Source organism: Sceloporus undulatus, chromosome 2, assembly GCF_019175285.1.
Source record: "Sceloporus undulatus isolate JIND9_A2432 ecotype Alabama chromosome 2, SceUnd_v1.1, whole genome shotgun sequence".
Lineage (NCBI taxonomy): Eukaryota > Metazoa > Chordata > Lepidosauria > Squamata > Phrynosomatidae > Sceloporus > Sceloporus undulatus.
This window is the reverse complement of record NC_056523.1, coordinates 172,932,337-173,044,488: the sequence shown is the minus strand read 5'-3', so window position 1 is coordinate 173,044,488 and position 112,152 is coordinate 172,932,337. Positions and strand designations below refer to the sequence as shown.

Here is a 112,152-nt window from a genome sequence, read left to right as displayed (position 1 = left end):
CCCTGCACTTTGAGACCCCTTTAACTGCCAAAGCTCAATGCTCTGGAGCTCTGGTGTCTGTGAGGCATTTGGCCTTCTCTGTCAGAGAGCTCTGGTGCCACAATAAACTACAGTTCCCAGGATTCCATAGCACTGAGCCCTGGCAGTCAAAGCAGTGTGTTTTGGACACAGAGATCCAGTCCCTAGCTTTTGTATCTCTCACACACACTGCAGGAATAATAACCCACTTTGAGACTGCTTTAACTCAATGGTAAGGAATCCTGGGAATGCTAGTGTTTGGGAGACATTGAGACTTCTCTGTCAGTGATGGCTTTGAGGCCACAACAGACTACAATTCCCAGGATTCCCCAGCACTGAGCAGTCTCAAACTGGAGCATTTCCTCAGTGTGGATGCACCTGGGGAGGAATTCTGGGCACTGCAGTTCAACTACGTTTGGAGGGTTATGGGACTCCCTGTCAGAGATAGCTCTGGGGCCACAGTGTACTACAATTCCCAGCATTCCCCAGCACTAACCCAGGACAGTTAAGTCACTCTCAAACTGGATTATTTCCTCAGTGTGGATGCAGCTTTGGTGAGGAACTCTGGGCATTTCAGTCCAGCTATGTTTTATTTCTGCAGTGCATTTTGGACCAGAGACAAGGTGACCAGGCATCCTCCTCCTTTTCCAGGACATGTCCTCCATTTGGATCATGGCTAAGAAGCATGGATTTATAATTACATGGGTGTTTGTAGCTTTTATTTTTGGTCATGTCCTACATTTTTTGCTTGAGGGCCCTACATTTTGAGGAGAGGGCATTGGTCACCTTGGTCAGAGAGCTTTACAGGGGGTTTAACTGCCATTTTGCTGTGGTGCTGGAACAAACCACCATTCCCAGAATGCCACAGCATTCAGACAAGGCAGTTAAAGTGATCTCAAACCAGATTATTTCTCCAGTGTAGATGCAGCCCAAGCCTTTTGCTTTTCTTATGCCTGAGATTTCAAAGCCCAGCCCTGGCAGCACAACAAACTACAAATCCCAGGATTCCATAGGATGGAGTGATGAGAGTGAAAGCAGTGTCAAACTGCTTTAATTCTGCAGTGTGGCAGCAGCCTAAATGTGCCTAATGCAGTTCTTAACATGGTGCACCTCTTGCCTACAGAGTCTCACAAGACTTTTTTGTTTAACAACTTGTACCCATTAACTCCATTTCATGTCTCCTTTATTTAGTGGGGTGGAATACAGACAAAACAAGTCAAAATGAAGAAAAACCAAAGTCCCTTGACCAAGTACACACTTCTGAGAAGTATAGTTGGTGCAAGACACCTGAAACCGAGAGCAAATCCACTTTTTGTTTAACCATGTTTGATATGCATAGCCATGTTAACCCATGTTCAGTGTTAAACCCAAAGGGTTTGGTTATGGAATAAGCCTCTGAAATATGCAAGAGGCAATGTTAAAATAAAGCCATGTTCAATGCCCAAATGTGCTGTTTGAAATGGGGAGAGGGGGCTGGCCAGAAAGGAAAGTCCATTTCTGCCATCTGTCTAGGAATAATGCCCAAATGTCCTCCATTTTGATCATGCCTAAGAAACATGAATTTATATTAACATTTCTAAAAAAGCATCAATTTTTGTGTGTCCTCCATTTTTTAAAAATGTGTCCTACATCTGAAACTGTTGTCCTACATTTGTCCCGGTTTGGAGGTCCTGACTTATGGCAACCCTACCCAAAGCTGACCAATGGGAAAGAAGCAATCAGCCCTCCACTTGGGTTGGTTTTCAATGGCTTGGAAGGAAGAGATTTTGCTTTGGGGTTTGGGGTAGCAAAAGGCTGCAGAAATAGTTTGACACCCCCCCTTAAACATCCATGACTCAGTGCTATAGGATTCTGGGAATTGTAGTTTCTTGTGGCACCAGAGTTCTCTTGACAAAAGGAGGCTGAATGGTCCACAGAGCTACAGTTCCCAGGATTCCATAGCCTTGAGGAGGAGGAGGAGGAAGGGTGCCTTGAAGGGCAGAATTGGGGCAGAGGAGGAGGAGGAGGAGGAGTTGGAGGAAAGCTGAGTCAGTGGCCATTAGGTCTGTCTTGGTTTTGGGGGTTTTTTTTAATTATTTTTAAAAATATAAAATACTTATTTTATTTTATTTTATTAATTTTTATTATTGCTTTTTATTTTTTATTTCATTAATTTTTATTATTGCTTGTTTTATTTTATTTCATTAATTTTTATTATTGCTTGTTTTATTTTATTTTATTAATTTTTATTATTGCTTGTCTTTATTTTATTCATTAATTTTTTATTATTGCTTGTTTTATTTTATTTCATTAATTTTTATTATTGCTTGTTTTATTTTATTTCATTAATTTTTATTATTGCTTGTTTTTTATTTTATTACATTAATTTTTATTATTAAATATATACACCCCTGCCTTTTTATTATTATTATTATTTATTATTAAATATATGCAAGTGCATTTTCTGTGTATTTATGGCTATTTGAATGCTAACAAGTCTGTCTTTCTTGGACAATTATAGTGATGATGATGATGATGATGATGATGATGATGATGATGGTGCTATTGATATCAACAAGCCTCTGAGCCACGGCCAATGTAACTTGCTGTGATTTTTACAAACTCATGCGCAGTGAAGAAAAACCACAGTCCCTTGCCCAAGTACACACTTCTGAGAAGTACAGTTGAACCCGAGGGCAAATCCATTTCTGCCATCTGTCTAGGAATAATGCCAAAATGTCCTCCATTTTGATCACGCCTAAAAAACATGCATTTATATTAAGATTTTTTAAAAAAACCTCAATTTTTTCGCATGTCCTCCATTTTTTAAAAAAACGTGTCCTACATTTGAAAATGTTGCCCTACATTTGTCCTACATTTGTCCCGGTTTGGAGGTCCTGACTTATGGCAACCCTACCTGGGAGCCCAGAGTCAGACTGTCTCAGGCTATAGCAACATCTTCTGAATAAATCTTGCCACCCCCCCCCCCCCCCCCCCCAAAATCCCACAGACAGGAATTAGGAAGATCCAACCAAGTAGGTCTCTCACATCATACCAGGGCCTTAGACATGGCTGTTTGCTTCTCCACTTTTGTGGCTCCTTTGCCCTTCCATACATAGATTTTCATCCCACCGTGGTCCAAAATGTAGCAGTCCTGAAGCACAAAGAAGGAAGCATTCAGAGCAATCCATGACTTCTGACTGGTTTCATAGCATGTGTATCCATGGAAAATGGGTGAAAATGAAAAATACTTTATTTCACCCTTAGGCAGATACTGAAAGCAAAACCTGAGCCTGATGAAATGGCATAAGATTAATTATCTAGAGGCCATAGCTGTATTTGGATATATCTATACAATGAAATATCTTGGCGATGAGACCCAAGTCTAAACACAAAATTTATTTATGTTTCATATACACCTTATGCACATAGCCTGAAAGTAGTTGGCCCTCCACATTTGCGGGGTTAGGGGAGCAAGACCCCCATGAATGTGGAAAATTCACAAATAAGGTAAGCCCCATTAACCTCCTCCTCCTATGCCTGGGACAGCTGTAGCCAGCTGTCCTAGGCATGGAAGGAGGGGCCAGGGGAGCCCATGCGTGAGCCCTGCCCACCTCCTCCAGTGCCTGGGATCACTCTGGCAAGCTGTTCCAGGCATCGGAGAAGGAGGTGAGAGAGGCTCACACATGAGTTTCCCCTGGCCCCTCTGACCGCAAGTAACCAAATTCATGAATGCCAAGTCCGTGAATGTGAAGGGCCGACTGTAATTCTGTACAATATTTTTAATAATCTAGTATATGAAACAGAAAGCAAAGGTGACACTATCTGAGCCATTCATGAGAGAGGTTTTGATTTTCAAAATATTTCAGATTTCAGAATTCTGGATAACAGAGACTCAACCTGTAATACTTGATTATTGGGGGGGGGGAATAAATTAATTACAACTAACTTGTTATAGAATTCAAAGATATAGCTGTATTAGTCTCTAAAATCAGTGTGTAGAGAATTCTTGTGCACATATTACAGTAATTCATTATAGAGAGCCAGCATGGTGTAGTAGTTTAAGTTACGGACTAGGACTCTGAAGACCAATCCCTGCTTGGCCAAGGAAACCCACTTTGGCATGTCACACTTCTTCAGCTTTAAGGGAAGGCAATGACAAACTTCCTCTGAAGAAATGTTGCCTAGAAAACCTAGTGATAAGATTGCTCTAGGGTCGCCAATTAAAAAGATTGTATGTACAGCGCTGTGTAAATTTACAGCGCTTTATAAATAAAGGATAATAATAATAATAATAATAATAATAATAATAATAATAATAGGAAACAACTTGAAGGCACAAACAACAACAACAACTCATTATAACTAGTTACTTCCAAATGCTAAACAATGTATTAAGTGCTTTTCTGACAGCTGTAGAAAAACAACGCCTCAGCTGCACCAAGAGCCTCTTGGCATATCTGTGAAGTTGCTGTCGTTGTGGTGGCTTCTTGCAAAGATTGCTGGCCACTGAAATTTGATGATGATGCTGAAAATTGCCAGAGTACTTGCTGAATTACAAAATTATATTTTTTAGGGTTCTCGCCCCCCTGCCCTGGGAGGAGGGGGTGTCATGCAGCCAGAGTACTCAGAACACCATTGCCAAAAGCTATATCATGGCAGATGGGAGCCAGTTCTGTGGATTTCAGCCAATATTTCCAAGAAAATAAGTCAGAATTAGACCTCAAGGCTACAATCCACGAGGCTATTGTTTTGTAGCAATCCCACAGAGGTTTATCTTGACGTAAATTCTCTGTAGATTACTGCAAAGGCAGGGCTGAAGAATTACATTCCTCCAGATGCTATAGGATCAAAACTCCCATCATCCCTCACTATTGGCTATGCTGGTTAGGGTGGATGGGAGTTGCAGTCCAGCAATATCTGGAGGTTCACATTTGTAGCCCTGAGTGAAGGGTTTGTTGGATACACCAGTATCCTGCGGCAGCTGTTTCCTCCTCATCTCAGGCTTACATCATGGCTCAACATGTCCTGCACAAGGGGCCTCTGTGCCTCTTCTGTGACTTCCATTTTCCCTCCAGAGTCTGAGACACTAGAAGAGAGGTAGAAAGAGAGGTTGTTTTATTCTAAATTGCTGAGCCCAGGACAGAATCCCCTTATACAAGTTTTCATAGAATTCCCCCAGAAGTTTTCCTCAGGCTCCCTCAAGTCTTCTGCCCCAAGTGAGAGCAAGTTCACTCATACATGTTCTTCACTCAGTGATGACAGCAGTGATCACTGTGGTGATTTGGAGACCCCCATTTTTTCAAGCACAGATTAGCAACCTTGCTTCTCTTGTTCGTACCAACATAACAATTTTGTGAATCAATACCACTTTCAGACTAGATCATAACCATGGCTTGGAAAAGGTTATTTATTCAACTATAACTCTTAGTATCCTCAAGCAAGTATGGTCAGGATACTGGAGTTACCATTTTCCGGCGTATAAGACGACTGGGCATATAAGACGACCCCCAACTTTTCCAGTTAAAATACAGAGTTTGGGATATACTCGCCGTATAAGACTACCACTCTTCCAACGCACTCCAAATAAAAATTTAAAAAACATCAGATGTGATTTCAATATGGTAATTTTAATTCAAATGCTTATGACATGCAGGTACTTAGCAGGAAAACATGTTCTATTCAAAGCCTGCTTGGATTGGTCAGCTGCCTGCCCAGCCCTCACTGTCTCCAAGACTATCAGAGTGGTAGTGCAAACACGGCTCTTTTTTCCATACCCCAGGCATTCCAGAAGCCTTCAGCTTGCTCCGCCCTTCACTTACACCTTCCTGGTGAGGCACCCCCTCACCTCGTCATCAGGACCACATTAAGTCACTTCTTTCCACGAATCCTTATGAGTGGATTTTCTTCTACCATATTTGTACAGCGCCACCCTTACTGCTTTCATACGGTTGCCGCATACAGTGGAGATGCGGCTGTGGCTGTTTTTGCGCTCCCCCCACCATATGCGGCGACCGCAGATTCTCCAGTCCAGCTCAGAAGTTTCAGCGCCTGCCCTATAAGATGACACCCGGCATATAAGACGACCCCTGACTTTTAAGAAGATTTTTCTGGTTTAAAAAGTAGTCTTATACGCCAGAAAATATAGTATCTTCCAAATTATTAGCTTTTCCAAAGTCTGATGATCAGGGTCGTACATGGCATATTTGCCACACCCCGAAAGATGAGCATTGGTGATGGGGGTGATGGGTCTAGTCCTCCATGTTCCTGCTGCCACTGCCACTGCTTATTTCTTCAGGGCATTGTGGCCCTCCAGAGGGGCTATCAGCAGCAGCATTGCCAGAGAGTAGTCTGGCAGTTCAACCAGGCAGTGTGGAGGCAGGCAGTGGAGAGACTCTTCCCTCTGTTCCCACAGTGGTCCAAAGAGCTGCAGGAGGAGCTGCTGGCCAGGCATGGGACTCCATTTCTTGCCCCTTCAGCAAAGCTGAAAGACCCAGAAACCCAAAACTTTGGCATCTACTGCTGGGGCCCCACAGCCTTTCCAAGTCTGATAGAGAGATTGGCTGGGCAGGAAAAAACCACCTTTCCCCCTGGACAGCAAAGTTGCCAGACTTGGAACTTCGGCACCACTTCCCACCAATGTACCAGACAGCACCCCTCTCTGAGGTGTCACCTAGTGTGGTCTGCAGTCCCCACACACCCTTGAGTGTGATGCTGATGATACCTCTGCCACTGGAAGCATCTCTGGCAACTATTTCCTCTTTTGTTTACGCAGGGAAGTTCTATCCACATACCGGTAGAGTAAGATGTGCATCTTCTGCTGCTGATCCACCACCTCATCAGGAACAGCAGGTTTGAGGTCATGGGGCCTCGCTCCAAGCTCATTTTCCAACACCTTCATCAAATCTGGGCTGGCTTCTTCCTCATCACCCTCCACTACTCTAATCTCAGCTCGACCTCCACGTTCTCTGCCACGGATATCTTTGGCAAGAAGCATACCCTAACGAAGAAGGCAATGATCTTTGGAACATTAAGATGCTTTGAGCCTTATGCCAAACTCAAATTGTTGATCAGTCTAGACCAGTACTGCTTGCACTGAGCACTTAGTGGTAAAACCTTTCAACAGCCCCAGGCTGGAATTTTTTCTAGCCTTACCTAGAGATGCTGAAGATTTAACCTGAGAGCTTCTCCATGCAAAACTTGTGCTATACTTTGAGTGATGGCCTAATTGCATGGCCCCATCTTCCTTGAAGCATGTATGACTGCACCTGCACTGTAGAATTCATGCAGTTTGACACTGCTTTAACTGCCATGGCTCAGTTCTATGGAATTCTGGGATTTGTAGTTTTGTGAGATATTTGGCTTTCTCTGTCAAAGAGCTCTGGTGCCACAGCAAACTACAAATCCCAGGAAACCATTGGATGGGGCTGTGGCAGTTAAAGTGATGTCAAACTACATTAATTCTGCAGCACAGCATCTATGGAGATTTTCAGACAGGGAGAAAAAGCCGGGAGTAAAAGGCATAGTCCCAGAAAACTCGTATGATTTTTTAGAACCGTCTAATTAAAAAGAATAATTGTAAGCCGCTCTGATACCTTTATGGCTGATGGGTGGGGTATAAGTACTGTAATAAAATAAATAAATAAATAAATGATCAAACATATCGAGCTTATCCAAGACTTAACCCATGAAGATCCAGGAATTCTCCAGCAAAAAAAACCATTTAAGGGGAAGTCCCAGGAAGGCTTTGTTGCTGGAACATTCCTGGATCTTCATGAGTTAAGTCCGTGGCCGGACGAACACATCTCAGATGCATGCAGCCCAGATGCCAGCCAGGCTTATTCTGCAGCTTTTCAATGGGATTTTCCCATTCTTGAAAAGGTGCAGAATAAGCCCGGCTAGCATCCAGGCTATAAATGGGATGCATTCCCCTGCCCACAGGTGAATGCAGTAAAACCCGTTTTCAAAATATCTCCTTTGGGGATAAGGCACATTAAAAGAGAGTGCGGTAATCTCCATTGTGAGTTGGATCCTGAGGGGCTCCAAGGTCAATTCAGCCTCCATCCTTTCAGAGGTCGGTAAAATGAGTACCCAACTTGTTGGGGGCAATTGGCTCCCAGAATTGGCTCCCACACTGTAAACCACTTAGAGACTGCTTAATTCAGTATGAAGTGATATAGGAATGTAAATGCTATTGCTATTGCTACACTCTTTTTCAGTAAAGAAACTTCCAATTTTTACAGACAGAATCCTTCACATTTTCTGTCTATAGCTAATAGTGAGTTGGGGGATGGGGGATAAATCAAGATTAGGGCATGCGGCAGTGAAAAGGGTTAGATCTTTTTTTAAAATAAAATAAAATAACATCCAGCTACAGAACTCCCATGTCATAGGGAGAAAGTACAGAAACTACAGAAAGTACAGAGACCAAAGGGAGTTGTGGGCATAAAAAAGAAACAGTGCTTTGGTCCCTGACCACACCTTCATGCGCTCCTGCGTGTTACTCTTTGGCCCATTCCACTGAATGATGACTTGGCCAAGATCCAGCAAGAACACATCACCGACGTTAAAGCTCTCCCAGCTCATCTCCACCTACAGATGTTCGGAATGCAAGAGCAAAAACAAATAGGAAAAGAGAAATAGTGAGAGGATTAGTTTTCAAAGCAGTACACGTTAGGACTTTATCACATGCTAGTTTAAGAATGGTATCATACTGGTTTGGCACCATTTCTTATCATACTTTTCCTTATGATATAGCTTTGGTGACTCATGGTCACATGATCTGCTTTCAACACTGACAAACACTGCTTTCCAGGAGGAAAGGGGGGGAATGAGTGATTGCGACTGCTGATTGCCTCCCAAATCCCACTGTTGTGTGTATCTCCAGCAGGCTTCAGGAAGGTACTGGATGCTGCGATTGCTACAAAGGGGAAGGGGAGAGTGGGGAGAAGACAAAATCACTCCGGATCACAGCACAGAAGCAGACCTGTAGAGGAGGGGATCTATCACTAGTAGACAGTCATAGAATACCGGTGTGATTGAGAGCCTGTTGACAGGTTTTGCCTGTCAGTTGAAAGGTACACTACAGTAACAAATGGAATGCAAGGCAGCAGCAGGAGAGACACAATGTTGTGTGTTAAGTTCCAGCCAAAGATGATTTTGTCCTGTTAAAATCCAGCTTTAATATCCTGTGTGATAAATCCCTTAGTCTCTTGAAGAATAGAAAGGACGGAGGGAGGGGGAGGGAGGTTAAAAAAAAAGAATGTAGCAGCACCTTTAAGACTAAATGGTTTTTACTTTTGCACAAGCTTTCATGGCTTCTTCTTGATGTCCGTGGCTTCTTCAGATGCAGCTCAGGAAGTGGGGTTTATAGCTACAAAATCTCATGCAAAAAGAATAACCATTTAGTCTTAAAGGCGCTGCTACATTCCTTTATCCCGCTCCACCTCCTTTCCCTCTTGTTACAGTGAAAGGATTAGGAGCAACCAGAAAAAAACCCAAGCAATTTTGCTGCTTGAGTAGCCAGGCACTCTGCTTCTCCATCTGTTCTGGTAGATGAATTTTACTTCAGCACCATTGACAGGACAGTGTCTTTCACCACATTTGAGGTTGCCGGATGAGAAGCGTGACAGTGGCACACATACCTCCAATAGAGGGGAACGGTCAGTTGGCTCAGGAAGAACAGTCATGGGGCAGCCACTGCTAAGTCCCAGCATCTGCTGCAGGAGCAAGGAAGGAGAAGAAACCGCCCTCGGCCCCAGGGCAGATGAGAAGAGAAAATGCTGGGTTCAGCCTCACCTCTATAGCTGTGACATTCCTCTTGCCTTTAACATGCAGCAGCCGCTTGACATTGTAAGTATTGGTCTCCACGTGGTTCAGTCCAGAGGCAACACCCCCTTTCTTGTAGCTGTTTAGATTGGGGGAGAAGGAGAAGAGCATGAGAGCTGGACAAAACAGGCAACTCTCTGCTAGTAAGGATTAATAAGAATGAATTATGGTGACTTTCTGCTATGAAAGTCTATGTATGGCCAGCCAGACTGATGCTCTGGTATGTTAAACTAGGACTGCAGAATTAATGTAGCTTGACACCACATTAACTGCCATAGCTCAATGCTTTGGAATTCTGGGATTTTTAGTTTTATGAGTTATTTAGCCTTCTCTGTCAGAAAGCTCTGGTGCCACAACGAACTACAAATCCCAGTTCGATAGCACTGAGCCATGGCAGTTAAAGTGGTGTCAAACTGCATTCTTCTGCAGTGTGGCAGCAGCATAAGGCTTTTAACATTCAACAGTTGTCACACTGTGCATCAACCCAAAAGACACACACAAATTCATCAAGTAATGCAACACATTTTAAAACTTAAATTTAAATTAATTTTAAAGCAAAAGTGCTCATAAAAACTGACATGACAGGTACCAACATGGTAGAAGCATTACCTCCTCTGGAAAACCACCTCTTCTGATATGGCACTGTTAAGAGGGCATCCAAAAACCAAATGAAAATAGGCTTTGTTTTTCTTTAAAGCAATTAGTTTGTCCATTTTTAGATTCATGCAGGTTATGACCCTGGGATTAATTGTCTTTGGTTGTAAATGGGACTTATGTCTAGTTAAGGATCTATACGATTATATTGCTAGATCACATAAGTCCAAAATACAAAATAGTCCAGTCTGAGATTGTTTTAACTGTCCTGGCTCAATGCTGGGGATCCTGGGAACTGTAGTTCATTGTGGCACCTGAGCTCTCTCTGACAGAGAAAGCTAAATATCTCGTAAAACAAGTTCCCAGAATTCCCTACCACTGAGTGGTGTCAAATTGAATTATTTCTGCAGTGTGTTTTGGACCCTGGTCCAAATAGATTAGACTATTTCAGATACCTTTAATTGCATAAAACATTCCTCACTCTGTTCATAAATCCCAATTAGAGTAGACACACTCGATCAAGTATTGAATGGTGAATCAACCTGTAGGTAAATCCCACTGATCCAATTCATCTAGTTTAGTGAGGACCAACAATATGATTCAGGTCTTGAAAGTTATTTTTGATATTGCTATACTACCTTTCTGGCCAAAGTGGTTTACAGACATTAAAAAGAAAACCAACGAGATACAGCATAACAATGTACTAAAAGCAGCATTATAATATGAGGACGAATTTTTAAGCCTAGTTTTTATCTTTTTATGTTTTAAAATCGAAAGTAAAAAAGCAATGGAAAAATGGGGACAATACAATGGCTATACAATAATTATGCGTTAGGCATAAGTATTAATATAAACTGTTAACGTATCCAAAATTTACCTGTCAGACGTTAATGCTTACAGGAAACACATTCACATGTAGATAAAACAATACAGGCATTTAAGCATCAATGATAAGGATACTTGAGTTCTCTTATGTACAACAGCTATAATATCCTTCATGGAAAAGGGAGTAGGGCAATTCCTAGGCCTGACATCTACGGTAATCCAGTTTTTCTCATCCTTTTTACCCTGGAGGAATTCTTGAAAAAAATGTCAGGTCTCAGAGAACTGCTCCATAAAAATTATTATTATTATGTTGTTGTTGTCTGTCTTCAAATCATTTCTGACTTAAGGCAAATCTATCATGGGATTTTTTTGGCAAGTTTCTTTGGAGGGGCTTCGCCACTGCCATCCTGTGAGGCTGAGAGAGTGTGACTTGCCCAAGGTCACCCAGTGGGTTTCCATGGCCAAACAGGGATTCAAAGCCTGGTCTCCCAGTGTCCTAGTCCAATGTGCAAACCATTAGATCAAAGCATTATATCTACTGTTTAATAAAAAAAGTTTTTTTCCAACCACGATCTATCACAAAACCCCCAGCAACCTCTTTTTTGTACTCCAGAGTTCCAGGAAACCCCAGGTGAGAAACCTTGACTTATGGAGTATAGGAAATAGAATACTGAAATCCAGTGTAGTGTAGTACTTTGAGTGCTGGACTATGACTCTGGAAACCAGGGTTTGAATCCCCACTGGGCCATAAAAGCCCACTGGATGACCTTGGGCAAGTCACACTCTTTCGGCCACAGAGGAAGGCAAAGGCAAACCCCATCTTGAAGAAATCTTGCCAAACAAAATCTTGCAGTGAGTAGGAAACGTCTTGAAGGACCACAGCAAGAACTCTAAATTCTCAGTTGGTGGGTAGAAGATCCAAAGAAGCTTAGTGCTCTGTCCTCATCTAGTGGTAGCACTGGAGGATGCAGAACCTGTTTTAATACTGTACTGTAACAATTTCATTCTGTTTTAATGCATCACTTTTGTATGTTCTTAATTGTCCTGTTCTTTTAAACTGTAAGCTGCTCTGAGTCCCAGTTTTAGGAAAAGGTGGGATACAAATAACTATGATAACAACAACAACCTAAGATACTTCTCTTTGCCCATATTTTCTTTATTAAAAGAGCACATCAATGGTGTCACTAGTTAGAGTGTCATCCAGTTCAAACGGCTGCTGGGGGCTTCCCTGCCCCTTCCACTAACTCGAAAGCCTGTCCCCTTGTCTCAGACTGCTCTGTTGTCCACCACTTGGCCAGTCCCTGGAAGGGCTGGTGGGTGCTGGTGGCCTCCCTTACCACCTCTCCATCTCCAGCCACTGCATCACTCTGGCCAGGCAAGTGAGACAGCAGGAGGGGACAAAGGGGGCATGTTTGCCCCTCCTGCTGTTCCATCACTGGGCTTCCTCTCCAGGAAGAAAGCCTGGTGACGGAACAGCCAGGGAAAGTGCATGTTCATCTCTCCTCCTCTGAAGTGGGAGGAGGGCCTAACTGGGTGTCACCCCCAATAATGAATTCAAGTTTTTTTAGTCCAAGTGTCAAGTCAAATCTCAGGTCTCTACCTTCAAGTCTCAAGTTGAGTCTCAAGTCCTTGCAAGATACTTTCAAGTCATGTCTCGTGTCAAGCCTCAGACTGGGAGCCAACCTTTAACCAAAAAAAAGGAGTCACAGTGCGTTTCTCAGAGGGGAACACATTAGGCAATGGGCTTGAGGTCTGCTCGGCAGCCTGTCCCTGCTGTATATCAGAGCAGCCTTCTAAAGCTCCACAAAAGCTTTAGAAGGATCCTGCCACTTCAAGTCCATTGCCTAATGAATTTGCTTCTGAGAAATGTAGCCAGAGTTCTGGGGAAGGGACTTGCCTGCTGCTCAAGGTAAATGGTACCAGCAACTCAGCTACTAAAAATATAGAAGTCTCATGTCAAGTTGAGTCAGTGTGTCATTTTTGACAAGTCAAGTCCAAGTCAAGTCACTGAAGAGACTTGAGTTTGACTTAAGTCTGAATCAAATGACTTGAGTCTACATCACTGGATACCCCTCCTCTGGGGTGTCACCCAGTATGATCCGCACTCCCCGCACCCCCTCTCATGACACCACTGCAGCACATACTTTCCAACATTTCACAAAGGAAAATCAAACCATCTCTGTTCTTAGGGTCATTTTGTAAGCCCACCCCTTTTGCTATTACCCACTATAAAAGCATCTAAAAACTATGATTAGGCAACCAGGTGGGGTAGGATTGTATGCAGCCATCAGTTTCAGTGGCTCTCTACAAGTGATTGGTTCAGCACAAGCTCTCACTGGGAAAGGAAGAAGAAGGAAAAAGGAGAGAGAGAAAAGAAGGTAGCAGAAAGAGAGAGGAAGAAGGGGGAGATTCACTAGAGTTGTCATGAAAGTGAAGGAAATTGTTAGTCATTTATTATTACTGGTGTTTTTTTTAAAAAAAATCAAAACAGATGGGAGGTTCTTATGGGAGGTTCCATACTCTCCAACATATTTCACAGATGAAATCTGGGACACATGAGGCCAAGCAACATCAGAGTGGAGTCACAAAGGCAAAGGCTCATGAGGAAGAACACACCAGCAATGAGAAGCTGCAGCAGTTTGCTTTTGGCTGAGACTACTGAGAAGGGCAATACTCTGCCTTTTCCTCTCCTCCTCAGTGAGTTGAGTCAAACTAGTTTGATATTTTGAAGTCAGTTTGCAACAACACTCTTCTCATCTTTTGCCTTGTTGAGTTAACTGAGTGCAAACTACTTTTGCACTTTGTACGTACTCAGTTTACAGCAACTGAAATGAGCTGAGAAGGAAGGGGAGAGAAACTGGGACATTTTAAAAGCACCTGAAAAGTGGGAATATAGAGGATTAATCTAGGACTGTCCTTGCCAAATTAGGACAGTTAGAGGGCATGGATATTCTGCCTTATGTGTCAAAATAACATAGCTGGCCTAGGGCATTATGCACCTTAGGTACCATTTGCTTTTCCACTTCAGTTAACAAAACATCTTAGGCTGGCCCTGTGTCTGGAAGAGAGCATGTGCAACAGAGATAGACCTCCATGATAGGACCTCCATGTAAGTCTGTATTATGATCTGATAGGAAGGTTGAAGTTCTTGTTTCCAACATGAAGCAAGAAGACTGTACTAGAGTCTGTGAAGCATCTTCCAAATCTATGATCCTATAAATTCTAGATTGAGGGAAATAATATTCTGCTTTGGTCAACCTCACCTGGAACACTATGTTCAGTTCTGGTCACTACAATTCAAGATGGATATGGACAAGCTGGAGTGTGTCCAGAGGAGGAGAACCAAAATGGTGAAAGGTCTGGAAACCATGCCCTATGAGTAGCTTAGGGAGCTGGGTATGTTTAACCTGCAGAAGAGAAGGTTAAGGAGTAGCATGATAGCCAGCTTCTTTTCTGCTGCTTCAGAGACTAGGATATGGAGCAATGGATTCATACTACAGGAAAGGAGATTCCACCTAAATATTAGGAAGAACTTCCTGTTGGTAAGAGCTGTTGGACAGTGAAACACACTCAGAGTGTAGCAGAATCTCATTCTTTTGAGGTTTTCAAACAGAGGCTGAATGTCCATCTGCCAGGTATGCCTTGATTATGTGTTTTTGTATGGCAGGGGGTTGGATTGGATGGCCCTTGTCAACTCTTCTAACTCTAGGATACCATGATTCATTGATCTTCCTGTCCCGAAACATCTCCAGCACTAGAATCTGAAATGAGGTCCCTGCTTGCTCCTTCAGGAAAAGGCTGACCTTTGAGATTTCTCTGGCCTCCTACTCACATGACACCTTGTTTGAAGTAGCCCTTGAAGAGGTCAGACTCATAGCCTTGCACCTCTCTGTGCTGTACCGGGATTCCACCAAGGTAGTCATCCAGCTGGGTAGTATAGATGGCAGCACAGCCCTGTTCATCCTGTGAGGAATATTTTCCAATCCAGTAGTGGACATCATAGGACACAACAGTGCCTGATTTGCGGGTCTGCAGTAGGAACAGAGTTCAGGGGGAGAAATAAGGATCTGGTTAGGTAAAGCCTCTGTGCATGGCTAAGGACAGTGCAACCCTGTGGGGCAGCAGTGAATCTGCTCCAGGTTTTAGTGCAAAAGTGCTGATCCTTGATTCCAAAATAGGTTGAATACCGGGACTGATCCTTAAAATTTCAGGCTGAAGCCAAGAGCAGATTCACTAGCCTACTAACAAGGCAGCCATCAGCTACTAATGGTTAAGGAGGTCAAAAACACCCCATTCCTTCCATGGCCTCTCCTAAAAACAAAAGAGCTATCTCATCCCAGCATCCTTATTGCTGCCACAGCCAGTTAGCTTTACTAGAGTTTTTTCATCCCAGGGTTAACAACCATTCTTTAGTTATTCTAGTGCACCATTACAGCGACTGGGAGGTGTCCCCCACCACCACCATTATCAATAGAAGCAAATACTCCAGACTAGAGATGGAGAGTTGTTTTTAAAAATAATTGGCTACTGTAACTCCCAGCTGCTGTAATGGTGCACTACACCACATTGTAATGGTGTATACACCATTACTGAACTCGTATATAGTTCAATAGGTACTGGAAATAAATTACCATGGCAGTTACAATTTTACCAAGTAACTCTTTACAATTTATTATGAAAACCCCTAACCCTAAAACATATACTTTCAATGATATATATATTCAATCTGACTGCTACAAATTGCTGGCAGATTTTACCAAAAACACTCCCTTTTGTCTGCCTCACCATTCGCTCAACATCCACAACAGACCACAAGTCAGCAGCATGAGTCATAGCAAAAGTGAACATATGAACCATGTGATTGCAACCAGGAGAATGCTGCAATTGTCATTTCCCAGCATCTTGATTTGCCGTGCCTTGGCAGCCCTTCAGTTGGTGTGGTGCTTGGTTTAAGCATAATTTTTGGGTCACATTTGGTCCTTAACTACCATAAATATGAATCCTAAAAGATTATAAGTCTGTCTTATGATCTCGTAAATTTTGGACATATGCCAGCCTTTGTTATAACCTAGTTGTGGGCAAAAGTACTTAATATAAAAGACTGATTAGTAATTAGTTACTTCCACAGTTGGCATAGACATGGGTAGGGTTATTTGTAATCACCTGCCACCTCTTTTACTATATCCCATGAATAATATTCCAGTTGGGAGACAGATGTTGGAACCTTTATACCCAGTCTGGTCAGGTTACAAGGATTCTCAAATAACTTCTTACTCTGTCCAGAGTGAAGCAGATGTCCTCAGAAGCTTACAAAAGTACTAGCATCATCCCACTTTTAGTCTGGTTTCCTGAAACACTAATGAGCCTAATTTTCCGCCCCCACACCATACTTGATGTATGGGCCACTGGATAGGTCATGAATGTTTCACTTCTTAGGGAAGGAACTCAACATGGGTGAGGATGAATCCAGCGATTGAGAAAGTTACTTTTGGGGGCTACAAGTCATACCAAGCTGATACATCATAAAAGACACCGAGATCTCCAGCAGAACCAGTTTCAGGGTACTTACTGAGAGGAGAACATAGCAATCTCCTTCATAGAAGCTGCCATGAGCTTTCGGAGGCACCAGTATTAGATCCATTTTCTGGGAAGAAGACACATACAGGTAAAAACAGTAACCAAAATAAACTTATCGGCTTCACTCACAGGCCTAAATCCAGCTGTCAGTCCCAACTAGTGTTATTTTTGCTAATGCCTTGAAACCATCTCTGATCCTGTCCTAGGATTTTCTTGGCAAGGTTTATTCAGAGGGGGTTTGCCTTTGTCTTCCTCTTAGCCTGAGAGGGAGTGACTTGTCCAAGGTCACCAGTAGATTTCCATGGCTGAGCAGGTATTCAAACCCTTGTTTCCCAGAGTCCTAATCCAATATTCAAACTCCTGGAGTCTCCCAGAGTCCTAATAAATGCTAGAGTAGACCCGTCATGTCCATGGGAACTTGAGTTAACAGATTCTCAGCTTCCCATCTCCATCGTTAAGACATCTATCAGTGGAGATCCTTGGGACAGGACCCTCAAGAACTACAAAGAGGATGAATCGTTGAGTTGCACTGGCATAACCACAAAACATTAAAGACATTGGGCTAGCTCCAGTTGTTGGTCTCAGCTAGAGAAGGCCCATTAAATTAATAAGGCTTAAAAGTCACAGATATTCAGTTGACCTGCCCTAGATGGGAGTAACAACTGGACTCAGCCCATTAAAAGTCAAACCATTCTGTTAGAATCAGGAAGTGCAGAAATTGTCGTGTAACTAGGGTGGCCACCTGAAAAAAAGCACAGGGCTCCTCTGTCTTTGAAAGCAGTGTAGAAAGTATACTACACCTGCTGAAATTACCTCTTCCACACAACTATGAAAGGTACAGGAGGTGTTCCACTTTTTCATGTGTCCATTCTATGTATTAATTCTTACAGTACAATCCTTATAGCACCATTCTGTACATGTTTAATAAGCTCCACTGACTTTGATGTGATACGGGATGATTTCAGAAGAGATGGTGAAAGGAAGGCACACAACAACAAACATTCACACACAGATCAGTCTGAGGATGCATTTAATGCAGAATTAATGCATTTTGACACCACTTCAACTGTAATGGCTGAATGCTACGGAATTCTGGGGTTTGTAGTTTTGTGAGATATTTAGCCTTCTCTGTCAGAGAGCTCTGATGCCACAACAAACTACAAATCCCAGGATACCCTAGCATTGAACCATGCATTAATTCTGAGGTTGGGCTGCGGGCAAAACACAATTAAAAGCAGCAGCAGAAGTCTTAATCAGCATGGATGTTTCCTGATAGGAATAATCTCCACCTATTGAGTTTTGGAATAGCAATCTGTTGCTAAAGGCTAGTGGTACTCAAGACTTTTTACTCTTGGTTCCCCACTTTTACATCTACATGATATCCCCTACCGCGTGATGTGGGTATTTTCATTCACACATTAATGTATATTCATATTTTAACATTTTAGGTGGAAATAACATTGTACAAATTAGAAGTTTTACTTAAGTACACTCAATATTTAACTTTAATTTTTACACATAAAAAAGTGTGGGAAGAGGAGGAGGGATCTCATGCCCCCCTTGAGCAATTCTCACACAGCCCCCAGGGGTGCCACCCTGCTCTTTGAGAACCACTGCCCTAGGCCAATTATTTAAAGCACAAAAGCGAAAGCACCTCTATATACTGAGTTACTTCTAGACATGCTCAAAATTAGCAGTTAGTGATACGTAAAGTGGTGGTGACACAAGGCTCTTGTATAGCTTGGAAGAGGAAAAGACCTTTCAGCATAGCACAGAGAAAAATGTATTTACTCTACCTCAATTCTCCAGATGATCAATCCAGGTGTGTTGGTAACCGCTTTGAAGGCACTGGTCAGAGCCATGACAGCTTCCAATTTTTTGAATATTCAGCAATACTGGTTAAAACAAGAAGAAACAAATAACAAGGGTAAAAATTCATAAAACAATTTAAGGGTAGCAAGGTTTGTACAATGCACAATTCAAAATATGTCACCTGAATACTAATCTCACAAATTCTAATCTCTTAAAGGCATTCACCAAATTGTCAGTAATATCTGCTACATGTATGTTTTCTAGAATGATTTGCTAATAGCTCTTGAGAATACTGTCTAAAAGTTGTTTGCCATGGGTCAAATGCCAGCATTCTCTGAAGATGCCTGGCAAAACGTCGGGAATAAACTCTTCTAGAACATGGCCACATAGCCCGAAAAACTCACAAAAAACTATGGATGCCGGCCATGAAAGCCTTCACAGTCAGTGGAAACCTTTTTCATGGAAGCTTGACCTAAAACAATACAATATCTGTCCCTTTCCCCCAGTCACCATCTTACCTGAAATTCAATACCCTAGTTTGAGTATTCGTCAGTTTTTTGTACTCTACAATGTTTCAGCATTATATTCTCCACACCTTAAAATCTCCTATCTCCTCTTCAGCTAATTATACAATTTGAAAATAAAGCTTATGGTGAATTATCATCTTGCTATGAGATTCTCCTAGCTGTGCTGATACAACCAATACAAACACCATGGCACACCCATTAGACTTCCTTGTCTTCTCCAAATTTAAGATAGACTGTGTGCTTTTTAAAAATTTCTAAATGTGAAGCATGGACATGTTTCAAAAAATGAATAAGGCAATAAATGAATAAATGAACACTGGGATGTGAAGAGTGAACATTTAAAAAGGCACACAGGAGAAAACATTGCTCTGGGAATTTAGGGAAGGAATGAAAGCCAATGTGGGACTAAAACTCTGGAGACCAGGGTTTGAAACCCCGCCTGGCCATGGAAACCCACTGGGTGACACTGGGCAACTCATATTCTCTCACCTTCAGAGAGAGGCAAAGGCAAACCCCCTCTGAACATATTTTGCCACGACAATCCAGTGAGAGGATCACCTTAGTATCATCATAAGTTGGAAATGACTTAAAGGTGCACAACAAAAAAAGAGAAGACATGGTTTGCAGCAAGAGTCAATAAGGTCTGTTCACAGCCAGCCTATGCTTCATTCTCACTGCAAAAATATTGACCTCAAAGAGGAATAGCCTCTTTGGTCTTATCACAGAGGGTGAGCTGTATGATCAGTTTTGTGTATATTTGTATCTTCAAATCTCCTGTCCACCTATGGTGAGTCCATTAATTTTTTCATAGAGTCTTCTTAGGCGAGAAATACTCAGAGGTGGTTTTGACAGTTCCTTCCTCTGAAATATAGCCTACAGCGTATAGTCTTCATTGGTGGCATCCCATTCAAGTACTAGCCAAGGCTGTCCCTGCTTAGCTTCCAAGATCAGACAGGAGCTGATGCTTCTAGGCTGTGTATACCCTCCTGAACATCTTCAGTGCTCTAGAAATGTTAAACATGTGCTTACCCTTCTTAAGTAGGAGTTTTGAATGATTACTATTTTGGATCACAATTCACAGAATCCCAACCCACAGTTGCCAATGTGCATGTTGGTTTGGGGTGGGGGGCTTCTGGGATTGTAGTCTGTGTTCATTTACAAAACTGGAAACTTTACAGTAGTTTTAGAAGGTGACAATTACAGAGATGATCAACCATTAGGAAAATCAGCTGGTGCCTCACTAAACTACAAATCCCAGGATTCTGTAGGATGGAACTATGGCAGTTAAAATGGTGTCACACTGCATTATTTTGGCAGTGTAGATGCACCATCATCCATGTAAGTAAATGTCTCCTCTTCTCTGACCGCTGAGCTTGCAGTCTTCATAACTTTATCATCTGTCTTTTACCAGTCTTGTCTCAAGCTCCAACTTTCTTTTCTTAGCATCTTGGTTATGAAAGAGATGTGGATCTCAAAGCTGGCTCAGTATTTTCTGCATGTTTTTGTGTACTGAGCTGTTGCTCTTCCAGCTATCCACTCAGGGATTAAACATTTTGCCTGTAAAGAAGCTACATCCCTTCAAAGGCATACATCCTATCTTCTATATGTGAAGAATAACCCACCCTCACAGACAAGGTTCCTGCAGTAGACAAAATGTAATGTATGCATGCATGCACACAGCACACAAGAGATACACTGAAACAGACACCCTTTCCTTTGTGTATTTGCAAGCAGTTCCACCAGTCATAATGAAAAGCAGTTTTGCTGTTGCATATGTGATTTCAGAGCTTGGGAAAGTTAATGTTTTGGACCATAAGCTCCAGAATCCCCCAGTCGGCATCTACCCTCTCTCAGAATTCCCCAGCCACCTATATTAAAAAGAATGGGTGGGACCATGAAAATAGAGAATGTCCTAGTTTATTTTATTTATTTATTTAGAGTATTTATACTCCGCTCTTCAGACACAAAGGCTGTCAAAACATCTTACAGATTTGTTAATTTGACAGTACACCATCCTCAAGCTTGCAATCTAACCAAGCTTTTTTATTCTACTGCTTGGGTGGGGAACCTTTGGCCCTCCATATATGATTGGATTACTACTCCCATTACTACAATGGGTGGCAAGTGATGGGAGCTGGGGTCTTTCATTCTCTGAAAGGCCAAATGCCATTCGTTTGTAGGGGAAAACATAGTGCGGCAGTCATAAACATTTGCTGCAATACAGCAAAACTACATCTCTACCCCTAACTATGGGTGGCCAAGCCTCTAGATATCTGTAAAGTCATTTTAGCTGTGAAGTGCTCAAGGAGGATGACATGGGGAAACTGAAGAGGCTGCACTTCAGTCCCTAGGTGAATGCCAGCAGAAACCTGCCAAAGATGCATTTCTCTCAGCTCTCTACAAAGAAGCTTTTCTGATCTGTGAAAAAGGAGCTGAGATGTGTAGACCTCCAGATGATTTTGACCTGCCAGTCACACCAACCCTAGCCAACAGCACCAATGATGGAGGATTATGGGAGTTGCAAACCAAAAACTGCCTTGGGAAAGGTGAAAAGCAGGATGTCTATTAATTAATTAATTAATTAATAGAATTTAATACATTTAATTAATTTTCACAGGAAGCCTGAGAGGTGGCCTTTCATGTCCTCTTCTAATTAATTAGGGCCTTAATCCAACGGCTAGCTCCAGCTAGAGTAAGCCAATTGAATCAACTGGATTTACATAAATATTGATCCAACTAGCTAGACTGGTAATTAGTTTTAAGGCTTGGAGATCCAGATCCAGACCGCTATCCTCACAGTTTGAGAACCACACCTTCTCAAGTAAAGCAAAGCAAATAGTCAGCACATTTGCTTTGTGGGCAGACTATGAAGGCATCACATTGCTGAAGATGTGCTGATACTCTTTGCTTAGTTATTTATTTATTAACTTGCTTATTTAGTTCCTGCTTAGTTGGCTAAAGCAAATGCACACTCATTATTGCTTCCTTTCCATTCTGGTTGGAGCCTCTGCTCATGCCTTCTCTCTTGGGCAACTGCCCAGGATGGAGGGAAAGAATGGGAGTAGGGTTGCCAGGTGAAAACTATCCCAGGTCCTGAGATTTCAGGCCCAAAACCTGAGACCTAGGGACAACTTCTTGTGATGTAACAGAAAACAAGCCCTGGTGAAAGCTGATGCTACATGAGGCAGCACCTGTAATGCCATTAAGCATGATATATGAAGCACCAACCACAGTTGCTCAAAATATATAATGCAAATAAAAACACTAGGGACTGGAGCAGACAGGCAGGAAAAAAATCAGCTTGATCCTGCTTTTTTTCAAAAGCGAGTCAAAACCCCATTGTCCCCACAGCCCACACCCAATGTGGGCCAAATACCCACAAATAGACTGCATGGCACAATGTGAAGCCATGCGGCTGAGTAATTTTTTTTTGGTTGCCTCCCCACCATACATGCACACTGTCTCACAAACACATCACCTGCGACCTCTAAGTATCTGCCACCCAGCTGCCATCCCATTTCATGGCCACCCCTTTGATCGGCCACACAGTCATGTGTGTAATGCTCTGCCTGTACAGGACCTCAGTGCAGCAGTGTGTGAGTGATACATTGGCAAAGCACAATCATGGAGGCTCTCCCACATGCCCACTTCACCCCTGTCCCCCTGTTGGACTATCTGGTTTGTGCATGTTGTAATTACATCCATTTGAGTTGTCACACTTTCTGTTTTTCTTTTTTGCTTTGCCATAAGTCCCACAGTGGCACTGGGGTGTTTATATGCAGCCATGAAGATGTGCATTATCCAGGTTAAGTCAGAATATTGGGGCTTCTTTTTGCTCTATTTTTTAGCCCTGGAGCATGGCTTTGTTTTGGTTTTCACCTGCTTTGGAGGCATTGGTCATATATATGCCCTACCTTCAAAGCGGCTGGAAATCACTTTATTTTGCCCATCTCTTTCAGCCCTAGGTCTAATAAATGACTTTTAAAAAATAGCACACCTTTCAGAACAGGGCTCTCACTCTGAGATTTTCCTCCCTTGCCCTGAGCACTGGAGAAGAGGGGCCAGGGCCTGAAATCAAGCAAGCCTAGGCAGAAGACTAGCTTGCAAGAGGGGAGGATCAAAGAAGAGGATAGTATGGTTGCTATTACATTACTCAATAATGTGCAAGCATCAGTTTGCTATGCTCCACAGAATTAGCTTAGAATTGTCACACCTTTGCAATAAAGCTAGGCTAACAAATTCTGGGAATCACTGTCCAAGAAACAACATTCTTAACCTCTACACACATTTTACATATAGGATCAACCTCAAAACTGGATTTTAGCAGCTAGAATTTGCCCCGGAGCAGTTCCCCCTTACTTGGTGTCCTTCAGACATGTCACTGATCATGAGAGTTGAGGCCCAACACATACCTTCCAACATTTCACAGATGAAAACTGGAACAAGTGCACACATTTTACATAACAACATCTGAGTGTGGTCAAGATGGCAAAAGTTATTGATGAGAAAGACTACAAAAGCTAGGAAAGGCTACAGCAATTTGCTTTTGCTTGAGCCTGCTGGGAAGGGCAAAATTCCACCCCCTCTTCTTCTCCCTTCCATCCTGACTTGAGTGCAAAACATTTTTGTGCTTTGAACTCAGTTTGCATCAATGGAAATAAACAAAGGACAAAGGGGGGAAGTGGAAGGAAGAGAAGTAAACTGGGATATTTTTCAAGCAGCTGAAAAGATGGGATGACAGACGATTATTCAGGACTGTCCCTGCTAGACTAATATGTTAGCACAGCTAGAAGGCACCATGATGCTCTAAAAGTTGCACAGCAATAAAACACAGACTTAAGTCTACAAAACCTCATGCTACCAACTTCTTTGTTTCAGTTAGGACTTTTTCACGTGGAGGAATGTATTACCGTCCCAAAATAAGAAGGGGGGGGGAATCCGAAAATGCAAGAAATTACATTGTAGCTTATGACATGCACAGACAAACACAGTGTCCATCCGAAAGAGAAAGCAGTGCGAATGCAAATGAATTCATTACATGAGTACGTACCCATCGGCTTCTTCATTTTGAATTAGCATGTTTGCGCATGGCCGACAGTAATCCCATGGCCGAACTCGAGATTCATTTCATACTAATGCAAATGCGAATTGACTGCGAATTCATGGTGGAAAAGGATTTATACATTCAATATTTTTCTGAATTCAGCTATTCTTGAGATGTCTCACGATTGCATTTGGGTTGCCTTCCATTTGCCTGAGACATCATTTGAAAATCTTTTGCAAAATTACATGAAATACCTTGGATGACCTCAGATTTACCTTTAGTTAATCTTCCAATTTTCCCCGTGTTATAAAGTCCTCTGTCTCAAAAGTGATACAGGATTTCTTTACATACTGATTTTATGGTCTTACACAGCCGTATCTTTGAATTTTAGCAATTATAATAGAGAGAGTATTTTCTGCCACTGACTAATCCCAGCCAACCCAGCTCTAGGTGTGATATGGCCATCAGGGACAAAGCAAGCATCTTCTAGTCAGGCATGCATTTTACCCCAACTCTTTTGGGAAAGCCATTGAGCATAGAGAAAGGGTTCTGTATGGAGGCCCCATGCAAACCTAACCACACAGGTAGATGAGCTCATTTTTACAACTGGTGCCCTCACTCAGTACACATAGGGATACACACTTATGTCACAGCAGAGGCTGGAGCATGCAGATACTCACAAATCACTGTAAAGATGTAGCTGCTCACTACTACTACTGCCTTCTCATTAATGCAGCCGGGAGAGAGACACGCTATGAGGAGTGAAGCATTCTGGGAGCACCAAAGGGTGGGCAGTCTGAGAGCAGCCTGGCCCATAAAGCATCCTTCTTCCACCCTCCCCTCCTATACCCCCCAATTGCTCCATCATTGAAGCCAGATGGTGATATTTAATGACAAGAACAGGCCAGCCTGGAGTCTCTTGTTCAAGGCTTGGAGGCATCCCAAAGGCTGGGACTGATTAGCCAGCAGCATGCAGGGTTGAGTTTGCCTGGGCTCTACAGAAAGAGGCTGCTGCCTCTTTGGACTTTGCTTTGGAAAAAAAATCCTCTCTTTCTTCCTCTCTTGTGGTCAGGAGAAGGGGTCTAAAAACACCTGGGGGGCAGAATTTCCACAGTTTCTAGAAACTGGGGGAGGGAGAGTGGGGGGACAGACATTTTTTCACCTTGTCCAAAAACTATTGCGGATCAACACAAACTTTGTAGTTTCATTGCAAAGTTTTCTCTGGGTAAGTGAGTTCTGGAAGAGTTCCTGCTGCTGAGGAACACCCATGGAAAAGCTGACACCAGAAAATGGGAAATTGTCCATATGGAATCAGAAGGAAAGATACTCAAGCAAATTACTGGAGATTCTTTGCTTTCTGTTTGTGGATCATTTGTTGTAAAATCTGTGTTGTTTTTCCATCCTCATATTAAAGTTTTAAAAACGAATGTGCCAGTGCTCTCATCCTAGGCAGCCAATGTAGTGCCATGGTTATAGTTAGGGTTACCAGATCTTAGGGCTTGGCCCTGAGCCTCCACTTTTCATGGAGATGATGGTGCAAATTCTCAAGTTGTTTTTTGGGAGGAGAGTTCAGCTCCAAGCAAGAGGAAAGGGTTGTGTGAAAACCTCCAGCTCAGATTGTAGAGCAGCAGCTTGCTACAATGTGCAAGTTTTACTAGATTTGTTGCTGTGACTTCCAAAGACTCTCCAGGAGGTCTGTGTATTTGTGCTTCCTCCTTTTCTCCCAGTTGTTAAGGTGTCAGGGCTCACTCTCCAGTCTGCTCTGCATCCCCCTTCTGGCTAGAACAAGTAAACTACAATCACCCATTCACATTTGCAGGTTTCAGATTTGGGGTTTTGACTATTTGGACTTTGTAGCTGTTGCTTATCAAGCTCGACCTCTTCACCTCCTCCTCCTCAACATCCTGCCCAGCCAGTCAAAAGAAACACATTCCCAAATTCCTTCCACTTTCAATCAGTTAGCAGTCTGATCACCATGAAGGACCCACCTTCTCCCCACTCTTTCTCCTCCTTCCTCTCCCTCCCAGACAAAAGCAACACCTTCCCCTCCCCACTTTTCCTGATTTAGCATTCCCCACATTCCCAAACCCCTTCCACTTTCAATCCAATGTTAGCAGTCTGATCACCACAAAGGATCCACCTTCTTCCTCTGGAAGTTTGGAAATGTGGGGGATGCTAAATCTGGAAAAGTGGGGAGGGGAGGGTATTGCTTTTGCCTGGTTGAGTGAGGAGAAGAAGGTGGGTCCTTCGTGGTGATCAGGCTGCTAACATCAGATTGAAAATGGAAGGAGTTTGGAAATGTGGGGGAGATGTGGCAAGGTTGTAAAGAGAGTTACGGGTGGTGCTCTTGGTGGGACAGGACTCTGTATCATTCATGTCTGGGCAGGGCTAACATATTCACAGTTTTTTTTCACTTTCACGGAGGTCCTCTGCCTCTAACCCTTGTGAATGTGAAGGGGTGACTATAGATTAAATGTTCCTTATCCTGTCTCCCTAAATAAATTAGAAGGAATAATCCCTTCATTTCACCTCGATCTGGGAATTGATCATTTGGCTAAAATTGCTCTTTGTTTCCAAACAATTATTTGTGCCTGTGTGTGTGTGTGTTTGAATAACAATCTATGAGCAACAGTGGTTGATCCTTAATGTGCAATACTTAATAACAACATGAGGGGCCATCACTAGGGAATGGGTTTTGGCCCAGAAACTTCAGGGCCTGAGGCAATCCTGAACTGGTAAACGTAATTACAGTGGTGGTGGATTGGGACTCAGGAAAGCCAGATTGTAGGCCACTGTGGGGTGGTCTTGGGCTTTTTCCCAGCCTGACCTAGGAGTTTATCAGACAAGGGGAATTGGAAGTATAATCCGATGGCAAACTGAACGCAATCATGGGGTTTCATGTTATTGTGTGATAAACCACTACACACAAATTCAGGCAATGGGAAGTCAGTCCGAATGCAACCATGGGGTTTATGTTATTGCGTGATAGACTGCCACACGCAAATTCCGGCAATGGCATGCTATTTTCAGGCAATGGGAAGCCAGTTCAAATGCAATGCGTATTCACGTAGTTGCGTGAAACTAGCAACTTCAAGTGAACGTGTTTTGGCCCCACTTTCTTTTCATTCGAATTTAAGAGAAATTCCTCCCATTTGATAAACTCCCTTGCTATGAGATTAAAGTGGGAAGGGAAGAGCCATATACCTCACCTTGAGCTCAGTTGGACGAGAAAGGTCAAATATGAATGTAACTAATAAATACATAACGATGTGCATAAAGAAAAGAGAAGATAAAATGTCATACATCTGAGCCAAACTTCATACATTCTTGTCCCAATATACCTTGAGATAATAATTCTGGATGCAGTCTAATTTTATGAAAGTGTATCTGTCAGGGAGGAGGGGGAAAGAAATAAACATGTTTTCCCCTTCCATATAGCCTTCAGCTATAATCCCAAACCACAGCTGGAGCTGGATCAGGCTGGGGGGTATTCTAAAAACATGTTGATATAGATGAACCTCTAATTCCATTTCCAAGCCAGTTTGGCCCCATCCCCAGTCTCTCAGTAGCCTTGTGTGATGCCACTTATTATGCCACTGTAGTCAGAATGATCACCTGCTTGAGTCTCCAGTGTAACTCCAGAAATGACAATATTACAGCAACACTAGTCATGAGATCCTGTCTAAAAACACAGCATTTGCTGGTGCATTAGTATTATAGTATCTAAAAGACAGCAGAGTTGCAGAAGGACCCCATTCAGGAAGGGCAATGAGTGGTGTAGGAAGCACATTTGGACCCAGCCACATCATATTGTTTGCGGGAAATTACACTCTCATTCATATATTATAATGCAAATGGGGATTGTACAGGATATCCAAATGCCCACTGATATTCAACAAAGGAGGCTGTGCTTCTGATGTGTACACTCTGCCTAAGGCAGGGCGTATATCTGCAATCACTGTATGTTAACAATATACTCATAGAATGTACAAAAATGTTTGTTCTAACAATCCAATTGTTTTTATATTAGATAATGTATACAATTAATAAACAATATCCTTATCGATCTGTTACAATGCACCTTCATTGCATAACATGTCTACGTGAGAGAGCCTTCTGTACAGTGGCACCCTGACAGTGGCATACTGGCTATGTAGAGCTGGTTGTAGTGGCTGGTGAGGCCCACTGGTCACAGGGCAATGTCTCCAGAGGTAAAGTCAGAAGTAGCAGGGATTGCACCCAATTTGCTAGGTAACCTGCCCCCTTTTACTTATCTTCCGGTTGGGAGAGGTTCTGGGGATTAGGTAGGTTGTATCCCCCACCTACCCAAACAGTGGAGGATCAGTCCCAACAAGTGCAGAAACATCGAACCTACAGATCTAATTTGGCCTGCAGAGGGTGAAGATCCCTGCAGCACCTTGGAGGGGGATTCGTTTCTTCCTCTCCATTAGCCCATTTAAGTGGCACTTCCAGGAGCTGGCTGAGTCATAATCTGGAGTTCTTTACTCTTCCCCACCTTCCCCACACCAAGGAGGCAGGAGAAGCAAGAACAAAGCCAGCCTGTCCCACCCTGGGCTTGCAAGGGCCATCCTCTGAGAGAAAGGTTGCCATATTCCAGTCCCACATATCCAGACATCTAATTTGCATATCATGCAAATAAAATTATGCATATTATTAATTTGCATTCTGATTATGCAAATTCAATACATTAATCATTGCACTTTTCCTTTCATTGTTTCAACCTCAGTACCAGTAAGTACCAAGCTAAAGAACTCCCTTGTTCTTCTTTTCCTACCTAGCAGGTGTGAAGAGAGGGAGGCTTCCAAGTCACTCCAGGGATTCTCTGAGGCTGTTTGGAAGCAAAGTTTGACTGTGCTCTAGGCTCAGATTGCTGACACAATCATAACACAACACAAGGCCATCTCTGTTTGACTCCTTTCCTTTCTCACTGTCTGGGTCTGTCAAAGGAAGCAAGAAATGAATGGAAGAATAAGGTGGCAATGGTACACTTGTGCAGTAGCAACCGGAGCCTGCAGGGTGGGATGAGGCTCCAGTGCCAGTCATCTTACACAGTTTCCTGCTTAATCACCACTTCCACATTCCAACCCACCCATCTTCCTGAGATGAAGGAGAAATCTGGGATTTACTGCTTCAACTGGCCCAGCCAGTCAGGGCATTTTTTAGTCCTTTCAAGCCAAGATTTTCCAGGTTTTCCGGGACAAATGGCAACCCCATGAGTGCTTTGCTCTCCCTTCCTCTTCCCTTAGTAACAAAGAGTGAGTGAGTTCCTGGCTGAAGTGGCAGGCAGAAAAGCTCCACCTAGCACAGTGATGGCGAACCTATGACACCTGTGTCAGTGCTGACACGTATAGCCATTTGGGGTGACACGCGGCGCCCCCTGGGACAAACCTGCTTTTGGGGGGCCCTGCCCGGTTCCCCCCAATTGGGGCCTTTGTCCCGGGCCCAGCCTCCAGGCCGGGCGCGCTCATGCGGCCATTACCATGGCCGCTAACACGGCTGGACGGCCACCCACCACCTCCTCCTCCTCTTCCATGGCCGCGCCGCGCCACCCTCTGCCTCCACTGCTCCTCCTCTCCCTCCCCGTAGCGCAGCTGCTGCGCAGCCCGCAGCGCTTGCCTGGGCCACGGCCGGCATCAGCGCGCACTCTCCCCTTTTGCGCGCTTGCACGCAGGGCTTAAGGGGCAGCGCTTGCCTCCTAAGCCTTCTGGCCAATGGCAGACGAGCAGGGGCTGGCCTAGTTTCCAGCCCCAGTCTGCCATTGGCCAGTGTCAGGAGCCTTGGAGGAGGAGGCAGAGGCAAAGGAGGAGGAGGAGGCAAAGGAGGAGGATAGGCCTCTGGGCCAGGGGGAGGGAAAAGGTTTTTTTTAATTTTTAAATATATACAACCCAGCCTTGGTATTTTATTTTATTTTATTTTTAAATATATTCAACCCAACCTTGGTTATTTTATTTTATTTTATTTTATTTTTGTTATTAATTAACAAAGTGTCCTCCATTTTGACCATGTCTAAGAAACATGCATTTATATTAACATTTTTTAAAAAAATCATTATTTTTTTTGGTGTGTCCTCCATTTTTCAAAAAATGTGTCCTACATTTGTAAATTATGTTTTTTTGTCGAAGTGACACACCACGCGAGTTATGCTCGATTTTTTGCCGAATTTTGACACACCACGCTGAAAAGGTTGCCCATCACTGACCTAGCATGTCAGCTGGGGACCTGGGCTGTGTATGACCACACTTCTGACATGATGCAGGCCATGCAGAACTACAGGGTGGATCCATCCACTGCTGGCTCCCATGTTAGTAGGGTAGGGAAGAAAAATTGTCCAAAGTGTTTGAACCCTGTCCTCAAAGTATATTCAGGACCTTGTGAACTCAATTAAAGCAATGTAAAACTTGGAATGGATTCAGAATCCCACCAGCATGGGAGCCACCAGTCAACCATGCTGAAATGGCTTCACATTCTGACTCTACAGCTGGCACCAACACCACAATTCTTTTGGTGCTGAGTTAAAACTTTTAAAACATGCCCTTTTTATTTTCTAATGTTTGTTAGTCTACTGTATTGTTGCAGCTGGTCCCCTGCTATTGAAGGATGATGTTTTATTGTTTTGATCACATTTTGTATTTTGTGTGACCAGTTTTAACTGGGCTTTGTAGACACAGCCCTGCTGTCTACAAGGATAAAGGGCAATTTCAAATATTTTAATGAACAAAACAACAACAACAACAAGAACAAACCAGGCACACACAAACACATTAAATTTGTCTGCCATACTAGACAGACATCAACACAGCTGATTATAATCAAAACTGAGTAAAGAGGATTTGAAAGACCTGGAACCTGGAAAAGAATTTATGGACAAAGGGCTTATCTGCACTACAGAAATAATGGAGTCTGACACCATTTTAAATGTTATGGCTCAATTTATGGAATCCTAAAATTGGTAGTTTTGAGAGATATTTAGCCTTCTCTGTTAGTGCACTCTAATGCCACAACAAATTACAAATCCCATAGGATGTAGCGAATGCAGTTAAAGTGGTGTCAAACTGCATTATTTCTGCAGTACAAAGCCACATCACAAGGTTAATAATCATTCTCTTTCTTCTTGGTGATCTTTGAGAGCTGTCATTCATGGGTTGGTGGAAAGTGCATCAAACAATTATCAGTAGCTGCACCGCAACAACTCAGCTTTTCAGGTGTGGGGAATGCTATAGCCATCTATAGAGCCCCAAAGGGCTGCTTCTGTCTATTTCAGAAGAATGTTGGCTTTTAAAAATTCTTCAAATACCATTGTCAGAGTGGACAGCTGTCATTTGTAGTCCTCCAAGTCTCAAAATGTAGTGAGAAAAATATCGTATGACGTGTGAGCTGAGCTTTACCAAAAGGGGGCTTATGTGTTACTAGTCTGGGTCTATGAATTCCTAATTTTTCTCTTCTGGAAAAGTTTCCATTATGTGGCATCTAGGAGATACCGTTGGAAACCCTTGGGCAAGTCACACTCTCTCAGCCTCAAAGGATGGCAATAGTAAACCCCCTCTGAAGAAACTTGCCAAGAAAACCATATAATAGGTCCTCCTTAGGGTTGCCGTATGTCAGAAAAGACTTGAAGGCACACAACAACAAAATGGTGGTTATGCATCCGATACTGCGTATGACTCCTAAATCTGTTCTCATCTTTAGTCTATCTCCCTCACCTTTGCTATAATACTCTGCAGTGTGATTAAGTAATTACTGTAATCCAATCAAATTTAGCACAGATCCAGAGAAGGAGTTTCTTTGGAAGAAAAATATGTGTTTTAGTTTTCAGAACAAACCCGGTCCGTGACTTAGTACTTTCAGACCTATTCGTTGCATTTATTCCAAGACTCAGGGCTAGGCTTGATAGTCAGCAAGGCACCTCTGAATCCCTGGCTCTCTGAGTTTCTTCCAATGGATGCCCAGGAACACTAACTAGCACTAGATTAGTCACACCAGAACACCAAACTGAAGCCAACCTTGCCAGAGCTCTATCCACGAATGTGACTTCATTGCCAGGCTACAGTCCTAGTATAAGTTGAGGATGAATAAAGAGAGGTGTCTGGGTGTGTCTTGCTCACCAAGCACAAACTGCACAAACCTATCTGAGGGACCTGTGCTGCATGAACAGATGTTTAAGAACTCTGTTCAGCTATGAAGCTTAAGCCCTTAAGGGAGCTGTTCTCTGAATCTAACTCTGCCTCAAAGAGTTACCGTCCATTTAAAATGAAACCTCTGTGTGTTGTTTGCCTTCAAATCCTTTTCACCTTATGACGACCCTAAGGACAACCCCAAATATTTTGAAGGGAAGGATAAGAATGAGATTATGGCTGCATCTGAACTGTAGAAATAATTTAGATTGACACCACTTTAACTGCCATGGTTCAATGCTATGAAATTCTGTGGTTTGTATTTTTGAGAGAGATTTTACCTTTTCTGTCAGAGAGCTCTGGTGCCCCACAAGCTACAAATCACATAATTCCATAGCACTGAGCCATGGCATTTAACATATTGTCAAACTGCATTATTTCTGCAGTGCAGATGCAGCCAATCTTAATCTTTGCTGTTTACTAAAGAAATTCCAAGGGGCTTTGAACCACATTAAATTTTTAAAATTAGGGTTGCAATCCTATTACTCTACCTGGTAGTGATGAACTTAATAAGTTCATCACTACCAGGTAGAGTCTCTGTGTGTCTTCAAGTCACCTGTCCATTTATGCCAACCCCATGAATTTCTTAGGTTTTGCTTAGAAAAGGAATCATCAGAGGTGGTTTGCCAGTTCCTTCCTCTAAATATAGCCTACAGCACCTGGTATTTGTTGTCAGTCTCTCATCCAACTATTTACCAGGGCTGACCCTGCTTAACTTCCAAGATCAGATGGGATCTGATGGCTTTAGGATATGTTAGTAAATGTATGCATGATTGTTGTTGTTGTGTGTGTTCAAGTCCTTTCCAACTTATGGTGACCATAAGGTGAGCCTATAATTACATTTAAGTTCCGCATTTGACTTGACCCATCTTTCCTTTACTGATTTTAGGCATTTAATGATCATTATTATTATGTCCTAAGGCTCTTTTTGAAATATTCAAAGCATAGGAAGGTTACTTTTTTTGGACTACAACTCCCAGGATCCGTTAGTCAGCATGGCCGCTAGCCATAGTCCAAAAAGATAAATTTCTCAAGCTCTAAACACCCAATCCTCTCAGGTCATCCTGATTTGCCACCTTGTTTCAAAGTCATTCCTGGACAGTTCTGCCTTCTATCCTCACCCCTGACCTATTCCACATGCATTGCCTCTCCCACCCTAGAAGCCAAAGTAACATCCTTACCTGTATTTGTGCCTGACTCCAGGGCTGTGAAGGATGAAGAGCAGAAATTGTTCCAGCTCTGTGTAGCACCTGCGTGTCCAGGGGATCTAGACCTACTCATGGAAGATTTGCCTGCATTTGCATCTTGCCCACATATCAGCTGCCTGGGCCAATCCCGTGTTGGGCTCACCCTGTGGTTTGGGCTAATGTAAGAAAAGCATCTATTTGACAGCACTGAGGAGCAAGAGCCTCCAAGGCTGCCTTTGCGTTTTCTCTTGCCATCCCCACCCGGCCCAGTATCCCACACCCTTTTTCCCATTGATTTTTCTTAAGTGCTGAGGCGCATCAATAATTCAACCAAATAGGGGGCAAAGGGGTGTGTGCGTATGTGTGTGTGTGGAGCTAACCACATTACAGCACATTCCTGGGTACTACACAGCAAAGATGGTAGATCAGGAGGCAATGACTTTGCCCTTCAGAGGCAGCCATCAGCACAGAGATAGCCTTGATATGTTTGAAGCAATTCACAAGATCTCAGGTCTTTCTTGCTCACTGGGCCTGGTGTTGTGATTCTGCAACATCAAAATAAAAAAGCCTCCCAGTAAAGCAGAGGTGAGGAACTTCTAGTCTGTGTCCAAATCAGGGCCTCCAGACTCAGATAGCTGGACATGACCCCCCTCCTCAAAAAATGTAAATCTTGTTATGAATATTCTTTATTCCATTCTGTTCTGTCCCTGAATGGCAAATATGACAGACGGGATTTTGTACAAAGTGCCTGGATGTAAAGGCAGCCACACCATTGTAGTGCTGAATAAATGTAAGGACCACATCTGTAACATCACCTCTTTTGGGGTCTGGTGCCACCCACTGATGGGATGTAGACCCTGGCAGGGTTCAAGTGAGGTATTTTGAACTTCAACGGTGGGAACACTCCACCCGTGCTTCTGTAAAGCTAGCTTCAAGAGGTCAGGCATTTGCTGAAGCCTCCAAGCTACAAAGGTTTGCCTAGTCAATAACATGGAATGCTGGGAATTACAGTCCAAGAGCATCTGGAAGGCTGCATGATTTGTACCCCTGATTTAAGCAGACTTTATACCAGGGGTAGGCAACCTGCGGCCCCAGCCCGGTCCTGCTGCCGATTGCTGCCGGGGCCTTTGGCGTCTCGCGCACAGGGGCAAGGAGGGCAATTGTCTAAAGAAGCCTCAGAAACATGCATTTATATTAACATTTTTTAAAAAATCAGCAATTTTTTTTGCGTGTCCTCCATTTTTAATTTAAAAAGTGCCCTCCATTTGAAAATTTTGTCCTACATTTGTCCTGGTTTATGTATTTATTTAATTTTTAAACAATTATTTAATTATTTATTTTTTGGCTTTGGCCCCCCCAGTTGTCTGAGGGACAGCAACCCGGCCCCCGGCTCAAAAGGGTTGCCTACCCCTGCTTTATACTATCTGAGCACTATGAGATTCCTGCCTCTTTCAGGCTGTGATTGTTTTGCATGTCTTCACCACTATAACCTATATTAATAAATGGAGACATCTTTCCTATGGCCAGTCACCCTCTGCACTGCTTATATGGCTAGTGTGTACATATATAATACGAATGTATTCCCTATATATGTTTGTAATTTGATTATGTCAATATGAAGGGATGACTTGTGTTAGCAAGCCTTCACAGATCAAATGCACATCACTGATACACAATTCAAAAGGTAAAATACCTTCTGTCCCCACAGCTGTCCAGAACATCAGTTTTCTCCAATCTGGTGCTCTACAGATTTATTGGCCGTGTAGGTGACAGATGATGGGATTAGCAGTCCCACAGGTCAGGGAAGCCTAGTATTGCTTTATGAGCACTTGTGAAGAATCAAGAAGTTACGGAAAAGCACCAACAGTGCTAACTCATAATCTTTAGCCATGAGTTCAAGTCCCATTGGCTTCTGAAATTAAGTTGCATGTAATGTTTATGATACACATCTGGCTCATTTGAATTCTCAGAACCAGCAGCTCACTGTCCAAATGATGACCAAATCTTACTATTGTGTTGCTCCTAGGTGACATCCAAAGCTTCTATGCAAAGCAACATATTCACGTTTAACTGATGCTGCAGTCATAGAATCATAGAATAGAATTGGAAGAGACCGCAAGGGCCATCCCGTCCAACCCCCTGCTATGCAGGAAATCCACATCAAACCATCCCTGACAAATGGCCATCCAGCCTCTGTTTAAAGACCTCCAAGGAGGGAAATTCCACTACACTCTGAGGGAGTGTGTTCCACTGTCGAACAGCCCTTACTGTCAGGAAGTTCTTCCTAATGTTGAGGTGAATCTTTTTTGCTATAGCTTGCATCCATTGTTCTGGGTCCTATTTTCTGGAGCAGCAGAAAACAAGCTTGCTCCCTCCTCAATATGACATCTGTTCAAATATTTAAACAGGGCTATCATATCACCCCTTAACCTTCTCTTCTCCAGGCTAAACATCCCCAGCTCCCTAAATCGTTCCTCGTAGGGCATGGCTTCCAGACCCTTCTCCATTTTAGTCACTCTCCTTTGGACATGCTCCAGTTTCTCGAGGTCCTTTTTGAATTGTGGTGCCCAGAACTGGACACAATATTCCAGGTGGGGCCTGACCAAAGCAGAATAGAGTGGCACTATTACTTCTCTTGATCTAGACACTATACTTCTATTGATGCACCCTAAAATTGCATTGGCCTTTTTAGCTGCTGCATCGCACTGTTCACTCATGTTCAACTTGTGGTCCACTTGGACTCCCAGATCCCTTTCACATGTAGTTTCATTCAGCCAAGTGTCCCCCATCCTATATCTGTGCATTTCATTTTTCCGCCCTAAGTGCAGTACCTTGCATTTCTCCATGCTGAAATTCATTTTGTTAGCTTTGGCCCAGCTTTCTAGTCTATTCAGGTTATCTTGAATTTTGATCCTTTTCCTCTGGGGTATTAGCTACTCATGCTGAAGTCATTTGTGAACTTGCTGAGGCTGTGGTGATTTTTGAATTGTGTTTCTTTCCACAGCAAGAAATGTTTACCCTCAGGAATGGTCTGCTCAGAGGCAAAACTCTTTTTCTTCTATCCCAAGATTGCAGGGAGGAGGGGAAAAGATAAACATACTACTTGCTTTCTTTTTAAAAATTTATTTAATTGCAGTTAATACAAAGATTTCAAAAATAGAAAGAGATCGAAACGGCAACAATGCCGGCTTCAAGTTTTGGGATATTTTTTCTCAATTAAAACACAATTAAAACAAAACCCCAAAAAACAGCAAGTGAGGACATGTGACAAAGGCAACTGATGTTTTTTTACACTTCGGTGAGGTGAAGAGAAAAAGAGAAAGTTCAGGGCCCTCATTACTGAAAAGCACCAGCTACCACTCCCTTTATGAAGCAGGAGCACCCAAGCACAAGTGAATACAAGTAGTACAGTGGACCTTTGGTATCCAGTGGGGTTTGGTTCAGGACATTGTGTGGATACCAAAAACCATGGGTGCTCCAGTCCCATTAAATGCAATGGCATAGTAAAATGGCAAAATCAAGGTTTGCTTTTTTGGAATTTATGTATTTTAAAAATATTTTCAACCTATGGATGCTTGAATCTGTGGATAAAAAATCCGCAGATACAGCAAATGTCTGTGTGGTGGCATCGGTGGAGTGGCTACATAAGGCATTCCTAAAAGGCACACCCCAGGTTAAGTGCTAGAGCCATTTAATGGCTGGTGTTTGGCCCTCATCACCAGCTGGGTTTGATCAAGGCACAATCCCAACATTGGCATTTTGGCCCAGGCATCCTTATGGCTATCAAAGGCTAAACAGGTCTTACTCTCAGAGTGGGGATGTGAGTTAAAAAGCAAGTCCCCCGCTCAGAGTGAATCCACACAACTAATTCCTCTACTACTCTCTTACCCTTCTATCCGCCCCACCAGAGTGTGATTGTTTGACAGGATCCATCATTTGACAGACCAAAATTTCACATTTCTTTCACCAAAGGTATTTCCTAATAGCATATGGATGTGTTCAAGTTGCTCATTTGCTGCCTCATTCAGATGAAGCAATTGCCACAAAGATCCTGCTACATGCAGAACAGCCTGCAATTTGGTGGGGGAACCAGTAATCCCAAACCCAACTCAGGCTTATCTTTAGGGCAGAGGAGAAAGAAGCAATTCTGGAGTAATTGCAGAGTACCTTTCATTTGCCTGCACTAGAGGGAATGAAAACAACAGGAGTGTCATTGCTAGGGTTTTTCCCATCAAGGGGAGAGTTTTGAAACTCAGCACAGTGGAGTTACAAAGACAGCTTCATATTTGGAGAAAGGGCCCAGAGTGTGGTGTGTGGTTTCTCTTCAGCTAAGAAAGGGCAAAGATGAAGCAGGGAGCAAGGACTCAACCAGGAAGGAGTGACAAAGAGGTTTTGTTCTTTCCAGCATTCATTAACTTTGCAACATTTAAGGCTTTATGTTGTAGAGAGAAACAACAGCTGACTGGCCAATATTTGGGGGGAGGGGAGAGGGACCAGGGTGACCTCCTTTCCCAGGATACATCCTACATTTCCTTTCCTTTTTTTCCCTACATTTCAACCTTTTGTCTAGGAGGAATTTCAAAATGTCCTCCATTTTGTGCATGACTAAGAAGCATAGATTTGTCTTTATATGAGGGTTTTCAGCTTTTATTTCCAAATGTCCTACATTTCCCTCAAATGTCCTACATTTTGTGGTGCCTTATCCTCCTTTGCGGTTAGGTCACCTGGTCATCCTGTCCTCTACCAAGTTGGAGACATTCCCCCATGATACCCTTTCCAATGGCGATATGGACCATTGGCAACTGTGGCAAAGAGAGGGGCAGAGTTTTATATTGAAAGTAGGAGAGAAGCTGATGCCTCTCAAGAGCAAGTTGAGGCCTAGCCTGCACATCTGAGCTGACAGGCACACACATAGTCAAAACTTGCAGGTCAGATAGCAGCCAATCCACACACTTAATAATTAAACTTTTAAGCAGTGTTTTGGGCAGAGTAAAGAACTGCCTGCCCACTCAAACCAACAGCAAGTCTTTGAAGCTTTGGTCCTTTTGAGCCTCCCACCTAGTGATGAGAGACCTCTCAGCCCACCACTTGGATCCAAGCATGATGCAGCACCAGAAATACATAAAGGAACGAAAAAGAGCCCTGAAGAATCTCTGCTTCTCTCGTCACACAACCATTAACAACATGGAGTCACTTGCAGTGTATTGCTTATGGGAAGGAAAGCAAGCGAAAGCAAGCTGGCTTTAAATTTAAACATTTGGTTGTCCTTTCACTGCACGGCACTTCAAAAGCACCTGTTGACAGCATGTGAAGACATGACTAGGAAGGGTAGCGTACCGTGCCGTGAGGAGGGGAAAGGGGAGAATGAGTGGCTCTGGCTTGTTACCCTAAATGAGGCTGGCAGCTCCGTATCATATAAATAGTAACAAAAACCCCTGTATACATTTGGTTTTTCAGAGCTGACTGACACCACTTGACAAGGCTGAGGGAGGGTGCAGTGAAAGGAGCAGGGCATCCAAACTGCTCCATGGAGGCTTGGCCCAGAGAGAACCTGACAAGAAGGAGGCACAGTCACTTGCTCTTAAGCAGCTGCAGGGCACAGGCAAGGGAAGGCAGCGCTCAAGCCTCCCCTTACTTCCCTCAAAAATGCAACATGGAACAAACAGGTTGTGCGCACACAAGAAACAACGTGTCCCCCTCCACTTCCCCCTGCTGCAGCTTCTAGTATGCTAGTCCATGATTCCCTGAGGCCACCCAAAGGGCTGGGTTTTCAAGTTTTCATGATGGGCCCTAATATGAGTCCTGAGCAGGAAGACAGGTGATGTCCTGGTTGCCTGGGCACCATCAAAGGGGGTAAGACACTGACGGGCCAAAGTCACATCCTCCTATCCCTCAGGCTAGCATCCACTCTCAGTGAGGACAGAGGAACTGACAGCGGTCCGACCTGCAAACTGGGTGAAGTAACAAGGCAAATGTTTAAGGCAAGAGATGTTGCTTAAAACTAGTTTAGTTCTGCTCCCTCCCCCAAACAAGACTAGGCCTGGAGTGCAGGATCATCTATAATGCTGATTCTAAACCGATATGGAGTGTGAAGGGACTGGGTGGGTTAACTGTTTTAGTCTAAGTCTTTAACTAGGCTATGCCACTAATATTAGAGGGGTTTTGCAAGGTCTTCACTTCCTTGGGCCTTATCTTTCACCTGCAGGCATATTCCAGGCACAAGGATAGGGTGCAAACCAGATTAAATGCTTCTTTTGAGCAAAGGAAAATTAGGGACTAAGCCCCTTGAATGCATGGGCTTGATTTCTCTGAAGGAGAAGTGTTGTAAAGAGCAGGACAAAGGAAGATGCACAACATGGCTTCAGCTACAGTCCCCACCACCACCACTTTCTAGCCATGTATGAAAGGCAAGAAGAAATCTTTCCTACATGAAACCCAATAGCTAAACAGAATCCTTCTTCATGGTGCCTGGAAAGGGCAGAGAAAAATATTTGAGAGACAAGGGGAGGTCCTCACATGGAGCCCTGTCCTGCCTGAGAGAAGATAAGGCTCCAAATATCCTTAGCTCCAGGGCTGTATTCCTGGGGTCTGGGTAAAGCAGCTCTCTCAGGAGCATCCGAAAAGGGTGAGGAAGAGGAAAATACCTTTTTTGAAAAAAGAAATAAAAAAAAAAGAAATGCCAAACAAATCATTTGGCATTGTTTTAGGTTGCTGAGGGAGAAGGGGGAAGGCCGTCTGAGCTGCATGGACAATATCCACAGTGAATCATCACCCTGCAGCAAATGCGGGTAGGGGGCAGAAAGAAAGTAGAGCCTCCATGGTGTGAGGAGGGGAGGAAATATCCCCCTTGATACTGCCTGAGTCCCTGCAGTGCATAGATATGAGCGCTGTTGGGGAGGGGGCATCCTTCTTGGATGTCCCCAGATTGGGGTGGAAAGGCCAGAGGCTCTGGCGTCTGGCCATACCCTGGTTGGAAACCGCTCTGGCCTAACCTAATGAGTGGCCAGGCAGGTTATTGCCCTCAACGTTCTTGCATCTGCCGTGTGGGAGGGTCATGGGTAACACATGTGCTGTTCCCCTCCCTTCCTCCTGGCCAATACTGAAGGCACTGAGTGAAAAAGTTCCCCTTTGGGCATAGTGCTAGGAGGGCTTTAGGGTGCCCTTAGTTGACCGAGGCTGGTATAAACGTCCTCTGCTTCACTCAGCTCCTCAAAGATTGGGATCAAGTTCAGCAGCTCAGTGTCCGCCATGTCATCAAACCAAGACTGTACCGGCACCTACAGAGTACAAAGAGAGGTCAGTCTGGAGAATGGTGCAGGAGAGGGGGTGTACATAGGCGGTAGGAAACAGGACTTTTGGAAACAGAATAATCTAAGGACTTCATTTTGGTATCCCTCTCCCTCAGTTCAAGGTGCTTAATACCTTAGGGCATTCACTTTATTTTGGTGTCTTGCTGATATGGGACTTGGGACCATTGTTTTAGAGTGCCTTCCTGGTGGACTCCCGCTAAGTCCCTTGGCTGGTGGCATGTGGATTGATATTATTTAACATATACACTACACACTTGATCTTTGCCAAAAGGCCGAGAAGCAATATTTAATATATTCATGAAACTACTGGAACAGGTTTAAGATACACTATTTAACATATACATGAATCTACTGTAAGAGTTTTTCCAGAGTCTTGGGATTCAGTGCCATCAGTATGCAGATGATACCCAACTCTATTACTCCTTTCCACCACAAGCCAAGGAGGCTCCTTGAAGCCGGTGTGCGTGCACTGCCAGCTGCCAGCTTCCAGGCCTCCGGAAGTCCCTTAGGGTGGTGTGTGTGGCCGCCAGGCCCCCTTAACTCGGCCTATAGTAGGCCAGGGTGTTGCCTGCATGTGAGGCAGGCTTTGCAGGCCTCAGCAGAGGCCTGGGGAACCTGTGCATGTAGCCGGTTTTTAATTTTATTTGTTATGAAGAGGGAGTCATCTTATACGGTGAATATATCCCAAACTCTATATTTTAACTTGAAAAGTTGGGGGATCGTCTTATACGCCCAGTCATCTGATACAATGGAAAGTACGGTATATAGCTCAGGTCCAGGTTATTTGAAGGACCATACACTGGTACCCCGGGTTACGAAATTAATTCGTTCCGCCGCCGCTTTCGTAACCCGGGATACTTCGTAAGCCGAATAGCCCATAGGCGCTAATGGAAAAAAAGCCGCGGCTCCGCCGCGGCTCCATTGAAAATAGCGCCGAGGTTTTTTCGTAACCCGAAAAAACCTTCGTAAGCCGAAACAATAAATCCCTATGGGATTTATTCGTATCCCGAAAATTTCGTAACCTGGGTATTTCGTAACCCGGGGGACCAGTGTATTCTCCATTATGAACTAGCCCATGCTTTGAAATCTGCTGGGAAGACTCTTTTCTCTATTCCACCTCTCTCATGGATATATCTGGTGGGAACATGGGAGAGGGTCTTCTCAGTGGCTGCCCCAAGGCTCTGGAAATTCACAGACAAGTTAAACTGGCATCCTCCCTACTTTAGTTTTACAGACAAGTAAAGACTTCTCTGTTTCAACATACAGTTGATGACTGATTGTATAAGGCTATAAGGCCCTTCTCACCTAAACAATTAGCTGGATCTTCCATCTCACCTAAACAATGTGCTGACTGTTGTTATTGCTATGTTGGTATGTGTGTGTGCATGCTTGATGGTGTGTGTTTTAATCTGATTTCAGTTTTATTCATAATTTAATCTCTTTTTTAAACTTTTGAACTTTGCGATTTTTTTAGCTATTTGTTTTTTAAAACTTTTTAACCACTTTGTGCCTCAAATGGGGAAAATGGTGGGACAGAAATAAATAAATAATTCACTATTCAAAGTATGCCGGAAATGGCTCTCTCACTATGCCTAATGGCAGGGCTGGTCCTGGTTGTAGTAGTAACTTGATTCCTGTTTATCAGGAATATGAAAATAATGGCTGAAAATAATATGAAGAAATGTATTTGCCTTCACATCAGGAGCCATGGTGGCGCAGTAAGGAGCCCTGGTAGTGCAGTGCCTGTACTCTGTCACTCACCACAAGGTTGTGAGTTCAATCTCAAGCAGGGGCTCAGGGTCAACTTAGCCTAGCATCTTTCTGAGGTCACTAAAATGAGTGCCCAGCTAGTTGGGGGCAATTAGTTTACACATTGTAAACCACTTAGGGAGTGCTTAAGTGCACTGGTAAGCAGTGTAGAAATGTACTTCCTATTGCTATTGCTATCAGGAAGTTACAAAGCCTTACAGATTTTTTAAAGATAACACTGGAAAATGAATGCATTCACATTTATGTCCAAAATATTGAATTAATACAGTATTTAATTTTAAAGCAGGGATTACAAAATCTAAACTATAGACAAAGTTAACCAGATGCTACAGTATAAACACTGAAAATTAGAATTGTTGCCACTATTATTAATTGGTTTCTGTAAAACCATGCAAATGTTAACTGTTTGTTCTGATGAACACTCTCTAGAGCAGGAGTGGGCAACTGCCCTCCGCCATACTGTCCAATATTTTAAAATCTTTTTTAAAAATGCACCAAAACCACCCCATGCTGCCTATGGGCCATGGAGGAGTGGCAATTCTGATATGTTTAGGGGGGTTCCTAGGCTGTTTCATGTAGAGAAGAGGAGTTTTTTTCAGTAAGGAAGAAAACCAAAAGACTGATTTCTGTTTTACCTCCTGGCCAAAATAAATAATTTTTTTAAAAAAGATAAATCTTAAAATAACCTGGTGAGAGGCTTGTCCACATAATTCCTGGGAACATAGAGGCATTTTCAATAAGGGGTGTTTTTTCTGGGGGGGGGTAAAATTCTTTTAGGGAAATGCTGATGGGACCAAATAGTGGGGGCAGGATTCTCATGCAGCTCACAGACTACATCTTCCCTACCCCTGCTTTACCAATTAGAGTTACAATTCTTTTTTCCATCTGGAGAAGAAGTTGGAGAGAACTGAGAATTGTTTGGAGGTGGTGTTAAGAAAAATGGGTGGTGTTGTGAATAAATCCAGATATCAAGAGAGCAGAAAGAACATGGTACATTCTTCCTGAGAATGTGGTGCATGTGTGTGACTGAGAAAGAGGTCTCATGCTTGAATATTTCCTCATGTTAAAACCTTTGTGCATGTGGGAAACTAGCATGTCAGGAAGGACTACATTTGAAGGATGGAAGAATAGACATTCATGGAGGTGATCAGTCGGAAAGCAGCTCTTCTCTGTAGAAAGCCTGAAAGTATTGTTACAGACTTCCATCTCAGAAGAAGCACACTCTGTCACTAGGTTTCACAGATCTCATAGCCTCCTAAGAGGGTGGGGGAGGAATCCTAAATTAAGAACACTGTCTTGAAATGTGGGTGTGGGTGGGTGGGTAGGTCGGTGTGTTCCTCATTTGTTAGACTTGGCATTTTCTGTCTGCCTGCCACATTCTGTGCCAATGTAGGTGGTACTGAGGGTTGTTGTGCTTCATGACATCAGTAGGGTTTGCTCCTTGTATCATCATCGGGGCCTATACTCTATGACTTACTGAGGGGTTTTTCCTGTTTCTCAGGTTTTGGTGTTGATATCTCAGGGCCTGGAGCAGGCAGGCAATTCCAGCTACTGCTCAGTCCCCAGTCCCAACACTAACCACTACGTGTAAAAAATCACAAACAATGCTCACCGCATTCTCAGGATGGAAGATGTAGGAGGCAGGAGAATTGTCCAAGATGAGGGTTTTACGTAGATCACGACCCAATCGGCTGAGGTCCTTAACATAACAACCCTGGTGAAACACACATGACTCCCGGAAGAGGCGAGCTCGGAAGACTCCACATTTGTCCAGCAGGTCAGTTACTGGGTCAGCATACTGGACAGAACGATAATACAATAACATTTATACTAGCTATTATAAATAGGTTTCAGCATACAAACTAAAAAATTCAACAAGGAGAAAGCATGAAGCCAAGTATCTGTGAGATCAATCCATTTGTAATCAGATCATGCAAATATAGGATCTAGTACCTGGCACAGATTTTGTTAAAAATAATAATAATAGATCAATAATACATAAATAAAGTTGTAGCATGTCATAGTGATTCCCACCTTGGCCATGGAAAACCATTGGGTGACTTTGGGCAAGTCACATGCCCTCAGCCTCATGGGAAGGCAGTGGCAAACCTCCTCTAAACAAATCTTGCCAAGAAAACCCCATGATAGCCTTAGGTCGCAATAAATTGGAAATGAGTTGAACGCACACAACAACTTTAAGAAGGATTGGTTGAAAGTGACAGAATTTTGGAAAAAGAAATGGGGTGACACATCTGTATTAAATTTTGAGGAATATTAATATATAAGACCATCTATTGATAAGAAAAACAAGAAAAAACTGGAAAGGAATAAAATATAAACTTATAAATTATTGGAATAATACAGATATATTAGTATTAATATATATATATATATATATATATATATATATATATATATATATATATATATATATATATGACACTGGTAGGTTAAAAAAGATATGTAAATACTGAATATAGATAACAGTAGGCAATGAACAGAAGAGAAAAGAAAGTAGAAAGGACATTGAGAAAGAAGAGATAATGAAATGTAATCCCGTTCCCAGTATGTGTGGGAGGGACGGAGGGGGGCAATAGATAAAAGAAATATTATTTGTTTGTATATGAGTGATTAGTTAATAATTGAGCAGAGTTTTGAGATAGGATATGAATACTTGGAATATTGTAAGGTAGAAGCTTGTATTAATAAACTCATATATTAAAAAAAGATAATGAAATGTAATTATAAAAGGACATATAAAATCAGCTTGTAAATGGAGAAGTTAAACTGAATTGATTTATTTTATTTTATTGGCATATGAAATATGGTGACAACTTGTAAGCAAGAATGATATGTGAATTTTTCTAATTTTAACAAAACAAACAAACAAATAAATAAGAAGAAAGCTTAGCTCAGACAATAGCTGCCAGCAAGTAGGCCTATATCTGCAGCCTGCCTTTCTCACTGGCTGGAAGCAGCAAGACACTCTCCCACCCTTATGTTCACATGAGACCGTCCTCACTCCTCTCACCTTAGCCAAGCTGGCAGTGAAGAGCACACACTCAAACAGCTCTCCCATCCGCCTCAGGAATTCATCTACAAATGGCCTCTTCAGTACATAGACCTAGGGGTTAGCATCAGAGGTCAGGAAATGGCATGACAAAAGTACTTATATCTATAACCCACCTTACAGCCAGACTCTACACACTACAAACTCAAACAGGAGATTGCGGTCATGTGTGCCAAAGCATGCAACCACCAGTCATTGGTATAGAATCAAAGGATGGGTAAGGGATGCATATCCCTTTCTCGGATCATTGCTTTTTTCCAACACCACCACCACCACCACCACCACCACCCCACACACAAATCAGGCTGCTTCCTTCAACCTTTTTCAGTCCCCTTTTTTCAGCAACCTTTAGCACAGCTAAGGAATCTGTGACCTTCCAGATGGTGCTAGATTCCAGTTCCCATCAGCCTCACTCAGCATAACCAATGCTCAGGCATGATGGAAAGTGTAGTTGAACAACATTTTGAGGACCCCTGGTTCCTCATCTTTGATGATCTGTGTTTGTTGAACAACATAAATGCAGAGATATGGGGAGATTTCAGTAGCTAACTGGAGCCTTACGTGTATGAGTGTAACATATAATCCAGCCAAAGGTTCAGGAAAAGTCATAACACTGCATTCATTTTGGGAAATGCTTTAGTATGCACAAGAAAACTTGGTACAATTGGACTTACAAAATATCAGTCTAAGCAGCCATTTCACAATCTTTTACATATTGTGTACAAAGAAGGCTCCTCCAAAGCGAGCATCATTGGGTCTCAGAGTCTAGGCCCTACTAGATTTTACCCTTTTCTGGCCCAACAGTCTTCAGCTTTCAGTTGCCTGTAGCTTGGAGACATTATGGGAAAAACTGCACCAAGTTCCTGCTTCTCTTCAGTACTAACATTTTGATTCTTAGCAAAGAACAGAACCTCACTCCTACCAATCAGGCTTTTAAAGGGCACCCCCACCATGGCTACCAGTCTTTTAACATGAGCAAAGTGAAATGCTACAGGCCCAATAAAAGAACACTTTCCTTGCTGGCAGGTAAGGAAATAATTACTCATTAGCTCAAAGCCATCTTCCAAACATAGAAAATCAGATGTGATTCCAGAACTGTATGTTAATAGCTGCCATAGACATTGCAGTGAGCAGTGGAAAACCAATTCCTGAGGGATTCTCATCATCCCTCACCTGGATCCACTTCTTTTTCCTGAGGTGCCCATTGCTGAACTGTTGATCCAAGTGATCCAACCTGGTACCTGTGTGAAAAGGGCCGCCTCCTGAAACAAGTAATCAAGAATAGGCCGTGCTGCCTGGTAACAGCCTATCCTGGATTACTTGAACCAGGCTGAAGCCTTCATAGAATGGTCTTCATTCTCTTCTTTGCAGCATCGGCGTAAGAGAGGTCTTCCTGGCCAGCCAGCCAGATTAACTAACCATTTCCAGAATAGATACCTCAAAACAGGCAAGCAAACAAATAAAGCAAACCACAACTCCCACACTGTAGGTTTACCTGATGGGTTGTTCCTTCTATTTCAACAGGCACTATGAAGTCAGCATTGTTGATGGGCTAAAGAATGGTTTAAAAAGAAAATGTTAATTTTGGTAGTTATTGCTATTCAGGTCTTCCCCTTGCTTCTGTTCCACCCCAGTCTCTGTACATCATTGGAAATCTGCCTCCTCAGCTTCTTCAGGTTTTTCTTAAACCACCATTTTTTATTCAGTATGTTTGCTTCTGTTTCTATTGCAAAACCAGTTTGTACAATTTTAAAATGATGATCACAGTCACTAATACCTGTAGTATTGAATAGTCAGGGGAATAATAGATTGAGTCTCTACTATTTCTGTTTCCAATTGAGAGCTCTTCTGTTCCTTCTAATCTGCTGCTCAGAATTAAAGATCAGATACATTATAAAAATAATTGCTTCTAGAGGTACAATCTGTGTGAAGAGATTTGATGGAGAAAAAAGGAGCTCAAATCCATCTTCCAAACATAGAAAATCAGATGTGAAAATAGAACTGGAAACTGTCATGAATAAACCAGGCTCCTCCTCCATTCCCAGAAGCACTTATTGGACCAGGGACAGCAATCACAAAGCCCTCCAGATGTTATATCCAACCTTAAGTTAGGTAGGACTGGAGACTGACACTGAGGTCATTTATTCAAATGTATTAGTTTTTTAATTTATTTCAAGGATTTATATCCCGCCTTTCTCCCACAATCAGATTCAATAATAATGGGAAGAACTGAGTTGATTCTTCATAAACCAGCATTTCAGCTTCTCATTGCACTGTGCACAAAAACCAGTACACACAATCAAAGTCCAAGCTCTTCTGAGTTTAGAAAATGTAGGGTTCAGAGGGAAAACGATGTAGTTGAGCTACTTTTCTCCAGCCCATAAAGCTCCAATCTCTTTGCAGTCATCTCCCAGAAAACTTTTACCGCTTCATTCACATGCTACTGGAATGCTCAGGAGCTGACCTGCGTCGAACCAGTCCTTTTCCAATTCTCTGCCCTTTTAAATCTTTGCCCAGATATAGAGAGTACAAGACCTGGCCTCCAGAGAAGCTGGTGTTCTCTGGTCATCTCACAAGATCTGAGCCAGCACCTCCGATGCCATTTAATGCTCTAGGTGGTTTTCAAGTAGTATCACTCTGCTGATGGGGAATATCTACAGTGGCATGGGGATGATTTTTAATTGTTTCTCCTTTACTCCTGAACCCACCCAAATCTGATCTGGAAGGCACCTCCCTCAAATCCTAAAACAGATTTGAGTCTGAGGCTACAAGGGAAAGAGGAGAATCACTAAAAAAATCATCCTATTAAGCTGAAAGATACCTCCACTAACTAGTTGAAAACCACACTGGAAACAAGAACAGACAGAACTTCTCATAAAATGTGGAATTAACAGCTTGATTCTGTTGTTAGTCTCTCTCAAGAGTAGACACACTGGGCCAATGGAACTTACATACATGCAGATTTACCAGGTTTCCATCGATTCAATAGGTCTCCAGTTGGGACTATCATTCAGATTTAGTCCAATCTCTTGGAAAGTTTGTTCCACCAAACTATGCAATCCCTCTGAAGTAGAGTGCTAGGTACCTTGTCCCTTCACTTGCCCCTCTCTGCTCTCTTTGTCAGTGTACCTTGCCCCTCCTCTGGAGTGTAGCTACATAGAGGGGGAAATGAGGATTTTTTTGTCCATCTTTTAAGAATTCTACTGCCCCTGATGAAATTTTCCTTCATTTCCCAAATATCTAGCAATGCAGCTAACTTAAGACTTGAGTTGGGCATTTTAGGCTTCCAGAGAAAAGGAGCAGGCAAAGCTACTAAGGGAATGTGAACACATCGAATATAAAGATGTGAATGATTTTCTGCATCTTTTTTCTGTAATGATAGACAAACATTTAAGAACTGAAGGGAAATTTCATATGGTGGGGCAATAGCTTCATTCTCATTGGTGGGGGCAATACTCTCACTTTGGGAGCCAGCATGGTTTAAGTACTGGACTAGGACACTGCAAGACCACAGTTGGAATCCCTGCTCAGTTATGGAAACTCACTGATGATCTTGAGCAAGTCACACTCTCTCAGCCTCAGAGGAAGGCAAAGGGGCAAACCTCTCTAAACAAATTCTGCCAAGAAAGCCCTCATGATAGAGGTGTCACCTTAGGGTTGCCATAAGTGAGAAATAACTTGAAGGCACATAATACAATAAACAACAACTCTCATTTTGTCTCTCATAACTGTTTCTGACCCCATCACATCCCCTCTGAAGAAAGTAGGGAGCATCTCCAGGACTTCACCTTGAAGGAGCTGTGCACTAAGGTTTCATCCAGATCAATCACCACACAAATTCGGCCCTGGTCTTGCTGAGTCACCTCAGGGAGAAGGCATGTCCCAGGAATCTAGAAGAAGAGAGGAAACTTTTGACTACCACTAGGACTGTGAATCATTTTGGTAAGGACATATTTAATAAGCTTCAAGCACTAGGGAAACTTGATATTCAACCCTTTGAAATGGGCTTAATTTAGCAGTTTGTCCATCTTCAGTGCAGAGAAAGACAGGAGGGGTCAAAACAACTAGACAGAGAAAAATATATTTGGTCCCCTACACAGTAACCCTACTTACCCCCCAATAGACAGCCCAGAAACTTGAATACCGTGTAATTTAATGGGTTGTTTCTATTGACATAGATGTTTAGTTTTTTTTAATTGTGTGTTTCATTGGTGCTTTAATTAATTTTACTATATTATATTACACTGGTACCATTGCTGTTAGCTTTCTTGAGCACATTTTGGTGGAAAGGCAGAATGCCATTAATAAATAAGTAAAAATATGAAAAGATGTGGAAGCATTATTCTGATTTGGTGCTTACATAACCCTCAGCAAAGACTCCTCTCTTATTCTCACTGAGGTAATAAAGGCCTTGTATTGAGCCTTTACCACTTTAGTGTCTCACAATAAGCTTTTCTTCTCTAAATTGCTCTTCCACGAACACTGGAAGGCCACCTGAGCTGAACACACTCTTCTGATACAGAAGGGTGCATTTAACAAAAAATGCCAGCATGGCATAGTAATTCGAGTGTTGGACTATGACTGGAGGCCAGGGTTCGATTCCCCACTCAATTTGATTCCCTGCTCAGTGACCTTGGGCAAGTCACACTCTCTCATCCTCCAGGGAAGGCAATGGCAAAGCGCCTCTGAACAAATCATGCCAGGAAAACTCTATGATAAGTTTGCCTTAGGGTTGCCATAAGTAGGAAATTACTTGAAGGCACACAACAACAAACCTCAAAAATGCATTCACCAGGACCTGGCTGCATGAAAGCCACCCTTGAGCGTAGAAAGATACACTATAAATGTGTGCGGTTTTTAAAATCTATCACACAGGAATTGGGGGTGGGGGGGGTGGGAGAGAGAACAGTCCAGACCACACAATAGATTGCAGAGTGTCAACAGCTTCCCATATGTGGAACCTATATAGACAATGTCCCCACAGTGTGGTTGATGCTGTTCCTGGGCTCTACCATTTTCAACTGCAGGATAGGGCTTTCCTTCATGTAGAAAACCAGAGAGCAAGGAAATTTGGAACAGAGTCTTCTCCAGGATATGCTGGCTTTGTATGTGCCAACAGCCCTTCCCTTACCAAACGAGGAAACATTCAGTCATGGGAACCTTTATCTAAAGCTACAAGTTCAAGACCCCAATAATAATTTTACCAAAAGTATGTCTAAATGACACAATTATAGCACTGAAATGTCCTTTTAAGCATTATAGCTCCATTCTACAGATTCCTGGGACTTGTAGTTTGGTGAACAGAACCACCAGGGCTCCCTCCTATGGAATCCTGGGATTGGACATTCAGGAAGGTGCCTTTAGAAACCTCAGCCAGGGCAACCCCTTCTGGTGCCTCCAAGCAAACTACAAATTCCCCAGGAATTCCTAGAAGGCAGCCTATGTGGAATCATTGTGTTATGATTGTGTAGTGCCTAAGGGCCCTAGTATACTTCAGTCTCTTAGCACTATAATTTTTATAACACCAAATTACAAATCCCAGGATTCCACAGGAGGGAGCAATAATGGTGAAAACAGTATCATACTGGTGTTAACACCAAAGTTCGGATACATGCCAGTATCTGCTCTTTGTATGAACTGGGTTATGACAGATTTACGCATGCAGGTGGACGAGAAGAAGGCAGTTCTCTCCCCATTTCCACAGGGCAGTGAGAGAAATTTCCGTAGTAAGCAAAGGACTGCATCCCTCTCTTGCTCATACATATGAACACAAACAGGCATAATCTCACTCTCTCACACATACGAGGACTGTGCATACATTGTACAGCTAATATTTGAACCCTGAGAATCTCAGGTTTCCTCTCGTCCCCTGCTTTCTTCTTCCTCTACTACTACTATGTCGTCTTCTTCTTTTGCCTAAGAACATTTCTTGCCCTCACTGTAGGAAAAATGATCAGGGGAGAGGAACTGCCATAATTAACTTATGATTAAGCATTACTGGAAGGAATTGAAAACAGTGGTACTGGAGGGAACCATGACAAATTTGCTCTATTGGTTTCAATGAGATGTAGCCATGGTTAACTTAGCATCTGCTAAAGTCTAAGGAGTCTACACATTTAAAATACTCCTCATTCCAGCACAATGGAATGTGATCTGGCCACACGTGACTCACAGGAGTTCAGGCTTTTTGTGCCCCTCTGAATAACTCCTTAAGCTCAGCAGGAAAAAACTTCATGTTTTTCCCCCAGAGTATCTGCAGAAGTCCGCAGAAATGCACTATCATATATGTGGCAGTCCATCTGTTTCGCATGCATTCGCATGGTTGTGCATTTTGACAGAGGGAAGGTGAATAGATGCAAATTTGCACAGCCAAGTGGAGATACATAACCATCGATGTGAATGTGCAAAAATGTGCCCCAATTCCCACACTACGCTTGCTTACATGTAGACTAGCCTTCAGAAGCCACAGTTTATAGCCAAAGTCTCCAACTTGGCAAAGTGACCAAATAATGAGCAAACTTAATCACACTTATTCAAATGGGTGGATCTGAAGCTGAGTTGTTCATAGTGAAGAAATGCATATGTGCACACATGTACAAGGTAAAAAGTCCTGATTAAAGAGGAGGCACAGATTTCCCTCCACTTAGGTACAAAAACATACCTGGTAAAACTGGTACTGAAGACACTGCAACAGATCAGACTAAAAGGGGGAAAAAGAGGAGAGCACAGATGTAGGTATCATGAAAAAAAGTGAGATTGCATTGCTACCATCGAAGAACTCAGCAAGCCTTTGGATTTACTCACCACATTTTAAGGAGTAGGATTCTACGGGCTGCTTCACACATGACACAGTTTATGCTCAGGGAGTTTCTTCAGTGTAGGAAGGCTAGTGAGATTTTGTACATGATCAGGTATAAAGGGTGGGCATAAGGTTCAAGCTGGCACAAGTGCTACAAGCATCAAAAGCCTGGACTGAGCTGGTCTGACAACTGCTGCTGAGGAAAAGTGGGGACTGTGGCCAGTTTTTAAAGAGAAAGGTTCCATGATGCATCTCTGAATGGGAGTCCTGCCATATATCTGTTTGTTAATTCTAAGTGTATGGGGATAACCATACACTTGGGGAATTATACTTTGCACATGAGGAGATGCACTCTTCTTTATTATACAACTTCAAATCTGTTTCTTTTTTCTACAGGGAAGGGGAGACATATCCACACAAAAATATATGCTTAAACATCCAGTGTGGCATAATGGTTTGAGTGCTGGACTACAACTCAGGGTTGATTCCCCACTTGGCCATGAAAACCAATGGGTGTTCTCAGTCTCAGGAGAAGGTAATGGCAAGCCATCTCTGAACAAATCTTGCCAAGAAAACCCATGATAGGCTTGCCTTAGGGTCACCATAAGTTGAAAACAACTTGAAGGTACAAAACAACAACAACAAAAAGGAGAGATGGGACTAAAAAAACCATAGCCTAGAATAGTTATGTTTTTGTACAGCAACTTCTCCAAACCTCTGTGCCACATGGCTAGTCACCAGATTAGCCGAAGGAGTCTAGGAAAGGTAGCTTGAAATGTAACTTTCCCAAGCACTGATAAATACAGTTGACCCATTCCGGAACCCCACCCCCAGTGAAAATGGAGACTTGCTGATATTCAAGCCCCAAAGGCTTGAATGAGGTATGTGCCCCCAAAGCATGTGTGGGGCATGTGCTGCAAGGGCACGCCCCACTGAAATTAACGGAAGTCACCCCTCCATGAATATTCAAGACCATGGATCTCAAGTCCACGAGAACGGAGGGGTGACTGTACTAACAGTGCCTGTAAGAGGCTTTATTTCTACTTATACTGCAGTATAAAAAATAGATCTATTCTAGAACACTAATATTTGCATTTCACTTTATATATTCAATCACATCCTAATTAGTCATAGCTTCCCAGTCCACATACAAACAGGGAAATACACAAATGTGCAACCATGAAGAACTCTGCTATTATGTGGGTTTTGCCTTGTCTTCTAAAGAGTAGCCCATTCTGTGGAAACTGGTAATGTGTGAAACAGCTCTAGAAGTGGTTGTCTCCAATCCAAATCAGTAAGTCTGTGCTGAAGGCAATTCATAATTGAACAAGAGGGATCCATTTACATGTAAAAGGACTAGCATAGGTTATTATGAACATGGATCAGTGGGAGGGGGGGTCTACTTGCTTGCTATTAAAGGAGTTAGATATAGATGGGGGAAAGTCATAAGCAAGAGTCAGTTACACACACAGATGCTCATACACAGCAAGACAATTCAGTGGCTGCAGATCTAGGAGAGATTTTATATCCTGTGGGATACAAATATGTACTGTTGGAACAGAGAAAGGATTTGCGGAAAAGCAGCTCAAGCTTTGCTAGTTCTGCCCATTATGACTCTCTGAGGCGATCACTGCATCAGTGGTTGCTTACCTTGGCAATGGTGTTGGTCTCCTCCTTGTGTGAACCATGTTCTCCACCACCAAGGGCTGGCTGCCCAACATCCTGTGCTCTGAGGCAACAGAAGAGAGCCTTGAAGATATTCCGGCCACGAGGCTTCTTTGGGGAGGATTTGGACACCAAGACTGAAAATGAAACAAAAAAAGGGGAAAACTTCCATAAGACTTGTTATATTCACACAGAGCTAAGACACGGGAAAAGGTTTTGTCTTAAACACCAACTCTTCTTCCTGAGTAGGTAGACAAGTTTTCAGGGGAAAAAGCAGTTTAAGTGAAGCTTTGTTCAGGATCTGGAAGGTGGTGACTGCTGTTGGAGGCAGCAGCAAATTCCTTTACTGATCCTTTTTTGAGCATACTATGAGGCAGCCAGGAAACCCTACATGCACATTCACCCTCTCCAAATTGTACCATATAGGAAGATGCATATTCCACCCTGTGTGTGCCAACTGCCAGCGCCAGCAGACAAGTGTACATAACTCTTGGCTATTTTTTACTTACATATGCAGTACTTTTGCTTCTACAGTTATCATGCATTTTATTGAATGGCATAGGATTTTTAACGAGAAGGGATTTAACCATCTTTATAAACATCGCATCTTGAGCTGCCATGTTTTATAAGCAGCTGTTTTAAGATGCGAAGCCTAACATCATCTCCTTTTAAAAGCCCAACAAACCCTCCACCGTTTCAGAAGATACCTTCCCTTTTAAAGACTTTGGGAACTGGACTGGAAACCGATGGCATGCATCTGGAATATGGCCAGGTGAATTTTCCAGACCTCTGTGTGTAATCTTTGTTACAGAAGCCCTTTGTTACAGCAGCCTGATACACAAGTCACCTTTACTGAACACTGTGCAATTCTTAATATAATGGATGAATATAACAATGGTAGACAGCCCAAGTTTCAGTTCCATGTTTGCATCCCCTGACCACCCCACATGGTCTCCTTCCCAAATGTATCCACTTTCATGGAACACTTAAGACTCAGGCCCCACTACCTCTCGACAGTATTAAGGTATTCAATATCCTCTCCAGCAATTATCATAAAACTGCCAATGCCAGAGACAAGCCTTGATTGTAAGTGCAAACATCATGACAAGCCATAGTTTAGACAAGACAGATTTTGTAAGACAACAACAAACCATGACTTCAGATTGCATTTTGTGGCTTCCTAACAAGCACTGTTATCAGACTTGATTTCAGCAAATCACTTTATGGCTTGTTATAATATATGAATAGTCTATATAAATGAAGAATTTCCTGATGTTATTTTGCACAGTTTATTGTTAGTGCTTGCTAGCTCACATAATTTATTCTGTGATTGCTTATCAGGAGAGAGGGAAGAATCTAATAGTGTCTCCTAACACCTGAGGAGGCCACGTTCAGTACAGAGAATACACAGTTCTAAGAGGACTAAGGTTTGCAAGGCTAAAGAGAGACTGTAGGATGGGGTTCAAGAGGAACAGCTAAAAAAAGAAGGTGGGAGAGTTAAAACGCAAGGGAGGGATATCAGCACAGATGGCTTCAAACGTGAGATGCTTCACAGATACCAACAGGAATTGGTTCTAAGCAGTTCTGTCAGTTTTGCTTCTCTGCCAGTGCCGAGTGATGCCTCCATCAAAGGAAATCATTGACATACCGGTAGGTTTCAACAGCTCTTAACAATTTATATATAGGAATGGCAATTTCTGGTTTAGAGACAGTCCATCTTGTGTTGCAAAGGTCTACCTCTAAGCAACCTGACTTCTGCCACTTTTCAGATCAAGGAATAGCACCTCAAACTCTCAAATTGCCCTCCCCACCTACATTCATCTGAAGCCAAAAACAAATACTACTCTCCATTCATGCTGTCAGTGGCACCTAAGCAGTTTGTTGTTGTTTCTGACTTATGAGAACCCTAAGGTGAATCTATTGCGGGGTTTTCTTTGCAAGATATGTTCCGAGGGGGTATATTTGTTTTTATTGTTACTGGCTGCCAAGTCTGTTTCTTGTTTACTATTATTCCTTCGTTCATTGTAACAGATAGTTTTATTATTATGCTTGTTTGCTGCTTCAGACACTCTAGCCAGCCTCCTTTGTTTGATTTGTTCTTGGATTCTGGGATTTGTAGTCCCCAAAAGAAACTTTCCCAAACTATGCTCTTGGACTTTCCCTTTTTGTTTGTTTCAGACAATCAAGCCCTGAGCCTACAAATTAAAAGTTATAACATCCCTATGTTGGGAACCCTTAAAAGGTTCTATGGAAGGATAAGGGACTGTGCAAAATCTTCTCTGATGCTAAAGACAACTTTTAGTCCAAACCTTGGAGTAGTTTGGGCACCAACTCCCAGAATGGGAGCCATGCTGGCTGGGCCATTCTGGAAAATGGAATCGAAATGCAGACATTTTCTGAACTCTGTGATAGCTCTGCTCATGATCTGCTTTCATTGGAAGCTTCAAGCAGCCTCAGCTACACATAAAGCAATTTCAACTAGATCCTTTTAAAAGAAATGAAATTTTTCCCATTTCAAGTGTCATCCTTTTCCAGCTCCTTCCTCTGAGCTGCAGAGAATAATAATAATAATAATATGCTTTATTTATATACCGCTCTTCCGAGACGATCAAAGCGGTTCACAGAATCATTTAAAAATTTCACATCATAAAAGGCAAACATCACAGTATATCTATCAATAAAAACCAATAAAAACCAAACATCAAGTAAACCAAACATGGAATCTATCAATTGCAATTAGCCATTTGTATCGGGGGGACAGTATAAGGAGTCCGAAGGAAGTGCTAATCGGAAGAGGTGGGTCTTTAAAGCCTTTTTGAAGGCATCCAATGTAGAGGTCATACAAAGCTCTTCTGGAAGTTTATTCCAGTACATTGGTGCAGCTGATGAAAATGTTCTCTGGTGAATTGCTGCTAGTCTCACCTTAGGGTGTACTAATAAATAAATCAGTCTGCAGTCACAACGGTACAACGGTTGGAAAATGGAAGCCTTAGTTCTCTCTGTTAATAGATGTTTTATCCATAAAGACATGTAATCATGGATAGGAGGCATTATTATTGCAAAGCATTCCGCAAGTCAGCCATGACCAGTGGAGAAAGCAATTCCTTTTGTTAATGTGAAGCCAGTAGCCTGTTAAATAATGTGGAGACTGAGAGAAATCTCACTGCAATGCAGAGGATTTACCATCAGGTGGCAATGCAAGTCTACCAAATCTACAGTGTACGTTGTATTGCTGTCACCACCACTAAAGTAAGGTTAGAACTGGGTTACACACAAACACACCCTGCAGGGATCTGCTAACTGAAGAGGAAAGGAGAGGAACCAAGGAGAAGGATGCACAAATATGCATTTAACTGTGGCCGCTGAGCCTATTCATTGCAGACAGAACAATAAGGTTTCCGTTGGAAAGAAAGCTGGAGGATTTTGCAAGGAGCCCTCCCAAGGCAGCCCTTTCACCTGAGATCTGCTAGCAGAAAAAATGTACAGTGGGGTTTGGTTTCAGTAGCTTCAATGGATACCAAGTTCCAACAGGTTTGAGCCAGGGTTAAAATCAGATTAGACTGTATTGTAACTCCCAAAAATTGAATTCCTCAAGCATCCCTACCACTGAAGATCATTAGGTACATTCACCCATGTCAAGCATCCAGTGACCACATTCATGCAGAGGAAAACATGAAGAGTCCAAAGTCTGAACTAGCAAATCTAGAGTTTAAGCCACATCTCTGGATTTAGGCCTCATCTCTACGAATGAGGTGGTTGACTGTATCACTTCAAAGAGCACGTAGATTATCATGGTTTGGAATGCTATCCTAAAGCAATAAGTCCCCTTTAATAGATAACCGCTGCAGGAAAATATGTTAATTTTCTATTTGCTACCTAGAAAAAAAAGGAGCAACAACAAGGCTTTGTACTGCAGAGATAAAAGCGCCCCCCATCACCTTTATATTCTACATCTTCCACCCTAGGATCACACATGCTCAAATCCAGAACAACTTGTCCACACATTCACGCCCCAGCTTCTTCCGAAGGCCATTGCAGAACATCCAGAAAGAAAGACAGAACGAACACACAGAAGCTGCTCATCTGAGGGCAAAGGCATTCCCTCCTGGCTCTGGGCTTGGTTAATGATAAACAAGCTGTTTGCACTGTCTGGAAATTCAAAGGGCTTTGTACTACTAATTGAGCAAGTGGGTGGGAAGAGATGGGAGATGAAGTCCTGTGAAACGGGGAGGCCATCTTCCAACTCTTGCTAACCAACTTGAGTAGGCACACTTGCTTGATAAATTTAACTTTTTAAACTTCCATGTACCATTTTGGCTTGGAGATTCTGGGAGCTGTAGTCCAAGAAAGTACCTTCCCTGGGTTCTGAATTTAACACACATAGGCAGTGGGAAATTAGGATTTGTGTCTGTCTGTCTGTCTTAAACCCACCAATGTAGACCACTGCTTCTGTCTCTCATCCGGATGCAGAAAATAAAGATCTTCTGATTTGTTTTTTGGAATTGAAGACTCTCCCCTTGCCCTTAGCATGGCTCAGGTCAATTAGCAAGAGATGGAAGATGTAGGCTTAGCCATGCTAAAAGCTAGCATAATGTAGTGTTTGAGCACTGGACTATGATTTTGGAGACTGGGGTTCAAATCTCAGCTCAATGTAAACCCATGGGGTGACCTTGGGCAAGTCACACTCTCTGAGCCTCAGAGGATGGCAATGGCAAACCCTCTCTGAAGAAATGTGCCAAGAAAACCCCATGACAGGTTTGCCTTAGAACTGCCATACATTGGAAATGAAGACACATAATAAGAAGCATGGCAGGAACGTAGCTAGGATTTTAGGAAAGGGGGGGGGGTCCAGACTAAGTGCCACCATTATAATGGGGCTTGGGTGCGGCAGCGCAGCAGCACACACCATTCATTTTTCTAATGGAAGGGGGGGTCCAGACCCCAAGAACCCACCCCGGCTACGTCCCTGAGCATGGCTCTTACAGAACCACCGCACCCTCTTCTGGAAGAGAACCCTTGTGATGATAGAATGCCTAAGAGAACCTCAGCAGAACTTTGCCATTGTGCTGGACTATAACCCCCATCATCCCCCAGCCAGCACAGCTTTATGTTCAGAGGTGGTGGGTATTCTAAACCAACACATCTGGGAGGCATTAGGTTGGGGAAAAGCTGAGCTGAACCATGTGTTTTCCTTTTTTTTCCCCTTCCTCTTCACAGCAGGCCTTCCTTTCATTTTTAATGTCTCCTCAATCCCTAGAGCTGAAAAGGAAAGGCTACAGCAATGCAACTCATTAGCAGTGGAGCAAAATATGGAAGGAATGTCTTCCCTTCCCTTCCTCCTCCTTCTTCTCTCCCTCCACCCCACGATGCCCTTGCCAGCTGTCAGGAGCAGCTGAGTTACATCTGCTGCAAATACAGCCAACAAGCAAGGCTGCAGGAACCTCAGAGCCAAGTTCAAAACAAAGGCTAGAGAGACAGACAGACTTCCAGTCCCCCTCCAGTGCTGAGACCCACCCTGCAGGATTCAGAACAGGACAAAGCGGGAAAACCCAGAGGCTGCTGGTGGTTCTGTACCATCTCCTATGCACAACCTGGGGAGTGGAGGATTTACTGGAACACACTGTTTGGTGGCAGCAGAAGGGGTTTGCTTAGAAAGAGAGCTGCAATGGGGAGGGGGATTACTATTCTAAGCATCTGGGGCCAGGTAACCTGAATTATGTATGCCCCAGGCAATCTGTTCTGCAACCTGTACAAATAAAGAGCATTTGCATGCACACTAAAAGACATCTTTCTTTCTTTCTCGCTCTACATTTTTTGCAGAATTTTTTTGGCTTCTGTTTGCCACAGAGAGGAGCAAAAAGGAATACTGTAAATGACACAGACCCACTCTGGAGACAGAGTGAGGATAACACAGGCAGTTGACCTTAACATTAGGTATCTGTGTTTTCTGTCTTATTACAATCTCCACATGAAAGCAGAGTCTCTGTAGGAGATCCTCTGAATACATTTCCTTCCTCTATTTTTGTTTTCCTTCCACTCATAAGGCCTGTTGAAACTGTTTTTGTATGTGTATGTGATAGAAACAGGGCATACATTTACTAAGTGAATGAAATTCAAGAACACATAATGCACCCAGTCCCTGCCTTGAGCAGACAGGATGGGGCGAGAACTGTGTGTTGCTGGACTGCAATTCCCATTCTCTCATGGCTATGCTGGTCAGGGCTACTGGGAGTGGTAGTCTCCCAAATAGCTGTAGGCCACACTTTGCTCAGTCATCCGATTACAAAAGGAGAGTGAGGCTGCATCCACACTGCAGTAATAATGCAGTTTGACACCACTTTAACTGCCATGACTCAATGCAATTGGATTTGGGGAAGTGTAGTTTAGTGGGGCACCAGAGGTCTCTGACAGAGAAGGCTAAATGTCTCACAAAACTACAATTCCCACAATTCCATAGCACTCAGCCATGGCCATTAAAGTGATGTCAAACTGGATTGTTTCTGCAGTGCGGATACAGCCTGAAAAACAAATAGCATAAACAATTTTTTTTAAAAAATGTTATTGAATTCATCACACGTGAGATTTTGCAAGGCGCTGCTCTCAAATCTTAATTCTACTATTGTTATCCAACCTTGATTCAATCTTGACCCATGACAACCCTGTAGATGAGACATCCCCAAGATTCCTTGTCCTCCACTGCTCTGCTCAAATCCTGCAAATTCATACACTTGACCTCTTTTATAGAGTCCATCCATCTGGCATGCAGCCTTCCTCTCTTCTACTTCCTTCCACCTTTCCTAGCATTATTGTTTTCTCCAATGAGATGTGCCTTCTCATAATGTGACCAAAGTACAACAGCCTTCTCTGAAGATGCCAGCCACAGATACTGGCGAAACGTCAGGAAGAAAATCTTCTAGAACATTGGCCACATAGCCCAAAAAACCCACAAAAAACTATGGATGCCGGCCATGAAAGCCTTCGACTACAACAGCCTTGTCTAGTCATCTTAGCTTCAAAAGAGATTCCTGGTTTGATGTGTTCTAGCACCCATTTGTTTGGCTGCTTGTCTGTCCATGGTATCCTCAGCAATCTTCTCCAGCAACACATTTCAAATGAATTGGTTTTCTTCCTATTTGCTTTCTTAACTGTCCAGCTATCACATCCAAAAATAGTAATAGGGAATACAATGGCTTTTATGATTCTAACTTTTGTGCTCAGAAGTATATCTTTTCTATACATGAGGTTTAAAAATGGGGGGAGGGGGAGGCCCAAGATTCTCAAGGTGGTGATTTCCCCATCCATCATGGGGGTGTCCTATGGTTTCTTTCACATTTGCAAAGAATTTCAGAAGCCTCTGCATCCAATGCTTTTGCCAGAGAAAGCACAGCAATTCAGTGTGTATTTGAAACTGCTGTTTATCCTTGTAGATGCTAGGGCTGTGTACACAAAGCCTGGTCACGCAAGGGGCAACTCCTTTGACACTTGTGGCAAAAGACCTTGGAAACGTTAGGCTTTGAGGATTACAATTCCCCAAACCCCCAGACAGTATGCTCTTGGTGAAATTCTGGGAACAGTAATCCCCAATCTCAGATCTTTCCAATATCTGTAGCAATGGAGTATAATTTCTCAAGCAGAGAGAGGGGGGAAAGCACTTTGGGAAGGAGCAGACAGTTACTAGGCGGGGAGGAGGAAATCGTCTCCTTGACTGCTCCCAGTTTCCTTTTCCCGTGATTCAGGAAGCGCACCATGCTACAGCTCCATCCCGACAGCCTAGAATAGTTTTATATGCTTCTCTTTTGTGCCAGTGTTGGACTCAAAAAGCAAAAGGCTCTCCAGTACCGGAATAGTTGGTTCACCCTACAGTCCCAACATGAATCACTGGGCCTCATGTCTCTTTAGCCCTCTATGGTAGAGTTTATTTCTAAACCACTGAGATGTCATCAGCACACATTTGTGCAACAGAACTGGGAAGGACCCAGTGTCAGCACAGCAAAGAAAAGCCAGAATGATATAGCGCTCTAACCAGGGGTGCATCTACACTGTAGAAATAATGCAGTTTGACACCACTTTAACTGCTGTAGCTCCATCCTGTGGAATCCTGGGATTTGCAGTTTTACAAGGTTTTCAGCTTTCTCTGCAAGAGTGCTGTTGCTTCACAAATATCAAAACCCCTGGATTCTGTAGGATAGAGCTGTGGCAGTTAAAAGTGGTGTCAAACTGTATTATTTCTGAAGCATACATGCATCCTAGGGCTGTGGGAGACTAGGGTTTGAATCCCTGCTCAGTCATACTAACCCACTGGATGGCCTTGGGCAAATCCCACTCTCTCAGCCTCAGATGAAGGAAAAGGCAAACCCCCTCTGAGTAAAGCTTGCTAAAAAAAAAACCCTCATGATAGGTTTCCTGTACGTCAAACTGAACTAAATGGAAGATAACAACAACAACAACAACAACAACCACTAAGGATGAGTAAATGTTTATGCATTTCACCGATACTATTTTCTTCAGAGAGCCAGTGTTGCATACTGGCTTGAGCATTGGACTATGAGTCTGGAGAACACGGTTCAAACCCCTGCTCATGCATGGAAACCCACTGGGTGACCCTGGGCAAGTCACATTCTCTCAGCTTCAGAAGATGGCGATGGCAAATCCCCTCTGAAGAAACTTGCCAAGAAAACCCTATGATAGGTTTGTCATAAGTCGGCAATGACTTGAAAGCACACAATACCACGTTTTCCTCAGATCTTGGATATGTTACTTCTCTGGGCATGCTGACTCAGGGGGATTCTGGGACTTATCACCCCAAACTGTAATGTTTCCAAGATCTGGAGCACATTAACATATTATTCTACTTTAACTGCCATGTCAACGTCCTATGGAACCTGGCACTTCTAGTTTGGTTGGAGGTACCATAGGAGCTCCCTGGCTGGGAATTCTAAATGCCCCTTCCTACACTACCAATCCCAAGATTCCACAGGAATGTAGCCATGACAGTTAAAGGGAAATAATGCTATAATTGTGCAGTGTAAATAGACCCTGGATTTTAAATCTGCATGAAAAACTTTCTAAGCTTTCTCTCTAAAGACCTCTATAAACACTAGTAGGATTCTTTCTTTCTTTCTTTCTTTCCTTCCTTTCCTTCCTTCCTTCCTTCCTTCCTTCCCTCCCTCCCTTTTCTCTTTTATACAGTACAAGGATTTTGTATTTTATTATTTCTGGATTCCTGTTCTAGTTCTTGACTTTTAAAAGTGTTTTGGGTGACAATGACCTTTTGGTTCTACCTTGGGAATGTGAAGAATCAAAAGGCAGGATACAAATGAAACTATTGATACTACAGTACTGCTAATAATAAAATATTGAAAAAATCTTAAAAGTCTTAAGAAAATGTGAATTATTTCTCTAGGTTAAACTTAAACTTTTTCTCCAAAACATTTTGATTTCATGTGGTCAGTTCCCATCTTCACAGGCTTCCTCTCATAAACTAGCTCAAAACAGCCAGCTAGGTGTCCTTCAGACATTGTGATGTCGAAGGCTTTCACAGTTGGCATCCATAGTTTTTTGTGGGTTTTTCAAGCTATGTCGCCATGTTCTGGAAGAGTTTATTCCTAATGTTTTGCTAGCATCTGTGGCTGGCATCTTCACAGATGCTACATCTTTTCTGAAGATAGCGCTTTATAAATAAAGGATAATAATAATAATAATAATAATAATAATAATAATAATAATAATAATGCCAACCACTGATGCAGGCAAAAACGTCAGGAATAAACTCTTCCAGAACATGTCCCCCAAACCCCACAAAAAACCTGAGGACATTGTTGGACAACACAACTCCTTCCATCTCCAGCCAGAATGGCTGAAAGGAGTGTTACTCCAACACAACAGGGGAGAGGGGGAGGACTGGCACCAGGTTGAGGAAAACTGCCCAAAAGCTGTCTAAAATCTGCCCCACAGTTCCGAATTTGCATTACTATGAAACCAAGCAGGACAAAAGTGTCAAGCAAGACAGCTGGGAGTGGGGCGGGTACACACTGCTCCATTCTTGAATGCCCCCAGGAAAAGACAGCAGTTATGATACTGAAAAGTGGTTGGGAATGGGTGAGGGGGAAAAGACTGAGATCATAAATTGTACAGTATTTAAATTTTTGCTTCAGGGTGAGCAATCTGTTCAGTACCAGCAGCCAACTTGGAAATATATTAATGGACTAAAGAGGCAAACCTAATGTTTTTATGTGTGTGTAATTAAGGTATGACTTCAATTAACTTTAGGAGATAGCCAAACTTCTTAGATGGCACACACAAGATGCTGTTCCTACGCACCTCTTGCTTCCAAATGGTTGCCCTCAAAATATAACAAATAATCCTGTTTTGCCTCAGTTCTTGGAAGAATACCTCTTCTCTTTCGTTCTTGATCTCCCTTTCTTTTTTGCTTCAAATATAGAATAAAACACATGTTCATGCATACACTGTTTTATGTAAATGTATTTGGAACCAGAAAGACTTCAAAATTTATCTGAATGCAAGAATCAGGATGTTTGGGGTGTGAATGGGATGATTCATAAGAGTGCTCCTGAAGAGGGGAGAGACCACATGGAGAGGGGTTTCCCTCTCATTATTCACAGGGTGAAGTGATCTTGGCAATCCCACCTCACTGCACGGTAAATCCACAAGACAAAAATAGTCACCGGCTGGCTCATCAGAGCTGGAGTCACCCATTATATCTACACTGAAGCAATGCTGACATAAGGCAACAGGACTCAAGCCTTTTCATACCCAAGGGCTCCTGCCTGCCAAGACTAAGGTGTGTCTACATCTTGCATTACCTGGTTTGGAACTGTCCCTGAGCCATTGGCAGCTGCTCCCCGATTCCAGGAAGACAAGAAAGTATTGTAGCCAATGGACACAAATACGGTGCTGGTCCCTGACACACTGGAAAGGAATAATTGCCCATTCTTCATGTCAGATAGTCTGAGCACCACACACTAGAGCAGTGTTCTCAAACTTTGGTCCTCCAGATGTTTTGGACTTCAACTCCCAGATGCCCTAGAAAGTTTGGCCAACAATCAGGAATTCTGAAAGCTGAAGTACAAAATATCTGGAGAACCAAAGTTTGGAAACCAATGCACTAAAGAGTTCTAAAGTGAGACCAAGCCTTAGACCATACTATTATCATTGTGAAGTGTGAATCAACCCTAAAAGGCTTGCAGCTGGAGATGTGCATTCACACACAGCCTCTCCCATCATCCAACCACTGCTGCTGGAAAAACAGTGATCTTGGAAACCAAGGAACAGCCTTCCCTGCAGCCTAGTTGATCAGCAGAGAAAGCAGAGGTCCTTCCAGCATGGAGGCCACACAGGGAATGGCCAGCACTTTTCCCAAGAGCAGAGATTGTGATCCCATGATTGTAGGGAGTTGATCTGCTGAACAAAATGAGGCTACGGATGTATAGAATCAAGACCTCCATTTTACCTTCCTGTGGAGAACCTCCCCCACTTCACTTGCCCATGATCAGTTGCATGCAGACATGGCAGTCGATCTGGCTAAGTCATACCTGCCCATTAGGCCAGGGCAATTAAAGTGGTCCCAAACTGGATTATTTCTGCAGTATGTTTTGGACCTAAATTACAATATCAATATAACTTGGTCATGTTTAGATTCCTGCAAAACAGGAATTAATTATAAGTAACTAGCTCTTGGGACTAGTTATCTAGAAGCTCTGATTCACCTAGAGAGTGAATTCCCATCCCTCGTACTGAATCAAGCCACTGATTCAGTTATCTCCATGTTGCCCACACTGTTAGCAGCTCCTCAGGGTCTTAAGCAAAGGTTTTTCCACAAGCCCTACTGGAATATCTGGCGTTTGAATGTGCAGCCTTCTGCATACAAAGGCATATGCTTTTCCAGAAAGCTATGATCCTTACATATGGTCTTGAATACGGCACAGCAGTGCATTTAAAACAGAGGCTCCCAAGCAACTTCAGCCAAAGATTGATTTCAAACTGTTCCTTTTTCTCCTCTGTTCCCACAAAACCTGTCCAGCACACATCTATATTTTATATACAATCTTCCCCTCTCATACAACTGGGAGGATGCTCTCCTGAATCAACTGCCATCATGTAGCAGAGCAAGAGAGCCAGAGGAAGCTCAGGAACTAATTACAAAATGGCTCCTACCTTTTTTAAAAAAAAAAAAAAAAAAAACAAGCTTTGAATGGCTAGAAGAGGACAGTTTGGAGCATTTCAGAGCTTTCTGTGACCAAAGCAGAATCTGTGACTAAGTAGCAATGGATTTTGGGAAGCTCAGCAACTGCCAGAATAATATGTTCCAGAATATTTGCACACTCAAAGATAGACAGAGTAGGGACTAAGAGGCAGAGGGAAGAGAAGGGAACATCCTGCAAAATATCCAAATTCCCTTCATGGCAACTCAAGTATTCAGCAGTTGTTAGGAGCCTTCACAGCAACTCTCTGACTTATAGCAGACCTATCCTAGCATTTTCTTGGCAAGATAAGTTCAGAGAGGGTTTGCCATTTGTGGCTGAGAGAGTGCAACTTGCCCAAAGTTACCCACTGTGTTTCCATGGCTGAGCGGAAATTCAAATCCTGATCTCCAAGAGTCCTAATCCAATACTCAAACCGCTACACCATGCTGTGAAGCTTACAGAGGGGAAAAAATGAAACAAGGAACGAGACACCAAAGGCAAGTTTACTTGTTTATGAGTATTAGTTATATTCATACCCCATACTCCTGCCTGTTCAACGTGATATATGTGGTTCTCCCTTTCTCTAGTTTATCCTCCAAACAACTCTCTGAGATAGTTTAAGCTGAGAATGACTGGGCTTCGGGTCAGCAAGTAGATTTCCTGCTTCTGTGGGGAGTTGAACCTGGATCTCCCCATCCAATACTCTAACCATTAATACCACATATTCAGTTGCAAGTACTCAGTGCAACTTATGTGCCAAAGCTGATTTGTTCCTTTGGATAGCTATGTTCACTTTTATGTTATTCTGAACACAGCTTTTTGGGGTTTCTTTTTATAGAATTTGGAAGGGAAAAAAACTGGTTAGGCATTTGAAAAAGGAAAAATACTGGTGACAGGAAGAAACAGTACTGTTAACTGCTAGGTGACCATGAGTTTGGGGCATGGAAACATGGAAGACTTAGAGCACTTTCCCTCTTTTGGATATTGCTGCATATTTATCCGATGCATCCACAGACCCAAGAAGCTTTTAATCTTCCATCATGAAGGGAAGACTACCCCCATCTCCATTTACCCCCTTGGTTTCTTGCAGATGACTTCATGAATCATTGCCACTGAAAAATATTGCCACCTGATGAAGATAGAGGTGACAGGAGAGGTCTCTCCATGACCTGTGATGGTTCATTCGGACATGCATGTCATAATTCTCATATCTGCAAACATACACATACATCCATGTCTGAGTTCTCTCTCTAGCTTGATCTCACTCAATGAAATAAAGCACCTTGGAGCTACCTTCCAGATAGAGTTTTGAACAGTTGGCCTTCTGCACCAATGTATTTTGGATCTACAGATTCAAGCATCCACAGCATGAAAATATTCAAAAAATATATAAATTCCAAAAAGCAAATCTCGTTTTTGCCATTTTATATAAGGGACACCATTTTACAGTGTGCCCGCGACTTATGCGACTTTCAGCATACGCTGAAAGCCGTGCCGGGAGAAGGCTCGACGCACCCCAGAACAAGTAATTCTTTTGAATGGGGCTCGAACATACGTGGAATTCTCCTTACGTGGGGGGATCCAGAACAGATCCCCTGTGTAAGGGAAGGGCCCACTGTACTATGCCATTGTATATAAGAGGACTTGAGCCTCCACAGATTTTGGTATCCACAGGGAGGTGGGGCGGCAGGGTTCTGGGACCAAAGCTCAATGGATACCAAAGGCCCACTGTACACCAAGGAGAGCATCATGATACAAGCCACTATCCTTGGGTGCTGAGCGTTCTTTCTCCATGCCGCTATGATTTTAAACCCCCAAGATTTATCTGACATAAGTACTATAGTGTTACTTAGGTAGCTTTTTCTCAAACTTTGCTCCTCTAGCTGTTTTAAACATTAGCTCCCACAACCCCTGCCCACTTACCAAGCTGGCTGGGGCTTCTAGGTTCAAAACACCTGGAAGTCCAAAGTTTGAAAACCTCTGCTTTTAAGTCACATACAAATTACAAAACTAACACAATGGATACAAAATCCTTCATGCCTCTCCAAGACATGGAGGAGAAGGGGTAAAGTAAGGTAAATAAAACCAGTAAGATACCATTACTGTATACCAGTGGTTCTGAACATTTTTGGATGGCATAATGGACATGATGAGAACTATGGATCCCCTCCCCAGAAAAAGCCACATAAAAACCATTTCCACAGTAACAGGAAGAAAACCAAAAGGGAAACTAATCTTTTTTTATCTGTGAATCAGTGGTTTGAATGTTGGACTACAACTCTGGAGACCAAGGTTCGATTTCCACTCAGCCATGAAATCCACTGGGTGACCTTGAGCAAGTCAGATCCTCTCACCCTCAGGCGAAGGCAATGGCTTTAAACCTCCTCAGAACAACTATTGGCAAGAAAACCCCATGATAGTGTCAGCAGTCAACATAAGTAGGAAATGACTTAAAAGCACACAACACACATACACATACAAATCAAAGATACCCTCCCAAAGACATGAACCCGAATAGAGATTCATGCAGTATAGGATAAGGCACCTCTGTATTATACAAACTCTCACAGGTCCACCCCATGGATAGACTCTGATGTTCCATATGCTGCCACAACTGCCAAAGCAAAATATTCAACTCTGTTACCTTCTTATTATATGTAGGGCTTAATACATTTCATCTTATTGGACTAAACTAGCTAATTATTACATTCAACCTGACAAACTATAGGTTTAATGAGTCTTCCAAACCAAATTCAAACCCTGTTTTTCAAACCTTGTTTGAAGGGCTTGTTTGAACCAGTTTGGACACAACAGTTTGACCACAGCTGAAAAAACCAGGATGCAATATAAGAAACCCCAACATGAGGGGAAGAAGGAACAACACAAAAATACAGGCTTATTCTCAATATTCCATTCTTCCATGGTTTATAGGATCTCAAACATGACCTCTTAATGTGTTGGGCATATGCTAATTTCACATCTGAGTATAGAGGTTGGATGTACTTAGTACAGAATGTGCCTGAGAGATATGGAGTGCAGACTGGCACAGATCCCGCTTCTGGCAATGTTGTGGTTTCTGAATTGTGTCAATGACAGGTCATCATCTCATGCCACCTTCAATTTTGATGGCACAGTTTTGCACTGCAGTGAATCATCCTGCTGTCTCCTCTGCTGTGAGGCAGACTCAGCCCAAGCTGGAGGGCAAGGGCATGGGCATTTTGAGATTAGTATCATTTTTAGCATAATGACAATGAGCTGATATCTGATTATCACTGGTAGTATGCAGACAGTTGCAAGTGTACCCCAGTTCATCAACTCCACACCACCAATTTCCTCTACTCTGACAGTGTATATGTAGCCAATGAAATAAATATCCTACTGATGCCCTTCCCTTTTGATGGTATGTGTAGAGGGGATGAACGTATACAGAGCCAAATATGTTAGCTGCAGGAATTGAAAAAGCTTCTTATATCCAGCCAGGTAGCCACAGATCCACATACCAACAATAAACATAGAATAATAGAATCACAGAGTTGGAAGAGACTGCAAGGAACATCCAGTCCAACCCCTTGCCATGCAGGAAATTGCAATCAAAGCATCCCCGACAGGTGGCCATCCAGCCTTTCTTTAAAGATCTCCAAGGAGGGAGATTCCACCACTCTCCGAGGGAGTTTGTTCTACTGTCGAACAGTCCTTACTGTCAGGAAGTTCCTCCTAATGTTGAGGTGGAATCTCTTTTCCTGTAGCTTGCATCCATTGTAGCTTGCATCCATTGCTCTGGGTCCTAGTCTCTGGAGCAGCAGAAAACAAGCTAGTTCCCTCCTCAATGTGACATTCCTTCAAGTATTTAAACAGGGCTATCATATTGATTGATTGATTGATTGAAATTTTATTTATATACCGCCGTTCCTATGATCACGGCGGTTTACAAAACAAAATGAAAATACGATACAGTACAGATTACAGATATAATACAATACAGATCACAGATTAAAAATCAAAATCCCGCCTTCCCTTACGATACAACTCCACTCTCCTACCGCTATATCTCCCCTTGCCCCATACTACTCCAATGGGAGCCCCTCTTAACACAGCCGCACCTCCCTCTCCCTCACCAAGCCAATTACAAACCATGTCCAACAAACTCCTGACAATACTAGCTACACCCCTCTCCTCAATCTCCCTCCCTCCAGAAAGTCCACATCGGTGGCATCAGGCAATTGTCCTTGGCACTCCTCCCTGATGGTATAGGGGTGTGAACGGAGAGCTCTGCAGGGGAGCGGGCGAGCCGGCTTAAAGAGGCCACTCCCATGGACCCTCCCCCTTGAGCAACGCCGCTCCAGTGGCAAAACAGAGTCCTCTGGGCCGCTCCTGCCCAGGTGGAAAATGGGCAGGCGGCGTCCTCTTCGGGGGAGCCGGCGAGCCGGCTTTATGGAGGCCGCTCTCACGGACCCTCCCCCTGGAGAAACGCCGCTCCGACGGCAAGGAAGAGTCTCTCTGGGCTGCTCCTGCCCAGGTGGAAAGCGGGCGGGCGGGCAGTTAGGGAGGGAGGAGCCTCTTTCTTCAGGCTAGCCCCTGATGGTACTGGGCCAGCCTTCTCTCTCCCTCAGAGGCCGAACGATGACAGTTGGGGAGGGAGGAGCCTCTTTCTTCAGGCTAGCCCCTGATGGTACTGGGCCAGCCTTCTCTCTCCAGAGGAACAGAAACGATGACAGTTAGGGAGGAGGAGCCTCAGTCTTCAGGCTAGCCCCTGATGGTACTGGGGCCACCTCTCTCTCCCTCAGAGCCGAACGATGACAGTTGGGAGGAGGACCTCTCTCTTCACCGCTCAGCCCTGATCTAATCGGGCCGCCTCTCTCTCCCCAGAGGCCCGACGATGACAGTTGGGGAGGAGGAGCCTCGTCTTCAGGCTAGCCCTGATGGTACTGGGCCAGCCTTCTCTCTCCCTAAGGCCGAACGAGACAGTGGGGAGGGAGAGCCTCTTTCTTCAGGCTAGCCCCTGATGGTACGGGCCAGCCTTCTCTCTCCCTCAGAGCCGAACGATGACAGTTGGGAGGGAGGAGCCTCTTCTTCAGCTAAGCCCCTGATGGTACTGGGCCAGCCTTCTCTCTCCCTCAGAGGCCGAACGATGACAGTTGGGGAGGGAGGAGCCTCTTTCTTCAGGCTAGCCCCTGATGGTACTGGGCCAGCCTTCTCTCCCTCAGAGGCCGAACGATGACAGTTGGGAGGAGGAGCCTCTTTCTTCAGGGCAGCCCTGATGGTACTGGGCCAGCCTTCTCTCTCCCTCAGAGGCCGAACGATGACAGTTGGGGAGGGAGGAGCCTCTTTCTTCAGGCTAGCCCCTGATGGACTGGGCAGCCTTCTCTCCCTCAGAGGCCGAACGATGACAGTTAGGGAGGGAGGACCTCCTCTTCAGGCCAGCCCCTGATGGTACTGGGCCAGCCTTCTCTCTCCCTCAGAGGCCGAACGATGACAGTTAGGGAGGGAGGAGCCTCTGTCTCAGGACTAGCCTCTTGAGGGTACATCTGCAAATTTGATAAGTATGCCCCCAATTCTGTCCTCCAAGTCATTGATAAAGATGTAGAATAGCACTGGGCCCAGGGTAGAACCCTGTGGGAGCCCACTGATCACTTCTCTCCAGGATGAAAAGGAGCCATTGTCAAGCAACCTTTGGGTTCAGCCAGTCAACCAATTACAAATCCATGTAACAGTTACATGTCTAGCCCACATTTCACTAGCTTGTTTGCAAGAATGTCATGGGGAACTCTGTCAAAGGCCTTACTGAAATCAAGATATACTATATCCACAGCATTCCCTTCATCTACCAAGCTGATAATTTTATCAAAAAAAGAGATTAGATTTGTCTGGCATGATTTGTTTCTCTGAAACCTATGTTGACTTTTTGTGATTATGGAATTCCCTTCAAGATGTTCACAGACTCTCTGTTTAATGATCTGCTCTAGAATTTTTCCTGGTATTAATGTCAGGCTAACTTGGATGATAATTGTTGGATCCTCCTTTCCCCTCTTTCTGAAGATGGAGACAACATTTGCCCCCGTCCAGTCTGCTGGCACTTCTCCTGTTCTCCAGGAGTTCTCAAATATTATTGCCAATGGTTCCGATATTACATTAGCCAGTTCTTTTAATATTCTTGGATATAGTTCATCTGGTCCTGGAGACTTAAATTCATTTAGATTAAACGGGTATTCCTATACTATCTCCTTACTTATTCTGCACTGAGCACCCTTCACTTTTCCCCAGACTTCCAGCCTATAAGACATCCAGCACCACACTGTCCTCCATAGGGACCAGATTTATATGGTCTCTTGTTTGCTGTCTCCATACAACAGTTTAAGTAGGGTGATCCTACTGTTTGTGTAGCCGAGGCACCATACACCTAACAGTCAACACTTCTACCAACCACTGGGGGAGTGTATGAGGTTTTCACTGTTGTCGTTGCATGCCTTCAAGTCATTTCCAGCCTATGACAACCCTAAGGTGAACCTATCATGTAGTTATCTTGGCAAGATTTGTTCACAGAGGCTGAGAGAGTGTTGCTTGCCCTGGGTCATCCAGTGGGTTTCTATGATTGAACAAGGATTTGAACTCTGTTCTTCCGAGTCGTTGTTCAACACTCAAACCACTACAACATGCTGGTTCTCCACAAGGTACTGATAGACTTTACAAAATTGCTGGTTGGGTGGCCAACTAAATGGGCTTTGGCACAGGATTGTGAGACACTGTAACTTTTCCTCCAGTGACCCTGCCTTCTGGTGCACCAGCTCCAGCAGACATCAACTGGCAATGAAAGCAGGGTTGGCAGAACATGTAGCTCTTCTGGTGTTCTTGGATTGTAACTGCATCAGACCAAGCCAACACAGTCAATAGTACGGGGGGATAGTGGAATCAAGTAATATCTGGAAGACCAAAAATGGCCCATCCCTGTGCTAGTGCAAATGAGAGGAGAGCCCAATTATCTCCCAGGCCTTCTACACACACCACAGGTAATTGCTGGCCAGTGAGCCGAACCAGCTTTGTGAACCTTGCCTCCAACTCTTCCAATAGATTTCATTAACAGAACTACCAAATTTGGTCCAGAGTTGCAGGAGGCAAAGTGCCACCCACCACTGATGGCTTCTTTTATATCAACATATGCAGATTTCTGCCCACCTCCCAGACTTATTGTAACTGTCCTACCTTCCCCAATCAACGAATACAATGAAATATTTATATGTGTGCATGTGTGTGTGCATATATGCAATGCATGCTCACACACATTTGTCGTCTTCTCTCAGGGACACTGAGTAAGAGAAAGAGAAGGGAACGCTGGAGCAAAGCTCCATGTTAACTTCACATTCACAAAAATGCAGCATGTTTTCTATCTCAAGTCTCCTCCTCCTGGTGTTGCAGTAGACTGTGTGAAATCCACTTTAGCAAGTCAGAAGCTGTGTATGTGACCCCTAAAACCCTATCAGTCACATTGTTTGTTGCTGTGTGCCTTTCAAGTCATTTTTCTGACTTGTTGTGACCCTAAGGCTACCATGGGATTTTCTTGGCAAGATTTGTTCAAAGATGGTTTGCCATTGCCTTCCTCTGAGGCTGAGAGAGTATGACTTGCTCTAAGTTTCTCAGTGGGTTTCCAGGGTTGAGTAGTGATTTCAACCCACATGTCCTGGGGTCCCAGTCCCACACAAACCACTACACCATGCTAGCTCTCATCAGCATCTTGTTTGCTTAATTTTACTGTTGTAAGCCATCCTTAGAACTGTTAAAGGTGCCCTACAAGAACTAATTGATTAATAAAAATTAAGTAGATATATCAGAATCTGTTTAGTCAAACAACCATCAAGTTCTAGGGCTCAACTTGAGAGCAGCTGTAGTGTTACAAATCAAGAGCACAATTCAGATGCCAACTCAGCATATATCATGACTGCAGGCAGCCCAGTACAAATGGCTGTGTCCTAAACCATGGTGAGAGACACCCATGGGTAGATGCCACTGTGCACAGAGCCGCACTTGCACTTTCTGCAGCACAGACAGTTATAGTCCCCTTACCAGCACCAGCACCCCAAAAAACTTTTCTAAGATTTGATTCACAATGATGATAGGTTAAAAACAGTCATGGATATGGTAGCATCAGTATGCAGCTAGATAATAGCAGGCAGGAAGCCAAATTCATACAACAGTTTCAAGTGTCCATTGCATATATAGCTGGCATCTGATTAAACCCCTTTAAACTCAACCTCCCCCTCCCAGTTTGCAGAAAAATAGCAGTCTGAAAACACAGTATTCATCCCCCCACCTCTCTAAGTAATCATGAGAAGTAGAAATATGTTTGTTTCAAATTGAAAATTTTAAAATAGCCACCTTAGACCCCATTCAGGAGGAAAAAGGGATATAAATAAATAAAGGATGGGATGGGACTATGACTCTGGAGACTTAGGTTCAAATCCCTGTTCAGCCATGGAAAACCACTTGGTGACCCTGGACATGTCACATTCTCTCAGCTTCAGAGGAAAGCAAAGGCAACTTCCCTCTGGACAAATCTTGCCAAGAAAACCTCATGATGGGTTTTCCCTAGGGTCCGCAGAAGTTGGAAATGACTTGAAGGCACACGATAACTATGACAACAGCATGCAGACAATGATCACACCTCAATGATGGAGAGTTAGTCTTGGATATACACAATATTAGGACCAGTCCATTCATTCACCAGTTAAGTGTTTAATTGATTTATGTACATTTAAGTGGGTTCAAGGCTAGTTTTTTATTAAAATATACTTTTCTATCAGGAAATATCCAGAGTACTTTATAGCAACCAGTTTAACATACAAGAAGAATGTTCAAATCAAATATGCATAAAGCAGTACATACATCTGGAAGTGACATAATACACATTGCCAATTAAAAGCATTAAAGAATAAAGAGAACGCAATTTCCTCTTTGAAGGGAGCATCAATGTGGGGTCTCCACCAAGGTGTCTTTCTGTATTATATAAATAGGAGTTGTTGTTGTTGTATCTTCAAGTCATTGCTGGCTTAGGGTGCCCTAAAGCAATTCCATCATAGGTACCACAACACACTACAGTTCCCAGAATTCCATAGCACTGAGTTATAGCCATTAAAGCGTGGCCAAACTGGATTATTTCTGCAGTGTGGGTGCAGACTTAGTTATCAGAATCCTTTAGTGCACTGAATTTGTTTTTGGTCTCCTTTCCTGTCTAAAGGAGTTATCTGTGAGTCTATGGAAATTATAATTAATTCTGATTAAGGAAATTATTTCCAGTGTCCATCTTGCCCAGACCTAAGGAGAATGAACTGAGCACTGGGGCTTTCCATATAGGAAACAACAGTTCCTTGTTTAGGATGCACTGGAATCCATTTCCTGTCTGGTGTCTCATTATGTGTCTGTTTTTAAAACTCTGATTAAAAATAGGTTGTGAAGGAAATGTTCAGTTTAGATATAGCTTTGATTGCTAAGAAGAAAAAAATATATAGGATGTTTGCATCTGTGGTTCTCCTGTTCTTCTATATGAATTCACTCTTTCTGTAGTGAAGGGTTAGGGAATGTGTTTGGCACTTCTAATGTTATGGCTGCAGCACCAATCAGTGCAAGACAATGGTAAGGAACAATGGGAACTGCAGTCCATAGGGGGCCCCATGTTTCCCATTGCACACTGCATTTCTAAGGAGAGTTGGGGGCAGCACCTAGTAGTAGCATTTGAAAGAATTCTCTTCTCCCCTCTCCAAAAGGTAACACTGGCCCTCTCCAGACAGGCTTTTTAGCACGTACCGAGTACGTGCTAGGGTTGCCTCGGAGCGTCCTTCACAGACGCTCCCTAACCCTAGCACGTACTCCATATGTCAAAATGGTGACGCCTGTGATGGCCACGCCACGTCCAAACGGCGCGGTGTGGCCATGATGTACTCGAGCCGCTACAAGGCGCATAGGGCGCCCTATTTGCAGCGCCAGAAGGAGCTCCGAAACGAAGCTCCTTCCTGGGGAGCACCTCGTTCCCGCAGCCACCAAACGACTGTGGGAATGAAGCCGGGGGAGGGGCCAAGTGGCCCCTTTCTCTCCCAGCAGCGGCTTCCTGGGGTGTCCTGCGGCATGAAGCCCCAAGGACACCCCTTTCCAGGCTGGGAGGGAAACAGCATTTTGCCGCTTCCCTGAGGCCTGGAAAAGCAGCAGATCGGGGCCTCTGGGGCTGCCGCTGTGGCTGCTCAGGCCCCGATCCGGTGGGGAAAGAGGCGGGTGCAGGCTGTCTCAAAGGGGCAGTCTGTATCCCACCATTCTTCCAGGGGCATGATAGACTCTGTTGTGGCCCATTTTTGCCAGTACCGCAAAGTGTTACTGCTGTGTGCACATTTTGGTTTTAACTATCTCTGCTAGCTCCATCAACCACACGTATCAACACTCTGTTTCATCCCTTGCTTGCAAAGCAAAGTTAGTGGCCCCATGGGACTCTTTACTCAGGTAAGTGCTGCGCTTGTGGCCATTGTTAAACTTAGGTCTCTTCTTCACTCTCTGAGCCAGGGCAATGTGTATGATGTGATTCCCATGAATATATCTCATATGCATAACATCCCATTCTCCAACCACTACACCACCCTTGCTGTCAGTATGTACCTTCAAATCCAAAGTCAATATCTAGTAAACACAATACACACACTACACATTTGCTTGCTTGGCGTCTGTGCAGAGAACCACACTCTCTCATAACCCATTACCATTCAGATATGTTGGGTTACAACCTATGCCCCATGTTGTAAGTTTATCTATGCAGGTGGAATTAAAGATACTTGGATCCTTGTATCTTTAGTCCTAGAGGTGTCAAATAGATGTTTGTGATAAGCAATTTGGAAGTGAAAAATGATAGGAAAGGGAAGGCTAAGGAACTTCTCTTGACATGTCCCTCCCTATGTTTCCACATCAGTTGCTTTAGACGTAAAAAAAATATTGGAGGGAAGAATATTATGGTAACAATTACAGTACTACAGTGAAGCAAAAGAAAACATGCAAACACTATTCACTCCAACTGCCTAACACGTTAAACTTGTTCTGGGTGTTCCTGGCAACCAAGGCAACTGCATCAGAATCAGTTAAGATTTATTGCCTATTAAATTCTTATCTTCTCCTTCTAAGAGTAACTCCTTCAGAGAGGAGCTAGAAAGAAACAGGCCTTTTCCCATCCACCCACTCCACCACCATTTTATTCCTACAAAAGCTCAAATAAGACTGATGAAGAGCAAGTGGAGAAAGAAAGCTCACAACTGAGCAGAGATTTACAAACAGTTGTAATGTATCTGATTCAACTTTTTCAATTATATGCACACCACAAGTTTAAATGAAATAGATGCCCACCGTGGTTTTAGGTTTTTGCTGTTTCACACTGACTGGAAATGCCTTCTCATCCCAACAATCTTCATGTATACCTCAGTTAAAGAAGTAAATGTGTTCCAGGGAATTATTTCTTTAACTAACAGAGAATTTGGTACCAGAGGGAGAAATAGCATGGAAAGAATAGGGATAGGTTCCTGCATCACAAAACAGAAGAGCAGTTCAACATGTTTCAGCAAACTCTTTATGCAAAACAATGTGCACATGTGAAATCAAACAACCAGGTTGGTAAGCCTTGAATGAGTACAGAAAACAGTTTGAACCTTCTGGAGACCACCTGAAGGCTTCTTCAAAATAAATATAGGATAACTTTTTCTTTCCCCAGCTTCCACTTTTCTTATGATTTCCATTTTGGCAGTCAAACAACATGGTAGATCTAAACTTATTTAACATGTTGGCAACAGCTCGTGAGGCAGGCTTATCTACTCTCCCTTTGTTTTGATGTTCATGAATGCTCAGTAAGGGATTCTGAAAGCAAATATTGGCGGGTTACAGACGGGCAAAAAGGGATGTACTCATGATGTCATGAAGGTAGAGCCTTCAGATGGGCTTTACCTGAATGCCGTCATGAACACGCCCCCCACGCCTCAAGCGGGAAGAAGCGGCATTAAAAAGGTGCTGCTTTTTTCCGCTTCTTTTCTGTTTGATACGTACCTGCGCAGCTCCGTCTGTAAGCTGCTGCACCGATACGTCAGAATTGCTACGCCGCAAATATAAGTTGCCGGTTTAAAAGCTCTGTGTCAGCTGCGTCGCATAATGGGTCGGGTTCCCGGGACATGCGTGGTTTGCAGTCAAGCTTTAATTGCAACGTCCGCTGCCATGGAGCTGTGGAAGCTGAGGCACAGCTGCGGCGCATTTTAAGCCTTGTAACCCTAACCCTAGAGCCAGTTGTGCGCATGCGTTGCTAGAACCGCGGGAAGTTGTAAGTTTTGCCGGTGGATGTTTTGGTTGTAGAAAGTGAAAAGGGAAAGTTTGGGATTTAAAGTGACCCCCTACACACATTCCTGCGCCATTTTCACCTGGGAACGGGCACAGTTCGGCTGCTCCTGGCACAGCTGTGTGGCGGCTCCCCTTTGCCACCAGGCAGGATGGCTCAGCCATCCACCAGCACCCCGAAAAAAGGCAGGGGGACGTCTTGGTCTCATACTGAGACGGCTGACCTCATAGCTATATGGTCCCAGCCAAACATTTTGCAGAAACTGGAGCAGTCCTACCTGAATGCTGACACATATCGAGAAGGGGAAGAAGCCATGAGAGCTGCTGCACCGGTACACCAGAATTGCTACGCCGCTACTTTAAGTTGCCCATTTAAAAGCTCCGTCGCATAGTGAGTTGGGGTCTTGGAACATGCGCAGTTTGCAGTCAGGCTTTAATTGCAACGTCCGCTGCCATGCAGCTGTGGAAGCTGAGGCACAGCTGCGGCGCATTTTAAGCCTCGTAACCCTAACCCTAACCCTAGAGCAACATGTACGCATGCGCTGCTTGGAAAGTTTGGACTTTAAAGTGCACCCCTACACACATTCCTCTGCCATTTTCACCTAACAATAAAAAACGCTAAAACTGTAAATATTGACATATGTACAAAGGAGGTGAGGGGAGATGGCAGGGGGACAGCGGTGGAAGCGGAGACAGCTGTGGCTGCGCATTGCAGATTCAGCAGGAGCACGGGGACCAAAGGAGAGGAGGCATCCATGATGCTGGTGACATTGGCAACGTGCAAGTGGACAAGGATGCCAACACCAGCTGATCACCAGCTGGCAGGAGACCACCATTGTTTTTGGGCAGAGCGGGGGGGGGAGTTTAAAGGGGCTTGGGCATTTTAAATGCGCACATAGGCTTTCTGCCGCCGCTGCTTTAGCGCTGCGCAGCTGCGCATCCGCCAGCCGGCAAAAGGAAAAAAGAAAAAAGTACTACGAAGGGCGCCCCCCGCCCTTTTACAAGGAGCTGTATGCTTTCATTAAAAGTGATGGAAACATCAGGCCCAACCAGTGGGGAGCGTGTCAGGGTCCCGACGGGCCAACCAGCCAGAGCAGAGCCTGTGCTGGTGGAGGAGGAGGAGACCCCGGAGCTTGAATGTGCCCAAGACCTTTTGATGCCCTCTAAACTTGCCCCCAAAGGCAAAGGGCAACTAGAGAGGGCCTGGGATCAAGGGGCAGGGAGCACTGACAAGGCACTAGGTCCCATGATGTCCCATAAAGACACCCTTTCGCCTCCCAGGGCATGTGTTCCCTCCCAGCCCTATCTACTCTATTCTACCCTTCCTGTTCTCTCCTCCCACCATGCCTGGCTCACTGGTCCCCAAACCAGCAATCTCCAAACTCTGTCCTCCCAGGCGTTTGGACTTCATCTCCCAGAATCCCCAGCCACCTTGCCCTGTGGTCTGGGATTCTGGGACATGAAGTCCAAACACCTGGGAGGACAGAGTTTGGACATTGCTACCTCACACCACTCCTGCCTAGCTTTAGAGTGCACAGGGAAAAAGTTTAAAGGGGCTTGGGTGCTTTAAATGCGCAGACAGGCTTTCTGCCGCCGCTGCTTAGCGATGCAGCTGCGCAGCTGCGCACCTCTCATGCAGCAAAAGAAAAAAAAGCCGCGGTTTGGGCCGCCCGTGCGGAAGCTGCCTCTCTTTTTGCAGCGTCCTCCGAGGCGGCGGTTTGGAAACTCCGGGTCCGAAACGGACCCAGGTGAGGCGTCTTCACTGCCCCCCGTGTGGAAGCTCCAACACCTGAAGCACGCCCCCGGGGCGGGCCGTCTGGAGGCTCCGCATTCAGCTGAATACACCTCCAAGACGTCCTCCCCTGCCCGTCTGTAACCCGCCATTATTTACCTTGCCTATTACAGCCAGGCACACAAAACTACAGTAGCATCGGCTAAAATAAAAAACTATTTTCTATCATCTCAACCTTTACAGAACTGCTGCAACTTGTTCCTGAAAGTCAGGGTTTCTCCAGCCCTCCCAATGCCAATGCTGCTGAAAAAGGTCTTCCAGCTAGACAGAGGACAAGGAAGAAAAGGGGGCAGGTAGACAAAAATATTTTGTAAAAAGGAGTTTTACTTTCAGAGGCATTGGCCCGATTTAGACGGGCCTTTGTGGCACCCCTGTCAAGCGTAAGGGCTGGCCGAGGACGCACCGTCCATATTGGCCTCACCCCTAGCATGTGGTGGGGGCGTCAAAATGGCAGCACCCTATACACATGGGCACCGCCATTTTGACGCGATTAACGCTTAGCGTCCGCATATCCCGGCACCTTTGTGACGCCGCAAGTGCACCACTGGCGCATTGCGGCATCACAAAGGCACCACAAGAAAAAGCCACTTTTTGTGGGTTCTTTTTGTTCCACGACAGAGTCGCGCAGTTAGTCCACTGCGGCTCCCTCACGGAGCAAACCAGGGTGGCGGGAGACCGCCCTTTTTGGGCCGTCTATATCCCGCCTTTGTTAACCAAGATATGCCTGTATCCTTGTGCCTTCTGACTGTCCGTCCACTGTCACAAAATCTCTGGTTGGATACAATGCAGGGTAGTTCCTTCTGCCTAATGCAATCCAGACCAAGGTGTCGCAAAAGGTCATGACCAAAGTCCTGTACAAAGTTCTGGCTCTTATTGTAGTGTCACAAATCCCATTATCTATCCCCACAGCACAGTTTGACTTAAAACATATGGTACTCAGCAGGGCTTGAGCTTACTGATTTTCTACTCAGGATAATGCCCTGGAACCCCCTGGTATTTTAGTCTAAAACTGCTGCAATCCCTGACCACTGGCTATGCGGGCTAAAGTTTATGAGAGTTGTAATCCAAAACATCTGGAGGGTACTATCAGCTGAGGAACCTGTGCTCCTCTGTTTCTGATTCTTGGCCATGCTGGATGGAGCTGATGGTAGCTGCAATACAACACCCAGTTTCATCACTTGTACTGTAAAAGAGCTTACTTTTAAAAGCGAGGGCTGCTCTGGGGGTGAAGAGAAATGGTTTTGCGGAATCACAATAAAGCCAATGAAAGGTAGCTCTTTACCACATAATGTCAAACCCCCCCCCCCAATTTTTCTTCTTTCTCTCTTTTTAAGCTACAAAACAGCTGAAACAGTAACATGTTATCTGAAGGAGTATGTCTGAAGGCAAAATATAAATGTAACAAATACATAAAATACTTATAAAATAGCAAAACTGTTTCAGACATCAAAATGGCACAGTTGTTTGTAGTTGTGAGGAAACAAGACTGAGGGGCTGTACACAACAGTCTCTTTGGTCAGCCTGGGGGCAGAGTCAGGGCGTGACATCTACACGAAGTATGCCCCGACTGTGCCCCCAGGCTGGCGTGACACCGCACGCCACACCATACGGTGTGAGCTGTCATGATGCTCCTCTGACACTGCGTCTACATGACGCAGCACCAAAGGAGCATACAAAAGCTGTGGTTCTGTGGTGCAGAAAGGTGAGATCGGGGCTGCAGACTATGGTTGCTGCAGCCCTGATCTGGCTATAAAAGGGGTGATATGTACAGCCCCTAAGAAAGCAGTGCCAGTAATGAACATGAGCATATCCAGTACATCTGGAAGGTCACATAATCTCCACTAGTATTCTAAAATGCAGCCTCCATTTTCATGTCCTTGTTCACTACCACAATGGCTGCATATGGCTGGATACATGCCAAGCAAAATCCACTGCAATTCAGATCCTTTGGCAAAAATAATTTTACTTGCATATGCCTTCATCTGAGTGTTCACAGGTGCACAGACTCAATTTGGAATGAGAAGTGAAAAACTGAATGTGGCCAAAATGACTCTGATAATATTTTTTGTGGGTTTTTCGGGCTATAAGACCGTGTTCTAGAATAATTTATTCCTGACATTTTGCCAGGAGCTGTGGCTGACATCTTCATTTCTCTGAAGATGCCAACTACAGCTGCTGGCGAAACATCAGGAATAAACTCTTCTGGAACACAGCCTCATAGCCCGAAAAAACTACAAAAAACGATGAATGCCGGCCACGAAAGCCTTTGACTTCACATCTGATCATATTGTTGTTAACTGCCCTCAAGCTGACTTTGATGCCTGATGACCCTATGAACAAGACACTTCCAAGCCCCTTTACCCTCTATCTCTCCTTATATCTTGTAGATTGAGGCCCATGACCTCCCTGACTGATTTTATCCATCTGGTGTGTTGTTTTCCTCTCTTTCTACTACCCCTCTACCGTTCTTAGCATTATTGTCTATTCTAGGGAGTCATGTCTTCTCATGATACCTCCAAAATCTTGGTTTAGTCATCTTGGCTTTTAGGGAGAGTTTTGGCTTGAGTTGCTATAGGGCCCGTTTATTGGTCTTTTTAGCAGTCCAGGATATCCCACAAAACTATTATTTGCGTGACTATTATTTGCTATTTGACGTTTTTAATTTGTTGCCTGTTTTATTCAACCCTTTCCTGTATTGTTATGTATTATTTATATACATATACTATTATTTCTTAAATTCTACACCATGGGCAGGTTTACTCTTATCTATTTTATTGTTTGTATCTACAGCGCTGTGCAAATCTACAGTGCTATATAAATACAGCATAATAATAATAATAATAATAATAATAATAATAATAATAATGATGATAATAATCTCCAGCATCACATTTCAAATGGATTGATTTTCTTCCTTTCTTTACTGTCCCACTTTCACAACCATACACAGAAATTGGAACTATGATGTCACTGATAATTGTCACTTTAGTATCCAATAATATATCTTTACACTTCAGGGTTTTGTCTAGTTCCTTTTTAGCTGCCCTTCCACCCTGATCACATTCAGGGTGCTATCCTTTTTTCACTCTGTAATACAGAGTGTTCCCACATACACAGAGCTAGTACTGCAGATGGTACTGAAACCCAAGTTGTCTGAAATTCAACCTAGGCATAATAAAGGAATTATTTCTTTTACACACAATAGTGAAATATAAAACATAGACCCCTCCCCCCCCTCTCTCTCACAACACACACACACACAACCCACTCCACATTTTGAGACGTTTGGTGGCCTACATAGGGTTGTAAGCATGCTTCTTCCCCATTAATTCTACTGCCAGTCTGCCCTGGCTTTCTTGAAGGCTCCAAAAAAGGTGGAAAGCCTCTCCACACCCGCCAGGGTTTATTAGGGGCAATCAGGAACAAAAAAACAAAAAACAAACAAACAAACAAAAAGGTTTTCCTACACACACACACACACACACACACACACACACCCCTGGAGACCAAAAATGCCCGTGGGCCACAATGTAGGGATGCCATATCCTGGTGGCCGCCGGGAAAATCACGCTTTTGGGGGCCCCTCCCGATCACGGTCCAGTTTGGCTAATGCGGCTGGCCACGGTGCCAACCCACCACCTCCTCCTCTTCTGGAGTGGTGGGCAGCGCCAACCCACCTCTTCCTCTGGGTCTGTTATCCTTCTCCTCCTCGGCAGCAGCGCCGCCGCCGCCACACCTCCCGCGCATGCGCCCACGCGCAGGCCTCTGAAGCAGGAGCTCGTCCCCTGCTTTGTTGCCAGCCAGCCATTGGCCGGCTGGCCAAAGGGGACGGGCTCCTCTGCGCGCGCCGCCCAGGCCTCAGCAGGGCCCAGGGGCAGCGATCGCGGCGGGCCCCCCCACGCCTTCCTGGCCTTTAAGGAGGCCTGGGACTCCTTAAAGGCCAGGGAAGAGGGAGGAGGCCGGCAGGGATCGCGGCGATCGCGGGCGGCCCCTGCTCTCCTTCCTGGCCTCTAAGGAGGCCTCGGTCTCTTTAGAGGCCGGGAAGGGGCGTGGGGTGTCCTCCATTTAAAAAAAGTGTCCTACATTTGAAAATATTGTCCTACATTTGTCCCGATTTGGCCGTCCTGACGTATGGCAACCCTTGCCCACTGCTGATTTATAACAATGTCCGCAAAAAACAAAGATGAAGTGAATTATAGAATAAAACTGTTCTTTTATTTTGCTTTCACTTATCACCTTCCCTAATCACATTTAGATAAATATTATTTTTGTTTAACTAACCTCCTAAATCAGGGGTAGGCAAATGTTTAACCTCCACAATTTGTACTTCAACTTCCATAAGCCCCAGACAGCATGGCCAATGATCAGGGTGATGATGGTTGTTTCAAAAATTCTGCGGCAGGGGACACCAGGTTGCCTGCCCTCTGCTCCTTGGTACTTAACAGGCTGGTTTATAATATACTGTACAGTCAACCCTCTTTATCCATGGATTCCATCCATGGCTTGAAAATATTCAAAATAAATATAAATTCCAAAAAGAAAGCCATTTTATATTAGGGACACCATTATACTATGCCACTGTATTTAATGGGACTTAAGTATCCACCGTTTTTGGTACCCACCAGGAGCCCACTGTATGTACATTACTAAGTTTCTCTGTTCCATTAAATTTATATATTCCATTATTTATTTGATGATTTACAGTACATATTTGATGATGAAATTTGTGGACAAAGCTCACAAAGCACCAGGTTTCTGATGCAAAATGAAGCAAAATCAAAGTTCTTCCTGTGAAACTTTATCTGTGATGGTACATTCTGTTCACACACTCCAAGCACAAATAGCAGCTGCTGCTGTCAACAGATCAGCATGTGCCCTAATCCCTAAATGGTGCATATGTATCCGCAGTGGTAACCATATGGCCCTTCTGCTCTTGTTGAACTACAGGTTTCCATCAGCCCTAACCAGCATAGCCAATGTGAGGAAGTATGTGGGATTTGCAGTCTAGCAACATAAGGAGGACTACCTATTCCTGATCTTTAGTATACATCAGGGTTCGGAACCATGTAGCCTTCTAGGTGTTGTTAATCTATAACTCTCATCAACCTTAGCCAACACAGCCAATAGTAAGGGCTTGTGAGAGCTGCAGTTCAACACCATCTGCAGGTCCACCTGATTCCATATACAGATGGCCCTCAGTATCTGCGGATCCTTTATCCACAAATTCAAGCATCCATGATTTGAAAATATTCAGAAAATATATATATCCCAGAAAGCAAATCTTGATTTTTCCATTTTATATAAGGGGCAGCATCATACTATCTATTGTATTTAATGGAACTTGAACATTCATTAATTTTGGTATCCATGAGGGATCCTGGAATCAAACCCCAGTGAATATCAAACGCCCACTGTAAATGTTAAAGAAGCATAATCTTGTTTGTATTTGTCCTTTCACTGGATGAGGTTGTCCATCTTAAAATGTTTGCCCTGTGCTATCCAACGGACTCCAGGCTGTATAACAACACTTCAATTACAACCATCTCACATTAATATTTCATACTGTCACACATTTGGACACACAAACACACACAAAAAAAGATACAAGGCATCCTGTACATTATGGGTAATGTCCAAAGACACACAAACAGACTTCCACCTGCATAACAGGATACCTCTTCTCCCCTTCAATGCCTTGCATACTCTTTATATGTTCCAGAGGGCCCCCAAAACCTCCAGAGGAGATCTAAAAGTCACTCCCAGTCTGGGAAAACTAATATGGAAAATTATTTCCATCAGTGATGTCTGTTCTATGCACAAGCTGTAGTACGCAATGAAAAGGATCTCATCTTATGATGTATGATGTCACCCTACACAAAGTCAACCTGTTGTTCTCACCTTGGCAAACAGTGTTTATAGCAGTGCTGCGAAGGATGAAGGAAGGCTAGGCAAGATGCCTCTTTCCCAGCTGCCACAACCCACAAAACTGCTGTTTGCTTGCTCTCCCCTAACATTAAAAGAAAAAGTGACCCATGTGTATCCTACATCCAATCTGCCCTGTAGAAATAATGCAGTTTGATACCATTTTAACTGTCATGGCTCAATGCTATGGAACTGTGAGATTGGTAGTTTGTTGTGGCAACAGAGGTCTCTGACAGAGAAGACTAAATAACTCACAAATCTACAAATCACCACATTCTGTAGGATGGTGCCATGGCAGTTAAAATGATATCAAACTACATTATTTCTGTCAGCAAGGAGTGATCAAACAGATGTTTCTCTGTAACTGTTTTCAAAAGTTTCCCTAGTACTTACTTGGTGTTTTGAGTGAAGTTAAAACGGCAGGCAAGGCATTGGTGAAAAATTCTGAAAACACATACAGTAAAAGGGACTTGGATGATTCCTTTGTTTGCAACACCTTGTTCATCCTCTCCTCACTCCTCCACTTAGCAAGCAGCAGGAACAATCACTATAATGTGTGTGTGTGTGTGTGTGTGTGTGTAACCAACTTCTCCTTGCAGGACAAGTGTGCCAGATGCTGAGGATAAAGCTCCAGGCAGTTGTACTACCTGCTGCCTTCATTTCCCAGAACGCAGTGTCTCTGGGGCCATATGCCTCTAAGCCATGATGGCAAATGTGACAGCCTGGAGCTTTGCTTCAGAGCAATCAGCATACTTTTCCTGCAAAAAATGAAACAAAATAAAAGAAAACAAAGACAAGGTCAATCCTGCACAGTGATACCAGTGACTGTCTATTCCATGCACCCACTACATGGCATTCACCCAAGCTCCTTGTCCCTCTCACAACTGAAAACTGGATTGACAGTAGTGGTTTGGTATCATGGAGCTTGGAGCCTACTTCTGTCGTGTATGCAGGTTCTTGGCCAAGCTGCCTTTTCACCTCATCTGTTCTCCTTCCTAGAAAATTGGTATTTTGTACCATGGCAGCCATTTTATGAATGTACAACCCCTCCACTGTGTCAGCCATTTTGTGATGGTGCTTGTGACACCTTTGAAACTCCTAAATGTTCTGGCTTGTCCAACAAAAACCTGAGGATCCCTTTCCATATTGTATGAGAGAGGACTTCCTGTGTTTTGGGCAAAAATAAATAAATTAAATATTTCCCAGCCCCATTATTTGGCTTCCTTTGTAAACTGAGATTGCAGAGATTGAGTTTAGGATATTATGCATGCAAGGCATCTGCCTTACCATTATATACAGGCACACGAAAACAATAAAGCAACCCAACTGCAATTGAAAGAAAACAAGACCTCCAACGTCCTCCATAAAAGCCACCAGCAGCTGCCTCCCCAATTAGAAGACTTTCTGAACAAAAATGTTGTTGTTCTAACTCCAAGAGGTCCCTTCTCTCTTCATCACCACCTGGCTTACCTCAGAGCAGCAAGACCCCCAGCAGAGACTTGGCAGAGGTTGGGGATAAAAGGAATATATATAATTCCTTTTAAAATATGCCTCTTCCTCTTCCCCAGTTGCCTCTTCCCTGCCCCCCTCCATCTCAAACAGGGCATTGTTTGGGGTAGGGATCTGTCCTCTTGTAAAAGTACAATTCAAGTTGACAGTGACTACATTTATTATTAACAAAAACAAACAAGAATGTCCAATTTGTTTGACAAAAGGGTGCGTAGAGAATGAGGTATTCTAAGACATTGAGCCAAAGCTCTCTACAGTACAGCAGGGGTAGGAACGTTTAGCTGTGCAGATGTGGTCAACTAAAACTCCCAGAAAATCTCCCAACTGCAACATTAGCTGGGACCACAGGGATTTGAAGTCTAAAACATTTGGAAGGCCAAAGGTAATCCGTCCTTGCAATAAAGCAGTAAGAAGATAATCCAGGGAGCAACAAATTAAGTAAAACATTCAAGGTTCTCTTGGATTTGGTCTCCTGGTAGCCACTAGGAGTTGGTTCCAAGACTCCCAGAGGTTACCAAAATCCATGGATGCTCAAGTCCCATTAAATACAATGGTGTAGTAAAATGGTGTCCCTATATAAAATAGTAAAGTCAAGGTTTACTGTTTGGATTTTAAAAAAAGACATTTTCTTTTTTATAATTATTATTATCCCATAATACAATTACATACAAAACATTTGTTAAAAAAAGCATTACAATACAAAACAACAATATATAAAACCCACAATTCCCCAAACCCATATAACATACCTATATTCCAAATACAATTTAAAAACATCTAAGGATTCTCACTTATTGATTCATAAATTACACTGCTTTTCTGCCTATCTTCTTTCAAGCCGTGGATGCTTGAATTTATGGATAAAGAATCTGTGGGTATGGAGAGCCAACTGTATTACTGTGGCTTGAGGTAGCACAGGGGACTTCCTACTTGCTTCAACTGGTGGCCCAGGTACATCCCTATCTGGGCAGGAATAATATAGCTTCAGTGATCTATGGTTTGGTATCTTCCATGTGAGATTATGCAGCATGCTTTACTTGGGCCTGCCATTTAAATACAGAACTCAGGGGGTGGAATAATCATGGGTACCAGTGGCTCTGACCATGTAACACCAGCACTGACCACCAATATACTTCCAGTCCAATCCAAACTGCTTCCTCACCATTGGGGTTATACTGGCTAGCATTGCTGGGAGGTGCAGCTCAACAACATCTGGAGGGCTGCACGATTTCCACCTATGCCACATTTTAACCAAGAAAGCCCGAGACAGATGGGCAGGAAGCAGCATGATGGCGCCGATTCTAGGGTTTGGGAGTGTGCACCAACCACACGCTCCCAAACCCTAGTCCGTACAGACGCTGCCATCATGGCAGCCTCCTGTGCCCACTGGGCCCACCATGATGACACAAGTACGGTGCTGCATCCATATGTTAGGATGCCGCACTTGCGTCACTGATGGCGGTGCCCACGCGTACCAAAAAGAACCTTTTTTTCCAGGTTCTTTCTGGCACGGAGAGAGCCTGCATGGTTTGGCTGCTGCAGGCTCCCTCAGGAGCTAAAATGGGCGGTCTGTTGAGCCCTGACGTCTCACAAGGCTCAGGACCATAATACTTGATCGACTACATTTCCTGTCACAAACCTAGATGCACCCTGAAATCATGATCTGATACCTTTCTCCTAAGTAAGCCTCCCTCTCTTGTCACCCTCCTGCAGGACTGTCTCAGATGAGTTACTACGATTTTATTGCCATTTTAAGTTTATGCTTTTAGTGCTTTTATATCATAGCACTGTTCCAAGTTGCTTCTGGTTTTACTTTAGCTTTATGTACTGTAATAGTTTATTTTATTTTTTTGCTGATCCTTTTTTTTTTAACCTTCAACTTCAATGATGGGCAGCTTTTACTATTGTTGACGTTTATGCTTTTTGTGCAACTGTAAACTGCACAGAAAACTCCAGTTACTGAGTGGTCCCAAAATGCAACCACTAAATAAATAATGGGAAGGAACGATTCTCTATAATCTTCTCACAAACACCCAGCTGTACTTTCATTTAAGTTAATAGGCAGCTGCACATTAAACAAGTAGCCTTTCAAGGGTCTGTTGCCATCCCAGTTATGCTGCAGTGGATGATTTTTACCCCAGTCCCAGTTGCTCTAAACATGGCATCACTCTGTTTAGGTGACAGAAGATGACAGGCATGATCTGTACTGTATGGCATGATCAGTTTTGTATTGCAAATAATGATGTCAGGGGGGCTTGCAAATGATGCTACTTGGAGCACATGCAGCCTCTTCACACACCCCTCTTCGCCCCCATCAAACCTGGCAAGCAATCAGTCCTTTCCTTCAGCCATCTCAGCCTATCACCAACTACTCGCTTCCTAGGAAGAGAACTTGGAGGTCTGCCAAAGCCAACTTCTGGGCACATTCCAGAAGGAATGCAAGATTTTTTCTTTTTAAAAAAAATGTAGTAGGAGACAAGAGTCAGCATGATGTAATGCTTTGAGTGTTGGACTACAACTATGGAGACCAGGGTTCGATTGCAAGCTCAGCCGTGAAACCCACTGGCTGACCTCAAGCATGACCCACACTGTCAGCCTCAGAGAAAGGCAAACTCCCTCTGAACAAATCTTACCAAGAAAACCATGGTAGGTTTGCCTTAGGGTCACCATAAGTCGGAAACAACTTAAAGGCACACCGCAACCAAGTAATGGAAGAAGTTGAACATGTTTTCAGTTGCAAAAGATTATAGAGTATTTATGTTGGATATTTTCTGCATGCTCTGTTTTTAAATTGTCTGCATTATGACTCTTCAATAAAAGCAACAGAATGGGAAATTAAAATCTAAAAGGCAGCATATACTAAAGTAAGGTACTAGGGGATCCTAGTCATGCTGAGCAAAGATGCAAAAATTAAAGATCACATGGCAGGTTGGCAGCTATCAAAATGCTGATTTATTTGTGTTTTCTTTTTAGAAAGTAACCATTAGGCACATTTCCAAGGTGGATGGTGAAAAACCAGATACCAGTTTGTTCCATGGCTTGGTGGGAGTAGCAAGAGACCCACGGAGTGACCCTTCAGCTTCTCATTCACCCCCTGCTTGCAGCCTAACACAGCAAAGTACATTCAGCTAGTGAATACTGCTGGTATAACACACAGGCAAAAATGGGTTGAAGCAGGGTTCTGTTTATTCTTTTCTATAGCTGCTTCTGAACAAGAGGTGTTTACGTGAGCAATGGGAAACTTAGCATTTTAGCAACAGCAGCCTTAAAAGCTCTCCTGCTGGTTCCAGAAAGCAGGGGGGGGGGGCACTGGGCATTTGCTGCAGGCTCAGAAATTATTGTCACCAGTCACCATAACTCAAGTGGAGTTTTAAAAACAATGCCAGAGACCCCAAGCAGCAAATGTGTAGGAGTCTGCATATCAATCACACACATATACTTTTCCAACATTTTAATATGAGCTGTGTGTGTGTGTGTGTGTGTGTGTGTGTGTTAGTTATGTGGCAAACAGACAATTGTGCACCTCCTGATCCCCCCCCCCCCCGCCAGCAGTTCTTTCCTCAAGGGGACCACAAACTGGCATCTGTCCAATAATGCTTTATTGAGTTAAAAAACAACAACAACAATTTACTGTCACAGCAAATGACTACACTGAGACATATATGGGAACTGGGGTAGGAGCTCTTGCCAGTGACTCCAAATGGCCATAAAATGCAAGCAGCACACGTTTGTGACAACTGAATGTAAAGTGTCCATATTATGCAACCTGGCATTTTTGGTATTGGGGGTTAATTAACCTTCGGGTAAGCTTAAAGGAATAGACCCTTGGATTAAGATTCTAGACCCTTCATTTACGCAGCAATAAAGAAAAACACACAGGAAGTATTTATACAGCTGTTCCTATGTGGAATCCTCCATGTAATAGGAAACCATGAAAGTGCAATACTCCACATTGCTCAGAGTAAGAGTGGCTAACCTCTGCCCCCATCCATATGCTTTGGCCTATAGTATCCATCAGCCCTACATCGCACAGCCAACAATGAGGGATTGTGGGAGTTACTATCCAAAACATCTGGAAGACCAAAGGTTTCTCACCTCTGGCTCAGAAAATTCCAAGCATATTCAGTGAACCACACCAAGAGCCCTCCCATCAAACCTTCAGCTCAAGAGAAGGGGAAGTCTGCTGGCACGAAAGTAACTTGCTTAAAGACTGTGGTCTTTGCCATTAATTTATTTATGCAGTAACCATATCATAATATAGGCTACAGTATCACTGCAGCCTGATGAGGAAAGATGTCATCCCTTTTGCAAGGTGACTGGCACTTAAGCTGCTTTTTTAAAATATCCATGGGGGTCTAGTCTTTCTAAAATACAGTATGTAAGAGAAACATCTCATGGCTCAGGCTGTATCTCAGGCTGCTGCCTTCAGATATTTAAAAAAGTAATTGTCTTAGCTATTTTTTTCAAAAATTAGAAAATAAACAGCTACTTTTAAAAAGATTATTTGTAACTACCTACATGTGGACTTGGACTCAGAATTGGAATAAATTACTTTAAATTAAGAGTCTGAACAGGCAGACCAAAATAAAGCTTCTCTGGATCACTTCGGAGGTGTGCTGTTTAAATGACACGCGTATCTTAAGAGGCCAGAAGCTGCGCCAAAGCTGCACTCCAGTCCTGGACTGGAGCATGGCTTTGGTGTGGCTTCCGGCCTCTTAGGACACATGCATCATTTAAACAGCATACCTCCAAATGATCTGAAGAAGCTTTATTTTGGCCTGTCTGTTCGGGCCCTAGTTTCCCCAGTTCTGATGAGACCTGAAGCTGATGCAGCCCTAATTTCTCTTTCCATACTTTACTAGTAAATGGCAGAATATGGTTTTACTCCTGATACATATAAACAGGATTGTAGCCTTAAGAAATTATCAGCCTTCAGAACATGTAATTGCTGTGATCAGTGCTTTGCACTGGATGATGGTGTATGTGCAGTCAGCATAGCTTTCAACTCTCACTACCACAAAATTTCTGGCTGAGGAACGTATGGTGCTCAAGCTGAAGCAATATAAATGATGCAAGGAAGGGGGGGCAGCTGGAGCAGCAATATTAAAAAATGAATCTGTGAAACACAATGTGGGAATCATGTGGCCCTCAAAATGTTTTTGAACTGCAATTCCCAGCCTCCTTCACCATTGCCTTTTTTGACTAGGGCTGCTATATGTTGCAGTCCAACAACATCTGGAGGGCAGCACAATTCCCATTACAAAACACAGAATGTAGCAATCTAAATGTCTACAGTTTCTCAGTGAGGTATCCACCCAGCTTGTATGTCAAGCAGTGCTACAAAATGGCATGGGTAGAGAACTACAAACTTCTGTAATAATCATGGAGAGACCTGTTTTGCTGCTAGCAGGTCATGATAAACAGGTTTTCTTTACCTCTTCTTTCAACAGGAAACAAGGAGAAAATCCACTTTAAACAAGTGGAGGAAAAAGAATACAAGTTACCTAAATACGCCAAGGTTCCCATACACATTTCCCTCCTTCCCAAATTGTCTAGGTTTCAATATCAAAAGCCCCACACAGGGGAGGGCAGCAAATGAAAGTTTCTAGGGACGATCATCTTTTTTTGTGTGTGTTGCTGGCTGTTTCCCAACCCTTTTGTAGTTGTGTTTTAAACTGGCCTTTTAAACACATGAAATGTAAAACTAAAATTAACCTAACAAATGTTAACCTAACAAGGACAAGAAACTTTTATGGAAGATGAAGTCTATTTTAAAAAATGTAGTCATGATGGTGACATGCACCTCCATCTCCCAAGGCAGGCAGTATAACTGTTAATATCATAAACTGGAGCTAAACCAGGCTAAACCTATATAGCTAAGAGGCTATATAGTGGGCCCTTGATACCCGCTGGGGTTTGGTTCCAAGACCTCCCATGAATACCAAAACCTATGGATGCTCAAGTTCCATTATATACATCGGCACAGGAAAATGGTATCCCTTATATAAAATGTTAAAATCAAGGTTTGCTGTTTGGGGAAAAAATGGGCGCAGGGGAATATTTTCAAGCCATGGATGGTTGAATCCGTGGATACATAATCCATGGATACAAAGGGCTGACTAGTAGTTTCCCTGCCCTGGTTTCTCTGCTTCCTAGAAACATCTTGTGGGACACAAGTGGCACAGCAGAGTTCTTCTTAAGTTTTTCCCTTTGTCAACTTTCCTCTACGTGCCTAACTTTAAGTGTTGCCATTTGGAGTTCTAAAGGAACCAAGAGTGGCAGTCATTGTCTCAAACCTGCTATTACACCAAAGAAAGTCTAGTCCTAGTTGGAACAGAGCTGGAACTCAGAAAAGCACATGGTTGCATGCACAAAGTCCCACAATCCAAATCACTAGCATATGTAGGGATCGCTGGGGAAACCTGCTTGAAACCCTGGGGAGGAATCAGTGTGGATCTCTCCCAGGTTTGGGGTTTTTACTACAACCCTCATCATTCTTTATCACTGCCATGCTGACTAAACCTTACATTAGCAGTTGTCAAAAATTTCCTGGGAGACCTTGGCTCTAGAGTAGGCATAGTCAGTTGCTGACTAGATGGACCAACTGGTTGACCCTGTGGTCTGACAGCTTCCCTTGGAAGGCTTCATCAACAAAAGGCGTAGAGGACAGGAGAGAAAAAAGAAAGCAAAATTTGGAGTGAGAACTCAGGAACCACATGAACATTCTCCGTGGAAGTAGGAGGGAACAAGCAGCCCGGAGGAAATTGTTCCACTGCCAGAATCAGAGAAATGCTTTAGAACTGTTACTGTTATGGGCCTTAATGTTGTCTCTCACTCATGACGACCCTCTCCTAGTTTTTTCACATCAAGATTTATTCAGAGATGGTTTCCCACTGCCTTTGTTTACAGCTAAGAGAGTGTGGCTTGCCCAAGGACACTCAGTGGGTTTCCACAGTTGAGAGGAGACTGGAACTCTGGTATTCCTGAATCCTAGTCTAACAACCCTCAAACCGCTATGCCACACTGGCTCTGGGGATACCATGGCATTTCTGAAATTCCAGGAATGGAGGAACCACACAGAGGGACTGAAGTCTCCCACTGTGCTAGTTGGCACAGGTGCAACACTGTCAACAAAACTACTGATTTCACAATAAATATACAAGGGGAAACATGGGAAAAACGAAGCTTAGTTTGGACCACCATGTTGCCAGAGATGTCCATCATGACACAAAGGCAGCTGTCTCAAGTGACTGTAAGTAGATCTGAAGGGAGCTGCAGAGGGATCTTCTTGACCACTACCTTCCTCACTCACAGCATCATTGTGTGGATATCATAAAGAGGTCAGAAGTCACACTGCTGACCTACCCTTTCCATACTGTGTCACACCTTGTGAAGTTTTAAAATTCAAGGGCAGGGGTAGGCAACCTTTTTGAGCCGGGGGCCGGGTTGCTGTCCCTCAGACAACTGGGGGGCCGAAGCCAAAAAATAAATAATTAAATAATTTTTTTTAAAAAAATTAAATATATAAATAAACCAGGACAAATGTAGGACAAAATTTTCAAATGTTAGACACTTTTTTAAAAAAAAATGGAGGACATGCGAAAAAAATTGCTGATTTTTTTAAAAAATGTTAATATAAATGCATGTTTCTGAGGCTTCTATAGACAATTGCCCCCCAAAGGCCCCGGCGGCAATCGGCGGCAGGACCGGGCTGGGGCCGGTCCCAAGGCCTTGCTGGGCCGCATCCGGCCCGCAGGCCGCAGGTTGCCTACCCCTGTTCAAGGGCATTCATATGTTCTTGCAAGGTCTCTGCCTTTCACAATCCTTCCCCACCACCCCCACACTGTTTTGGTGGCTCTTAGGTGGTTTCAAAATTCCCTGCCTCTTTTACTTTCAGTTCTGGTTGCTAAAAGCATCCTTTTAAAAACTGGATGGATTGAATGAAATTGAATGGAACTGGAGATGGTTGACGTTTGCAACTTTGTTCAGGCTTGAATTCAAAAACCTGGCTAACCTGTACAGCTGAACCTGAAGCACACATTTGAATCACAGAATGTCATCTGAACAAACAGTACCTTTGTCTTGCTGCCAAACAGCAGCTTGCCCTCGCTTACCTGGCACTGGGGCAAGAGAACATCCAGGTCAAACAATGTCTGTTGCAAACATGCTTCAGCTGTATCTGTTACTTAAAAAGAGACTGACTAGTAGCAAAAACCATACAGCACATCCTTAATTCTTATTCTTCTTATTGTTAATATCAAGTCCAAGATGGTCCTGTTCTGCATTCCCAATCTACCACTTTTCTAGTATTCCTGCCATCTGCCAAGTCATCCCACTATATCTTGTTATATATAAGGAAGCCCAAAGAAAGACACACAAATTCCAGAGAGGAAATGGTGCTCCCAATTTCCACATTTTTAAGACTATACATACACTATGCAGCTGATACCAATTTTAACTGGCCTGGCTCCATCCTCGGAATCTTTGGAGTTGTAGTTTGAAAAGGTATTTAGCATTCCCTATTATAGAGAAGTCTTCTAGTGCTCTAGTTCAAAGAGAGTGAATTAGCACTCTTTAAATATACTGTAATAAAGGCACCAGATCATGTCTGATTGTGAAAACTAAGTAGAGTCAGCTCTAGTTAGTACTTGCCAAGGAATACCAGGTACTGTAAGCTATGTTTCAGAGAAAGGAGATGGCAAAACCACCTCGGGAGTATTCCTTGCTTTAAAACACCCTTAGAAAATCATGGGATCACCATGTCAACAGGTGTCTTGAAGGCGTATGCACACACACACACACAGAGAGAATTCTTAAGTACCTTGTGTGTGTGTGTGTGTGTGTGCACGCGCGCGTGTGTGAAGTCATCTGTCACTTATGATGACCCATGCATTTTGTAGACAAGTACTACTCAGAGGTGGTTTTCCCAGTTCCTCCCTCTCAAATATAGCCTACAGCATCTGGTATTCACTGGTGGTGTCCCATCCATTAGCCCTACTTAGCGTCCAAGATCAGGTGGGATCTAGTGTCCTTCAAGCAGCTGGAAAACCACAATTCCGTAAGATGGAGTCAATGACAAATAAAGAAATATCAAAATGTGCAGCTATAAACACTTCTAATGGGCAGAAGCATCATTAATCCTAAACAGGTAAATAAAGATGAACAAAGAAATCTTAAAGGTGTAAATATACTCAAGCCCATCCTATATACATCAGCATGCTTCCCCCACTCCCCAACAATAAATGCCAGGCCTGGAATTTGATCAGTCCCCAGTTCCTAGCTGTCTAGATCCCAAACAATTACAGTACATGCGGGCTGCTAGAATTTGAATGTTTCCTCAAATCTGTATTGGGAAGGCTCTCAAACATTTGATACTGGCTCTTAAAATATGAATCCCCCAGTCCTAGGGGGTTGCATAGAAAATTAGTTTTTCAGCAGATCAAATAACACTCTTGATGCAAGGCAGAAGTATCTTCCCTGTGGGTTGCAATGTTTTTGAGGGAATTTAGAAATTACAGTTCCTAGCGAAATTCCATTCCGCCCACCAGCATCATACACATATGATCTTTTCATGCAGCTGGCATGGACATTTAGGAGACAAAGGGCATAAGACAAAACTGAATTCCTTCATTTCACCCCAGTGTAGTTTCAGTGTTTATAAAAAGGATTCCCAAAGGGAGGTGATTCTGGAGTATAAAGAATGCTTCCCTCTGTAGTTTTTGAGTATTTGGCTTTAAAGGTGACTGGAGAGAAGTGTATGGTTTCTGACATGTCACACATGCATCCCAGCTTCGAAGGTTTTAGTCCCCCTCCCTGTCATGCCTCCAGAGCATCTTTGATGCTCTTGAGACATATATTTAGTTAAGATTATAATAGGTTTTCTGTGTATCAGTTTAAGAGGGAAAATACAGGTCTATAGCTTTAAGAAAGACAAGGATTGTGGGAAATCCCAGGGTCTTATACTGTCTCCCTCTAGCTAAGTTTCAGTGTGTAGTAAGATTTCAGCCAAATCAGACCTGGAGAGAGTATTTTCCTTTGACAAAGAGATAAGTCCACAAAGGAAGAAAGATAGTCCTCAAAGAAAGATTGAATACATCAAGAAGGGAGCAAGGTATTTAGGAAGGACTATTAAGAAAAAATCAGTTTTGTGTTATTTGTGTTTGTAACTAGTAAAGCTTTTGAAACTTTAGAAATTTGTGGACAAGTCTTTTGTTCTGGCTGTGATCCCGAGAGCCAGAGGCCTTACTACACCCAAAGTCCATAGTATTGCTCTTGGGACAAAACACTCCCTATTGCTAAACATCTCATATCTTATTAAAGCAGGAGAGTGAACAGCTTTCTCTGTGCACCAGATCTAACCCCTTCAGGAATGATGTTTATGGTGGAGAAAGTTTTTCTAAGTCTTAGATGCAACACTTCGAAGGAAGATGAAAGGTGTTCATGGTAATAACAAAACCATGAATGCATCAGTAGAAGTCCTCAGAATTCATTATTTTCTATACAGAGTATATTTTCTATATGTTCAAGATTTGCATAAAGTTATCTAGCTGCTACGGTGAAGTGATGCTCCTTCATTTAACTACGGAATGCTTAAAGTACAGATGTTTTGACACTGGTTGTCAGTATTTCTACTATCCCTGCTCCTGTGCTTTTAAAAGACACAGAAGTGTTGCAAAACAAAAATAATAACACCACACATTTCACTTCACATCAATGCTGGGAAACGCTTCAGAAAAAGAAAGAAAAATCTTCAGCAACTTCATGCTTGCATAACAGCTTTTCAAGACATAGGAGAAGAATGGTGAAAAATGTGTATATTTTCTGTGGTAAGCTTTAACTCATCTGCGTGCTTGACTATAACCAGATTCACTGTAGCAGTTGCAATTATTCATTGAATGGAAGGACAGCATTGGGGGTTGTTTCTTCCTCCTTTAAACAATGACTGGAACTAGGCACTGAGTTGTACCAATGCAGACATCCCTGGAGCAAAGAAATGTTTCATGGAGTGCAGTTATTAAACACATATTAATCTAAGCTCCAAGCTTTATCACTGCCTTTTTTCATGGGAAAAAGTCATTATACATGGCATGACTTCAACAAAAAGGCATCTAATTCCAAACGTTCCTGCATGGATTAAATCAATGTTTCTTAAAACATTTTGGACGTATCTTCCCACCCTCTAAAAATTATACTAAGAGAGTGGGGAGGAACAGTGAGCTGGTGATCTCCAGCTATTTAGGAAAACAACTCAGTTCTTACCAACATAACCAGTGCTAAAGATCTACTGACACTGCAGTCCAAAAATGTGGAGGAGGGGACCAGGTTGTCTACCTCATACTACACCTTCATAGGCTCTTCCCTCTCCCAGGTATCTTGTACTCTCCAGTTTGCAAGCCACTGGATTAATCTTAATTTTCTCCAAAACAATACAGAACACTAAAATATCTTGCATATCCAGTACTTACAGTTCACTAACAAACAGAAAAGGCCCCCATGGCAGATGTTCACCCCACCAGTTTTTTTAAAAAGAAGACTGTGATACCAATGCATTACATCATGCATCACAGCTGCTTAAAGAGAGACTTGCATTCATAAATGGGATTTCACCCTGCCGATCAAAGCCAGAAAGACAAGCTAATGTTTGCCTTGTTGCAATGAGACTAATCATTAGGAAGCAGTGGGTGGCAGGTATGTGTGGGTGGAGGCTGCTTTGCTAACATAACTGTTGATGGTAGGAAGAAAATGAGATCTGGGCAACTGGCTCCACAGCAGAGTATGGGAAATGGGTGGTGGTGATGGTGGTGGTATCAAGGAGAAAAATAACTCCCAAGATACCCCCACCCAGCTCAGTCCTAGTCTGGAAGTTGTACAGGTTGAGTCTTCCTTACACAAAATGCTTAGGATCAGAAGTGTTTGGGATTTTTGAGTTTTTCAAATTTTGTAATACAGTATTTGCATATACATAATGAGCAATCTTGGAGATGGGCCCCAAGTCTAAATGTGAAATTCATTTATGCTTTGTATATGTGTTACAGACATAGCCTGAAGGTAATTTTATACACAATATCTTTAATAATTGTGTGCATGAAACAAGTATGTATACCCTGAACCACTAGAAGGCAAATGTGTCACTATCTCAGCCACCCATGTGGATGACTTTGCAATGTTTTGGATTTTGGAATTCTGGACAAGGGAGATTCAACTTGTAGTCCAAAAAGTGTAATATTTTCCAAGCTTTGTTCCACAGCATAGGCTCAGCTGAGAAAGTAAACTAGTAAGCCAAAGAGACAGGAATGGTTCATGTCATGAGGTTATCTAGTTGTGTGTGGACTCTGAAAGGAAACAGCCACCTTGTGAGAAAGATGGTGAATTCCCCAATACCATTGCAGGAGTCCAGCATCTAATCAGCCATGTTCTTTACTTGGCCATTAGAACAAAAGGTCTCAGTTCAAAAACTGATCATTCCTATGCCTGGGGCAGCTTTCCATTTGACAGCTCCCAACATACATTTCACGGCTGCACCTGACTTGGCACCACACAAATTTGGAAACATAACCAGGACATAATTAACACAGAAATATAAAACAGAGGTTGCTCTGGACTCACTCTGGTGAGAAGTAACTGGTCAAACCTGGAAATATCAACAATGTTTTGTGTGGGCCCTTAAACACAGAGATATGGACATTTCAGGCTCTCTCCTCCCCTAGCAATAACATTCAATGGCTGAATGACTGTACTGGGTTAGGCTGGAAGCCACAGAGAAGCTCCAACATGCCACATCATCTGCCTGTCCATCCTTGCTAAGCCCATGATCAAGTTAATATCTGGATTTTGTTATCTGGAAAAGCTACCTAGAATCTCGACTCAGGCTTGCATCCTTCCGAGGTCGCTAAAATGAGTACCCAGACTGTTGGGGGCAAATTAGCTTACTTGCTAATTAATTTACTTGCTGTTCACCGCTATGATATTTGGAATAGCGGTATATAAATAAAAAATATTATTATTATTATTATCTAACCATTTTATTATCGAACTTCCAATATATTACATAACTCACAATGCCACTTCTGGATGACTGTCCAGTCTGTCTGGGATGGGATCACTTAATTCCACTCCACCTATAGCACTGAGACAATTGCTCTCTATTCCGAATTTTATATTCACTAACATTATATATATATTATAGTCAAAAGTATGTAGCCTTTTCAAAAAGATAAGACCCTAGGATTTACCAGATGCATAGCCTGAAGCCCAACTCCTTTTAGACCTCTCTATGTCCCTTTTCTCCGTGTACAACAATGTAACATTTCAAAGAGTCTTTCTAAAATACTATACTCTACATATGATACAGAATATTATATGCATCTGTAATAATACAGATTATGTTAGGGATCAAACAAGTCATTTCCCACATACAATACCTGATCCCTAATGATATCTTAAATCCAAAGTCTTAACAAAAAAACGTTAACTACCTGGGCTGGTCTTGCTTGACCATCAGGAGTGAGCAATTTGTGGCCTTCCAAAAACAGGACTGGGGAGCGGCACTGCAACTCCCATGATCTCTCACCACTGCATTTGCTGGGCATGGCCAATGGAAATTTACCAACCCTAATCTGGCTACGCTAGGCTCAAGGGACTAAGCCAGTTTGCAAGCCCACATCTTGGGGTGCAGGAACCATTTGCCTATTCCTACTGTGTGGGAAGGGAATTCTACAACTGCATGGCCGCAACTGAAGGTCATCTTCTATGAGTCCTGTCTTCATTACCTTGGCTGCATCCACACTGCAGAAATAATCTGGTTTGACACCACTTTAACTGTTATGGCTCAATGCTATGGAATTCTGGGAATGGTAAATTTGTTGTGGCACCAAGGTGCCATAGCAGTTAAAGTAGAGTCAAACTGGATTATTTGTGCAGTGTGGATGCATCCCTTGTTGGACATCCTTTGGAAAAACAGCTGAAGAAAGTCAATATTACCCTTCCCTTTCATTTCAGCTTGTCATCAAAGTGGCTAAATCTCTTTCCTTCTCAGCATCCCCAGCCATATCCTTTGGGATCTCATACAATTTCCCCAATATTAACTTCATTGTTGTGTTTTTGGTCAGGGAAGGGAATGTCACTTTTACATAGGCAGCAAAGGAAGCAAGCTATTTCTTTCTCCAGCAGTACTAGTAAAGTGGCAAATTAAAAAAAAAAACAAACCAAGAACAACTGGGGCACATACCAAAGAGAGATTACAGTTAACTACTCCAAATCTTTGTCTGTCTGATGATAAATCCTGTAAATTAAATTGCATTCTTTCTGTAGTGCCACCCATAGAGACAGCACACAAAAACAGACAGACACATACACACACACATGAACTGGACCTTGCATATCAACAGGTTTTCCTACACCCTTCATTCATAGGCTTTGGCTGCAATCTAACGCAGGATGCAAGCTAAAGTCATTAGGAATCTTTTTAAAAAGAAAAATCTCCCCTAGCCACACATACAGGGCTGGCAGGGCCTCGGCTTGTTTTGCATCCTGTTTGTCCACAAGAAGATTTCCTATCTCTGTCCATGTTAGGCCTCTACTGGGTGACTGCCATCAAAGCCTCCATTTTCCTGAGAAAAGAATCCAGTTAAAAATTCCCAAAAGGGACAGGCACAGAAATGCAGAAAGAGCAATGCAACCCTTTCTCCAGAGAGATGCAAGGAAACAGGCAAATGCGAAAGGGAAGAAAGAAACACAAGAAGGGAAGAACAAGTGAATCCAAGGAAGTTTAGCATTTATTAGTGTTGTTGTTGTTTTTAAACTGTTATTATGCATGCTTGCTTCCAAAGCAAACCCTTACTTAACGTGAGCTGCTTTCACCTCTCTTCTGCAGTCTAATCGTATGTGTGTTTATTCAGGACCTACCGGGTGGAATGGATTTTCAAATCGTCAATATTGCCGCTGGGTGCCTTCAAGTCTGCTTCCGAGTTATGACTACCCTAAGGAGAAACGATCATGGAGTTTTCTTGGCCAGATTTGCTCAATTTGCCATTGCCTTCCTTTGAGGCTGAGAGAGTATGACTTCCCCAAGGCCACCCAGCAGATTTCCATGGTTGAGTGGGGATCTGAACCTTGGTAGTCCAACACTCAAATCACGACACCATACTGGCTCTCTCAAGTAAACATGCGTAGGATTATATATCCTGAAAAGTAGCTACTTTCACTTCTCTGAACAGGAGGTAGGGAGAGTCATTCACTCACGCTCCGGGGTGGTCAAAGAGAGGTCATAAATAAAACCTACCCAACACAGCATTTCATCTCCACACGCTCCATAGAACTTAATAAATCAATAAGCCTTAAAGCCCTTCTTTTTATACCAAACCCCTGCTAACATGGCTACAATCTCTTTGAATATAACTTAACAGATGCCCCTTAGTAGAGAATATCCTGACCCCCAACAGGATATAATACTTATTTATTATTGTTGTTGTTGTTTTAGTAGTAGTAGTAGTTTCATAACATGTTGTGGGTCAGGATGTTCTCCACTGAGAACATCATCATCATCATCATCATCATCATCATCTCTTACCCATCTCTCCTTATGGAAGAACAATAAATCAACAATGAACACCATTGATTGAAACACATTAATTAAAACAAGCAACAGTTTATAGCAAGTACAAATACAGCAAAAACTGAGCTGCTTTCCTCAGTACTGGGAAAACTGTGATCTGACAAATCTCTGTTGAGAGGCAGAGCAAAGTAAGAAAGTGCTCTTACATTTTCATTACCTCTGTGTGTGTGTAAAACCCTCCTAATGAGCCTGGTGCTTTAGTGAGTTCCTAGTCACTAATGACCAGGGCAATAAAAATCCAAGGAGCAATGGACAAAGATTCAATAGCCAAGTGCTTCATGTTTCCCCTGCCTCAAAAAATGGAGGGAAATCTGACACCAATTTTAGTGCAAAGGCATTCCACAACCTCCTCCAGAAAAATGTGTGTGTGTGTCACAAGGAGGGGGAAAGGAAGCAAATCCGGTCTCAGAAGCAGCTGCTTATTGGAGATGCTGCCCAGAAAAAGAGAAGAAAAAAAAACCACCAATAGAGCAGGAGTAAAAATAATTTTTAAATAAATTAATTTGGGGCATACTGATCTAGCCAGTCTTCAAGATAACACTCTACTATTTAAAACACCTAGACCACACTGCAGGCTTATGCCAAGAGAAAATGACAGCAGAACCTAAGCCCACCCATAGAAGGCAACCAATGATGAGAAGAAAGCAATAGAGTGGGTACTTGGTATCTTCTGGGATTTGGTTCCAGAATCTCCCCCATGGACATCAAAATCTATAGATGCTCACGTCCCATTAAATTAAATGGCATAGTAAAATGGCATGCCTTATATAAAATGGCAAAATCAAGGTTTGCTTTTTAGAATATATGTATACATATATGTATAATATTTTCAAGCCATGGATGCTTGAATCCATGGATAAAAAAACAGTGGAGATTTATGTGGATTTACTTAGGAGTAAGCCTCTCGTTTCATTTGGCTGCAGATAAACATGCAAAGAATTGGAGCTGCCTGGCATTAAGAGCCCTACAATGAGAGATGCCGAACAGAAGGGAGAAGAGCTTTCCTTCCTCCCCTTTCCCATCCCCAACACCAGAAGCTTAGGGGTCTTAGAGACCCTTTCCTATCAGAAAAAGAAGTGGAGGAAAGGGATCGAAGACTAAGAATGCGGAGGGCAGCTATGAAAGAACTACAAAAGATCCTAAAGAGCAAAGATATACAACTAAGCATGAAAGTTAGAATCATACGGGTCACTGTATGCCCTGTTACCATGAATGGACATGAGAGCTGGACAGTTAAGAAAACGGGTAAGAGGAAATTAATTCATTTGAGCTGTGCTGCTGAAAGATACCATGGATGGCCAAAAAGATGAATAAACGGGTCCTTGGACACATCAAGCTTTAAATCTCCCTGTAAGCCAAGATGATGAAACTGATGCTGTCGTACTTTGGCCACATCAGGAGAAGGCAGGACTCATTGGAGAAAACAACAATGCTAGGAAAGGTGGAGGGAAGCATAAATAGAGGATGGTATGATTTGCAGGACCTGAGCAGAACAGAGAAGTGGAGGAGAAGTCTTAGGCTGCATCTGCACAGAAGAAATAAGCCTGTTTGACACCACTTTAACTGCCATGGCTCAGTGCTATGGAATTCTGGGAACTGTAGTTTGCTGTGGCACCAGAACAGAGCCATGAAATATGAAATTCTGTTATTGAGCTATGGAATATGTACATTACTGGGCTACAGAATTCAGAGCAGAGCGCTGGTGCCAAACCAAACTACAAATCCCAGAATTCCATAGCGTGGAACCATGGCAGTTAAAGCGAAGTCAAATCTGATTATTTTTGCCATGTGGATGCAGCCTTGGAGATGGATCATCCACAGGGTCCCCATGGGTTAAGAGTGACTCAAAGGTAGTTAACAACAAGAAGAGGGAAAGTGAGGGTGAGCAAACATCAGTTCAATAAACACTGGCACCAATAATGCTGAAGGGGGGAAGGAGAAGAGCATCATCTAAAAAGATGGGTGTCCAAGGAAGATGCCAGCAAGCCTAAATGCGTCCTGGAGTACACCCCAAAAGTCTATACAGAGGAGGAAAGTGGTGAAAAACAAAAGCAAACAACCCAACCCAGATTGTATGACTGCCTTGTCAAGGGGTTCTTCCTCATGGAGGCAAAGGCCAAGCAGAACTGATGTTTAAAAAGGTGGTATCGATTAATGTTCCTGGAGCAAAACCTGTGAGAGGCAGCCTAGGTTCCTTGACACAGTAAACCCAGGACTGGCAACCTCAAACACCCTGGAAATAGTGACCCAAAGAGACCTGGTAGTAGTGATCCTAAAGAGATCCTGGTAGTAGTGATTCTCGATTTCCCTGGAGTACCCTTAAAGTAGGAAAGTGGGACTGGGTACGAAGGGGAATTATGGATTTATGCCCATCACTCTTTAGTGTTAGTGTTGTTTTTCAGAGGCTTCATCTGCAGTGCAGAAATAATGTGGTTCTACACCGCTTTAACTGCCATGGCTCCATACTATGAGGTTCTGGGAATTGTAATTTATTGTGCTATGGAATTCTGTGATTGTGCCATGGGATACATAGTTTGTTGTGCTACAGAATTCAGAGCTCCGGAGCCACGACAAACTTCAAATCCCAGAACCCCATAGCATGGAGCCATGGCAGTTAAAGGGGTGTTAAACTGGGTTATTTCTGCAGTGCAGATGCAGCCAGAGCTTTGCTTTCTCTCCTGACTAAAGACATCTTGCTCAGGAAAGATCCCAACCTGGTGCTGAAAGGCTTTGGACTCCCTTAAAGTCCAAGTTGTGATGAGTTCAGGGACGGAGATGCAGAGAGGATGATGGGCTTTGTAGTAGCTTTGCGGTGTCAAAACAGCTGGAGGGGCCAGCGTAGGAAACAAGAAGCCGGCGAAGGGGCTCCTTCCTCGGGCATCAGGGGTGTTTACCAAGAAATAAACAAGCCTGTGTAGTAACTGGAAAATAAAGACTGGGTTTGTTGAGGGGAGGAAGGAGTACCGGAAATGTAAAGGAAACAGTTAAAATGAGGGAAAAGAAATTCAAAAGCCACCTCTGCTCCTGGGGAAGTGGAAAGAGATAAAGGAAATGTTGTGTATATACGGTATGTATGAGGGATTAGGTAATAGTTGAGAACACTTTTGGGATAGGATGTGATTCCACTGCTGGTACATAAGGCAATGTGCTATATTTATAAACTCATATAATATCACTTTTAATAAGTAAAATACTGTAGACAGAAATATTCAACACAAACAAGCCCACCGCCCTGGAAGAAGAGGAGGAAGAAGGCCAGCCCTCCTCCCCTCCTGGTTTACTTGAAGGGCAAGAGCCAATTTAGAAAAGTGACGTCGCTGCCAAAAGGAAGACACAGGCAGGCATAGACACACAACACACACACAACATATACACACACGTATGCAATGGAGGGCTGGCAGAAAGCACAGGGCGCTGCCAAAAGGAAACACACGGACTCACACACACACACACACACACACATACATATATATACATACTGTATCACACACACACAATACTTATATGCATATATATATACACACACACACACATACTTATATGCACATATATATACACACATACACACACATACTTATATGCACATAGTGTGTGCACGCACACACACATTGTGCACATGTTACATACACACATATATATAAACATCCACACACAGTGTGCGCACATTTGTAATGTGTGTGTGTGTATTAGAAATGTGCACAGTGTGTGTATATATATTATCTGAGAAATGTGTGCAGCGTGTGAAAATATGTGTGTGTATGTGTGTATGGGAAACATGTAGTGTGTGTGTAGATGCGTGTGTAGATGAGAAATGTGTGCAGTGTGTGTATTGTGTGTGTATGCATGTGTATATGAGAAATGTGTGTGCAGTGTGTGCGTAAATATATGTGTGTGGATATGAGAAATGTGTGCAGTGTGTGTATGTGTATAAACCCCCCTGTTTATGCCAAGGAAACCCCATGATAGGTTTGTGTTAGGGTTGCCAAAAGACTTGAAGGAACATCACAACAACAAATGTATGTACTGTATCTATATGCATGAGAAATGTGTGCACAATGTACAGGTATATATGTATATGTGCATTTATATAAATATGGGAAATGTGTGCACAATGTGTGCGTGCATATGTGTACTGAAAGACACACACACACACAATATATGATCCATTCTTTCTCTCATGTATATCCATGATATGGAATTCTGGGAAATGCAGTTTGTTGTGGGGCCACAACAGACTACATTTCCCAGAATTCCATACCATGGGAGGCCAGTGTAGTTAAAAGCGCTATAGGAACGGATTACTCCTCCAGTGCGGATGCATGGAAAGCCCCTTACCTTGTTTGGAGAGCACCAAGGCGGCTTCGTCCCTCTGCACTTGGGTGATGATGGACCGGCTTTCCATCTAACAATCCCAGAGACCCGGGGGATCCTTTGGAGAGGGAAGGAGGAGGAGGAGGAGGAGGAGGAGGAGGAGGAGGAAGGGGGAGTTGCAAGGGAGGAGGAGGAGGAGGAGGAGGTGGTCCGTTCCTCCTCGGAGTTGCAACACCCAGGAGTAAAAAACAACAACAACAACGAATAAGCAGAAGCCAGGCCAAGGAGGAGGCGAAGGAGGAGGACGGTCCTTGCTCCTCAGATGGGGTCCAACATGGAGAATCCAAGGGAGGGATGATAGACCCCACACTCGCATTCACACGTACACAGACACGCGAGAGGAAATGGGGCACCAGCAGTTTCTAGTCTCCCCTCCTCTTCCTCCTCCTCCTTCCTGAGGATAAACAAGCAGCCCGATCCCTTCTGCGCCTCCTCCTCCGCCGTTGCGCCTCCTCTTGACAAATCGCGGGGCGATCGCGGTGCAAAAGCGGGATTAGCGAATCCGGGGGGAGGGTTGGAGGGGGATCGCGCGCGAGAGGCAGTTGCAAAGGCTGCCCCGCTTTTGTTTTTTGGTGGCGCACACACAGAGCCCCAGAGAGTGGCCTTGAAACCGCTGCGGCGCCCTGATTGGCTCCCGGCGGAAGGGTGGGCGTGGCTTAGGGCTCTACTATGCGGTGTTTACCTAACAAACATTCCATCCAGCCGCCCCAAGGAAGAGGGAGGGAGGGAGGGACACGCCTGGCTCTCAAGCGCCCTCTGCTCTGAGGAGAATGAGGCGCCTGGGACAGGCTCCTTCCTCCTGAGGCGATGGAGGATGGCTCTCCACAGAGCTGCCCAAAAGAGGAGGAAAGGGAGAGAGAGAGAGACACACACACACACACCCCTCACAAAAAGCCACTCTCAAATGTAAATGACTGGTCAATAAATAGTGCCTCAGAGATAGCCTATACTGTGTACATACGTGTGTGTGTGTGTGTGTGTGTATATATATATACACAGTATGTGCCTAATCATATGTGTCTATATACATGAATAGAAGTACGTCTGTCTATATATATATGTGTGTGTGTGTGTATATGCGTGCACGCACACACACACACTTATACATACATGTACACAGTGTGCCCTTGATATCGGGGTTTACTTCCAGGACCTACTGTGGATGGAGGGCTGACTGTGTATGTGTGTGTATACACACACACACACACACACAGAGTATACATATATACAAACACATATACACACAGTATACACATATAGATACAAGTATACATACACATATATGTGTGTTTAAATATATATATATATATATATATACACACACACACACACACACAGTATACATGTATACATACACATACACACAAACACACACACACACACACACACACACATATATATACATATGTATTTATTTCTTACCTGCCTCTCCTTGTGGATCAAGGCAGGGGACAACAATTAACAAAAAAACAACATCAGTTAAAATACACATCAATTTAAGAGGACAAATGGAATGTACACATCTTAAAAGAAACCATCTGACGCATCTAGTTTGTCACAGGTACATTGGTGATACCTACACTACACACACACACACACACATATATAGGCTATGACCAAGGTACCTATTAATTATATTAAATATATATTTAATAGTCATGTATAAGTCTAGAAATTTTAGTCAAAAAATGACCCCAAAAAACCCCAGGTCAACTTATCCAGGAGTCAATGTAAAGTAGTGTACTTTAATTCTTATTTAAAAAGGAACCATCCCCTGGGGAAAGGCAAGAGCATAATCTGTCCTGGGAGCACTGACCCCTCTCTATGATCTCATTCATCCAGATGGATTTTTGTTTGTATTTGTTAAATGGCCAACACAGCTACCCCTTCATACTTTTGGTATTACAGTGAGCCCTTGCTCTACACACCCTAAAGCCCTAAACACTTCCCTGGTGCTGCTTTCCGCTGGGGTTTGGTTCCAGGACTCCCCATGGATACCAAAATCCATGGATGCTCAAGCCCCATTAAATACAATGGTGTAGTAAAATGGTATCCCTTATATAAAATGACAAAATCAAAGTTTGCTTTCTGGAATGTATATATATTTAAAATATTTTCAAGCTGTGGATGCTTGAATCTATGGATAAAAAGTCCCTGGATATGGAGGGCTGAGTGTACTTGTATTTTGTGTATTGTATTTTGTGCATTACTTTTACTTGTGTATCCCTTTTACTTTTCATATTACATACTTGTATTTTGTGCTCTGCTTTTACTAGTGCATTACTTTTACTTTCTGTCTTACTTGTACCTTGTGTATTGTATTTTGTGTGTTACTTTTACTTGTGTATTACCTTAACTTGTGCTTTCTCATTTGTGCCCACGCACCTTGGAAGGCTCACTGAAGTTATTTTTAACAAGAGTCCAGTTCTTACATGCTCTACACACCCAGCCCTAAACACTTCCCTGGTGCTGCTTTCTCAACTGCCAACATGACTTCACCACCTATATATGTAACCTCCGAGCAGTTTAACTTTGCTCCTGATTTCTGTTCGGGAATTTACATGCATCTTTATTTGTGAAAATATTTATAACCTGCCCAATATTGGGAAAAATCTCAAGGTGGCGCACAGCGAAATCCAAAATACAATGGCGATAAAAAGACATATATATATATATTAAAAGACCCAAAATATATTCAATCATTTAGCAATGAAAACCAGACCGTTAAAAACCAGTGAAACCCATTTTGAAAAAAGTGTGGTGCAGTGGTTTTAGTGTTGGACTAGGATTTTGGGATGCCAGGGTTTGAATCACCGCTCAGGTGTGGAAACCCGTTAGGCGACCTTAGGTGAGTCCCACTCTCTCAGCCCCAGAGGAAGGCAAATCCTTTGTGAAGAAATCTTGCCAAGAAAACCTCATGATAGGTTTGCTTTTCAGTCCCCACAAGTGCGAAATGGCTTAAAGGTACACAACAACAACACAGCAAAAAGCCATTTAAAATAATACCAACCCTAGTACATCTGCAAAGTGGATAAAATCCAATTAGATCTCAAACGGTATAATCTGAAAATGGGGGTCCTGGAGGAATTCCAAAACGTCCTCCATTTTAAGCATGACTAAGAAGCATGAAATCACATTCATACGAGTGTTTTTGGCTTTGATTTGGCAATGTCCTCCATTTTTCTCAAATGTCCTTCATTTTGTGGTGCCTTGTGCTCCTTTGCGGTGTCTCTGCCCCTACTCTATCCAATAAGGGTGCTCTGGATAGGTATGTTTTTACCATTGTTTTGACAGCATTTCAGGAGAGCAATCCTCTCCTTCTTCACATACTTTTTTGATATAATAATGGCCCCAAATATATACAGAAGTAGCACAAGACCAGACCTGAAAGGCAAATTTATGGGTCAGGTATGGAACCATTCAGATCCCTGGCAAATTCAGATTTGCACGAGGAAACTCAAGAAATCTAAATTGAATCGGAGAATTCAAGTGGAAAGCTGATGTCAATTCAAGCAGGGCCCTTGTTATATAACTGGACAACAGAGCATCTTTCATAGAATTCAAGTCAGTTTGCTGTCTGAATGTGCCAGCTGCTGTTTCAGGTCTGGAGTTAAGAAGCCCTGCCAGGCATGAGATGTAGGAGAAAGGAGAGCAACCTGTCCTGCAAAGGAGTGGTGGCTGCAACCTGTCCTACTGCTTCAGCACTCTTACAGGAAAAGCTACAGGCTCTTGGGTTGCACTTTGGCAACCCGCCTAGGCTGTGCAACATATCCCAGACAGCTCAGGACACTGCTTTGCATTTAGCCATCACTATGCACAACTCAAGCCCCTCTCGCCAGTTAAAGTGGGTCCTTGGTATCCGCTGGGGTTTAGTTACAGGACCCCCATGGATATCAAAATCTGTGGATGCTCAAGTCTCATTAAATACAATGGCAGAGTAAAATGTGGTCTCTTATAAAATCAAAGTTTGCTTTTTGGAATTTATATATATATATTAAATATTTTAAAACTGTGGATGCTTGAATCTGTGGATAAAATAACCGTGGATATGGAGAGTTCACTGTAATTACCTGGCCTTCACCATTTGTTGTTGTTCTTGTGTGCCTTCAAGTTGCTCCTGACCTATAGCAATTTGTTGTGTACCTTCAAGTTGCTCCTGACCTATAGCAATTTGTTGTGTACCTTCAAGTTGCTCCTGACCTATAGCAA

At 43.2% G+C, this 112,152-nt stretch overlaps 2 protein-coding genes across 6 annotated transcripts in view; both read right to left on the bottom strand.

The window, feature by feature from the left end:
* AVIL (advillin) overlaps positions 1-29,732 on the bottom strand; it is a 53,083-nt gene extending 23,351 nt beyond the window's left edge. The window contains exons 1-9 of one of the 2 annotated variants that reach the window (XM_042453341.1): positions 29,614-29,732; positions 18,618-18,716; positions 16,814-16,888; positions 15,077-15,273; positions 9,796-9,904; positions 8,479-8,589; positions 6,792-6,997; positions 5,008-5,086; positions 3,053-3,151 (exon numbers count right to left, since the gene is read on the bottom strand). In XM_042453341.1, the coding sequence (XP_042309275.1) occupies positions 3,053-3,151; positions 5,008-5,086; positions 6,792-6,997; positions 8,479-8,589; positions 9,796-9,904; positions 15,077-15,273; positions 16,814-16,888; positions 18,618-18,683 (942 nt within the window). In that variant the 5' untranslated portion in view covers positions 18,684-18,716; positions 29,614-29,732. Of the gene's footprint in view, positions 1-3,052; positions 3,152-5,007; positions 5,087-6,791; positions 6,998-8,478; positions 8,590-9,795; positions 9,905-15,076; positions 15,274-16,813; positions 16,889-18,617; positions 18,717-24,884; positions 24,954-29,613 lie in introns of those variants that run through there. The other variant, XM_042453340.1, reaches the window with a different exon arrangement.
* A 6,958-nt stretch (positions 29,733-36,690) lies between these two features.
* CTDSP2 (CTD small phosphatase 2) lies at positions 36,691-108,518 on the bottom strand. 4 transcript variants are annotated; one of them, XM_042447984.1, is made up of 8 exons: positions 107,908-108,518; positions 54,183-54,334; positions 52,395-52,433; positions 49,522-49,623; positions 47,229-47,285; positions 45,695-45,787; positions 44,276-44,461; positions 36,691-40,860 (listed from the first exon to the last, which is right to left on the bottom strand). In XM_042447984.1, exons 1-8 carry the CDS (start codon positions 107,972-107,974, stop codon positions 40,735-40,737), a joined length of 822 nt encoding a protein of 273 aa, XP_042303918.1. In that variant the 5' UTR covers positions 107,975-108,518; the 3' UTR covers positions 36,691-40,734. The 4 variants fall into 4 exon arrangements, with proteins under 4 accessions (XP_042303918.1, XP_042303919.1, XP_042303921.1 ...); XM_042447985.1 differs by lacking the exon at positions 107,908-108,518 and adding an exon at positions 58,136-58,267; XM_042447987.1 differs by lacking the exon at positions 45,695-45,787.
* Between the last annotated feature and the right edge of the window lie 3,634 nt (positions 108,519-112,152).

What these genes read in the sequence shown, in the direction of transcription:
- CTDSP2 (XM_042447984.1), bottom strand. Translation starts at nt 107,974, where the DNA reads ATGGAAAGCCGGTCCATCATCACCCAAGTGCAGAGGGACGAAGCCGCC. An exon ending in CTTGGTGCTCTCCAAACAAG is followed by an intron (nt 54,335 to 107,907) that starts GTAAGGGGCTTT and finishes TTTCATTTTCAG; the next exon opens with TCTTGGTGTCCAAATCCTCC. An exon ending in AGACCAACACCATTGCCAAG is followed by an intron (nt 52,434 to 54,182) that starts GTAAGCAACCAC and finishes TCCCCCTTTTAG; the next exon opens with TCTGATCTGTTGCAGTGTCT.